This window comes from Phyllobates terribilis, unplaced genomic scaffold (assembly GCF_046119375.1).
Source record: "Phyllobates terribilis strain yellow unplaced genomic scaffold, ASM4611937v1 Scaffold_5__5_contigs__length_657084704, whole genome shotgun sequence".
NCBI classification, from domain to species: domain Eukaryota; kingdom Metazoa; phylum Chordata; class Amphibia; order Anura; family Dendrobatidae; genus Phyllobates; species Phyllobates terribilis.
This window is the reverse complement of record NW_027362765.1, coordinates 72,206,946-72,331,617: the sequence shown is the minus strand read 5'-3', so window position 1 is coordinate 72,331,617 and position 124,672 is coordinate 72,206,946. Positions and strand designations below refer to the sequence as shown.

At 43.7% G+C, this 124,672-nt stretch overlaps 1 protein-coding gene and 1 pseudogene across 1 annotated transcript; both read right to left on the bottom strand.

Annotated features, from left to right (window-relative positions):
- Positions 1-26,966: 26,966 nt before the first annotated feature.
- LOC141270773 (uncharacterized) lies at positions 26,967-116,031 on the bottom strand (annotated as a pseudogene).
- LOC141270761 (uncharacterized) lies at positions 34,621-46,059 on the bottom strand. The gene is made up of 6 exons (XM_073680873.1): positions 45,915-46,059; positions 45,606-45,785; positions 45,399-45,522; positions 45,218-45,315; positions 39,043-39,133; positions 34,621-37,293 (listed from the first exon to the last, which is right to left on the bottom strand). The coding sequence occupies exons 1-6, from the start codon at positions 45,990-45,992 to the stop codon at positions 37,178-37,180; spliced, it is 687 nt and encodes a 228-aa protein (XP_073536974.1). The 5' UTR covers positions 45,993-46,059; the 3' UTR covers positions 34,621-37,177.
- Positions 116,032-124,672: the final 8,641 nt, after the last annotated feature.

The following is a 124,672-nucleotide window of genomic DNA, read 5'->3' as shown; positions in this document are numbered from 1 at the left end:
CATAGCACACATGAGCCAATACATGCTCCTGTACCTGACAGCCAAGTTGCCCAGATTGTTACCACCGCTGATAACTGGGTGGCCACACTGCTGAATGCCCACTAAAAGGACAATGTACCATCCTTACTTCCATCACTGGAGTAGGATCGCAAAATGTGTGAATATAAGCACACGCTGGTAGAGGCACTACTGACGGTATTCCCACCTGACAGTGGGGGCTCAGTGAAAGAACAAGGCGGAGGAGGAAGAAGTGCCCAACGCAGATGCGGCACCGCTACATCCACTAGAGAATCACTGAATGTCGTGGGAACACCGGGGATTACTTTGGAGCTGCAGGGATTATTTTTTAATAATTTGGTAAACCAGGGAATACATGGGGGAGTCTTTATTCAAATAAACTTTATTTTCCTGTGTGTCTTTTTATTTTTAAACACAAATTTAGTAATGGGGGTGTCTGATAGACGCCTCTCCATTACTAACCCCTCGACTTGAAGCCAGCTTACATTACACAGCTGACATCAAACACAAAAACTATTACCCTGATTGCCACCACATCGGGGCAATCGGGAAGAGCTGATACTAAGTGCCAGGATTGGTGCATCTAATGGGGTGGCTGAAGGCTGGTCCTATTAGGCTTGGAAGGAGCCAATATCCATGGACCTTCCTAACCTGTTAACATCAGCTGTCTGCTTTGCCTTAGCTGGTTATTAAAAATAAGGAGGGCCCCATGTCTTTTTTTACGCTACCCCCATTTTTAATAACCAGCAAAGGCAAGGCAAACAGCTGAGGGATTATATTAATAGGCTGGGAGGGTCCATGGATATTGGCCCCTTCCCAGCATAATAAGATCAGCTCACAGCTGTCTGTTTTCCCTTCACTGGTCAATAAAAATAGGTGGGATCCCACATAGTTTTTCATTTAATTATTAACAAGTACAAACAACTATACATGCAAAGCACTGCTACACTTGCAACTCCTCCTCCTAGTTCAAGATTATTTTTATTTGTTTTTAGAATGTTATTGTAACCCTTTAATCATCGCCAATATGACATAAAACTGACCTGTGATATAATAGACTAGTTTCATTTGACGGGTGACAATCCAGCAGCTATCAGCTGTACAGTATAGCTGACAACTTGCTGCATCAGCCATGATCAGCGTTGCACCGACCATGGCCATTAAACTTCTTAACAGTGACTACAGCATCTAGATAGTTAACAGAGTGTGGCAGCTCCCTCTTTAACCCCATCGGTACCCTGAGATCTGGTTTGTGTGGTCCTGATGTTTGCCATGGCAATTCATAGCCAAATAACAGCCTTAAAGTCTTCTAGCTATAGTGGCCTGTTCAGAAGTTAGAAACATTTAGGTGATAAAAATAATTTTTTTCATTTCTGTCATGTCACTTTGCATTAATTCCTGAAAAGCACCTGAAGGGTTAATAAACTACCTGAAGGCCATTTTGAATATGTTGTGGGGTGCTGTTTTTAAACTGGTATCAATTTTGGGGATTTACAATATATAGGACCCCCAAACTCATTTTAAAACTGAATAGGTCCCTACAAAAATCAGTTTTGTAAATTTCCTTGAAAAAAATTAAAAATTACTGCTACATTTTTAAACCTTCTAAAATGTTAACAAAATAAAACATTTTACGAATAGTATTGATGATGGTTCAGGTGATGTATTCATGTACTGCTGGTTGTTCTAGTGATATATTTCTGTAATGATAGGGGTTGTGATGCCGTATTTCTGTGCTGATGATGGTTCTGTTGATGTGTTTTTGTACTGATAGGTGTTCTAGTGATGTATTTCTGTACTGATGAAGGTTGTAATGCTGTATTTCTCTAGTGTTGGTGGTTCTGGTGATGTATTCATGTGTTGTAATTAGTTCTGATCCTGTACATATGTAATAATTGTGGTACATCAGCTGCTCAAAGAGGTAGTCGCATGAACACTTTCCATTTCAGTTTTCAATTGGTTTATTAAAAAAGTCACGCAGAGCCTTGGAACTGTTATTTCTAACCAGGTCCCTAGAACTAGGAGCACCCGCGTCTATCCCTGTCCCCTGGATTACTCCTGAAGTTGGAGACACCAAGTTCACGGGCTTTGCTATGCTCCTAGATCAATCCTATTCTGTCACCTCCCCCATCCAAGAAGGTGGGAAGCCAAAGTGTATAGGATTACATTAACCAAACAAAGGAAGACCAACAGGGATAAATCAAAATAACAATCATACACCATACTCTCACTAAACAACAGAGTGGTACACTGGGGAGCTAAAGTAAGGAGAAACCAAATAGGAGACAATAAGAATGTGCGCACAAATAAAATTTCAAGCAACAGTCTCCTGAACAAATCTCCGAACGCCGACTCCAACCACAAACTACACCTCCAAATCAGGCAGTAAGAACTAAAACTGGAAATTCCTAAGTGCCAAAGGAAAGCATAAATATCAGAGGGGAGTGTCCAACACTGAACAGCTGATTCATTCCAGGCAGGAAAGTTCCAGGAGCTTCAACTGAATAGATTAACCCTTGCACTGCCAGCAAGGAAAAAATCTGCACTGCTTAATAACACGGTGAAGTACTTCTTACCAGAGCAGGAGTTTGTGAAACCAGACACCATGATTCTTTGGCCTCTCTCTGTCGCAGTATCCCCATGATAAACGTACTGCAAAACCAGTGCAACGATATGTAAAATAAACACGGCCCTTCTGCCATAATGGGGAAAAACAATATAGCATACAGTACAATCTGTGGGGATCCGCCTGCTCAGGGGAACGAAATTGGTTCACTTTAGCAGAAGCACAGCTCTAGAGCTCTCATCTCCAGACACACTGAACACTGAATGAGTAGAAAGGCTCCATATTTACTTTCTGGACCACACCTTGGGGATGGAGATATGGTGAACAGCCTCCCATCCACTCTTGAGCTGTTCACAAAAACCCAGCCCTTAATAAGGCTGATTAACCTCTCTCAGCACAGTGTGCTGGAGCTGTTTTCCAGGTTCATATCACTGAAGCTAATATCCTCAGTGACACATATCACCCCTCCAGTATTTTACCAGTGACATTCTCATACATCTGAAAAGTTAAGGGTTACTACATTTATATTGCGTGCACTGCACGCTGTCAGGATTCTTTACAACTATCTTTTCTTCCTGCTTCTCTCAATGAAGCAGAGGCTGTAGTATTTAACTGAACATTGAGAGAATTAGGAAAAGCATCTTGTAGGCACGTGAATGTAAGTGTGCTAATCAGCATTTACATGACGCCTGCTCAAGCCATTTGAGTGGGTGGGGGGGTGGGTTGGTGGTGCCAAACTGACTTCTTACCTCGATAGCCAGAAAACCTAGGTACACTACTGTTAAAGGGTTTATGACGGAATGTTTGAAAGAGGTGGGAAAGATACTGGAAGAAACAGAAAGGTTAAATATTTTAGTTAGGTGGGTGGTGACAGCCGGGGAGAGGGACTGAGGAAGATAAGTAGGAATAGCATCAGTGGTGCAGATAGTAGGGGGAGAAGATGCGAGAAGCATGGTGTACGGAGCGGAGCCTTATGTGTATGATGTGTATGTAGCAGAGCTGTGTGCCTCGATCACATATATTACGTGGTTATACAAGCTATAAGTGTAATATGCTAAGTTTTATCTTACCTGGTGGTGATTATTCTCCATATAATATATTTCACATTTCTACTCTAGTCCAGATCTTCCTTTTCTGGGTCTGGAGATCCCTCTTCATGGAGTCCTCTCATTGGGATTATTTTTTCTGCTCCCTAAAAGAACTGGTTTATTAAAGTACAATTGTGACTATAGCTGTGGACACATGGGCCCCAATTCATCGTTTGCATTTTGTTTGTATTCTTTTCTTTTATGGTATTTGTTGATGCTTTTTGCGCCATATTCTGCATGAACCACTTCATTTTGAATTTTGTGCAAAATAAAAAATGCTTTTTGTCTTTAAACCGCACCTGTCAGCAGGATTGTGCTCAGGAAACTACATACACTGTCAGGTGGGCGCCAATACACTGATTAAAATGATACCTTGGTTAATGAAATCCATTCTTTGGTTCTCGTTTAATCTTTACTTTCAAGTTTGGAGATGATGATATGCTTGTGCTTCAGGCGGCCTGTGGGGGCGCTCTAGCTGGTGCTCTGCTTACTTATTCAGCTACATGCTCCTATGACAGCTCACTGATCGTTCACTGACCTGCCTCCTATTTTACATAACCCCACACTACTAGATGCATTATGTAAAATATGAGGCAGGTCACAGTCTCATTTTCCATTAAAATGTCACAAAAATTCCAGACGTACATAAAATAACTGCAGGGGTCACTGGAGTACATTTGCGCACAAAGTTTGCTACTTTTCAAAAAGTAGCAATTGGTGAATCAGCCAAAAATATCTGGAAAACTCAAACCCTGTCCACAATGACAAACATTAACACAAACAAACTAGGTGAACACATAGAAAAGTAAGCATTAAACCTACCGGTAATAGGGTTTCCAGGAGTCCCTCATGACAGCACCCTCAGGAGGTCGTCCTTCACATCCTTGATAGGGACAGGAAACACACAAAAGGTTAAAAGACTCCTCCCTCCACCCCTACTCGAGTGATTTTTCAAATACCACACCAGGTTGGATGCAACTCTATTTTATTTGCTTTCCTACAATCTATGTTACCTTCACATAGTCGTTTGGAATATTTTACGGAGGGAATATCATGGGTGCTGTCAAGAGGGACTCCTGGAAACCCTATTACCGGTAGGTCTAATGCCTACTTTCCAGGACGTCCCTCCTGACAGCACCCTCAGGAGAATACTAGAGTATACATTTTAGTGTGGAACCACTGCCTGGAGGACCTTCCTTCCGAAGGCCATTTTTTGACTTCATAGAATGTCCAATTTATTATGTCTGCAGAAGGTGTTCAGATTTTTACACGTTGCCGCTTTGCAGATTTGGTTTAGCGAGGCCCCAGCTCTTTCCGCCCATGATGTGGATATAGCTCTGGTGGAATGGGCTCTGATGTTCTCTGGTGGGGATTTCCCTTCAGATGAATAGGCCAGACTTATTACAGATGTGACCCATCTTGCCAATGTTGATTTGGTAGCCTTTTTTCCCTTGTTCTTCCCCCCAAATTGTACGAACAGGTTGGAGTCTATACGCCAGTCTTTTGTGACTTCTAAGTACTGTAGAACCACCCTTCTAACATGTAGCGAGTTAATTCTTGATAATTTTTGTAGTCCTGGCAGAAAGAGGGCAAGACCACCTCCTGATTCATATGGAAAGGGGTTACTACTTTTGGCAAAAAAGCTGGGTCTAATCTGAGGATAATACAGTTGTCCAGGCATCTCAGGTATGGGTCTTTTATTGAGAAAGCCTGAATCCCCCCTATCCGTCTTGCTGTAGTAATTGCCACTAAGAACACAGTTTTAAGGGAGAGAAATTTTATGCTCAACTCCTGAAGGGGCTCATAAGGTTGTTAACATAAACTCCTCAGGACTCCTTTTAAGTCCCATGGTGAGACATAGGATTTAATACTTGGCTTTAATCTTGTTGTGGCCTTAATGAATCTTTCGACCCATGGATGTCAGGCTAGTGGGTAATCCATGAAAGCACCTAATGCTGCAACCTGCACTTTCAAGGTGCTGGGCCTTAGGCCTTTCTCAAACCCTATCTGTAGGAATTCTAATATTTTAGGAAAGTCTGGATCCGAACTTTCTGATGTTGACTGATATTTTGCATTGCTGAGATGACAGACTCTGACAGCCCTCTAGATCTTAGAATCTGCCTTTCAGGATCCAGGCCGAAAGTTGGAGAAATCTCACATCGGGATGGTATATCGAACCCTGAAATAACAAGTCCCGTCTCTCTGGAAGGATTATTGGATCTTCCAAGGACATCTTCTTCAGTAAGGAGAACCAGCTTCTCCTGGGCCAGAAGGGAAGGATTATTATCACCCTGGCCTGATCCTCCTGAATCTTCCTTAGTACTAATGGTATTAAGGGCAAAGGAGGGAAAGCGTAAGCTGGGTCTATGTTCCACTTCTGGGATAAGGCATTTATCCCTTAGGACCGTCTCTTGGGTTGAGGGAGAAGAATTAGGCCACCTTTGCGTTTCTCCATGTAGCGAACAGATACCATTGGGGAATTCCCCATTGATGTGTTATGTGATGAAATACCTCTTTAACTCCTATTCTGACTGCAGAACTGTTTCTCGACTGAGGAAATCTGCTATAGCATTCTGGGAACCCGTTAGGTGTATTGCTGTTAAGGAAAAGATTGATCTTTCTGCTCACAGGAAAATTTTTCCCGCTAAAGACTGTAGATGGTGATGTCGTGGACCCCCTTGATGACTGAGGAAGGCCAGTGTCGTCATGCTGTCCGTTAGCACCCTGACATGCTGACCTCTTACCTGTTTCTGACATAGTCTCATTGCCTCCCAGACTGCCTGAAGCTCTCGTAGATTTGACGATCTGGGAAGATCCTGCTCTTGCCAGGTTCCTTGTAGGTATTGATTGTTTACATGAGCTCCCCAGCCACTGCCACTTGCGTTGGTTGTGACCGTGACGAATGGAGATGATCTCCACATGACTCCTTTCTGTAAGTTGCTCTTGGAGGACCACCATGTCAGTGATCTCCTCATTATTTTTGACAAAGATATTCTCTTGTCCAGATCCACCATCTTTCTGCTCCAGGTTGACAAAATCTGTTGTTGCAGTTGTCTTGAATGGAATTTGCTCCATCTGCACCCCGGTATTGATGCTGTCATGAGGCCCAGGATTTTCATACATTCTCGGATGGAGACTTTTGATTTTCTCCCGAAATCTTTGATTCTGTCTCTGAGCTCCTTTTGTTTCTTGTATGGGTAGAAAGGACATCTGCTGTTCTGAGTCTAGGAAAATTCCTAAAAATATTTTCTTTCTTTCTGGAAAAAGGAGTGATTTTTCCCAGTTTATCATCCACCCCAGATTTTTTAGGGTCAGGATAGTCGAAGTTAGACTGGCTCTTAGTTGCTGTGGAGATTCTGCCAATACAAGGAAGTCGTCCAGGTATTGAATTATTAATATCCCTTGTTCTCTGAAAAATGCCATTACTTTGGCCATCAGTTTGGTAAAGATACGTGGGGCTGAGGAAAGACCAAATGGAAGACATGTGAATTGGTAATGTAATATGGTGTCTCCTTCTTTTAGTGCAAATCGTAGATATTTTTGGCTGTGATGGTGGATAGGTACATGATAATATGCCTCTTTGAGGTCTATTGTGACATCACCATGTTCTGTATGATTAGTAGAATTGTCGACCTGATCGATTCCATTTTGAATCTTTTGTAAACAACAGATCTGTTTAGAGATTTTAGATTTATAATCGTGCGATAATCGCCCCCGGGTTTTTTTTATTGAAGAAAGACTTGAGTAGTAACCCAGGAACCGTTCTGCCTCTGGCACAGGTATCACTGCTCCTGAGTCTATCAGTTTTCTCATGTCTGTACGTAGTCTTTTGGAGACCTGAGGAGACTAAGTCGTGGTTAAGTGGAATTTCTCTTGCGGATGTGTTTGAATTCTATTTTGTAGCCTACTGCAATGGATTGGAGAATCCATGGACTGTTGGATACTTCCATCCATGCCTTGCTGAAATGTTGGAGTTTTCCTCCCACTTTCTTGGCAAATTTCCTGTTTTACCTCCCTTCTGGTAGCTCCACCTACCCGACTTTCCTTTCCCGGAATATTCTGTCCTCTGTTGGTAACGTGGTCTCCAAAAGGATAATACTTTCTTAGGTTTTTCCTCTGGAAAACCCTTTTTTTCATCAGAGGCTTTCTCCAGTATCTCGCCTGATACTGGACCAAATACATAGAGGCCCAAAAAGGGAATGGCACATAATTTGCTTTTAGAGTGACTATCCCCTGACCAGGTTTTTAGCCATATTGACCTTCTAGATGCGGTAGAAAGCGCCTTGTTCCGGGCAGCGAATCTTACTGACTCCACCGAGGAGTCGGCCATAAATCCCGTTGCCATTTTAAGCAGTGGAATGGAGCCAAGGATCTCCTTCCTGGAAATTTTCATCTTTAGATGACTTTCCAGCTGCTCCAACCATATCATCATGGACCTCGTGACTGAAGTAGATGCAATATTAGCTTTAATTATTGCAGTGCAGGTTTCCCAGGTTTTTTTGAGAAGACTGTCTGCCTTCCGATCTATAGAATCCTTAAGACGTGACAAGTCCTCAAATGGAATGGATGTCTTTCTCGCTACTTTGGCTATTGGGATATCAATTTTGGGGATCTCTTTCCATAATTTTATGTCTTCTGGTTCGAATGGCAGGCGAGTTTTGAAGCTTCTGGAAATGACTAGCCTCTTTTCCACGTCTTCCCACTCCTTCAGAATCTTAGCTTTTATGTGATTATTTACAGGAAATACCCTGTTCATACGGGTTCTCAATCCTCCAAACATCTCATTTTGTGCTGATGAGGGTTAGTAAGTGTCTTCTACTTGCATAGTGTTCCTCACTGTAGATAAAAGAGTATCGATATCTTCCCAGAAGAAGAGGTATTTTTTCTTCTCCTCTGGGGGAACTGAGATGGATTCTTCCCTGTCCTGATCAGGATTGGAGAAATCTGCTAAGTCTTTCTCCTCTGAACTGGACTCTAACTCCCGCCGGTGCCTTTTCTGACGGGGCGCACTGTGAGGAGCTTCCTAAGAGACTAAGTCCGTGACTGTACTCTGGACTTCCTCTCTCACTATGGCTCTCAGGTCAGATATGAAGGAGGAATGTTCATCCTTCACTTTGGCGATACAGACGGAGCATAGCACTTTCCCGTATGTGTCTGGTAGTTTCTTATTACAGATGGCGCATCTCCTTTTCTTAAGAGCTGATGTCGTCATGTCTCTTTTAGGCGTCTCCATGTCCTAAAATGACAAGGCGCACCAGAATTTTACTACTTTAGACAGATGGGAACAGGAGACAAGAGGGGAACTATTCAGTAGACTTACTTGGACTGGAGGTTCAGCCGGAGTATCAGAGTGACCAGTGGTTTGACCTTCCATTACTGGTGATCTGGCTGTCTGATAACCTCAGTCCCCTTCCCCTCTTCAAATAGTGTGGGGGTCGTGATGACATTCCACTCGTCCTCCAGTCACTCCAAATTCAAACTATGAGCATGGGTCAACCATTCAAAGAATGAGTCAGACAACAAGCTGGTTCAAACTCAGAGCATGCTCAAAAGACTACTACAGATAACGTTCTCAGCAATGTTCTGTGTTTATTTTTTACATGCACAAACCTAAATACACTACATAATGGGGAGGGGATAGGGGTTGTCCGGGGCGGGGTAAGCCATGAAAGTCCAGTGTCTGGCCACTCCTGATTGGTCCACATCTCCTTATCTCAGTCTCTGGGCAGATATTGCAGCCGTCAGCTTATAATCTTGTTTCGTTTCTCTGAAATAAGTCTTGGCAACACTGGAACTGTCTTAGTTTAAGTTTCCATTTGAGTAATATGTAGCAAGGAAAGCTTATTGTTATAAGACATAAAATGGTGGTTAGTACATTAGCAAAAAAGCGTATAAAAGTTACAAAAGTATAAAAGTTACAAAAATATATATTCTCTTTTACCCCGACATTCCCCCCTAAACACTAAGCTTTCCCTTGCTTCGGGTCCTTTGAGACTGTCCATGTGTGGGGAGAGGGGAGGTGGATTTCTTCACCCAATCATCTTAGAAGCTGCCCCCTTATGGGACGCCCCCAGACAATCGAGCCCTATCCTGGGTGACACATGGAGTTCTCCCAACTGTCCCTAAACTAAATCTTTCAATTGGACTTTGTCATGGGGGGGCTGGTCAGGCTTGTTCAAAGGAGTGTATTTCTCCATATCTTCTCTTGATTCAGAAAGGTCCCGGAGGTTGGGACAGCATTGGTTATAGCTTTCCTGTATAAGGGGACTATGCAGCACAGGACCACCAGGCCCAATACTAGTAGACCTCCCATTACTAGACAAACTTGTTGGAGGAATCCCTTGAGCCCTCCCAACCAACCTGAGAAGAAGGAGATATCTATCCCTGTGTGGTAGCTGTCCACCCTGGGACAGACAGTAAGCATATGGAAAGGATATAGAAGAAGGTAGTCATCTTTTATAGACTCGTTCTGTCTCTCTTGCAGTGGGAGGCGTGAATCCAGGTGCTCTTGCCCTCAAGCTTCAGAGCCGTCGGGGTGGTGAGAAGCACAGTGTACGGTCCCTCGAACCGCGGCTGGAGGCAGTCTTTCCGGACAAACTTCTTCACATACACTAGATCGCCTGGGATGAAATCATGTACTGCATCACCTGTAGATTCTGGGAGAGAAGCAGATACTGGAGAGCGGGTGTTAGTCAATTCTCTAGACAAGGCAATCACAAATTTTACCACTCTATCATGTGTTTCAGACAACTCTTGGGGCCTAATCTCTCCTATCTTGGGTGGGGGTCCCAAACAAAATTTTTATAGGGAGTCAGCCCATGTTTGGCCTGAGGAGTGTGTGTGATATGATACAATACTAAGGGGAGTAGGTTGGGCCAGGGGAGGGGATGATCTTAGGTCATTTTCAAGAGCTGGGTCTTGAGTGTGGAATTCATTCTCTCCACTTTGCCTGAACTGGCAGGATGGTATGGAGTGTGGAGGCCCAAATCTGTTCCCAACATGTTCCAGAGTTCTTCGTAGATATTTGCTGTGAAAGCTGGTCCTTGGTCCGATTCTATGACTTGGGGAACTCCAAATCTGCAGGCAATTTCGGTGATCAGTTTCTTGGCTGTGACTTTAGCAGTCATGTTGACAACCGGGTAGGCCTCGGGCCAGGCTGAGAACATATCCACGGCTACCAAAACGTACTCGTATTTTCCTGCTTTAGGCATTTGGATATGGTCGACTTGTATTCTCTGCCAAGGGTAGTCTGGTTTAGCCAGGTGTTGAAGAGGGACCCGTGCCGTACACGTTGGGTTGCAGGTAGCGCAGACAGAGCAGGATTTTGAGTACGCAGTCACAGTGGAAGAGATTCCGGGTGCAAAGTACAGTTTCTTGATACATGCCAAGGCTTGATTCTTTCCTCTGTGTGTAGGCCCGTGAGCCCATGCTGCCACAGCTGAGTACATGCGTCTAGGCAAGCAAGGCTTCCCATCCACTTGGCAAAGAGTCGAATTGATCTTTGAATCTTTGCGACCTGCCAGCACGGCTCCTGCCGCTTTCCATTGCTTGACTTCTTCAGTGGGGGTCTTCCTTTGTTCCTCACACAATTTTTATTCAGGCATCCTGACCCCCCTGGATTCCACTCGTGTCTCCGCTGGACTTGTATGATCTTCCGCCGGCTGTTCTTTGGCTCTTGCTCTAGTGAGCGCCACAGCTATGGTTTGCAGGGTCTCCCCCATCTCTTCTTCCTTTTCCTGCCACTTTGATGACACATTCTCCACTGCTGCAGTCTTGGCTGCTTGGTCAGCTAGGTGGTTGCCCCTGGCTTCTCTGGATTCTAGTCTTCCATGAGCCTTGACCTTGATAACAGCAACCTGAATGGGTAGTTCCAGGGCCTTCATTAGGGCCTTAATCCATGAGACATGTTTCACTGGTGTACCTGCAGCTGTGATGAATCCTCTAGACTTCCACAAGAGTCCAGAATCATTGCAAATTCCATGTCCATACCTGGAATCGGTATATATATATTCGCCTTTGTTCCTGCTGCCAGGTGGCAGGCCTCTGTGAAAGCCACAAGTTCAGCTTCTTATGCAGACATGTATGGTGGTAGAGCTTCAGCCTTGAGGACTGTTAGGTCTGTTGTGACAGCATATCCCGTGTGGAACTTCCCTTGAAGGTCTGCGAAACGGGATCCATCAGTCCATAGGTGCAAGGCAGGGTCTGCGAGCGGATGTGCCACCATATTCTCTGGAGCAGAAGTCTCTTCCTGCAAAATTTTTATACAATCATGAGGTTCCACCAATGGACCTTCACCCTCTTCACCTTCCCCCCTAGAAGGTGGAAGCAAAGTGGCAGGGTTGATAGTCAGACATCTGATAAATGTTATATTGGAGGGCAACAATAGGGAACACTGCAGCCGCAGGTGTCTTTGGTTGGTTAGATGTTTCGGAGATGTTAGTTGCAGAACAGCCGAGAGATCATGGCCAGCCTGTATAACTAGATCATGTCCAAGGACGATATCAGCTGACTTGTCAAGGAGGATGTGAGCAGCGTGGACCGCCTTAAGGCACGTGGGGGCAGTTCGGGCGACAGGGTCCAGGCGGGCTGAGTAGTAGCCCAAAGGCCGATACTTATGATCATAGCGTTGTGCTAGAACTCCAGAGGCATGACCTTCCGATTCAGAGACAAAAAGATGAAATGGCTGAGTATAGTCTGGTAAGCCCAAGGCCGGGGCAGAGACAACAGCCTGTTTAAGGCGGTCAAAACATAGTCTGTGTTGATGAGAAACACGTGGATCTTCAGCATGAAGCCAAACTGAGCCTTCATTCTTGAGACAGTCGTACAGAGGTTGCATGAGCTTTGAGGCATCAGGGATCCATTGCCTGCAGTAAGTGATGAGGCCAAGGAAAGTCTGCATAGCGGAATAGGTGGTTGGGAAGGTGATATCCATGATGGCTTGCTTTCTTTCTTCAGTCAGATGTCTAGCACCTTGTGAAATACAATGTCCGAGGAAAATGACCTTGGGCAGACACCATTGGACTTCGCCTTTCGAGACTTTACAGTTAGCTGAGTGAAGAAACCAGAATAGGGATGCTGACATCTCCGGCAAATTTTCTTCAGTGCCACAGAGTAAAAGATTATCCACATACTGTAGAAGGGTGACCTGAGGGTTCTCTTGAACCCATGGCACCAGAATAGACTTCATAGAATGAGTGAATTGGTTAGGAGAGTTCTGGGCTCCTTGTGGAGTCTTGGTCCATGTAAACTGTGCTCCTTGAAAGGTGAAGGCAAAAAGAAACCACGAATCTTAGTGTAAGGGTATACTGAAGAAGGCGTTGGCCAGATCTAACACCGTAAACAAGGTGGCCGTTGGAGGCACCTGAGACAAAAGGGTGTTTGGGTTGGGTACCACTGGAGTTTCTAAAATGGTAGCTGCATTGACGGCTCTGAGATCCTGAACCAACTGGTATCTTGGAGGCTCTCCCGGAGCGGTTTTCTTTTTTTTACAGGAAAGAGGGGTGTATTGCATGGAGATACACATCTGACAAGGACTCCTGATTCCAGGAGGGAAACGACTTGGGTACTCAAGCTTTGTTCTTGTGCAGCCTTGAGGGGGTATTGTGGCAACCGTGGGTACCTATGTCCAGGCTTGAGGTGTACTCGGACCGGGGGAACCTGCAGGAGGCCGACGTCCTCTGGCCCACTGGACCACAGAGAGTGAGGGAACTGTGAGGTATCAAGAAGAGTGTGAGGTTGTATGGTCATCATCATGAGAGGGAAGGCTTTAAGAACACAGCGGTCTTCAGTCCCTTGTTCGGAATGAGGGTCCCGCAAAAGAAGCTCCATACCATGGTTTCCGAAGGTAATTGTTGCCTTCATCCGCTCTAAGAGATCGGCTCCCAACAGATTGACAGGGCAAGTTTCAGAGACCAAGAATCTTGTGAGTACTCCGGTGAACGGTCCTGCAGACACAGGGACTGTGAGTGGAGAAGAAATATGTTGGCCTTCTACCCCAACACAGGTGAGGGTATCCGATGATAGGGATACAGAAGGAGGGAGCTGTGCAGAGGAAATGACAGATGTGGCCGCCCCAGTGTCCACCAGGAACTCCAGTGGTTGATGGTCCACCTGTAAAGTGACAGTCCCACAGGCGGCCGTGAGATGCGTAGCCGGGAAAGTGGACACTGGTTGACCGAGCCGTCATTGGCGTAGATGAGATGGTTCACGGGAAGGTCCATGGTTGTGTGGACCGTCATGAAATGAGCGGTCATGGTACTGTCTGCGGGTTGGACAGTCTCTGAGAATGTGATTAGGGTTACCACACTCCCAACACAACATTCGTCCTTCAGAATCACGAGATTGTCTTCTGTTTCTAGATGGTCCCTTGTCATCTCTTCTGTCTTGTTTTCTATATGTGGGAGGAGTATCATCACTTGTGCCTTTAACCATTACCCACTTGATTCCATGTTGGTTGCCAAGGGGTGGGTAGCTTTCTTGAGCTTGATATACCATGGCAGGAGCGGTTTTCTTCTTTGGCTTAGTATCCTTTTCCATTTTTAGCATTGATTTTTGGAAAGCTTTAACGATGTTCACCGCGTCGTTGAAAGAAGAAGAACGAATCTCGGGCCGTACTCTCAGGACTTCATCTCTGAGAGCGTCTTGTAGGCCATCTACTAGGGCCTGAACCAACAGGACGGCCTGCGTCTTGACGTGAGGACTGTATCTGAGATCCTCAAAATGCATGCTGAGTCTTGCAGCATATCTTTCCACTGATTCATCAGGGTCTTGTTGAACATCTTGTACAGATCCAGCTTGATCTGACAAGCGATCCTGAGCCCAGGCTTTTAACTGTTTCATGTATTCTAGGCCGGATTCATACATACTAAGGGGTCCTGCTTTTGTGGAATCCATGGCCTTTTTGATAGTAGGCAAGAAATATTCCTTGGCCTTCACAGATGTGATACCTGCTAAATCAGCCCAGGTTGCTCCATAAATGGCTCTGGTTGTGTCCAAGCGTCTAGCATACTGCATGGGAGATTTATCGGGATCAGGAAGCTTTGAGACCAGAGTGTCTACTTGTACTGGGGTAAAGGGTTGATATTTGATCATCCCTAAAGGTCCAGGAACTTGTTGAGGACCGGGCAGCGTCGCTTGTTCCTTGGTGGTGTTTGGGGTGGCCGCTAGGGAGGATTCTTCAGGCAACAGAACCGCATTGGGAATCGGTGTCGGGGAGGAGGTTGCCACTAGTAGCTCAAGGGCCAAAGGCATAGCAACATGAACTGCAGGACTACGGACACAGACAATGCGTATCGAGTCCAATCCATGAGGGAGGGTCTCTATGCCTTCCTTGAGGGCCAGTACGTGTTCCTTTATGCACGGCCCGAGTGGGTAGCCGAAAATTCCAGAAGATATGAGTGGTATTGCTAAAGTGCGTCTGGGCATATCCTGATGGCTCAATTTTCCTGCATGAAGCAGTACGGAACGGATGGTAGATGCGAGAGTGGAACGTGACTCTTCAGGGTTCCGGGAGTCATAAATAGGACCCACTGCATGTATGACGACATCAGCGGGCAGTTTACCCGCACGGGTGACTAAGGTCTGGCCTTGTGAAAGCTCTCCGTTTTCGGCTAAGTGAGCCTGGCATTCTGCAGCCAGAGTAGAACCAGCAGTAAGGGAAATTTTGCGAGCCAATCCTCCAACATGGCTCATACAGGTGTTTGCAGGGTTGACTATGGCCCCCACCCGATGTGTAAGGATGTCACCATAGCCTATTGACAGAGTGACAGGGCGTCCTGATGGGTCTACTAGGTTCCGGGAGCGGCAGGGGTCCCAGACTTCTGAGGGGCTGGGGGGTGGTGCTCTTTCAGCAGTTGCTTGGAGCAAGGGCCGGAGTACGGGTAATGGATGTGGGGTGAAGGATGCCATAGGAGACGTATGGGGTAAAGGAGGGGGGGGGCTGGAGTATCTTGAGCCCATCCCTCATCTGGCTTCGTATCGTCTTGAGTAACAGTATGTTGGCGGAGGGAGAGCAGTCTGGCCTGAAATTCTGGGGAGTTGAGGAGGATATCCCCAGGGTTGTGGGTGACTCCCATAGGAAACAGGGGAAGCGTCTCAGCATCGTGGACTGGAGCAGAGGGTGTCACATTAGTTTCAGATGGGTGCTCTGGGACTGCGGGCTTTTCCACCTGTGCTGGTGGCTGGTAATATGCACCGGATGGATCTAGTAGTGGATATAGGCCGGATTGGGGCTTTCCGGGCCTCCCACAACAAGTAAGAGGTGTAGCAAGATGGCCGTTGGAGGGAGGAGTTAGAGTGGGAGTGGGAATGTTCTTGGAGGCAGGAAAAGGTGTAGTAAGATGGCCGTTGGAGGGAGGAGGTGGAGTGGGAGTGTTCTTGGAGGCAGGAAAAGGTGTAGTGACAGGCATCAAAGGTGCAACGGCCATTTTGGAGGCACATAACAAATCACAGTCTGCAGCTTTCATGTATCCGAACAAAGGCTCGGCATTCTCTGTCCCCCCCACACCATCCACTCTAAGATGTGTCTGAGCCTGGTGCAGGAGTCCTCACCTAGCTTTCCCAATTTCTGTGTAACACATTCTTTCTACACTGAAAACTAAAGACTGCCTGTACTGGATAAGCTTATCATGTTATACAAATTCCTAACATTCTTCTTGCCTTCCCGTAACTCCACTAATTGGCTTAACTCCTACAGCAGCATTCCGCAACTTACGAGATCTTTCAAATTTGAATATACGCAACATTTTCTTATAGAATGCAATGATCTGTCGCGACTCAGATCACTGGTGCAGTCTACAGGTCGCCACTCGTCAGTGTAGAGTACTCCTCAATACACTGATAAGACAGAGAGTACACCTCAATCTATCCCTTCCCTAACCTTGAATGGCGACTTTACAGTACGACTCACCACGGCACCCTGACTGACAGCAGAACCCCTCCTTATGAGGTTTCTCTGTATAAGACGAAGAGTACCCCTCAATCCGTCTTCTTTCCTACTACGGCACCACCCGTCAGTGTAGAGTACACCTCAATACACTGATGAGATAGAGAGTACACCTCAATCTATCTCCTTTCCTAACTTTGACTTTACAGCAGTCTCTGTGGTAGACGAAGAGCACTTCTCAATTCGTCACAGATCCTTTCTCCCTTACACTACAATTCAGGAATGCTTTGAAACCTCGATTATCAGTCACGGGAGGCAGCTATCTAAAAAAAGTACAGTGACCGGGGGAGGAGGAGGTGGTGTTCACACGAGCACGCGCAGGCATGCGACGTCACTCGTTTTAACACTTGCTGGTTCAGGACGTGGTGCGGGACGCCTAAGGTCTCACCACTCGACCGGTCACCCACCCAGATCCAACCTGACAGCCCCACAGAAACCGCTGCGGCTGACACACAGGCAAGTGAAACATATATATTATATATATGTTAACTTACCGTGTTCGATGGAGGTTGATCAGGCCTCAAATTCAGCCACCGCGGTCACCACCAGGGAAGTCAGCAATATGGGTCCGGGAGGGCGGCGTACCGCTAGCCACGCCGCACGTTGAGCGCCATTTGTGGGGGTCGTGATGACATTCCACTCGTCCTCCAGTCACTCCAAATTCAAACTATGAGCATGGGTCAACCATTCAAAGAATGAGTCAGACAACAAGCTGGTTTAAACTCAGAGCACGCTCAAAAGACTACTACAGACAACGTTCTCAGCAATGTTCTGTGTTTATTTTTTACATGCACAAACCTAAATACACTACATAATGGGGAGGGGATAGGGGTTGTCCGGGGCGGGGTAAGCCATGAAAGTCCAGTGTCTGGCCACTCCTGATTGGTCCACATCTCCTTATCTCAGTCTCTGGGCAGATATTGCAGCCGTCAGCTTATAATCTTGTTTCGTTTCTCTGAAAAAAGTCTTGGCAACACTGGAACTGTCTTAGTTTAAGTTTCCATTTGAGTAATATGTAGCAAGGAAAGCTTATTGTTATAAGACACAAAATGGTGGTTAGTACATTAGCAAAAAAGCGTATAAAAGTTACAAAAGTATAAAAGTTACAAAAATATATATTCTCTTTTACCCCGACAATAGCATTTCTCACCTGTCTTCCATCTGAATCGTCAAAAAATGGAAAGCACGCCGGTTACTATAGGTTCGCACATCACTCCCTCTGTAACCGGAAGTGCTGCTTCTTCTCCACTTGCGGCGCACGCCGGAGCTGTAGCAGCTGGAACCGAGAGCCTCCTTTGCGTGGGAGACGGTTCCTCACCGAGAGCCTCCGCTCTAACCAGGAAAGGCTGAGGGACCCCTTGTTCAGCGGTGTATTGGCCTCCGGACCTCGGCAGAAGGGAGGAGAGGAATGCAAGGATCCGGTCCCGATCCTCCTTCATCCGGCTTCAGGAACTCCAGTGTGAGGACCTGGCCACTTTCTAAATACTTTTCCAGCACTGAGCACCCTTTTTCGTCAATCTTAATTTTGTGTTTTGTTAGAAATTTGCTTGCTGTGTTTTGTTAGTGATTTGTTTGCTCATCAGTTCAACCTCAGCTATCTATTCCTTTCAGTGACCATATCTCCGAGACCTTGGGCCATTGTTCTCTCCGTCACCACAGGTAGCCTCACATGCAAACCCAGGGGATGGGTTCCACCTGAGAAAATATCTCCACTAAGGCACAATTAGCTGGGGGAGGCAGGGGTGAGCTCTTCTGCCGATTCAGGTGGCTGAACGCTGTGCAGGAGAAAGGGAAGATTCATTGCTAGTCAGACTGAGAGCTGGGTGGTATCACGGGCTGCGGTCGTGATATCCATCATCCGAAGGAGCATATGCTGTGACTGCCAATATACCGGTGGGAGATACAAAAAGCTGTGGGCCAACCAAAAGTTGGGGGACAGTGGGTATCACCTGGTACGGGGCAGTGGAACTACTGATCCCAGGTTGGAAACTCAAGGACTAAAAGAATTGCCTTTTGGACATTTACCTGGAATTGTTGTTCACCGTGGTCGGAAGGAATAAAACTAATTGCATGGATAACCTGCCTAGGTGATTATTAAAATCCACAACCGCACATCTTCACAGGAGGGGAGGAATGCGAGGATCCCGTCCCGATCCTCCTTCGTCCGGCTTCAGGAACTCCAGCTCCTTGTACACGTGAGTCCTCTTCTGTGTCCGTCCCTGATAGGGACAGGAAAACCTCTTGTGTGTTTCCTGTCCCTATCAAGGATATGAAGGACGACCTCCTGAGGATGCTGTCAGGAGGGACGTCCTGGAAATAGACTTTAAAGGGAACCTAACAACAGAAACATGCTGCCCGTTGCATGTATCAGACCGTGGCTGTTTGTTTTCAGTCATATATATTTTACTCTGAAATGCTGCGGCCTTACCACGGATGATAAAATAAGACTGAATTATGTCACAAATCAGGGGCTGTGGCCTGATTTGGTCTGCTAGATACAACCATCCCCCTGATAACATCACAATTCATGCAGTCCGAGATCAAGGGGTGAGGTTGGGGCAGGCAGAGCAACTTACCATATTTTTCAGACTATAAGACGCACTTTTTTGGTGGAAAGTGGGGGGTGCATCTTATAGTCCAAATATATATACCATATATACTGTGGTGGTGGAGTGTGGGGAGAGCAGCAGTGGCAGAGGAGCAGGGCACAGGAGGCAGTAGCTGGCTGCTGCATCCTACACTGTGTCCACTACTAAAGAAAATGAATATTCACTGCTCCCCATGCCCACGGGTGTGGGGAGCAGTAAATATTTATTCTCCTTAATAGCGCACACAGTGCACCCGCTCCTACTGAGGCTCTGCAGTCACGTGTGCCCGCTATTAAAGAGCATGAATATTCACTACAACCCATGCCATCTTTAATAGCGGGCACACGAGCAGGAGCCGTGATGTGGGTACAGTGTGCACGCTATTAAGGTGAGTGAATAATCACTGCTCCCCACATCCATAGTCCCGGTGTGGGGAACAGTGACTATTCCGGCACAGCATCTCACAGTGTGAGGGCGCATGATAGTGACGCCATGCGCGGCTCACACAGTGAGATCAGTGTCGGCAGCAGAGCAGGATGCAAAGAGGAGGTGACCATAATTGTTTATTTTTTGTGTGCAGCGTGATGGGGATCAGGGGGTACCAAGCATACAGGAATGGAGGGGTGCCACGCATACCAGGAAGAGGGATGAGGGGGGCCATGCATACCAGGAAGAGGGATGAGGGGGGTCATGCATACCAGGAAGAGGGATAAGGAGGGCCATACATAGAAGGAAGAGGGATGAGGACGGCCATACAAACCAGGAAGAGGGATGAGGGGTACTATACATACCAGGAAAAGGAATGAAGGATGCTATGCATACCAGGATGATGGATAAGAGTGCCATGCATACCAGGATGAGGGGTGCATACATACCAGGATGAGGGATGAAGGGTGCCTTGCATACCAGGAAGAGGGATGAAGGGTGCCATGCATACCAGGATGAGGGATAAGGGCTGCCATACATATCAGGAAGAGGGATGAAGGGTGACATTCATACCAAGAAGAGGGATGCCATGCATACCGGGATGAGGGGTGCCATGCATACCAGGATGAGAGGGACGATGCATACTTGGATGAGGGCTGCCATGCATACCAGGCTGAGGGGTGCCTTGCATACCAGGATGAGGGGTGCCTTGCATACCAGGATGGCGATCAGGGGGTGCCATGCATACCAGGATGGGGATCAGGGGGTGCCATGCATACCAGGATGGGGGATTGGGGTGCCATACATACCCGGATGGGGAATTGGGGTGCAACGCATACCAGGATGATTGCAGTGCCATGCATACCAGGATGGGAGATTGGGTGCCATGCATGCCAGGATGGGGATGATGAGTGCCATGCATACCAGGATGGGGATGAGGGGTGCCATGCATATCAGGATGGTGATGAGGGCCACGTATAACAGGAAGGAGGGTGCCATATATACCAGGGTGGAGATATTAACAGAATTGGGGGACATTACCCCTATAACAGTGTCAGCAGCAGACCACCTCCCCTTTAAGAGTGCATCATCACCACATTTCTTGCTAAAAAAAAATAATTCTATTTTCCTCCTCTAGGTGCATCTTATAGTCCGAAAAATATGGTAATCGGGAAAATAGGTAACACACTAAAAACTTCAACTGACTCTACCAGTTCATGTACAGACTAGAGATGCTGAGCCCCTATTGGTTCCTGAATGAGTAAACATAGCCCCAATCACAGACTAAACGATAACAACTCTGACCTATGCTGCCTGAAAGGCCATCGAGTGCTTCACATTTCTCCTAAAGAACCAAAGGTCAGAGAAGAGTTTAAATTACCTACAAAAGGAAAAGTGTACTTAAAGGAAATCTGTCACCCCTGGGAGATATCAGACCTCTACTATGGGCATACAGGTTATAGAAAAGTAAATCTATACATACCTATATGACCCATAGTAGAGGTTTGATTGAAGAAATATAGTTTTATCAACTCTGTTTTGTATAGGCTTGGCGTCCGGGGGAGAGTGGGGATATGGTAAATAAGCACATAAGCAGGGATTTCGGGGATTAATGAACAGATAGGCGGGGATTTCTTGGCATCCCCCGGACGCCAAGCCTATTCAAAACAGAGTTGATAAAACTACATTTCAAACCTCTACTATGGGCCATACAGTTATGTATAGATTTACTTTTCTATAACCTGTATGCCCACTGTAGAGGTCTTATATCTCCCAGGGGGTGACAAATTCCCTTTAATTGGAAAGAGATCCCATGGTGAGTAAAACAAACCATGAAGTACTAAATAAAGGATTAAGAACATACTGTTACAAAATATGCTGCCTACTTTGTAAAAAGAAACAAAGATAGGTGCAGGGTAAAGAACATAAGCAGCAAAGAGATAAATCCTAGCTGGTCTTTCACTGAATGGCGTAAACTACAGCAGTATGGGTGGACATCCAAATGAGACTATCACCAGCAGGAAATACCAGCAGAGTTAAAATATATAAAGCCGCACCTGAAAGGTGATAGGGCCGACTAATAAGTAAAGGAAAACACCTGTTTACCTAAAACAGACTGAAGCAAGGATAACAGAAACTAAACACTCGGAGAAAAGGTGTATCTGCTGTGGGTCAGCAGACAGAGAAGCTAACTAGAAAGCACAGGTTTATGGGTTCAAACACAGACGCATGACAATAAGTAATGCACTCAAGCTCCATAGCCTGTATGCATGCTCACCACGAAAAACTTCACTGGTGAACAAAAAGAATGTTCAAGTGTATTTAATGAACAACATTTAAACACACCTTTAAAATACTGGGAGTATATAGCCTGATCAGATGGGACAAAAATTAGAACTATTTGGATGCCATAATACACACAAAAAGGCACTGCATATCACCCCAAAAACACCATACCAACAGTGAAGTTAGGAGGTACATCATGGTGTATGACTGTTTTTTGGCATATGGCACTGACATACTGCATATAATTGAAGGAAGGATGAATGTGACAAATGTTACAAAACGTTCTTGATAAAAATCTGCTGCCATCTACTCGGATGATGAAGATGAAGCGAGGGTGGACATTTCAGAAAGACAATGATCCCAAACACACAGCCAAGGGAACTCTCAATTGGTTTTAGAGAAAGAAAATATAGTTGCTAGAATGGCCCAGCCAATCACCTGACCTGAATCCAACAGAAAATTTATGCAAGGAACTAAAGCTCAGAGTTCATAGAAAGAATCCACGCAAACTTCAGGATTTCAAGAGTGTTTGTGTGGAAGAATGGGCCAAAATCACACTTGAGCAATGCATGCGACTAGCTTCTCTATACAAGAGGCGTTTAGAAGCTGTCATCACCAACAAAGTACTAAATAAATTTCAGTAAGCGTGTTCAATACTTTTCCCTGTGTGATTTCTCATTATTACACATAACTTAATTTATGGACATCTATGGGTTGATTTCTTTGCCCATGTGGATTGGGTGGGTTGTTACTAACATCTGGTGAGAATTTCATGTCATTAGCACCTTTACAAATATATTTATTTAAAAAATTGGTGACACGTTCAATACTTATTTCACTCGCTGTATGCTAGCGGTACATTTAGGTCGATATGTTTTACATTTATTTATTAAAATATCAGAATTTTTGTGAATATTTTTAAAAATTAGCAATTTTCTAATTTTTAATTTTTATATCCTTAAACCAATTAGTCATACTGTATAAAATAATTAAATAACATTTCCCATATGTCTACTTTACATCTGCATAATTTTTCAAACGTCATTTTATTTGTTATGATGTTAGAAGGGTTAAAAATTTAGCAGCTATTTTTCATTTTTTTCAAGAAATTTACAAAACAGGTTTCTTTAAAAACCTATTCAGACTTAGATGGACTTTTAGGGACCTATATATTGGAAACTCCTTAAAAGTTATAGCATTTTAAAAATCACACCCTTCAAATACTTCAAAACTGCTATCAGGAAATTTGTTACACAGGAATTAGTGCAAAGTGGAATAAAAAAAAAAATTGTAATTTTTCTCTTTAATGTTGCTTTAGTTTAGAATTTTTCACTTACAAGGGATAGCACAAGAAAATTGACCCCACGAATTGTTACCCAGTTAATTCTGAACATGCTGGATACCCGACATGTAGTCAGAAACCTCATTTGGATTTTGGAACAGAAATTTGACTGATATAGACTGTGGGTGCCATGTCGCATTTGCTGGGCCCCTAAGGTGCCTAAACAGCAGAAACCCCCAACATTTTGAAAACTACACCCCTTAAGGGTTTTATCCAGTGGTATAGTAAGCAATTTGAACCCATAGGTACTACACCAAATTTGATAACAATAGGTCATCATATCGAAAAATGTTAATATTTTCACAAAAATGTTGCATTAGTCACAAATTTTTCACTTTTGCAAAAGGTAACAGAAAAAAAACTGGACTCCACAGTCTATTCCTAATTTTCTTCTGAGTACGGAAATATCCCACATGAAATCAAAAAGTTCTGTTTGCACACATGGCAGGGCTTGGAAGGAAAGAAGCGAAATTTGGTATTTGGAATGTAAATGTGGCTGAAATAGATAGCGGTAATCATGTCTCATTTGCAGAGCTGCTAAGGAACTAAATCAGCAGAAATACTCACAAGTGACCCCATTTTGGAAACTAGACCAATCAAGGAACTCAACTAGGAGTGTGTTGAACATGTTGAACTACGAAAATTATGTTTTTTTCCACTAAAATGTTGCTTTAGCTCCAAATTTGTAATTTTCACAATGGATAATAGGAGAAAACAGACCCCATAATTAGTTACACAATTTCTCACAAACACGATGACACCCTATATGTGGTCAAAACTAGTGTTGAGAGAACTTGTTCGGCATTTCAAATTCGGCTTCGTATTCGGGGTTCCGGCTTGCCCGTGCCAAAAAATCGGCTCCGCCCATGAACATCCCTGATTTGCCATGCTGTCACACAGATGTTATTGTGTATTAGATGCGGAGCTGATTTTTTGGCGCGAACAAGCCGGAACCCCGAACACAAACCCAAATTTGAAATGCCGAACAAATTCGCTCAACACTAGTCAAAACCTGGTGTTTGGGCACATGGCAGAGATCGGAAAGGAATTTGTCTGGAATAGACTGGGGACGCTACATATCAAAACAGCAGAAACCCACCACAAGCGACCCCTTTTGGAAACTTGACCCCCCCCCCCCAAGAAATTCATCTAGGGTGACTAAGCATTTTTAACCTACATGTGATTAATTTTTTTTTTTATAAAATTTAGATGTGAAAACAAAAAATTACATTCTTTCCCACTAAAATACTGTTTTAGTATCAAATTTGTAACTTACATGAGGGGTAATAGGAGAAAATGGACCCCATAATTTACAAAACTCGAAAAGCAAACAGCGCTATTTAATTTTTGTTATGCAAATTTGGACACCACATTGCATTTATAGAGCCCCTGAGGTGCTAAAAAAGCAGAAGCATCCACAAATGAACCCATTTGGCAAACTAAATCCTATAACGAATTCATGTATTGGTGGGCAATTTTAACTCTCAAACTAAATCACTGAATTTTATAAGATTGGGCCATGAAAATGAAAAACGTAAGTTTTTCTGCTAAAATTTAACTTTTACCTTAAGGTTTTAATTTCTACAAAGGGAAATAAGAGAAAATGGACAGGACAAATTGTTACGTAATTTTTACCGAACGCGGCAGTACCCCATATGTGGTTTTACACTACTGTTTGAGCACATGGCAGGGATCGGATGGGAAGGAGGGATACTTGGATTTTGAAATGCATATTCCGTTTGAATAGATTGTGGGCTCCAATAGCAGAGCCCCTAAAGTGCCAGTTCAGGAGAAATGCCCACATGTAACCCCATATTGCAAACTTCACTGCTTAATCCCTTCACTCCCAGGCCATTTTTTGTTTTTCGTTTATTCCTCCCCTTTTTCCAAGAGCCATATCGTTTTTGTTTTCCCGTCAAAATAGCCGTATGAGGGCATATTTTTTGCGGGATGACTTGTACTTTTAATGACCATTAACTTTATCACGTAGTGTACTAAAAAAGTTCTTTTTTAATTACCATGTTCACTCTATGATAAAACTGACCTGGCAATATGATAAAAGGCTTTTGCTTTTGTCGTCATTTTCCGAGACCCATAACATTTCCATTTTTCGGGATCTGGGGCTGTGTGAGGGCTTATTTTTTGTGCCCTGAGTTGATATTTTTATTGATACTATTTTGGGGTAGATACAATGTTTTGACCGCATTTTATTGCAATGTTGCTGCAACCACAAAACCGTAATTCTGGTGTTTTGATTTTCTTTCTCGTTACGCCGTTTACTTTATATTTTCATAGATCAGAGATTTCTGAATGCAGAGATAACAAATGTGTATTTTTTTTAATGATTTTTATTTTTAATGGGGCAAAAGGTGGGTGGCTTGAAGTTTTGTGTTTAATTTTTTTAAACTTTTTTTTATGTGTTTAATAGTCCTTTTAGGTGACTTGAAGCTGCGATCATCCGATCACCTGTGCTATATATAGCAGTGCTCCAGCACAGTTATGTATAGCAAAAATTATGATCTCCTATGAACGCCAGCCAAGTGCCGGCATTCACAGGAGAACCATAATGACAGGTACTCCGGCTATCATGACAACCCATCGGTGCGATGCGATCCATGCTTTATTCTGGAGAGTTGCAAATATGCCAGTTAGTGCCCATACATTGTGCCCCCATACATAGATTGTTCCCAGCTTGTGCTTCTGGAGACAAGCACTTCGAACATTGTTAATTTGTCTCTCCGCACTACAATAATGCCAAACATGGGGCCACTTACTGTGTTTCAGGAACAGAGGGTCTCCGGAGGAGGGGGCATTTGGATTATGGAGAGCAGAATTCAATGGATTTTAATTGAGGGGGTGGGAGTCATGTCGCTTTTCCAGAGTCTTTGTTCTGCCAGTAACGTGGGAGCCCCCTATATTTCTAATAACAGATGACGGAACTGAGTGGGGGCTGGTTTTGTGCGGAATAAGTCAGAGTTTTTATTGGTAACATTTTGGGGTACATAACATTTTTTAATCGCTTTCAGTATAAGGCTGGGATCACATACTTGTGTTCTACACTGAGCACCTTTAATGGGGTTTGTGTGTAAATCCCACAAAAATGCAATTCAGACCAAACCCATCCTGGAACCTCTAACTATGAGGGAGATAAAGACTTCATTTGACGTCTGTTCAAGTGGTATCCATCTTTTTAGGTGTGCATAGAACTGTGGTCCATCACATTTGTGCGCTAAGAAGACACCTAAAATAATGTGACACCTGTGGAACAGAGACCAGGCGGAGTCCAAAGATACTCCATCAGCCTCATTATAGTGAATGGTCCTGTCAGGGTTTTGTCCGAACCGCAGTTTTTGGGATTTACATGGAAACTCTGACGTCAGCAGAGGATTAATGTGAACTGAGCCTTATTCAGATTTTTGGGAAGTAGAATGAACGAATAAACAGCAGTACAAGAAGACTTTTTATAGCGACACCAGATTTATAGTATTTTTTAGAAGCAGCACACACTGAGTATAGCAACATATATAGATGATTTTAGAAAGACCTAATAGTCGATACAAACCCATAGAATGATATATGTTTGCTATATGGACAAGCAAATGGCAGACCACTCGGATAAAGACACAACTAGCAAAGAGAAATACTGAATATTGGGTCCAACAATCATAAAGAAAATTATTGTGAAAGATAAAAAACCTTTATTGGACAAATAGTATAGTGGAGCTACTCGCCCAAGAGTGCCCGCACTAAAATGTTATAAGTCAAAAAATAAAGGGTCAAAGAAATAGAGGAATGAAGAGGAGAAAATATACATATACAGTACTTAGAATATATTATACAATATCAGATAAATATTAGATAGATATTACATAAAACCACGGACAGACAGTATGTCTAAAAGATGATCAATATATACTGTAAAATGTTTGACCTTTTACTTGTAGATGTATGACTGTTTTATAATTTGCATTTTTTTCTTACACTTTCAATAAATTGATAAAGAAAATCGCTACCTCCTTGCATGCGTCTTTAGATGACCAACAAGATGTGATTTTACTGTAAAACATTTCCCACAATCTGAACATGAAAATGGATTCTCCCCTGTATGAATTCTCTGATGTACAATAAGATTTGATTTCTGTATAAAACATTTCCCACATTCTGAACATGAAAATGGATTCTCCCCTGTGTGAATTCTCTGATGTTCAATGAGATGTGATTTCTGCTGAAAACATTTCCCACATTCTGAACATGAATATGGCTTCTCCCCTGTATGAATTTTCTTATGTTTAATGAGATTTGATTTGGCACTAAAACATTTCCCACATTCTGAACATGAATATGGCTTCTCCTGAGTGTGACTTCTCTGATGTATAACAAGATTTGATTTCTGTATAAAATATTTCCCACATTCTGAACATGAAAACGGATTCTCCCTTGCGTGAATTTTCTGATGTTCAATATGAGAGGATTTCTGATGAAAACATTTCCCACATTCTGAACATGAATATGGCTTCTCCTGTTTGTGATTTCTTTGATGTGTAACAAGACGTGATTTATATTTAAAACGTTTCCCACACTCTGAACATGGAAATTCCTTCTCCCCTGTATGAATTCGCTTATGTCTAATGAGACTTGATTTGTTACTAAAACATTTTCCACATTCTGAACATGAATATGGCTTCTCACCAGTGTGAGTTCTCTGATGTATAACAAGATGTGATTTCTGTTTATAACACTTCCCACATTCTGAACATGAAAATGGCTTCTCCCCTGTGTGAATTCTCTGATGTATAACGAGAAATGATTTCTCATAAAAACATTTTCCACATTCTGAACATGAATATGGCTTCTCCCCAGTGTGAATTCTCTGATGTGTAACAAGCTGTGATTTATATGTAAAACATTTCCCACATTTTGAACATGAAAATGGCTTCTCCTCTTTAAGAGCTATTTTATGCTCATTAGTCCTGTTATGACTTTTTTTTTGCTTATCAGTCATTGATGAAGGAGAAGAAAGGACCTGTTGAAAATGGTCAGATGAAATTTTTTTTCTGTGAATGGCTTGAGGTATTTCTGGGATAATAGTATGTTCTTCATATGTATCTGGTGTAATACCATAATCTTCTTTTGCAAAATCTGAAAGTATCAGATCTACTTCTGAACTTCTGGTACACTCAACTGCCAAGAATAAAAGTCATTTTTTTAATAATACTGTATTGAAATTATATCAATATTATTTATTTCATCAATTTTTAATACAATTGTAATACAAATAAATGATCAAAAATTAGAGTAGATTGAAGGGATTATTAGATTATGATGTTAGGCCATCAGGTTGCATTGTTTAAATTTTTCACTTCTCTATTGGAGTCGTCTTCCATCATTACCAGTTAAATCAGGGGTAGGTAACCTTTTTTCTGCCAAGGCCATTTGGATATTTATACCATCATTCAGGGGTCATACAAAACTATCAACTTGAAATTTATCCTGCTATATTTGGTCAAACATTTACTTAATTAACCCCTAATATAATGTCAGGAGCTGCTGCCCTTTGGGGAGGCATGTGATGTTAGGTATATTACAGTGCATGTCTGATCACAGTGGGAAATCCATCGCTTCTCACGTTACATTTACAAAAGATATACCAAGATTGTTCTATATACATCAAATAAGAGACACCAAGACTGCTGTACATACATCACATAGGAGACACTGGGGCTGCAGCATATACATCATATACAGTCATGGCCGAAAGTGTTGGCACCCTTGAAGTTGTTCCAGAAAATGAAGTATTTCTCCCAGAAAATTATTGCAATTACACATGTTTTGTTATACACGTTTATTTTCTTTGTATTTGAACAACATAAAACCTCATGACTTTATCACGTTATGGTTGTTTATTTTTGCTTTCTTGCAGGAGACGAGGGCTTCAATGGAATGGGCATTAGGTAAGTATTTTTGTTTTGGTAAATTAAGAATTATTAATAAATGATTGTGTCGTTATTTCAAATAAGGGATTTTATTCTGGCTGTGTCTTTATTTAACAATATAACTATAGGATTAGTAATGGACAAGCGTCTTATAGATCCCGCTCTATTACTAATCCGTGGGCTTGATGTCACCGGAAAATACAAAGGTGACATCAACCACACAAATATTACCCCACTTGCCACTGCCACAGGGCAGTGAGAAGAGTCGGGCAAAGTGCCAGAATTGGCACATCTAATATATGCGCCTTTTCTGGGGCCGCTGCAGACTGCTATTTTTAGGTTGGGGTGGGGGGGGACAATATCCATGGCCCCTTACAAGTCTGAGAATACCAGCCTCCAGCTGTCTGCTTTAGATTGGCTGGTTGTCAAAAATGAGGGGGGACCCAACGCCGTTTTTTAAATTATTTATTTAAATAATTTAAAAAACGGGGTGGGGACCCCTCTATTCTTGATAAGCAGCCTTGCTAAAGCTACCAGCTGAGGGTTGCAGCCCACAGCTGTCATTTTAAGAAGAAAAGGGGGGAAAGAAAAACTTCGAAAAGCGTCCAATAGATGAAAAAAATTGTATATACTTTATTAGAAAAGAACATGAAACAAATGGATCACAAATACAAATATAAAAACAGAGATGGAGGGAAATACATGTAAGTATAAGGAAAAACGGCTACTAGGAATAAAAGACAATCTCTACCATATTACTATTGTATGATATATTTTTTCAGTGTTTACACTACTAAGTCTGTTATAGATCTCTAATTATACTTATCTTTATTTTTGTTTCCTCTGGTTGGGGTAGTCCCTTTGGCTATGTACTTGTCCAGAATACATGTGATCTCTATCCAAAGCTTTGGGACCTGTTGTTATTGACCCCACTATGTGCATTTATCCATATAATTTTTTGTATAAGTATATCTATGAGATTGTCTTTTATTCCTAGTAGCCGTTTTTCCTTATACTTACATGTATTTCCCTCCATCTCTGTTTTTTTATATTTGTATTTGTGATCCATTTGTTTCATGTTCTTTTCTAATAAAGTATATACAATTTTTTTCATCTATTGGACGCTTTTCGAAGTTTTTCTTTCCCCCCTTTTCTTCTTTATATGATACACTTCGGTAGTCCTCATGATTTTTAAGTCCTACTATGGGGTTTACTTTTGTTGCTTACTCTTACCCCTATATTTCAACTCTTTTGATTATCTCACAGCTGTCATTTTGCCTGGCTGGTTATCAAAATATACAGGGGAACCCACACCATTTTTTTTCATTTATAGCGCAGTCGTTGGCAGATGAATACTCCCATCAGCCGTGCTTGCTCTCACTGTTATCTGCGACAGCAGGCGTAGGCTGAGGGGTGTAATAGTCCCATCTGCCGAAGCCTGTGACCGGAGGTAAACTTTTTATCTACGATCACAGCTGCGGGCTCACGCTGTCATCTGTGTGGGAACTGCAGCTCTCTGATGATCTTACCGCTGATCAGAGGCAGTGTATGCCGCGGTGTCAAGCACATGACAGTGCGAAAAGCACCTGTTTGGACCCCCATTTCCATGCTGTCATCTGACAGCATGGGACCTGCAGTGCTCTAAGCGGTGGTATTAATCTTACCACCGATCAGAGCCGCCGGGGCTTTGACTCAACCCAAACAGTAACATGGACTTCCAAGTGAAGTCCGTGTTGGGGTTCCATGCCCGAACAGTAGGTGTTCGGTACAGACCCCGAACTTTACTGTTTGAGTTTGCCCATCTCTATATTGGAGTTACTGGGGCTGCAGTACAGGAACCGACATTCCAGACATATGGGGGGGTCCAGAGGTGGAGAGGCGCCCACTGACACCGGCGGCTATTTCAGCTGGATGTGCATTCAAGGACGCACATTCAGCTGAAATGTATTGCAGCGCATAGACTCTCCAGCTCACTGCTCTGCCATACGCACCAATCTATCAGAAACAGTCAGTTGACATTTGCATGCCTGTCACAGTGAGCGCACGGAAGTGAAGTCATGCTCTATAGCGGGAACGCTAACACCTGCTGCTGGTTCCTGCGTTGGCTATACAAGAGGAGGCAATGTGTCGTGACAGTGGGGAAAGTAAGAATAATAAAAAAAAAAATGACATAATAATATAATATAATATATACATTATATATATATATATATATATATATATATACTGCTCAAAAAAATAAAGGGAACACTCAAATAACACATCCTAGATCTGATTGAATGAAATATTCTCATTGAATACTTTGTTCTGTACAAAGTTGAATGTGCTGATAACAAAATCACACAAAAATCATCAATGGAAATCAAATTTATTAACCAATTGAGGCTTGGATTTGGAGTCACCCCCAAAATTAAAGTGGAAAAACACACTACAGGCTGATCCAACTTTGATGTAATGTCTTTAAAACAAGTCAAAATGAGGCTCAGTATTGTGTGTGGCCTCCACGTGCCTGTATGACCTCCCTACAACGCCTGGGCATGCTCCTGATGAGGTTGCGGATTGTCTCCTGTGGGATGTCCTCCCAGACCTGGACTAAAGCATCTGCCAACTCCTGGACAGTCGGTGGTGCAACGTAACGTTGGTGGATGGAGCGAGACATGATGTCCCAGATGTGCTCAATCAGATTCAGGTCTGGGGAACGGGCGGGCCAGTCTATAGCTTCAATGCCTTCATCTTGCAGGAACTGCTGACACACTCCAGCCACATGAGGTCTGGCATTGTCCTGCATTAGGAGGAACCCAGGGCCAACCGCACCAGCATATGGTCTCACAACGGGTCTGAGGATCTCATATCGGTACCTAATGGCAGTCAGGCTACCTCCGGAAGGCACATGGAGGGCTGCGCGGCCCTCCAAAGAAATGCCACTCCACACCATTACTGACCGACTGCCAAACCGGTCATGCTGAAGGATGTTGCAGGAAGCAGATCGCTCTACACGGCATCTCCAGACTCTGTCACGTCTGTCACATGTGCTCAGTGTGAACCTGCTTTCATCTGTGAAGAGCACAGGGCGCAAGTGGCGACTTTGCCAATCCTGGTGTTCTGTGGCAAATGCCAAGCATCCTGCATGGTGTTGGGCTGTGAGCACAACCCCCATCTGTGGACGTCGGCCCCTCATAACACCCTCATGGAGTCGGTTTCTAACTGTTTGTGCAGACACATGCACATTTGTGGCCTGCTGGAGGTCATTTTGCAGGGCTCTGGCAATGCTCCTCCTGTTCCTCCTTGCACAAAGGCAGAGGTAGCGGTCCTGCTGGGGTTATTGCCCTCCTACGGCCCCCTGCAGGTCTCCTGGTGTACTGGCCTGTCTCCTGGTAGCGCCTCCAGCCTCTGGACACTACGCTGACAGACACAGCAAACCTTCTTGCCACAGCTCGCACTGATGTACCATCCTGGATGAGCTGCACTACCTGAGCAACTTCTGTGGGTTGTAGAGTCCGTCTCATGCTACCACGAGTGTGAAATCACAACCAACATTCAAAAGTGACCAAAACATCAGCCAGAAAGCATTGATACTGAGATGTGGTCTGTGGTCCCCACCTGCAGAACCACTCCTTTATTGAGTGTGTCTTGATAATTGCCAATAATTTCCATCTATTGTCTATTCCATTTGCACAACAGCATGTGAAATTGATTGTCAATCAGTGTTGCTTCCTAAGTGGACAGTTTGATTTCACAGAAGTTTGATTTACTTGGAGTTATATTCTGTTGTTTAAGTGTTCCCTTTATTTTTTGAGCAGTATATACAGTACAGACCAAAAGTTTGGACACACCTTTTCATTTAAAGATTTTTCTGTATTTTCATGACTATGGAAATTGTACATTCACACTGAAGGCATCAAAGCTATGAATTAACACATGTGGAATTATATACTTAACAAAAAAGTGTGAAACAACTGAAAATATGTCTTATATTCTAGGTTCTTCAAAGTAGCCACCTTTTGCTTTGATGACTGCTTTGCACACTCTTGGCATTCTCTTGATGAGCTTCAAGAGGTAGTCACCGGAAATGGTCTTCCAACAATCTTGAAGGAGTTCCCAGAGATGCTTAGCACTTGTTGGCCCTTTTGCCTTCACTCTGCGGTCCAGCTCACCCCAAACCATCTCGATTGGGTTCAGGTCTGGTGACTGTGGAGGCCAGGTCACCTGGGGTAGCACCCCATCACTCTACCTCTTGGTCAAATAGCCCTTACACAGCTTGGAGGTGTGTTTGGGATCATTGTCCTGTTGAAAAATAAATGATGGTCCAACTAAACGCAAAAAGGATGGAATAGCATGCCACTGCTAGATGCTGTGGTAGCCATGCTGATTCAGTATGCCTTCAATTTTGAATAATTCCTGACAGTGTCACCAGCAAAGCACCCCCACACCATCACACCTCCTCCTCCATGCTTCACGGTGGGAACCAGGCATGTAGAGTCCATCCGTTCACCTTTTCTGCGTCGCACAAAGACACGGTGGTTGGAACCAAAGATCTCAAATTTGGACTCATCAGACAAAAGAACAGATTTCCACTGGTCTAATGTTCATTCCTTGTGTTCTTTAGCCCAAACAAGTCTCTTCTGCTTGTTGCCTGTCCTTAGCAGTGGTTTCCTAGCAGCTATTTTACCATGAACGCCTGCTGCACAAAGTCTCCTCTTAACAGTTGTTGTAGAGACGTGTCTGCTGCTAGAACTCTGTGTGGCATTGACCTGGTCTCTAATCTGAGCTGCTGTTAACCTGCGATTTCTGAGGCTGGTGACTCGGATAAACTTATCCTCAGAAGCAGAGGTGACTCTTGATCTTCCTTTCCTGGGGCGGTCCTCATGTGAGCCAGTTTCTTTGTAGGGCTTGATGGTTTTTGCAACTGCACTTGGGGACACTTTCAAAGTTTGCCCAATTTTTCGGACTGACTGACCTTCATTTCTTAAAGTAATGATGGCCACTCGTTTTTCTTTACTTAGCTGCTTTTTTCTTGCCATAATACAAATTCTAACAGTCTATTCAGTAGGACTATCAGCTGTGTATCCACCTGACTTCTGCACAACACAACTGATGGTCCCAACCCCATTTATAAGGCAAGAAATCCCACTTATTAAACCTGACAGGGCACACCTGTGAAGTGAAAACCATTTCCGGTGACTACCTCTTGAAGCTCATCAAGAGAATGCCAAGAGTGTGCAAATCAGTCATCAAATCAAAAGGTGGCTACTTTGAAGAACCTAGAATTTAAGACATATTTTCAGTTGTTTCACACTATTTTGTTAAGTATATAATTCCACATGCGCTAAATCATAGTTTTGATGTCTTCAGTGTGAATGTACAGTCCTGAAAATACAGAAAAATCTTTAAATGAGAAGGTGTGTCCAAACTTTTGGTCTGTACTGTATATACATATATAGCAAAATGATAGGAAGAGAAAGCGCAGGCTATAGAAACTATGCACACCCACAATATTCTATAAAAAAATCACAAATCTTTATTGAAATCTTTATACAAGACCATCTACCACACTACATGAAATAAAAACATTTAAAAATAGGCAAAACATTGCACTATGCAATATCAAAAGGTAGGGGGAAGAAATATCAATATATTCATTCAAAGCAATAACCCCCTTGAACCCGCAGGTAAATAAAGTGCTACTGATCAAATCCCATAATATGAGGCATGGTCATTGAAGTATATCATAATAGCATACCACATAATTTAATTTATCAATGGCAGAAAGTGCATGCATGTATGATATAAAACATGATCATTAAGTATATCACAATAGCATACCACATAGTTTAATTAATCAATGACAGAAAGTACATGCATGCATATTAATAGACCAGGTAAACCTGAAAGACCATGTCAAAAAGTTGAAATGTATGTAGGGAATGAATTGGGATAGTTACCTGCCGGCACTAGAGACCCTACGCGTTGCGTTGTGATTTTTTTTATAGAATATTGTGGGTGTGCATAGTTTCTATAGCCTGCGCTTTCTTTTCCTATCGTCTTATCAGGCTACTGTAGCACCCCATCACACATATTTGTAGCAGTGCCCACCCTTCTTCCTTTTTCTTGATATAAAGTATATACATATATACACACACAGTATTTGAGTATTTAAGTATTTGATCCCTCGCTGTTTTTGTAAGTTTGCCCACTGACAAAGACATGAACAGTCTATAATTTTAAGGGTAGGTTAATTGCAACATTGAGAGATAAACTATCCAAAAAAATATCAAGAAAATCACATTGTATAAATTAGATTTTTTTTTTGCATTTTGCAGTGAGAAATAAGTATTGGATCCCTCTGGCAAACAACACTTAATACTTGGTGGCAAAACCCTTGTTGGCAAGCACAGCAGTTAGACGCTTTTTGTAGTTGATGATGAGGGTTGCGCACATGCTGGGAGTAATTTTGGTCCACTCCTCTTTGCAGATCATCTCTAAATCATTAAGATTTTGAGGCTGTCGCTTGGCAACTTGGAGCTTCAACTCCCTCCATAAGTTTTCTATGGGATTAAGGTCTGGAGACTGGCTAGGCCACTCCATGACCTTACTGTGCTTCTTTTTGAGCCACTCCTTTGTTGCCTTGGCCGTATGTTTTGGGTCATTGTCTTGCTGCAAGACCCAGCCACGACCCATCTTCAATGCTCTTACTGAGGGAAGGAGGTTGTTGGCCAAAATCTTGCGATACATGACCCCATCCATCTCCCCTTCAGTACGGTGCAGTCGTCATGTCCCCTTTTCAAAAAAGCACCCCCAAAGTATGATGTTTCCTCCACCATGCTTCACGGTTGGGACGATGTTCTTAGGGTTGTACGCATCCTTCTTCCTCCTCCAAACATGGCAAGTTAAGTTAATGCCAAAGAGCTCAATTTTTGTCTCATCTGACCACAGCATCTTCTCCCAATAATTCACAGAATCATCCAGGTGTTCATTGGCAAACTTCAGACAGGCCTGCACATGTGCATTCTTGAGCAGGGGGACCTTGCGGGCACTGCAGGATTTTAAACTTTTAAGGCGTAATGTGTTACCAATGGTTTTCTTGTTGACTGTGGTTCCAGCTGCCTTGAGATCATTAACACGTTTCCCCCGTGTAGTTTTAGTCTGATCTCTCACCTTCCTCATAATCAAGGATACCCCACGAGGTGATATTTTGCATGGTGCCCCAGATCGATGTTGATTGACAGTCATTTTGTATTTCTTCCATTTTCTTACTATTGCACCAACAGTTGTCTCCTTCTCATCCAGCATCTTACTTATGGCTTCCTCCCCTGCCCAGGTCCTGGGCAAGGGAGGAAGCAAAAGAGTATACAGGAATTACAGCATGGGGTCACAGCTGATTCTTTCTTTGAAGTAAACCATTGTTTAAAAACAAAAAGGAAATGTTTTACCTCACAAAAAGAATCAGCTGTGATCCCATGCTGTAATGTCTGTATAGTCCTTTGCTTCCTTTTCTGCCCAGGAGCTGTGGTATGATCAGACCATGTTACTGAATGGTCAGACACAGCCATTACACAGTACACAGCAGGGGCACATTTATAAGATTATCTCAGCACAGGAACATTTTATTTAAACACATCCATTTGTGGAAGTTATTATTATTCCAAGATCTATTGATTAAAATGAACTTTCATTTGTGGGAAAACCTCTTTAATGGTGTTGCAGCCTCTGTGGCCTTTCAGAAAAGATGTGTATATACTGATAGACGAATTGAAACTTAGATTGTACACAGGTGGACTTCCTTTCAATAAGTATGTGACTTATGAAGGTAGTTGCTTGCACTAGAAATTTTTAGGGGCTTCAAAGCAAAAGGGGTGAATATATATGCACATACCAATTTTTATTTATTTTCTCCCATGAATTACATTTTTGCCAATATTTTTCACACTTCACCAACTTAGAATATTTAGAACTGATGCATCACACACAAATCAGATTACAAAAATATTTAAACACAGGTCGTCATGTAAATCAATTTTGTTAAAAGCCTGGGGGGAGGGGGTGAAGACTTTTGCAAGCCAATGTATATACCAGGATGAGGCCCAGGATGGTAGACATTCATATCTAGAAGGGGAACAGGATGGGGAAAATTAAAAGATAATAGGGAAGGGGGCAACACATATGTCCTTATAGGATTTAGAACGCTACAAGTGCCCATACATCTGACCAAAATGCTGGGGGAATAGGTGCAAATTTTATACCGGGTCCCATCAGACTCTAGTTACACCACTGTGTACAAGAGTAGCAAAACACAAATACAACTATATAAATTTGGTATTGCCATAATGGTGCAGACCCACAGAGCAAAGGGAAAGGGAATGCCTTATATGTGCAGCATGTGAATAACAGAAAATGTAAAACATCAAAAACTAACAGAATTTATGTTTTTTTTTTCAATTTCGCTCTACAAAGAGTTAATAAAAGTTAGTTAAATTATATATAAAATCCATCAAAATAAAAATACAGTGGTTCTTGAAAAGAAACAAGTAAAAAAAAATCCTCTGTCCTAGAGACCCAAAATGAGCACGTCCTTAAGGCTTTGGTGGACATGGTATGGACACGTTTGCAGACCACTTTTATTTATAAAGATGTAATCCTCAGTGGGCATTTCAAAATAAGAATATAGATTCAGGCCTCAATCAGATGACATTCGTCTTTTTTTTGTTTGTTTACACGTTAAAATAAAATTTTTATTATAATATGTTGGATGCATTTTTGGTTCGTGTGTCTGTTTTTACAATCTGTGTCATCCAGTTTTTCACTTTGTCAAAGCCTCTAATATCAACTACTTCCAGGCAGAGACGCCATTCCCCTCACCGCCGCGGTCCAGGTCCGGCGTCTTCCTGCTCCCCTGCTGCTGTGGCGCACACCGCGCCCAGCTTCCCGGGCACTGTGCTTAGGGCGTGCGTGCGCTCCCTCCCTCTTAAAGGGGCCACGCGCGCCGTCCTATAGAGTCCCCGGCCAATGGCAGGAGGACTTTTTCTATATAAGGCACCTCCTCCAAAATGGAGGTGCCTGTGCAAGGTTGTTGTTCTGTGTGCTAACACTTGCTCCAGCCCCCAGGTCCCGCTGCCTGTCAGTCCTGCCTGCCAGTCAATCTGTCAGTCCAGCCTGTCTAACAGTTCTGTCCACCAGTCTGTCTACAGTCGTGACAGCCAGCCTGCTTACCTGGAGCTCCTGTCTGTTACCTATTGTGCCCGCCAGCCAGCCTACCTGGAGCACCTACCTGTAACCTGCCGTGCAAGCCAGTCTGTCTTCCCGGAGCACCTGCCAGTTATCTGCCAAGCCCGCCTGCTTGTCTACCCGGAGCACCTGTCTCTGCCAGTTACCCGCCGTGCCAGCCTGCTTGCCTACCCGGAGCAACTGTTTGGCTATCTGCCGTACCAGCCTGCTTATCCACTCGGACCACTCGTCAGCCTTCCTGCCGTGCTCATCCGCTGTACCGGTCAGCTCCTGTCATATGACCTGTGGGAGTCACCTGCTCTCACACAAGGTCGGTCCCAGAGTGGCACCTGATCCACCTGCCCGGTCGCTCCCTGGTTCACGGAGTCGACTGAGCCACCGTGTGACCTGGGTCGGTCCGAGTAGGCACTTAGTTACGCCCCTCTGGTCCCTCCTTGCACCGCAGCACAGATGTTCCACCACCCGGACCCATAACAGGTTTTATTTGTTTTGTTTTAGTGATAAATCCTTAGGTGTAAAATCCACATAAAAACTCAGTGTAACAGACCCTAAAAAATTTCACACATAATTATATTATCTAGTGACTAAGAAGAAACTGTGACTTCTCTGCATTTAGTGGTCAATACTCACCTGTGCGGTTATCTGTAGGAATCTCCTCTTTACACCGCTCATCATCCCTCACATATGTCTCTGTAGTATTAATATGGGGCAGATCTTCACCCTGAAACAAAGATTGTAAAAGTCACAGACAGATGGAGAAGTTGGGTGAAATGATTAAAAAAACCAGAAACACTAATAAATAAATATGGCGATCAAACATTACCCTGTATTTGGCATTCATAGGGCCCTAACAAATTCAAGTATTCATGCCCCCTACTCAGGGCCGTATTTGGAGTTTCTGCTGCCCTAGGCACTGTCAGTGGTCGCCCCCCCCACCCAGGTCACGCCCACCCTCACCCCCCGTCACGTCCCCCCCCACAGTAAAGAGTAGCACACACTAAGGCTAAGTTCACACATTGCACATTTTTGTGCTTTTTTGCGCACGCTTTTCAAAATGGGAGAAAGCATGGACATAAAAAGAATGACCATGTCAATTCTTTAAGCAGCTGCGCCGCGCTTTCTCACATAGGAGCCCATTATTCCCGCTGGAATTACGCATCACCATTCACACAATGCGCAATTCCAGCGGTAATATGCCAGCGCTGCAGCCGGATGTGATGTCACACAGGGGAGGAAGAATCCTGTTCCTCCTCCCCTGTGTGACATCTATGACAGCCCTTTTGAGTCTCACAATGTATTAATATACACTGCGAAACGCAAATTAAACTAATCCAAATGTGTTAAAAATAATACTAATTGATTACTTATCCTCCGCCGGGTGTTCCAGTTACCGGGAGCCGAGAGATCCTCCACATCTAGTGTCCGTCCAGGGCTTGTGATCTGTGATTGGCCGCTTGCGGGCATGTGATATGTGACGTGCTATGACGTGCATATCACATGACCGCGAGCGACCAATCACCGATCTTGACAGGTCCTTGCAGGTCGGTACCTGCGGTTGTGTTGGCTCCTGGCTCCCCGAACACCCTTATGGAGGGTAAGTATTCATTTTTTATTATTTTTAATACATTTGGCTTACTTTTATTTAGATTTCGCAGTGTATATTAATCAAAAAGGGATGTCACAGAGGGGAGGAGGAGCAAGATTCTTCCTCCCCTCTGTGGCATCACTTCTCCCCTGTGCTTTTGGGGAAGAAGTGCGCCCGTAATAAAACACGGCGCCCTAGGCACGTGCCTACAAGTGCCTAAGGGCAAATACGGCCCTGCCCCTACTGGTAAGTCAAACAAAGTTATCTGCACACCTCTCATTACCCCTAACATACAGTGGGAACAGAAAGTATTCAGACCCCTTTAAATTTTTCACTGTTTATTTCATTGCAGCCATTTGGTAAATTCTAAAAAGTTCATTTTTTTCTCATTAAAGTACACTCTGCACCCCATCTTGACTGAAAAAAACTGAAATGTAGAAATGTTTGCAAATTTATTAAAAAAGAAAAACTGAAATATCACACGGTCATAAGTATTCAGACCCTTTGCTCACACACTCATATTTAAGTCACATGCTGTCCATTTCCTCGTGATCCTCTTTGAGATGGTTCTACTCCTTCATTGGAGTCCAGCTGTGTTTAAATACACTGATAGGACTTGATTTGGAAAGGCACACACCTGTCTATATAAGACCTCACAGTTCACAGTGCATGTCAGACCAAATGAGAATCATGAGCTCAAAGGAACTGCTCAAGGTGCTCAGAGACAGAATTGTGGCAAGGCACAGATCTGGCCAAGGTTACAAAAGAATTTCTGCATTACTCAAGGTTCCTAAGAGCACAGTGGCCTTCATAATCCTTAAATGGAAGAAGTTTGGGACCACCAGAAGTCTTCCTAGACCTGGCTGTCCAGCCAAACTGAGCAATCGTGGGAGAAGAGCCTTGGTGAGAGAGGTAAAGAAGAACCCCAAGATCACTGTGGCTGAGCTCCAGAGATGCAGTAGGGAGATGGGAGAAAGTTCCACAAAGTCAACTATCACTGCAGCCCTCCAACAAGTTGTGCCTTTATGGCAGAGTGGTCGGATAGAAGCCTCTCCTCAGTGCAAGACATATAAAAGCCCGCATAGAGTTTGCTCAAAAACACATGAAGGAATCCCAGACTATGAGAAATAAGATTCTCTGGTCTGATGAGACGAAGATAGAACTTTCTGGTGATTATTCTAAGCGGTATATGTAGAAAAAAACAGGCACTGCTCATCACCTATCCAATGCAATCCCAACAGTGAAACATGGTGGTGGCAGCATCATGCTATGGGGGTGTTTTTCAGCTGCAGGGACAAGACGATTGGTTGCAAGTGAAGGAAACATGAATGTGGCCTAGTACAGAGATAGCCTGGATGAAAACTTCTTCCAGTGTTCTGGACCTCAGACTTGGCCAAAGGTTCACCTTCCAACAAGACAATGACCCTAAGCACACAGCTAAAATAACAAAGGCGTGGCTTCAGAACAGCTCTGTGACCATTCTTGACTCGCCAAGCCAGAGTCCTGACCTAAACCCAATTGAGCATCTCTGGAGAGACCTGAAAATGGCTGTCCACCATCCAACCTGACGGAACTGGAGAGGATCTGCAAGGAAGAATGGCAGAGGATCCCCAAATCCAGGTGTGAAAAACTTGTTGCATTATTCCCAAGAAAACTCATGGCTGTACTAGCTCAAAAGAGTCCTTCTACTCAATACTGAGCAAAGGGTCTGAATACTTATGACCATGTGATATTTCTGTGTTTCTTTTTTACAAAATTTGCAAAAATGTCTACATTTCTGTGTTTTTTCAGTCAAGATGGGGTGCAGAGTGTACTTTAATGAGAAAAAAAATAACTTTTTAGAATTTACCAAATGGCTGCAATGAAACAAAGAGTGAAAAATTTAAAGGGATCTGAATACTTTCTGTACCCACTGTATGTCTCTGAAGTATTAATATGGGTCAGATCTTTACCCTGAAACAAAAATTGTAAAAGTCACAGACAGATGGAGAAGTTGGGTGAAATGATTAAAAAAAAACAGAAACACTAGTAAATGAACATGGTGACCAAACATTACACTATATTTGGCGTTCATGATGCCCTAGACAATTGAAGTATTCACGCCCCCTACTGATAAGTCAAACAAAGTATCTGCACACGACATATTTTTCAGATGGATTCAGCCTGGAACCCATCAGAAAAACAATGAACATTTCCACTGCAATGTCAAGAGGTCTTGCCTTAGACATGTTTAGTCTTTTGAATGTCAGGGTTTCAAAGATATAAAGTGGTTAAAAGTCGTTAAAAGAAGTTACCAGACCATTCCATTGGTGGTTTCTGTTTGGAAGTCGCTCTCTAGTTTATTCAATACAATTTTTGAATAAAAAGCCGAAGGCCAAAATTTATCAGTTAAAATGACTGAAAAGATGCAAAAAAAAAAAAGATACTTCAAGACAAAAGATACAGGAATTTCCTGAAGCACTTTCCGCTTGAAAAATTAGCTGGGTTTGCAAAAAGCAAAATACACATTAAGTGCATTAACCCTAAGAGTACACACACCCTTTATTAGGTAGTAAAGGCCCTCATACACAAAGTAATGTCAGCCTAACCTGCCGATACCACAGGACTTGGCCAACAGTTCAATGTGTATCGGCACCTCTGAGTGATGACCTCAGTGGAGATAATGATGTCCGACTGCAGATCCTTTTGTTCTCTAAAACAGTGTTCCCCAACTCCAGTCCTCAAGGCCCACCAACAGGTCATGTTTTCAGGATTTCCTTAGTATTGCACAGGTGATAATTCAGGAAATCATGAAAACATAATCTGTTGGTGGGCCTTGAGGACTGGACTTGGGGATTACTGCTCTAAAAGATGAGCAGCTGGCAGGCAAGTCTAGCAGCAGTTCTCTCACGGAAAACAAAGGAGTGCTCGGCTGAGTCAGGGACATAAGGCGAGAGTCAGGCGAGATTGCTGCCAGCTGCCTAAAGTGTGTTGGGTCTTTAGTCAAACACTTGTTCAGCTGATAAATCTGGCCTCATTGATATTAATATTGTATCAATAAATTAGAGATTACTACAATCAACATTAGTACAGCATGAGAACCAATATCAGGACATGCTTTCATTAACAGAAACACCATAAGTACATGAACACAGCACTGGAACCACCATTAGCACATGGATAGATAACCAGAACAATCAATATATGAATGCATCTCCAAATCCTTTATCAGTACATAAATACAGCACCAAAATCATCATCAGTACATGAATATAACACGAAGCTTAATACATGAATCAATTGCAATGTCAGGATCAGCCTCCGGCATATACAATTGCATGGCAAGACCTTGCAACTCCCAGTATGTCCTTAACAATGATAAGAAGATGATGGGAGTTGTAGTTACCATCCAACATCAGGCTGTGGAACATACAGAAACCGTAGCACTTATTAGACACAGGCAGTAGCACTATTAAAGATTAAAAGAGTAACATAAAGAGGCACTCCTACCAAGTTTTTTAGTCATGAAATATGTATATGTGCATGTAACGTAGTGTGTGTGTTAATATACTCACTTACTGCTACTTTCTCTGGTGCCCAGCATTGTTCTTCTTTGCTTCTCAGTCATACCACCACAATTGCGAAAAGCCGGCTCACGCTATACTCTGTGTGTGAGCCTGAAGTTTCTTTTACAACAAAAGTCTATGGAGCCTCGTTCTGACCCTCCATTGGTTTACATTGTAAAAGTCATTTCTGGGTCATGCAGAGCACAGTGTGACCCGGACAGTCTGCAGAGCAGTGATGTCACTGAGAAGCGAAGAAGAACGGCGCTGGAAACCGTAGAGAGCAGCAGAAGATGCATATACTAATACACACACTACATTACATGCACATACACACACATTTAATAAATAAAATACATAGTGGGAGTGCTTCTTTAACTTTTGGGGGATATTTAATATGTTTTTCAGCATTTTAATCCTGAGAAGAGTGGTTTAGGTCGTTTAAGAAGTGCACTGGTCAGGAGACAGGAGCCTTCGACTCCCTAATGCATCCGCTCTGCGCTCCAGAGAGGAGCACCTCTAAGGTGTTTTGAGCAATTGGTGGAGCTATCACAATTGAGTCGCCCACTGATCTGCTCAGAATTAAAAGGTCTAAAATATTTAAAAAGCTCATAAAAGTGTAGTTACTCTCTAATGTGTATTTACACTGGCCTTTATAAAACAGGCTGCACTGACCAGAAGCACAAGCAAAATGTTCGTTCATTTGGTAAAATGGTTAAGCTTGTTTATATATCACTGATCTGAAGAGATATGATATTCTATACGCACATTTCGATTATGTTAACAATTGTTCTGTGCACATATAAGTGCTGTCGGCCTGTCTAAAGGTTATTATATGACAGCTGATCAGCTTCTCCATTGTAAATACACCCTAAGACCAATGAACTTTGTAGGTGACATCTACTCTGAATGGAGCTGATCTCATTCCTTTCTAAGTCATATGGTCCTGAAACCATGATGACTTTTCACATCTACACTCATCTCTGCAGGCAACCGCCACACTGTCCTCCCTTACGGATTACCCCTTCTACACATTCCTCACTTGTGAACTATGATCTCCACACTATCCATGCGCTATACTGCCTCATCTTCTAAGTGTCACCCTCACGCTGCCCCCTGACTATTCAACCCTTGTGGGTTCTTGTACCATAAGTTAAACAGCTGCCACGAAGAGAAGAATTTGGTTGGCCACAATACTTATGTAATCCCAAGTTTTGTAACCTCCATCTACTGATGCTAGAGGTACCAGGATGGGGCAAGAAAATATTCCCATATTATTAATTCACCTCCACCAGTCTAAAGTGTTGATGATGGTTGTTTTTCCTCGGTCATAATATTCTCAGTATAGCCTTGATACCATTACAAAGAGAATACCTACACGGTTGGTAGTTTTTGAAATACTGGTCCTGGCTAATGTACCATTGATGACCATGTTTGAACTCGCTCAGATCATTCACTCTTCCAATTTTAATGTGGATTCCGGCTAATAACTCCTCACTTTTATACTACACTCCAGGGTCACAGGTCTCACTCCACACAATGAAGCTCAAATCAGGAAAGTGTCGCTAATTCATTGTCCATTCAGTGTATAATACTGGTGGCTAAAACAAGACTGAGTACAAGACCTTCACAGCCTTCTACACATCATAGGGAACATCTCATGACGACATCTATCTACCTGATGATCCTGAGGAACATAGGGATTTTCCTGTTTATAGTCTTGTGCAAGATGAGGATGGGGACATCTCTCTGGTGTTGTCCTTTTACTGGATGGAACTGGAGGAAACACATACAGGGACTGAATTCATTCTTTACATAAAGATAATTATAGGCCGTGTGTATTTAGTCCGGTCTATTACCTGGTGATGTGAGGGGCTGGGGAACCTCCATCATGATGTCCTTGTACAGATCTTTGTGTATATCTAAATACTCCCACTCCTCCATGGAGAAATAGACGGTGACATCCTGACACCTTATAGGAACCTGACACATACAATGATACAGTCATCCCCCCGATCCCTTCCTAGTGTTACTGTATAATGTCCCAGCATTCCCAGCAGTGTCACCTCTCCAGTCAGCAGCTCAATCATCTTGTAGGTGAGTTCTAGGATCTTCTGGTCATTGATGTCCTCATGTATCAGGGGGTGAGATGGAGGCCCTGTGATTGGGCTCAGGGGTCTTCCCCCTCCCTCAGACACAGGGTCCTGACAGCGCTCACTAGAGGTCTTCTTCACTACTGTGTAATCCTGGTTATGGAGAGACACATTAATAAATCTCACTACAGACATTTCCAGAGTCCTCACCTCTCCAGTTCTGTCCATCTGTTATTCCCATAGATAAGAATGATGTAATGTGACGTCATCAGAATCTCTCACCTCTCCAGTAAGCCGGAAGAGGATCTCTAGGGTGAGGTGTAATATCCTCTCCGCCATCTTGTCCCTGTCTCTATCCATCCTTGATGATCAATCAGGAATATTCTCTTATATAGAAGATCTCCACTGAGAGGATCCGATATTGTAGGGACCTGAATGGGGAGAAGATGACGATGTAACATCATAAATATCCCATGTAAGAAATCTCCGGAGCAGTTACCGGCTTCACATGATCACTACATCCAGTCATGGCCCCGTCCTGCCCCCGGTATAACGCACAATCACATTATAGTCACATACAGGGATTTATCACAGGCTCAGCACTGAGGGGGTTAATAGTAATGGGGAATCTCCACATACCTCCACCTGCAGAGCCGCACACTGGATATATGGCTGTTCTGTGCGCACAGGACCTGTGATGAGGTCACAGGAGGGGAGGAGTCAGGGGTCACATGATCAGGGGCCTCAGCGGATGCAGGACTCTGCTGTGCTGGGTGTCATGGTGCTGGATGAGGGGAAGGTTATGTGTGGGGTCAGGAGGGATTTACAGTGTGGATGTAGCAGAGCCGCGTGTGTACGAGGTGTATGGAGCAGAGCCGTATGTGTACGATGTATACGGAGCAGAGCCGTGTGTGTATGAGGTGAACAGAGAGGAGCCCTGTACGGAGCAGAGCCGTGTGTGTGTATGATGTGTACAGAGCGGAGCCCTTTTTGTACAATGTGTATACAGAGCAAAACCGTTTGTGTTCGACAAACGAAAGTTACCTGATAGCTGATTAAACAGGAGTGGACCAAGAGTTCCTGGAGGAGACAGGATGAGGAGTGGGAAATGTGTGAGGAGTGAGAAGACTGGGAGCGGAAAGTGGGGGAGGGGGGTGTGTGGAGACAGTACGGAGAGCAAGTGGGTAAATGTGTGGAGACAATTTGGTGAGTTGGAGGAGTAATGTGTGAGGAGACTATTGAGACTCTTTTATCCAAGCGTAAGGATGAGTGAACCCGAAGATCGGGGTTGGTACTGTGCCAAATTTTAGCGACGACTTCTATACGGAAGTCCATGTTACTGCTCGGGTTCTCCAGCCAAATAAAGCTTGTTGAAAGGCTATAGCGCAGCCAGTCAACAAACTTTAAGGCTGTGGGCACTTCCGGCCCCATCACTGACATGCCAAGTATTGGCATCGCTTTGAATAGCCGGCACACCTCGTGACCTGACCTGTATAAATGCTGGATCACATGTTGCACCGCCATTCTTACTTCAGAGCCTGGTGCCCTAACAGCCTGTTGTAGAGTGCCATAACAGCCTGCTGCAGCATGCCCATAATACAGCCTGGTGCACACTGCCCATAATGCAGTGTGCCGTAATACAGCATGGTGCTGTAACATGGTAACATGGTGCTGTAACAAAGCCTGGTACAGCGTGCCTGTAATACAGCCTGGTGCACACTGCCCGTAAAACAGCCTGGTACAGAATACCCTAATCTAGCCTCTTATCTACTGGGAATTTTTTTTTAGGGGGGAGAACATGAGCACATCAAATAGTGGATGTGTTCGTGGTGGTGATAGCGTACCTGCTGCAGGGAGAGGACGTGGTTGATCCGTGAGTGTTACGTGTCGAGTGCAACACCTTCCTTGGGTGCTTGTAGTTGACAAGACCTTCTGCATCACTTTGTAGGTCCGGGTACCGCTAGCCAAATGGTGAGGCCAGAAGATGTTGAGGTGGTATTAGATTGGATGGCTGAGAGTGCCTCTAGTTCCTTCACGCTGTCTTCCACCTGGTCCCCTGCACAAAACGCAGAGTTGGCACCTGAGTCTCTTCTGCTTTTTGATGACTCCGCTGGCTGGAGTTCCGTTGCCCATCCACCTGGTACTGCGCTAGATGTGGAAGAGACTGAGTGCACTGATGCCCAACGATTTGTTATATTGCAGGAGGAGTATGTGGGAGGGCTAGTGCACATGGTCAGCGGACCACCACAGCACATCTCAGAGGATGTCGAAACACAAGTGCCAACTGCTGCGTCTTCTACAATGTGCACACCGGCAAGGAGGGCAGGGGTGGGGGAGTGTGTGGAAGATAATGCGAGAGATAATGAGGTCCTAGACTCTACAAGGAGCAAAGGACATCCAAGTGACGTGTGCAGTTCGAAGGAAGAGGAGGTGATCATGCTGCCCCATGCTGCAAAAGCACAGTGGAGGGCCCCAACCTAGTGCGTCATCTGCTACTGCCCACTACACCAAAGAAATGAGCAAACCAAAGCCAGCTCAAAGGAGCTCCCTGGCGTGGCATTTCTTTAGGGAATGTGGGGACGACAAGACACGGGTGGTTGGCATACTATGCCGTTAGAGCATGAAGAGAGGCATAAATGTTATGAGACTGAGCACCACTTGCATTACGAGGAATCTGTATTCCAAGCAGGAGATGCTGTGGAGTAGACACCTTAAAGAGTGTCATCTTGCTCCCTCTCTTCTGCTGCGGTCTCTGCCTTTTCCTCCCGCTCACGATCAACATGCCATCTGCCTCCCCGCAATGAGAGGATGTGACAGCACCAGCAGTGTCACCGAGCATCTCCACACCGTCCCCAGGAAGTGTCCAGCTTTCTATCACCCAAACCCTTGAGAGAAAGAGAAAATACCCCTCTACCCAACCGCAAGCCATGGTCCGGATACAGGATTTCAAAATTCCTGGCCTTTGAAATGCTGTATACCGTCTGGTGGAAACAGACAGCTTTTAAGAACTGATGGCGGTGGCTGTCCCGCAGTACGTTGTTCCAGCCGCCACTACTTTTCCAGGTGGGCCTGCCCTGCACACACGTTATGGACAAAATCAGGTATCCACTGCGCAATGCCATCAGTGGCAAAGTCCACATAACCACTGATACATGGAACAGTAAGCACAGGCAGGGAAGTTACACTTCCCAATCGGTAAATGTAGTGGCAAGTGGGACAGAGGCGGAAGGAGTTCTAGTGCATGCCCTACCACCACTGATGATTGCTGGACGTTTCTCTGTCCATGTTGCCTCCTAGTCCACTACCTCATCTAGTTACAGTAAGACCTACACCACCATTAGCACAACCAAGGTGAAACAACAGCAGGTTGTTCTGAAATTAATCTGTTTGGACGACAAACCCCCACCGTGAAGGAGCTGTGTGAGGATATCAAACAGCAGACGAGTGGTTGGTGCCGGTGAACCTCAATCCCAACCTGGTGGTGTGCGATAACAGGTGAAATCTCGTAGCAGCTCTAGGGGTAGCCAGTTTGACATACATCCGTTGCCTAGCGCATGTGCTGAATTTGGTGGAGCTTCCTCAAAGACGTTGTCCACTACTTTGACATTGATGCCCTATCCGTAGGATAAGGCATCAATGTATGATCGGCCGGGGTCCCACACGCGGCACCCCCACCGATCAGCTGTTATCGGTGGCACCGGCCGGAAGTGCTCACCTGCGGGGCTCCGCCGTCAAGTGGTAGTGGCCGCCGCGGTGTACTGCACATCTGCCTCCCATTCAATTGATAATGATAAATGATAACGCGATAACAGCTGATCGGCAGGGGTGCCGCGTGTGGGACCCCAGCCGTTCATAGATTGATGCCCTATCCTACGAATAGGGCATCAATGTAAAAGTAGTGGACAACCCCTTTAAAACTGACCACATATGTCTGAGCTGTTACTGAAAGTGTGGGCAGTGTGCGCGCGCTTTCAGAGTTCTCACCCTGCTTCTGCTTGTCTGTCTGCACTGCAGCATCACTTATGCCTTCCCACTCACTGCCTCATATGCAGCGTACCAACAAGGTGGAACTCCACCTTGCATATGCTGGAGAGACTGTGTGAGCAGCAGCAGGCAATAGTGGTGTTTCAGCTGCAGCACACAGGGGTGAGTCACTTTTCAGAACACCACCACTTCATCACCAATGAGTGGGCCTCAATGTGGGACGTGTGTGCCGTGTTGTGCAGCTTTGATTACTCCACCAACATGACCAGTGCTGATGACGCCATAATGAGCGTTACGATTCCACTTCTATGACTGCTGTAAAAAAAACACTTCAGGAGATGATGAATTAGTTGGTGGCACAGGAGGAACAAGGACCATTTACACAGCTTTCAGGGCTGTCATCCTCACATGACTTGGAGGGTGGGTTCCTGTACCACCCGAGGCCGTGTACACAACTGTCCAGCCAGGGACAATTTTGGAGAATGAGGAGGATGAACCGTTTTCACAGCAGGGTGGCACTCAAATCTGCTCACAGACATCACTGGAGCTTTGCTGGGGGCATACAGAGGACCCAGACCATACAACTCCCACCTCTGGGCAGCCTGGCACACATGAGCCAATACATGCTGTTGTATCTGTGCAATGACCGCCAAGTTGCTCAGATTGTGACCACTGCTGATTACTGGGTGGCCATCCTGCCACTAAAAGGACAAAGTACCATCCTTACTTCCATCACTGGAGCAGGATCGCAAAATGCGTGAATACAAGCACATGCTGGTAGAGGCACAACTGACGGCATTCCCACCTGACACTGGGGGCTCAATGAAAGAACAAGGCAGAGGAGGAGGAAGTGTCCAGCAAAGATGCAGCACCGCTATATCCACTAGAGAATCATTGGATGTCGTGGGAACACCGGGGATTACTTCGGAGCTGTGGCGATTATTTTTTAATAAAAAATAAGTAAACTAGGGAATGTATGGGGGAGTCTTTATTCAAATAAACTTTATTTTCCTGTGTGTCTTTATTTTTAAACACGGGTTTAGTAATGAATGTCTGATAGACGCCTCTCCATTACTAACCCCTCAACTTGAAGCCAGCTTACATTACACAACTGACATCAACTCCAAAAACTATTACCTTGATTGCCACTGCACCAGGGCAATCAGGAAAAGCTGAGACTAAGCGCCAGGATTGGTGCATCTAATGGATGCGCCATTTCTGAGGCGACCGAGGGCTGGTCTTATTAGGCTTGGAAGGGGCCAATATCCATGGACCTTCCCATCCTATTAATACCAGCTGTCTGCTTTGCCTTAGCTGGTTTTTAAAATTAAGGAGGACACCATGACTTTTTTTACGGTACCCCCATTTTTAATAACCAGAGAAGGCAAAGCAGACAGCTGCGGGCTTATATTAACAGGCTAGAAAGGTCCACTGATATTGGCCCCTTCACAGCATAGTAAAATCAGCTCACAGCTGTCTGCTTTCCCTTCATTGGTTATTAAAAATAGGTGGGACCCCACGTCATTTTTGTTATGATCTGCTACAAGCACTAAGGAAAGAAAGGAGATCTGTCCCTACAATAGAACTAAGCTAGATCCCTACGATGTAACGGGGAACCTGATCCTGCGATCAGACCCGCTAAAGTCCTCGGCTAGTCTGTACGAAGACCTATAGATGCAAGGGAGGGATCCCTACAAGAACTAGGGACTGGGATAAAGTTGGACACCTCCTAGCAGAGATTGTAGCAGTAAAAGACAAACACACAACATAGAACATAAAGGTCCGAAGACCTAGCTAAACTGACTGAGAAAGGTAACTAAGCACCAGGCTAGCTTAAGAGTAGAAATTACAATGAAGTCCAGCAAGGCCAGGAGGGCGGAGCAGGATTAAATAGGCAAAAAAGGTCATGTGACCAGCAAGATAGAAAAAACCTAACAGGAGAGTTCTAACAGTACCCCCTCTTCTATGAGGATCCTCCGGATCCCCTAGGCCCGGGCTTATCAGGAAACCTCTTGTGAAACGCTCTGACAAGTCTGGAAGCAGAAACATCATCTGCCCTCACCCATGAGTTATCCTCGGGTCCGAAACCCTTCCAAGCGACGAGATACTGCAAACTCCCTCTATACCATCTAGAATTTAGGATGCGGGAAATTTCGTATTCCCCGTCCTCCACCACCGGAGGAACAGTGGCAGAGGCGTCTCCATCCGACACATAAGCTCTTTTCAACAGAGAAACATGAAACACCGGATTAATCTTCCAGGAGGTAGGAACCTCCAACCTATCAGCAGATTGGTTAACTACCTGAAGCACCTTAAAGGGCCCTACAAACTTGGGACCCAATTTTTTAGAAGGAATCCTCAACCGCAGATTCTTAGAGGACAACCAAACCATGTCACCAATAGCAAACAAAACCTCTTGCCGTTTCCTATCAAAGAACCTCTTAGATTTTTTGTTAGCCTCCTGAAGATTACCACGCACATCCGTCCAAACTCTCTCCAAATCAGCGGAAAAACTCTCCTCCTCAGGCACAGCTGATACCAATTTGGAGAATGACCCAAAAGACGGATGTCTCCCAGAACAACAAAAAAAAGGCGAACAACCAGCAGAAGAGGATGTATGGTTGTTAAGAGCAAACTCAGCAAGTGGCAGAAACTCAGACCACCCCTCCTGATTGTCTGCCACAAAACAACGCAAGAACTGCTCAACATCCTGATTCTTCCTTTCTGTCTGGCCATTAGACTCAGGATGATATCCGGATGAAAATGACAAATGAACTCCCAACCTGTCACAAAAAGCACGCCAAAAACGAGCCACGAACTGAGGTCCCCTATCCGAAACAATGTCAGTAGGAATGCCATGTAGTCTGACAATTTCCTTGACAAAGGCCTTAGCGAGTGTCTTAGCGCAGGGCAGTTTGATGAAAGGAACCAAGTGACATATCTTGCTAAAACGGTCCACGACCAACCAGATGACTGTGAAACCCTCAGAGGGGGGAAGGTCAGTAATAAAGTCCATAGCCAGATGTGTCCAAGGTGCACTAGGAACCTCCAGAGGGCAAAGCAACCCCGCTGCAGGAGTATGAGAAGACTTAGATCTAGCACACACCGTACATTGAAGCACCCACTTAATGACTTCCTTCTGCCATCCAGGCCACCAAAAACTGCGACCCACAAGTCTCTTGGTCTCAGAAATTCCTGGATGACCTGCCAAAAGAGACTCATGACACTCAACAAACAAATCTCTCCCAAAGGTCCTAGGCACAAACAACCTCCCATGGGGAGTGTTAGATGGGGCATTCTCCTGTGCTTTAAGAATCTCATCTTCCAAAACGGAGTCCAATGCAGCAATCACAACACCTTCTTGCAAAATGCTCCCCTCCTCCTCAGCACCGACCATGGGAGAAAAGCTGCGAGACAAAGCATCAGCTTTAACATTCTTGGTACCCGGGATGTAAGTAACGGAAAAATTAAACCGCGAGAAAAAAAAGTGCCCACCTAGCCTGACGGGCATTCAAGCGCTTGGCAGCATCAAGATAGATCAGATTTTTATGATCAGTGAAAACCTGAATGGGAAATTCAGCACCTTCCAAGAGATGACGCCAGTGTTCAAATGCGAGTTTAATAGCCAGCAATTCCCGATTACCAATATCGTAATTAAGTTCAGTCTCAGAAAATTTTTTTGAAAAAAAAGCACAGGGATGTACTCCATCCTTGTTTTTCTGAGACAACACCGCACCGACCCCCACCGAAGAAGCATCAACCTCAACCAAAAAAGGCTTAGTCACATCAGGCTGCATAAGGATGGGAGCAGAGGTGAACCTCTCCTTTAGAAACACAAAAGCTTCAATGGCCTCAGTAGTCCACTGAACCGCATTAGCACCTTCCCTGGTGAGATCGGTCAGTGGTTTGACAATAATAGAAAAATTTTTAATGAATTTTCTGTAATAATTGGCGAAACCCAAAAACCTCTGTATCGATTTCAAACCAATAGGCCTAGGCCAATCCTGAACTGCCTGAACCTTCACAGGGTCCATCTCAAAGCCCTCGCTGGAGATAATGTAGGCCAAAAAACTAATTCTCTGTACAGCGAACTCACATTTCTCCAGCTTAGCAAAAAGCGAATTGTCAATTAATAACTGTAATACCTCACGTACGCTCCGCCAATGAGACTCCAGATCCGGTGAATAAATCAAAATGTCATCCAAATACACAACCACATTTTTGCCAATCAAAGGTCTAAGGATGTCATTAATAAGATTCTGAAAAAATGCTGGAGCATTGGTAAAACCAAAAGGCATAACCAGATTCTCAAAATGACCCACAGGAGTGTTAAAAGCAGTCTTCCATTCATCACCCTCCTTCATGCGCAACAAATTGTATGCCCCCCGGAGATCAATTTTAGAGAACCACTTGGCCCCCACTAACTGGTTAAACAAATCAGGAATCAATGGCAGTGGGTAAGGATTGCGTACAGTAATTTTATTAATCTCACAAAAATCCAGACAAGGACGTAAACCGCCGTCCTTTTTTTTAACAAAAAAAAATCCAACAGCCACAGGAGACTTGGAAGGCCTAATGTGACCGGCGGCCAAGCTTGTCTGTATGTATTCCTCCAAAGCCTTTCTCTCAGGAATAGTAAGATTAAATAAACGACTTTTAGGAAGAGTCGCTCCAGGGACAAATTCAATGGTACAATCGTAGTCTCTAAGGGGAGGCAAAATTTGTGACTCCTCCTCAGAAAAAACTCTCCAAAAATCCTGAATAGGTACAGGTAATTCCCCTTTTTCCACCGCAGCAATGCGCCCGTTACAACACTTGTCATAACACTTAGGGCTCCAGGACTTAATTTCATTGGTAGACCAATCCAGCACAGGATTGTGCAATTTTAACCAGGGTAACCCCAAAATTACTGGAGAAGGCAAATTATTTAATACTACCAAATCCAAATTTTCTTGGTGAATACCATTAATAGTGAGGGGAAATTCACAGACCTTGTGAGTAACACTCTTCAAGGGGGAGCCATCGACAGAAACCACAGCAATAGGGGATGACAAAGGTTTGGGTTTTAATTTAAGCTTTTCCAAGAATCCCCCAGCAATCACATTCAGAGTAGAACCACAATCCACAAATATCCGAAATTCAATTAATTCTTCCTGAGCAGCAGTAGTAGCAGAAAGAAATACCCCCTTAGTATTTAAACAGGCAATACGGGCGTAACTGACCTTTTTTTTTTCTTTGTTCATACGAAGCACACAGTTCTTAATAAAATGGTCAGATTTCCCGCAATAAAAGCACAAACCTTCAGAAGATCTGCGGTCTTTTTCCTGAGAGCGGGGTGCCATCGCCCCAATCTCCATCGGCTCTCCAATGTCATTACAGACCCTCTCAAGACTAGGAGCTGACATAGCAGAGGATTTACTCTCATTAACCCTTGCACGCAGTCTCCTGTCCACCCGTATAGCTAATTGCATTGCCTCCTGCAAGTTTCCAGGTGTGGGATAAGCAATCAGCAAATTCTTAACCCTTTCACCTTGCCCCGCAAGAAACAAACTTTTCAAAGCTAAATCGTTCCACCCCACCTGGGCAGACCACCGACGGAAGTGAGAACAATATTTTTCCACATTACCTGATCCCTGCCTCAAACGTCTCAATTCAGTCTCAGCTGATGAGACACGATCAGGATCATCATACAACAAACCCAAAGCAGAAAAAAAACTATCCACTGATCTAAAGGTTCTTTGCGCAAAAGTGACATTATGAACCCTATGCGCTGTGATTCATCACCAGAGGATCTGGGTCTCAAACGAAAATACAACAAACAAGCATTTTTAAAGGAAAAAAACTCTTGCTGATCACCAAAAAATAAATCAGGCAAACGTACCTTTGGCTCCACAAAATGTGCTCCAGAACAGCTACTCATGTGTTGTTGGAGCTCGGCCACCTCCAGAGAGAGTCCCTGCAGGCGTTGAGCCAAATCCTGAACCGACACCATGATGGAAACTGGAGGTCTTTCCTTAGAGATATTTTTGGACTGGACTTACTGTTATGATCTGCTACAAGCACTAAGGAAAGAAAGGAGATCTGTCCCTACAATAGAACTAAGCTAGATCCCTACGATGTAACGGGGAACCTGATCCTGCGATCAGACCCGCTAAAGTCCTCGGCTAGTCTGTACGAAAGACCTATAGATGCAAGGGAAGGATCCCTACAAGAACTAGGGGCTGGGATAAAGTTGGACACCTCCTAGCAGAGATTGTAGCAGTAAAAGACAAACACACAACATAGAACATAAAGGTCCGAAGACCTAGCTAAACTGACTGAGAAAGGTAACTAAGCACCAGGCTAGCTTAAGAGTAGAAATTACAATGAAGTCCAGCAAGGCCAGGAGGGCGGAGCAGGATTAAATAGGCAAAAAAGGTCATGTGACCAGCAAGATAGAAAAAACCTAACAGGAGAGTTCTAACAATTTTTCATTTAATTATTAACAAGTACAGAAATATACACATGCAAAGTACTGCTAAACTTGAAGCTCCACCTCCTGGTTCAAGATTATTATTATTTGTTTTTATAATATGTTATTTTAACCCCTGAATCACTGCCAATACGACTTAAAACTGACCTGCATAATAAGAGACTAGTATCATTAGACGGGTGACAATCCAGCGGCTATCAGCTGTAGAGTATAGCTGACAACTTGCTGCATCAGCCACAATCAGTGTTGGCACCAATAATGGCCGTTAAACCCCTTAAATACTATTAGCAATAGTGACTACAGCATCTAGATGGTTAACAGTGTGGCAGCTCCCTCTTTAACCCCATCGGTACCCTGAGATCTTGATCATGTGGTCCTGATGTTTGCCATGGCAATTCATAGCCAAATAACGACCTTTAAGTCTTCAGCTATAGTGGCCTTTTCAGAAGTTTTAAACATTTAGGTAGTAAAAATATTTTTTTTCATTCCTGTCATGTCACTTTGCATTAATTCCTGAAAAGCACCTAAAGGGTTAGTAAACTACCTGAAAGCCATTTTGAATATGTTGTAGGGTGCGGTGTTTAAAATGGAATACATTTGGGGGATTTTCAATATATAGGACCCCCAAAGTTATTTCAACACTGAATAGGTTCCTAAAAAAAAGAAGTTTTGTAAATTTGTAAAAAAATGAAAAGTTACTTCTACATTTTTAAACCTTCTAGAATGTTAACAAAATAAAACAACATTTTACAAATAGTGGTGATGTAAAACAGACATCAGGGAAATGTTATTTATTAATGTTTTTGTGTGGTATGACTAGATGGATAAAAGGCATAATCATTCAAAGTTTGAAAATTGCAATTTTTTTGATTTTTTTGTCAAATTTCTGATATTTTTATAAACAAACACAAAACATCAACCTAAATTTACCACTATCATAAAGTATAATGCTGCATAAAGTGACATGTCAGATTTAAAAAATTTGGCCTAGTCATTAAGTGGTTAAGTCATTTTTTCAGTCACCTACCCCTTTACTACAACCATTTTACAGCACAAAAGTTTGGGTCCCCATTGGCTTCTATGGAGTTCGGGTCAAGTTCCGGTACCTGAACCAAACATTCGGCAAAACCCGATAAACCCAAACTTCCATGATTCCGTTCATCCCTATTCAAGAGCAATATAATCACACTACTATTTTTAAGGATAATGTGTTGGAATGTATTGTAGAAGGCCGGAGAAGATGGAAGTCTGCAGATTCAAGCTGTGGGTGTCATCATGGCGTTTGGACAAGATGAAGGAAGAAAAGAAAGAGAACTCTAATCAGAGAAGAAGTCACCTATAAAGTATCTGAATGTAAATGTTCATTTGTGATACTGACTACATCTCATCAGCACTGTGGTTCCTGTATAGTCTGCAATATGATGATGCCGATAACAATTCCCTGTATCTCCTTACCATTAAGTACATACTGGGAGCTGTAGGTCCATGCGATACAAATGTATATGCGGCTGACCTGACTTTGCAATTGATGTACCAAGTAATGATAGTGGCCCTGATGATGTGTATATGTACTGATGATGGTTCAGGTGATGTATTCATGTACTGCTGGTTATTTTAGTGATATATTTCTGTACTGGCGGAGGTTCTGGTGATGTATTTCTGTACTGATGGGGGTTGGGATGCTGTATTTCTGTGCTGATGATGGTTCTGTTGATGTGTTTTTGTACTGAAAGGTGTTAAAGTGATGTATTTCTGTACTGATGAAGGTTGTAATACTGTATTTTTCTACTGTTGGTGGTTCTGGTGATGTATTCATGTGCTGTAGTTGGTTTTGATTCTGTATATATGTAACAATTGTGGTAGATAGGCTAATTCAGCTGCTCAAAGAGGTAGTCGCAGGAACACTTTCCATTTAAAGGGGTTTTCCCAAGAACGAAAGATCATTTTAAAAATTGTGTCTGACCGTATATGGAACATACCACAGCTCCTGGGCAAGGGAGGAAGCAAAAGACAATACAGACATTCAAGCAGGTGATCGCAGAGGGTTAATTTTTTGAGGTTAAATATTACACTGCTTGTTTTTAAACAATATTTTACCTCATAAAATGAATCCTCTGCGATCCCCTGCTGTAATGTCTGTATTGTCTTTTGCTTCCTCCCCTGCCCAGGAGATGTGGTATGTTCCGTATAAGGTCAGACACAGCCAATTTTTAAAGTGAACTTTTGTTTGTGGGAAAACCCCTTTGTTTTCAATTGGTTTATTAAAAACGTTGTCACGCAGAGCCTTGGGACTGTGGTTGCTAACCAGGTCCCTAGAACTAGGGGCGCCCTCATCTATCCCTGTCCTCCAGATTACTCCTGAAGTTGGAGACACTAAGTTCACGGGCCTTGCTATCCTCCTAGATCAATCCTATTCTGTCCCCTCCCCCACCAAGGGAGGTGGGAAACCAAAGTGTATAAGATTACACTAACCAAACAAAGGAAAGAGGACAGGGATAAATCAAAATACCAATCATACACCATATGGAGTGGAACACAGGGGAGCTAAACTAAGGAAAAACCAAATAGATGATAAGGATGTGCGCACAATTGAAACTTGAAGCAACAGTTTCCTGAAGAGATCTCCAAACACCAACTCTAATCACGAACTACACCTCCAACTCCAAACCAGGCAGTAAGAACTAACACTGGCAATTGTTAAGTGCCAAAGGCAAGCATAAATAGCAAGTACATACAATTGAATTGAGCAAGACCAGACATGTCTGGTCGGAATGTGGCCAGAAGAATTCAAATTGCATACTTGCATTCAGTTAACAGTCTACTCTTGCTGCCGGCACTGGAGAATCATGAAAGTGTGCAGTATGTGCACTGTGAGAATTTATAATTCTGCAGTCATATGGAGTGACTGACTGAAGACTTTCATTCCAAACCTGGACAACCCCTTTAAATATAACATTAAGCACTGTAGCATGCCGAATCCTAACAGAGTGTAATATACTCACTGCGAGTTTTTGGCACTACTTGCTGGTTCCAGAAATCATCACATGACCACTTGACAACTAGCTTTTCTTCCTGCTTCTCTCAATGAAGCAGAGGCTGTAGTATTTAACTGAACATTGAGAGAATTAGAAAAAGCATCCTGCGGGCAAATGAATGTAAGTGTGCTAATAAGCAATTACATGATGACTGCTCAAACCATTTGAGCGGGGGGGGGGGGGGGGGCATTGGTGGTGCCAAATTGATTTCTTACCTTGGTAGCCAGAAAACCTAGATCCACCACTGGTAAGGGGTTTATGACGGAATGTTTGAAGGAGGTGGGAAAGATACTGGAAGAAACAGAAAGGTTAAATATTTTTAGTTAGGTGGGTGGTGACAGCCGGGGAGAGGGACTGAGGACGACAAGAAGGAATATCATCAGTGGTGCAGATAGTAGGGTGAGAAGATGAGAGAAGCATGGTGTACAGAGCGGAGCCTTGTGTATATGATGTGTATGTAGCAGAGCTGTGTGTCTCTATCACTTATATTACGTGGTTATACAAGCCATAAAGCTATGTTCACACATCATGGATTTTTTGGCGTCAGTTTTCTGCAGCAAAACCTGATCTCTCAAGGGAGGTTTGTTCACGATTTTTCTTGCAGTTTGGGTGATTTTTTTGGGCGCGTTTTTTTTTCAGCGTTTTTTCACTGTCCTTCTGTCTCTTTTTTTTAACTGTAATTTTTATTGAATTATAAAATAGAATAATACAATACAATAATACAAATAACTTGTTACATTGTAGTCTGATAATTGAATGGAAAACCAACATTCCTATAGCTAGGATGACCTTCTTTATCCTATGACTGGTTGAGAATGAAGTAATAAGCTCAAGAAGATGAGGGCACAAATGGGCCCCAAGACCAGTCTGTTCTCCCACCTTTGTGTCAAGGAAACCTTTCCAAGTCATTAAAGAAAACAATGCTTATTAACAAAAATAAAACAGACTAATCGACAATGGACAAAGACACAGACATAAGGATGGGGGTTGGGAGGGTTAAAGTGAAGTAAGCTAATTAACAATTATACTGAGCCCAGTAGTAGTCCTGGGGGCCCAAATTGTATCGAATACGCACACTTTGTCATTCAATATAGACGTCATATATTCCATTCTCCTGATGTCCGATATTCTACTCATCAGATCACTCAAGGAGGGAGGAGCCCTTCTCTTCCAGTGTAGCGCTATCAAGCATCTGTCCGCCGTCAATAAGTAAGGCTATGTGCCCACGATGCAGAAATGCTCAGGATTTTTTCCTGAGCGTTTCTGCATCTCCCTGGCCGAAAAAACGCATGCGGATTGTACATGCGGATTGTACATGCGGTTTGTACATGCGGATTGTACATGCGGATTGTACATGCATTTTTCCTGCCAGGGACATGCGGATGTGAAGCGTTCCTCACATACATTTCTGCATGCGGGTTGACAAGCGCTTTCCAAGCGATTTTAGTATCTCTTGGAAAGTGCTTGACAACTTGGTCACACTATATAAATCCATGCAACCGGCATGGATTTACATAGTGTGACCGTAAAGAATAGCAAAAAAAAAAAAAAAGAAATATATACTTACCTTCTGATGGCCCCCGGAGTCTTTATTCAATCCGTCCTGGCTTGCCGGTAGCTTGCGGTACACTGAAGGACCTGCCATCACATGACTATGACGTTAGCGCAGGTCCTTCAGTCCACCGCGATCCGCTGGCAAGAAAAGACAAGCACACCAGGGACCATCAGAAGGTAAGTATAATATTTATGTTTTATTTTATTCTTTTTTTTACAGGTTCTATGGTACCCGGGTCCGGAGGAGAGTACCCTGTCCTCCACACCCGGGTACCATCCGCACATTGAAATGCGTGGAATCTGCATGTACAGATCCTGTGATGCGTAATCCATGCGTACCAATGCAAGTCAATGGCGGAGAAAACGCAGCACTTCTGCAAAATAACTGGAAGTGCTGCGTTTTTTCCGCAATGATATTCCGCAGCGGAAATTTCCGCAGTATGTGCACAGCACATGCGGATTATCATTGGGGAACATGGAAGGCCTTCTACCAAGTGTTTTTTAAGCGTTTCTGCAGCGGAATTGCCGCTGCAGAAACGCTTAAAAAACGCATCGTGGGCACACAGCCTAAAGGAGCAACTTAGCAGAATTTTTCCACAATCCCTTCGGAGTAATATGAAGCAAATATATAAGTGGGTCTAGGGGGATATCTCCAAATAATACCTTTTGGAGAAGGGATTTCACTGATTCACAAAACTGAGTTATCAGTGGGGAGGACCAAAAAATATGGAACTGAGAGGCTCCCGAGGAACCAAAGCGCCAGCAGAGATCTGGTATTCGGTGATAAATTTTATGCAAAAATTCCAGAGTATGGTACCAGAACATTAATATTTTGTACTGATTCTCCTTGTACAATGTACAAATGGATGTTTTGGACGCTTTGTTCCAGATGGTCGGCCAGTCCTGGGGTGAAATAGCCCTTTGGAGGAGTCTCTCCCACTTATCCATATAAGAATGCTTAATAAAGGAATCCTTTTTGGGGGCGTTAAGAATGCTATATATGTTAGAGATCAAGCCCTTGGTTGAAGGACTTCTCTTACACAGCATCTCGAACTCCGTTGGTCTAGAAACTTTTGCCGATCCATAAAGGGTTGAGGTCAGATGCTTGATTTACAAATATTGAAAAAATCCTTATTTGTTATTCGGAACTTGGATTTAATGCTGTCAAATGGAAGGATCTCAAGTGTATCTTTATCCACTATGTCTGCGTATCTAAAGAGACCTGCCGAGATCCAAGGGTGAACCATTGAAGGGTCCGAGCTATTAGGTAGTAGAGGTTGAAATATAAAAGAAACCATTGGAGAGTTTTGTGACAATAGACCAAAGCTTTTCTTACACGTTGTCCAAATATCTCGTGAACTGAATAGGTCCCAAAAGTGGGGTTGCCGTTTTAGCAGACTTGGAGGACCATAATAATAATGAATTTGGATGTATTGGAGCTAACCACAGTTTTTCTATCTCTGTCCATTTTTTATGTGCCCACAGTGAGGACTAAGAGGGGATTCTTCTCAGGTGGACCACCCAGTAGTATTTGGTAATATCAGGAACCGGTAGGCCCCCATCACATTTGTGAGAAATTAATATTTGTTTTGATATTCTGTGACGCTTTTCTCCCCCCATATAAATTTCATGAGACTAGCCTGAAGGTCACTCATTGGGACTTTAACAGGGAGGGTTTCAAAAAAGTACATTAATTTAGGCAGTAAGGTAATTTTAATTGCTGATATTCTACCCATTAGAGAAATTGTTAGTCTCTTTCATTTGGTTAATAGTCCTTTTAGCTCCCTAAAAAGATTCGGGAAATTGGATGGGTACAGTGTTTTATAGGAGGCTGAAATGTTAATCCCCAGATATTTAATCGCCTGTTCGTTCCACTGAAATTTATAATTTAGTAGCACATCTACTGGCAGATTCAGAGGAAGAGCTTCCGTCTTAGTGGTGTTTACCTTGTACCTTGATAAATGTCCGTATTCCTTTAGAGTCGAAAGCAAATTAGGTAGTGTAGTATGTGGTTTGGTGAGCGTTAATAAGACGTCATCTGCAAATAACAAGATTTTGAAGATCTTTTCTCTCATTGTTACTCCCTCTATGTTGGGATCAATACTCACTACAGCTGCCAGCGGCTCTATACACAGCGCAAATAGTGGAGAAAGGGGGCACCCCTGTCTCGTACCGTTAGAGATTTTGAAAGTAGGGGAGGAGCAAAGTGGTAATTTAATCGATGCTGAGAGGGATTTTTAAAGTACTTTTAACACTGTTAGGAACGATCCCGAGATCCCGAATGTTTTCACAGTCTCAAACATGAAGGACCAGATAAGTCGGTCAGAGGCCTTCTCCTCATCTAAACTTAGAAGTAAAGCCCTGATATTGTTTCTATTAGCTATGTCTATCAGATCCACTGCTCTCCTCGTGCTGTCCCCCCCCTTGGCGGAAGGGGACAAACCCTACCTGGTCCTTGTGTATGAGCTGTGGAAGCCAGCGATTCAATCTGTCAGCTAGAAGTTGAGTAAATATCTTCAGGTCCGAGTTGAGAAGCGCAATGGGTCTATAATTTGAACAATCTATTGGGATCTACCGATCTAATGAATAAGAGTGAGATAGGAGTGGGATAGGGTGTCAGGGATGGGTGCTCTTCCATAAAGGAATTAAACAGTCTGACCATATGGGGAGTCAATTCCTCTCTAAAAGTCTTATAATACAAATAAGTCAGGCCATCAGGACCTGGGGATTTGACCAGAGGAAGGTCCTTAAGAATCTCCTCAGCCATCACAGTTTTATTCATATAATCCACCGCCTCTGGAGGAAGGGTCAGCAGGTTGAGCTTGGATAGGTAGCTTTTCAGCATTTCCGATTGTCTATTCTGACTCACTGGAAGAGGATCTTTGAGATTGTAAAGATTTTGGTAAAATTTTTGAAATATTTTTGAAATAACAGTGGGGTCATACTGAATTGTACCCTTTTCATCTCTAAGAGCCTGAGGAGTCAAGGCTACAGAGCGGTCTTTTAATTGATTAGCTAAAAGAGTATGAGCTTTATTGCCCTTCTCGTAATATCTCTGTTTAGAGTATAGAAGCATCTTCTCGACCTTACGCATGGCGAGGTCTTTTAATTCCTCTCTTGCAGCGACCAGCTTCCTCAGAACTCTTCTAGACGGTGACGTTGTTAGCCTCCTCTCTAGGCTTTTAATTTGAGAAGTGAGTCCGGCCTGGGTATGGTTAGCATTTTTTTTTAACCTAGTCCCTTCCCTGATACAGTAGCCCCTTGTCACCACCTTGTGTGCTTCCCAGAGTACCGAGAAAGAGGACTCCGAGCCTGAATTAAGTAAAAAAAAAAACTCTTTTAAATGTTCTGATAGCACTTGCCTAATGTTTGGATCTTTTAACAAGAACTCGTTCAGTCTCCAATGGCATGTCTACACCCTCGGAAACTTTGTTTTTCAGTTCAGAAGTATTGGAGCGTGATCTGACCATGTAATGGGATCCATCTCTGCTTCAGACGGCATCCTAAGAATTGTAATATTATCAAAAAAAATCAATTCTAGTATGGGTGTTATGGGGGGCGAAAATAAAGATTAAGCCATCTCCCCAGGATGGTCAATTCTCCACAAATAAAACAGTGAGTGCGATCTAATCAGTTTCCTAAAGTTTTGGGCCAAGGTAGCTAAATTTACAGAGGGAGGAGAGTCCCTTATGTCTGTCGATAGAATGTCTGTCGATAGATTTTGAAAATGGGACATTAAAGTCTCCACCAACTATCAGTGGCGCTGCACTCAAACCCTTAAGGGAAAACATTATTTTTTAGGAAACGGATTTGCCCCACATTCTGGACGTAAACATTGCACAGAATGATAGATTTACCTCCTAGTAAGGCCTCCATTATAATATACCTGCCGTCAGGGTCCATACAGGAGCCCGTCACCTGGAGTGGGCAACCCGAGGAGATCAGGACTGCTACCCACCTTCTTATTCTCATTAAACACAGAATATGCCGTTGGGAACTGTCTAGCCGCAAAATGGAAGGTTCCTGACTTATCATAATGGGTCTCTTGAAGGATGACTGTATCTTTGAGCCTTCAATTCTCTCAAGGTTATTCTTCTTTTTTTAAAGGCAGTTAAGCCTTTTAACATTTAAAAATAGTAGACATACCATTTTTGTATTTTATTAAGTGTAAGAAGAACAATATTACTACTCACTCTTGTGGAGTATACTCCTTCAAGAGGGTACGGCTTTCCCTGAGGGGGCAATTTGTCAACATCACTCAGCAATACGGGTACCTGGGCTTGTGAAGTGGGGTAGGTAAAGCACAAAGGGAGGGTATTATGACAAAGACAACAATAAACACATATAATTAACTTCGTAAACTGTACAATAATTTAAAATTTCCCAGAAAATTTTCTGGTAGGAGACATTTCCTGCGGCAACTACTGAGCCCACAGGATAACGACTATTGATGTTACAGGCTGTCCCAGCTGTCTCCGTAATGACAGCCCTAATAGAAACAGATATAAAAAGAAAAACTGTCCCCTATAAATGTAGATTAGGGGAGAACATACCCGGTACCACCAAGGAAAAAAGTGTCTATAACTCTCTCCGGGGCTCTCCATAAACCACCAGATGCTGGTAGGCCTGCGGCTATACCGCAGTGCGGGATTATGGCAAGAAGTCTGAACATTGTAGCGAAAAAATGTATCGGCCCAGGACTAAGAAAAAAGAAAAGTTTGTAAACGCCCTGTCCACAGAGCTGAAGGGACCCCTGTGTCCCTAGGAGAGAGTCAGCGTGGTCGAGTGGATCATCTCTTCTTCCCCTTCGGCTCCTCCCCCCTTTCTTACTCCAGGCTGGTGGAGGTGCCTCAGGAGGGGTGCGGAGCGAGCCAGTCCACAATCTCAGGGAAAGGGAAGGCCAAGGGTGTCACAGAACGCAGGAAGGTCTGCAACAATTCTCAGGACGGACGAGACTCCGTCATGCTTTGCAATCAGAGCAAATGGGAAGCCCCACCTATAAGGAATTTTTTGGTCCAGCAAGAGAGGCAGCAGTGGCTTTAAATTTCTTCTTTTCTGGAGGGTTAAGCAGGAGATATCCGGAAACAATTGTATTTCAGAGTCCTAGTATTTTATAGTTTTCTGGAGCCTGGCCCTTTTCATTATTTTTTCTTTTGTTTCTAAATCGTGCAGACAGCATATAATGTCTCTTGGGTGTGTCATAGAACCCTTTGGCTGCAGAGCTCTGTGAGATTTGTCCAACTTGAGGAGGGTGGTGGGGAGATGCCCTAATATTGAATTGAAAATAGTCTGAACTATTAATTTAGGGTCCACTTGTTCATCAGATTCAGGGATGCCATGCAGTCTAATGTTACACCTTCTCCCCCTGTTATCCAGGTCCTCCATTTTTGTTCTGAGGTCTGTCACTGTTTTCTGTTGTGCTAGTAGTAGCTTCTGCAGCTCTGCTACATGGGAGCGTGTAGTGTCATGATCCCCTTTCAGGACATCTATGAGACCTGGCAGGTGCTGCAAGTCCTGCCTCACACACGTGATTTCATTTCTGCATGTTTACTTCACCTCAGTAATAGGGGTATTAAAGTCCTTCTTAGGCTAAGTGCCCACGATGCAGATTTAATGCGCTTCCACGGCAGCATTTCCTTCGTATTAAAATCGCTTGTTAAGAGGTCTTGGATGTATCCCAATGATAATCCGCATGTGCTGTGCACATGCTGCGGAAATTTCCGCTGCGGATTATCATTGCGGAAAAATCCACAGCACAACCAATTTGAGCGCAATTTCGCGGCGAAATCACGCCCATTGACTTGCATTGAACCGCATAACATCCGCATGTATACATGCGGATGTTATGCGGTTAAGTGCAGGGATGGTACCCGGGTCTGGAGAAGAGGAGACTCTCATCCGACCCGGGTACCATCGTACCTGCAAGTAGAAAGAGAATTATAAAGTAAAAAATAAAAAAAATATTCATATTCAATATTCATATCACTAACCTCTGGTACCTTCAAGGGAAGGTACCAGAGGTTAGTGATATGTTGAAGAGGTGGGTTAGGGCCAGGATAAGTGTGGTAGCGAGGTTGGGGAGGAGGTGGAATGGGGTCAAGTGCACAAGTGGTGAGGTGTGATTTGGAGAGGAGGTCTCCTTCCATGATGTTGGAAAGGGAGGTTATAGGGGAAGGGCACTGATCTGGTATACAAAAGGGGTTGTGGTGGTTGAACAATAAAGACTTGCCTTGTTTGGTCGAAATTATTTTTGAAGTGTGTGGCAAAGTCCTCAGCGGAGATGAGGAGGGTCGGAGGGGGCAGTGGAGGGCGGAGGAGGGAGTTAAAAGTGTTGAATAACTGTTTGGGATTGTAGGATAAGGAAGATACAAGAGTTGTGAAGTAGGCTTGTTTAGCAGAGGTCAGGGCTGATTTGAAAGTGAGTATTGCTTGTTTGAATGCAGTGAAGTCATTATGTGAATGTGTTTTCTTCCAATGCCGCTCCGCAACCCTGGATACTTAACGAAGCTTTTTAGTGAGGTTATGGTGCCAGGGTTGTTTATTGATTTGTCACACTCTGCTATGCATGAGAGGGGCGACTGCATCAATAGCTGATGCGAGAGTGGCATTGTAGAAGGCAGTGGCGCTGTTTGAGTCATGGAGTGAAGATATGGATGTCAGTGGTAGAATAGAGTCAGAGAGTGTGTGAGTGTCCAGATATGCAAGGTTTCTGCGGGGCTGTGCTAGTTGCTGGACATGGGTGACAGGAGAGGAGGACAGGGATAAAGGCCCCGTCACACTAAGCGATGCAGCAGCGATCCCGACAACGATACGACCTGTCAGGGATCGTTGCTGCGTCGCTAATACATCGCTGGTGAGCTGTCAAACAGGCAGGCTCACCAGCGATCAGGGTAGCAGCGACATCGTGGAAAGGATCTTTCCACGATGTCCTGCTCCCGGTTACCAGCCTGCTGCTGAAGCAGGAGCAGGCTCGTAACCATGATAAACAGCGGGTTACTAAGTGCGTGTGTGCCCCTAGTAACCCGCTGTTTACCATGGATACCACTCTGCTACGGTGCGCGGGAGGTTACCGTTCACCTTAGCAGAGTCGTATCCATGATAAACATTGGGTTACTAGGGGCACACGTGCACTTAGTAACCCGATGTTTATCATGGATACGACTCTGCTAAGGTGAACGGTAACCTCCCGCGCACCGTAGCAGAGTGGTATCCATGGTAAACAGCGGGTTACTAAGTGCGCGCGTGCCCCTAGTAACCCGATGTTTACCATGGATATCAGCCTGATCGTTGGTCCCGCTGGTCACACACAGCGATGTGTGCTGGCCAGCGGGAGGCCAACGACCAAAAAATGGTCCAGGACACTTTGCAGCGATCAGCGACCTCACAGCAGGGGCCTGATCGCTGCAAAATGTCACACATAGCGACATCGCTGGTGAGGTCGCTGTTGCGTCACCAAAACCGTGACACAGCAGCGATCTCGCTATGTGAGGCGGGGGCTTAAGAAAGTGAGTAGATGGTGGTCAGATAGTGGGAGAGGGGAGGTTGTGAAGTAAGATAGTGAGCACAGACGGGTGAAGATAAGGTCTAATGTATGTCCGTCTGTGTGGGTGGCTGACGAGGACCACTGAGTAAGTCCAAAAGATGAAGTAAGTGACAGGAGTTTGGAGACTGCTGATTGGTGACTGGTGGGTGTCAATGGGGATGTTGAAGTCGCCCATGATGATGGTGGTAATGTCAACTGATAGAAAGTGAAGAAGCCAGGTGGAGAAATGGTCAATAAATGCAGTGACCGAGCCCGGTGGTCGGTATATGACAGCCACTTGGAGGGAGAGTAGATGCGGACAGAGTGGACTTCAAAGGAAGGGAGAATAAGGGAGGGTAGAGATGGGATTGGGTTAAAGGTGCAGTTGTTAGAAAGGAGAATACCGACTCCTCCACCATGTCTGTTGCCAGGTCGAGGAGTGTAGATGAAGTGGAGGCCGTCGTAACACAGCGCAGCAGGGAAGGCAGACAATAAAAAATATTATAGAAAAAAGATTTTTTTTTTGTATCGCTTTATTCTGAGAGCTATAGCTTTTATATTTTGGCTGATGGAGCTCAATGGCAGCTTGTTTTTTGCAGGACAAAATGAAATTTTCAGCAGTACCATTTTTATTTCCATTCGTCTTTTTGATAGCGTTTTATTCCATTTTTTATTTGGCAGTATGATGATAAAGCATGCTTTTTTTTACTGTATTCACTAAAGGGGTTAACTACTGGGACAGTTTTATAGGTCAGGTCGTCATTCCGGTCGCAGCAATACCAAATGTGTGTACTTTTATTGTTTTTTAGTTTTTCATAATATTATTTATTTATGGGTACAGTATATTTTTATTTTTTTTTTTATTTTTTCAATTTTTTACAATTTTTTTTTGTTCACTTTCTGACACTTTCTCTTACTTTTACACTTTGTCCCACTATGGGACTTATTTTTTTTGCAGGCTGATCGCTTGCATAGCATAGGGATGCAGCAGCAGCATTTCTATGCTATGCAGCCTGTCAATCCTGCAGACACAAGTTAGATAGATCGCGCACTGAGCACGAGCTATCTAACTTCCTCATGCCTGGTGAAGTGGGTGTCACCATGACGACATTAAGTCACCATGGCAACGATCAGGACCCCAAGCACACAGCGCGGGGTCTCCAATTCAAGGTAAGAGGGGCACTTTTACCTCTGCCTGCCCCGGAAATGCTGCGATCGACTTAGATTGCAGCATTTCAGGAATTAATTTGCCGGGAGCGGTGCAGGACCGCTCCTGGCACATAATACCGAGTGTCAGCTGTGAGAATCAGCTGACACCCGACGGCGATCGCTCCACATAGCTTTTCTGCGGGCGCGATCACATTGTGTGTAACAGTACGTACCTGGTCCATAAGGCCCAGGGCACAGGAACATACTATTAAGGACAATGTCAGAAAGGGGTTAAACGACGGGCTAGATGTTGAATGGCAACTATTCTGATCATGTCTGATCAATGCAAATGTCACATTGAACAGAAGAGAGCAGCATCAGACAACTTGTTTATGTAAATGTTAAATATTTTATATATACGATTCAAACATAGGTGGTATATTTCAATTACAATCATTGGTAATTGTATACATTTTCTAATAATCATCTAATGCTCTAAATTGTTTTCCCTTTTACTTGTAGATGTATGACTGTATTATAACTTGCAGTTCTTCTTACGTTTTCAATAAATTTATAAGAAAAGAAAATCGCTACCTCATGTGTGTCCTTAGATGACCAATAAGATGTGATTTTACTGTAAAACATTTTTCACATTCTGAACATGAAAATGGCTTCTCCCCTGTATGAATTCTCTGATGTACAATAAGATTTGATTTCTGTATAAAACATTTCCCACATTTTGAACAGGAAAATGGATTCTCCCTTGTGTGAATTCTCTTATGTTCAATAAGACGTGATTTCTGTAGAAAACCTTTCCCACATTCTGAACATGAATATGGTTTCTCCTGTGTGTGAGTTCGCTGATGTCTAACTAGCTCTGATTTCGTACTATAACGTTTCCCACACTCTGAACATTGAAATTCCTTCTCCCCTGCATGAATTCTCTTATGTCTAATGAAACTTGATTTGTCACTAAAACATTTCCCACATTCTGAACATGAATATGGCTTCTCCTGTGTGTGAGTTCTCTGATGTGTAACAAGACTTGATTTATATGTAAAACATTTCCCACATTCTGAACATGAAAATGGCTTCTCCCCTGTGTGAATTCTCTGATGTACAGTAAGACTTGATTTCTGTATAAAACATTTCCCACATTTTGAACATGAAAATGGCTTCTCCCCTGTGTGAATTCTTTGATGTTCAATTAGGCGTGATTTCTCATGAAAACATTTCCCACATTCTGAACATGAATATGGCTTCTCCTGTGTGTGATTTCTCTGATGTGTAACAAGACTTGATTTATATGTAAAACATTTCCCACATTCTGAACATGAAAATGGATTCTCCGCTTTGTGAATTCTCTGATGTTCAATGAGATGTGTTTTCTCGTGAAAACATTTCCCACATTCTGAACATGAATGTGGCTTCTCCTGTGTGTGAGTTCTCTGATGGCTAACAAATTCTGATTTCATACTAAAACATTTCCCACATTCTGAACATGGAAATTCCTTCTCCCCTGTATGAATTCTCTTATGTCTAATAAGAATTGATTTGTCACTAAAACATTTCCCACATTCTGAACATGAATATGGCTTCTCCTGTGTGTGAATTCTCTGATGTGTAACAAGATTTGATTTCTGTATAAAACATTTCCCACATTCTGAACATGAAAATGGCTTCTCCTGTGTGTGAATTCTCTGATGTGTAACAAGATTTGATTTATATGCAAAACATTTCCCACATTCTGAACATGAATATGGCTTTTCCCCATTGTGATTTCTCTGATGTGTAACAAGATTTGATTTCTGTTTAAAACATTTCCCACATTCTGAACATGAAAATGGCTTCTCCACTTTAAGAGCTATTTCATGTTCATTAGTCCTTCTATGACTTTTGTTTTGCATATCGGTCATTGATGAAGGAGAAGAAAGGACCTGTTGAAAATGGTCAGATGAAAGATTTTTTCTGAGAAGGGCTTGAGGTATATCTGGGATAATGGTATGTTCTTCATATATATCTGGTGTAATACCATCATCATCTGTTGCAAAATCTGAACGTATCAGATGTCCTTCTGAGCTCCTGGTACATTCATCTGCCAAGAATAAAAGTAATTTTATAATACTGCATTGAAATTATATCAATATTATACATTTTTTACATTTTAATACAAATTGTAATACAAATAAATAAAAAGTAGAGTACATTGAAGGGATTATTAGAGTATGATGTTAAGCCACCAGGTTGCATTGTTTCAATATTTCACTTCTCTGCTGGGAGTTGTCTTCAATCATTACCAGTTAGATCAGGTGGTGGGGAAACCTTTTTTCTGCCAAGGCCATTTGGATAATTATACTATCATTCAGAAGTCATACAAAATTATCAACTTGAAATTTATCCTGCTATATTTGGTCAACCATTTAATTAACTCACGCCTAATATAATGTCTGGAGCTGCTTCCCTTTGGGGAGGCATGTGATATTAGGTATATTACACTGCATGTCTGATCGCAGTGGGAAATTCATCACTTTTCAGGTTATATTTACTGAAATCAAGCAGTGTGAGACCTACTGTGTGCATCACATAGGAGAAGCTGCGGTGTACATCACATAGGATTATGCTCAAACTACACTGAAACTGCTGTATAAACAGTTGAAACCAGACATTTACATACACTATATAAAAAGACACATATACATCTTTTTCTTAATATCTGACATGAAATCAGAATAAACCTTTCCAGCTGTAGGTCAATTAGGATTACCATAATTTTTAATATTTGCCAAATGCCAGAATAATGAGAGAATGTATTAAGGCATTTTTATTACTTACTGCAAAGTCTGAAGCTTACATACACTAAGATTACTATGCCTTTAAACAATTCTGGACTGCCCATATGATGATGTCATGTGTTTGGAAACTTCTGATTTTTTGGCAACGTCTGAGTTAATTAGAGACACACCTGTGGATGTATTTTAATGCACACCTGAAACACACTGCTTCTTTGTGTAGCATCATGGGAAAGTCTAAATAAATCAGCCATGATATCAGGAAGATAATTGTGGACTTGCACAAGTCTGGCTCATCCTTGGGTACAATTTCAAGATACCTAAAGGTGTCTCATTCATCTGTACAAACAATTATATGCAAGTACAAACAAGATGGGAATGTCCAGCCATCATACCGCTAAGGAAGGAGACGGGTTTTGTGTTCCAGAGATTAATATGCTTTGGTCCGACGTGCATATCAACCCAAGGACAAAAGTAAAAGACCTTGTGAAGATGATGGCGGAAGCTGGTAAGATTGTGTCAACATCCCAAACGTTTGACCGAAGTCATTCAGTTTAAAGGGAACCTGTCATGTCCTATCTACTATCTACACTGCCCCATTGCTTTGATAGTGATGCAATTTGCATCACTAACCAGCTTTTTTTTTAAAAAAAAATTAAAATTGGTGGTATAATGATTCTATAACATTTTATGTACTTAAATCCTTTCCTGCTCGTTTTCAGTCACAGGGGTGTGATCCTCAGATTGAGTCAGGGGCGGGCCCCGCATTCAGTCACTGCTGGCGCCGCCCATGAATTTGAAATTTGCTCCTGGCCAGCGCTGATATTTGTAGGGCACATGCGCAGTTTTACATGTCCGGCCGCAAGTTCCCACGCATGCGCAGTGAGGCTGTGTAGTTCACAGCTTCACTGCGCATGTGCCATGACAAGCTGCTCCCTGTGCGTGCGCAGTGAAGCTGTGAATGAACTACACAGCCTCACTGTGCACGCATGGGGACCTGCGGTCAGACATGTAAAACTGCGCGTGCGCCCCACAAACGTAAGCACTGGCCAGGAGCAAATTTCAAATACATGGATAGCGCCAGCAGTGACTGAATGTGGCGCCCGCCCCTGACTAAATATGAGGATCACACCCCTATGACTGAAAACGAGCAGGTAGGATATAAGTATTTAAAATGTTATAGAATTATTATATTGACACCAGTTTTAATGAATAAAGCTGGTTAGTGATACACATTGCATCACTAACAAAGCAATGGGGACAGTGTAGATAGTAGAGAGGGCATGACAGGTTCCCTTTAAGGGCAATGGTATCAAATACTAATGAAATGTATGTAAACTTTTAACTTTGCAGAAAGTAATAAAAATGCCTTAAAACATTTTCTGTCTCTCATTATTCTGGCATTTGGCAAATATTAAAACTAATTCACCTAAAATGGGAAAGGTTTATTCTGATTTCATGTCAGATATTGAGAAAAACATGCATGTGTCTCTTTATATAGTGTTTGTAAACTTCTGACTTCAACTGTACATCACATAGGATACACCAAGACTGTCGTATATACATGACATAAGAGACACCAAGACTGCTGTACATACATCACAAAGGAGACACTGAGGCTGCAGCATATACATCATGTACAGTCAAGTCCGGAAGTGTTGGCACCTTTGAAATTGTTCCAGAAAATGAAGTATTTATCCCAGAAAATGATTGCAATTACACATGTTTTGTTATACACGTTTATTTTCTTCGTGTGTATTTTAACAACACAAAGCCTCAATGACTGCGGTGAACTCTATGAGTCAGTGAGGCTGAGCTAGCAGCAGCTCATTCCTCAGTGGTGTTCAGCTGGGCCAGTCACATCTTGGCACCGTCCTGATTGAAAACTATTTAGCCCAGGGACAGAACTTCGGACAAATGAGGGATATGGTTATTTTTTATTTTTGTTTTCTTACAGGAGACAAGGGCTTCAATGGAATGGGCGTTTGGTAAGTATTTTTGTTTTGGTAAATTAAGAATTATTAATAAAGGATTGTGTCATTATTTCAAATAAAGGATTTTATTTTGGCTGTATCTTTAGTTAACAATATAACTATAGGATTAGTAATGGATAGGATTATTATTGACACCACTCCTTTACTAAGCCGTGGGATAGAGGTCACCAGACAATACAAAGGTGACATCAACCACACAAATATTACCTCACTTGCCACCAGTGGGATAGTGGGAAGAGCCAGGCAAAGCGCCAGAATTGGCGCATCTAAAGGTATGCACCTTTTCTGGGGTAGCTGCAGGCTTTTATTTTTAGGCTGGGGGGGGGCCCAATATCCATGGCCTCTTACCAGTCTGAGAATACCAGCCCGGTAAAGCTGTCTGCTTTAGCTTGGCTGGTTGTCAAAAATGGGGGGAACCAACGCAGTTTTTTTTAATTATTATTTATTTAAATAATTAAAAAACCTGCATGGGGACCCCTGCATTTTTGATAACCAGCCTTGGTAAAGCTCACAGCTGAGGGTTGCAGCCCGCAGCTGTCAGTTTTGACTGGCTGGTTATCAAAAATACACTGAAACCCACGCCAATTATTTTATTTATTTATTGCGCAGTCGCCGACAGATGAGTACTCCCATCACCTGAGCCTGCTGTTGCTGTTATCTGTGACAGCAAGCGTAGGCTGATGGGAGTAATAGTCCAATCAGCCAACGCCTGTGACCAGAGGTAAACTTTTTACCTCCGATCACAGCTGCGGACTCACACTGTTACCTGCGTGGGAACTGCAGCTCTCTGATCAGCGGTAATGATCTTACCGCTGATCAGAGGCAGTGTTTGCTGTGCTGTCATGCACATGACAGCGCGACAAACATCCGATATTCGGACCCCCATTCCCACGCTGTCATCTTACAGCATGGGAACCACAGTGCCAAGTGAAGTCCGTATTTGGGGTCCACGCCCGAACAGTTGTTGTTCGGTACGGACACCTAACTTTACTGTTCGGGTTCGCCTATCTCTACATAGGAGTTACTGGGGCTGCAGTACAGGCTCCAGACATACTGGGGTCCAGAGGTGGAGAGGGGTCCACTGACATCGACAGCTATTTCAGCTGGATGTGCATACAAGGACGCATATTTAGCTGAAATGTATTGCAGCGCATAGACTCTCCAGCTCGCTGCTCTGCAATACACGCCACCAGCCAATCAGAAACAGTCAGTTGACATTGGTATGCCTGTCACAGTCAGCGCATGGCAGTGATGCCATGCTCTATGGTGGGAACGCCAACATCTGCTGCCGGCTCCAGCGAAGGCCATGCGTCTTGAGAGTGGGGAAGGTAAGAATCAAAATTATTGCTATAAAGGCCTAGGGTGGGGGACATTTTACCAAGAAAGAACTCAGGATGGGGGACATTATATCATAAAGTTGTACCAGGATGGAAGACTTTACATGGAGGGTGAATACATAAGTCTTTATAGGATCTAGAACCCTACACACATACATCTGATCAACATGCAGGTGGGGGGCCGGCTCCCAATTTTACTTAGTACCTGATAGCATCCTCTTTCATCCCTCAATTCATTACAAGACCCTGACAATGTCTTCTCCCACCCCCTAATTCATTATAATCAAAAACTTATAATGAATGGAGGGATAGACACAAGATAGGGATTAAAGCTATGCGTATGCGTTCAAGATTTGCAGCAAAAAATTCTGGTGCAAATTCGGATAGGTTAGCAGAAAAAACACTGCATAAAATACACTTTTGTGCTGTGTGTTTATTTTACATGCGCTTTGTTGCGAATTTTTCTCAACTCATTAGAATAGGTGAAATACACCGCAAAACGCTGCGGGGATTGACAACCTGCAGATTTTAATCTTAGGCAAATCTGCAAGGAAAAAAATGAGCAACGTGTGCATGAGGTTTCAAGAATCTCATCGACTTTGCTTGTAGTGTAAAACTGAGTTTTTCGTAAAACAAATCCATGCAGAAAAAAAAGCAATGTGTGCATGTAGCCTAAAAATGAATTGGTGATGGGGAAGAGGGTTAGGCACAGAGACTGATTAATTTATATTAATTGGGCGGCGGAAGTGATTGTTAAAGGGAACCTGTCACGTCCTAGCTACTATCTGCACTGCCCCTATAGCGTAACCTTATGCATACTTTGTCCTACCTGCTCGTATTCAGCTATAGGGATGTGATTCTCACATTCACACATGGGCAGCACCACATTCAGTCAATGCTGGTGCCGCCCACATATTTGAATATTGCTCCTGGCAAGCGCTATTATTGTGAGGCGCATGCGCATTTGTACATGTCCGGCCGCCTGCTCAGTGAGGCTGTTTACCAGCCTCACTGAGCACGTGCTATGTTCCCCGCGCGTGCGCAGTGAAGATGTATAGTTCACAGCTTCACTGTGCATGCGCTATGAAGCTCTATTCCCCGCGGGTGTGCAGTGAAGCTGCGAACTAACCAGCTTTACTGCGCACGCTCTATGTTCCCGTGGGAAACATAGCGCATCCGCAGTGAAGCTGGTAATCACGGAGCCTCACTGTGAACACACAATTTTTTTTAATGAAAAAAGCTCGTTGGTGATGCACATTGCATCACTAACAACGCTATGGGGGCAGTGTAGATAGTAGCTAGAACGTGACAGGTTCCCTTTAATGGGGGCACAGTTCAAGCTTACCAATGTACATTTCTTTTTTACATTTATTAACAAACAGACATGTCATACTGAGAATGGTGCATAATCAACTGGCAAATATTGTAAATTTTAACATTAATAAAGCAGAATATTCACAAAAATGAGTTGTTCACATGCATTCCAATTACATAACCATATACTGTACTTAAGGTTCATAAAGCAAATAAAATTATTATTTCAAGTTTACAAATGTTTGATTAGTTATTACCCAGAATGACACGCCTAACAAAACAAATGTACTCTAAAACGAAAAAACTACTTTGTTGCCAAGAGTTATCCTGTCAAAGAAATTCAGAGATAATTGAAGTTTCTTTATTTATGGTATTACAAATAATAGGTGTGGATCATTATACCTTTTATTTTAATCATCATAGTATCTCAAATCATTATCTGTGTGTCGAGACAGTAAGGTGGGACGAATTCCAGAGGTCCCAGATCTTATGAAATTTCTCCAAACATCCTGTTTTGATAAACCGTTGGGTCATATGGTATAACTGAATTAACTAGTTCAATCCAGGATCTAAGAGATGGGTGAGAATTACCCATCCAGTGTAGATTTAGTAGTTTCCTGGCCAAGAAAAGGGTTTCCCTTAAGAAAATTTTAGTGTGATGTCCCAACCACTCCTCACCCAGAACACCAAATAATTATTATTCTTTATTATAAGAGCGCCATTTATTCCATGGCGCTTTACATGTGAAAAAGGGGTGAATATTCAAATTAACGGGTCAAGGGGGACTGAAATAGATATTAAGGAAGATAGTAATAAAGTTACCTCTCTCCAAAAGGAAAGAATAGTTTAGGCATTTCCACACCATATGTATGAAGTCCGCATCAGGTGCATGACATCTGAAACACTCCAAAGTCTGGGATCGGCCCATCCTAAATAACCTCAATGGGGTCAAATATGATTGATGTATGATGTGCAATTGAATCATTTTGTTATTAGCGCACGAAGAAACCTTGGTTGAAGACTCCAAAACCTCTTCCCAGTCTTCATCGTGAATATTAGGAATAAGGAGCTTCCACTTTTACTATTAGTGGAGCAGAGTCAACAGCTATGGATAACATATACAGCTCTGGCAAAAATTAAGAGACCACTGAACAGTTTTCTATTGGAAAGCATGGAAAGACTGGGGGAAAGCATGCCAAGACAAATGAAAGCGGTGATTAAAAATCATGGTTAGTCCACTAAATATTGCCAAATATTGATTTCACACTTAAAACATGAGTAATTTGAGGTCTGAAAGCACTGTTTCTTTTTTATTATTTTGACGATTTCTCATTTGCTGCAAATAAATACAAAATTTTTAGCTTTGAATTTCAAAGACATGTTGTCAGTAGTTTATAGAATAAAACAACAATGTACATTTTACTCAAAAATATACCTATGAAGAGAAAAATCAGAGAAACTGAAAATTTTGCAGTGTTCTCTTATTTTTTGCCGGAGCTGTATGTATATAAAGTGGAAATGAGGCACTGTGGGTCTTATGATTTAAGTATCCCTATTAAAGGGAAAGACAATATTACCATAGTGGTGCCCATATTTTGTAAGTGAGATTGAATTGCTGTTCTAAGTTGAAGGTGTCGAAAAAATTGGGACTTAGGAATTCTATATTTGTTTTGTATTTGTTCAAAGGACATTTTGTTCATATGCATCTTTTAATAAAAAGACATTATGTGATATATAAAATTGAGTGGATGGGTGATTTAACAAGACGGCAAAATAAGTAAATAAGTATTATACCATAATGGCATCTCAGCTATACTGCAACATCCTCCTCTGTGGCCTACCTGCTAGCACTCTCGCACCCCTCCAGTCCATCCTTAACTCTGCTGCGCGACTGGTACATCTCTCGCCTCGCTACCCCTCTGCTGCCCCCCTTTGCAAATCCCTTCACTGGCTCCCATTTCCCCAGCATATCCAGTTCAAACTACTAACACTGACCTACAAAGCCATCCATAACCTCTCTCCTCCATACATCTCTGAACTAATCTCCCGATATATTCCCTCACGTAATCTCCGGTCCTTCCAAGACCTCCTTCTCTCCTCCACACTTATCCGTTCCTCACCCAATCGCCTCTAAGATTTGTCCCGAATATCACCCAACACGTCTGATTATCCACCACACTTGGATCCTTCAGACGGAACCTGAAAACCCATCTCTTCAAACAGCCTGCCATGACCTTACTTGCTGCCACCTCAACACCGGAGCTACTGCAACCCCTCAACCTACTGTCTCCTTCCCCATTCCTGTAGAATGTAAACCCGCAAGGGCAGGGTCCTCTTCCCTCTGTACCAGTCTATCATTGTTAGTTTGTTTACTGTAAGTGATATCTGTATTTGGTATGTGACCCCTTCTTATGTAAGCGCCATGGAATCAATGGCGCTATATAAATTATTAATAATAATAATGCTGTCAAAACGAACCGCCTTTTTAATCTTTCTCCAGACTGACCGCGCCAATCTAAGAAGTGGTAATAATCTAGGGACATCAGGCTTATACATTTCTAGAAAACCCAATAGACAGTCAACTCTAGAAGCATGGGCCAAATGACTTTGAGTTAGGCAAGTAAGTATTAGGCATCCATTTACTCATTGCTTTAAGTTGTCCTGCCAGATAACATAGAAACAACTCTGGCAGTGCTGCTCCTCCCATTTGTTTAGATCTATGCAAAGTGGACAATTTTAACTTGGGTCTAGCACTCCCCCATATAAAAGAATAGACCAGGGAGTCAAGGTTTGAAAAAAACAAAAGATTTAGGAATTACCACCGCACTGTGCTGAAGAAAATAACTGAACTTCGGTAGTAGAATCATCTTGATTAGGTTTATACGGCCAGAAACGAATAGTGGTAGTTTACTCCAAAGGGCAAATTTAAGTTTAATATATTCTAGTAATGGAAAAATATTTAATTGTAAGTCATATCTGCTGTGTTTTGATATATTTATTCCCAAATATTTAAAGCTAAGTACAATAGATAGTGGGGATAATATTTCCAAGTGATCTGTCAAACCATGAGAGAGAGGCATCAGTTACTTATTCCAGTTTATATATAGACAAGAGTATTTACTGAAAATATCTATAGTCGCAATCATCTTGGCTAAGGTTTCTCCTACTTCATCCATAAAGATCACCATATCATCGGCATATAAGCCAATAGTGTCTAAACAATCTGCTATAGCAATGCCTTTAATAGTTGGAGTGGAACGAATCCTTATCGCCAGTGCTTCAATAGCAAGGGCAAAAAGGGCTGGGGATAGAGGACTCTGTTGACGCGTTCCCCTTGCCAAGGAGAACAACTCAGATGTAGAATTATTAATTATTCGGCCTTTAGGGTTTCTATAGATTATGTGTATCCACTTACGAAATGTAGGACCAAATTCATATTTTTGAAGACAGACAGACAAAAAGGGCCACTCCAGCGAGTCAAAAGCCCATTCATTATTACGTACCTCAGAACTGTATTGTACAACAGATTGAACTCTTCTAATATTAATGGATGTACTTTTCCCTGGCATGAAACCAGTTTGATGTGAGTGTATCATTTCTAAAATTGAGTTTTAGTCTAGTGGCTAGAATCTTAGTGAAAAATGTATAATCTACATTCGCTAGTGATATGGGACGATAAGACCCACATTGTAGCGGATCTTTTCCTTCTTTTTTAAGTACTATTAGGTTTGCCTCATAGAAGGAGTCCGGAAGACAATCTCCCTTATAAGTTTGTTGAAACAACTCTAAAAGAAGAAGACGCGATAGAACATCTCAATATTTTCCATACAATTCTGGGAAAACTATCTGGTCCTAGCATCTTGCCCAAAGCCATGTCTGCAATGGCCCCATCTACCTCCTCCAGAGTAAAATCCACATCCAGAAAGGATTGTTGAGAGGGACTTAATGTAGGAAATTTTATATCCGATAAATATTTAAGGTATTCTGATACATCAAATTCACCTCCAGAGCTATATAATATTTTATAATAATCATAAAAACATTAAAGTATATCATCAGTTGTAGAGGCTAAAGAGCCATTTGGTTTTTGAATTCGGAGTATAGTATTTGATGCATTATGCTGACGGACCATAAATGCCAGTAATTTACTGGATTAGTTCCCTGATTCAAAGTATGACTGACGGGTAAAAAATATTTTATGCTTAGATTTTGTATCTATATATTGTGTGTACAACCTGTGGGAGCTTAACCACTCAATTCTATTTTCATTTGTGTGATTAGATATATAAGCTTTTTCCGAATATCTCAAATCTTTTTTCTATTTCCTCATCCTCCCTTGAGGATACTCGTTTAATATACAATATTGTAGAGGATAAACAACCCCTCAGGTATGCTTTTAGAGTATCCCAAAATAGATTGATATTTCGGGGTTGATGATGGGTTAAGATAGAACGCTAGACCAGCTAGATTGTTTTATCATTGAAGTCTATCAATTTCAGCCAGAATTAGTTTAATTTCCAAAAAGAATCATGATTATTCCAATCAAATCTAAAGTTAAGTGCTACTGGGTTATGGTCTGAAATACCCCTACTCCCATGTTCTACCTCTCCCACCCAAACTGCCAAGTTACTGGATCCAAATATATAATCTAGGCGAGAGTGCGTCTAGTAGATGAGTGGCAAGTATATTCTCTCTCATTAGGATGGTGCAACCTCCACAAATCCAACCTGCCATTTCCCTCCATAAACATTGATAATTGAGACAGAAAGGAGACCACCTGTGAGACTCCATCGCCCACTCTAAATCTATCAAGACAGTTGTCATGACTAAATTGAAATCCCCCATATACAGAACATGTGCATCTGGATAGCTCAAAGCAAAGCTCACCGCCTTTCTAACAACTGTCATATTAGCTGGGGGAGGGTTATATATACATATTATAACATAGTCCCTAGAATTTATTAGTGCATGTACAAAAACAAATCGTCCTTTTGGGTCTCTACAAGCCACTTATATCTTCCATCTAATAGATTTGTGTATTAATAGATACACCTCTGGAGTAACTAGTGTGAAAGGAGTGTATAGACCATTGTACCCAAGGTTTCTGAGCACACTTAACCGAATCTCTTGTCAAATGTGTTTCCACCAAAGCCACAATATGAGGATGGTAACATTTGATCTAAGAGAAAACTTTGATTCTCTTACGAGGAGTTCTGAGACCCCTTACATTCCAGGTCATACACACGACTTCAGATCCCATGTTTTCTGTAGGCAAATGTAAGTGCTGGTCATATACAATTCATCTATCGGGTCAGTCTGATGTATAATGCTCCATAAGATAAATTTAACAGGAAATTTAACAAGCAACTGATCTAATATTCTGGCATCAATTTACATTACATTTTATATATATATATATATATATATATATATATATAAACACATATATATATATATATATATATATATACACACACACATATATACACAATACAGACTAAAAGTTTGGACACACCTTCTCATTTAAAGATTTTTCTGTATTTTCAAGACTATGAAAATTGTACATTCACACTGAAGGCATCAAAACTATGAATTAACACATGTGGAATTATATACTTAACAAAAAAGTGTGAAACAACTGAAAATATGTCTTATATTCTAGGTTCTTCAAAGTAGACACCTTTTGCTTTGATGACGGCTTTGCACACTCTTGGCATTCTCTTGATGAGCTTCAAGAGGTAGTCACCGGAAATGGTCTTCCAGCAATCTTGAAGGAGTTCCCAGAGATGCTTTGCACTTGTTGGCCCTTTTGCCTTCACTCAGCGGTCCAGCTCACCCCAAACCATCTCGATTGGGTTCAGATCTGGTGTCTGTGGAGGCCAGGTCATCTGGCGTAGCACCCCATCACTCTCCTTCTTGGTCAAATAGCCCTTACACAGCCTGGAGGTGTGTTTGGGGTCATTGTCCTGTTGAAAAATAAATGATGGTCCAACTAAACGCAAACCGCATGGAATAGCATGCCGCCGCAAGATGCTGCGGTAGCCATGCTGGTTCAGTATGCCTTCAATTTTGAATAAATCCCCAACAGTGTCACCAGCAAAGTACCCCCACACCTCCTCCTCCATGCTTCACGGTGGGAACCAGGCATGTAGAGTCCACCCGTTCACCTTTTCTGCGTCGCACAAAGACACGGTGGTTGGAACCAAAGATCTCAAATTTGGACTCATCAGACCAAAGCACAGATTTCCACTGGTCTAATGTCCATTCCTTGTGTTCTTTAGCCCAAACAAGTCTCTTCTGCTTGTTGCCTTTCCTTAGCAGTGGTTTCCTAGCAGTTATTTTACCATGAAGGCCTGCTGCACAAAGTCTCCTCTTAACAGTTGTTGTACAGATGTGTCTGCTGCTAGAACTCTGTGTGGCATTGACCTGGTCTCTAATCTGAGCTGCTGTTAACCTAAGATTTCTGAGACTGGTGACTCGGATAAACTTATCCTCAGAAGCAGAGGTGACTCTTGGTCTTCCTTTCCTGGGGCGATCCTCATGTGAGCCAGTTTCTTTGTAGCGCTTGATGGTTTTTGCAACTGCACTTGGGGACACTTTCAAAGTTTGCCCAATTTTTAGGACTGACTGTCCTTCACATCTTAACCCCTTTACAACCCATGACGTCTTAGTACGCACATTTGCGTACCCCCCCGTTCAGTGAGGGCTGCTGCGCTGAGCCCTCACTGAACCGAGCACATGTCAGCTGATTCTTACAGCTAACATGAGCCCGCAACAGCCGCGGGTGGAATCGCGATCCACCCGCGGCTGTTAACATGTTAAATGCCGCTGTCAATCTCCGACAGCGGCATTTAACGCGCGCTTCCGGGTTGCGCGTCATAAGCCCCGCCCATCGGTGACCCCATCACGTGATCGCAGGTCACCGATGGGTGGGCATGACAACCCAGGGTCTGCAGCAGACGCCTGTGGTAGTCATGATCTGGTCGCTATGAGCGCCACCTAGTGGTCGGCACTCATAGCACAGGACCATTTCTGCTGTATGCAGGGGATCTGCTGGTCCCCTGTATGTAGCAGAGCCGATCAGACAACTGCTGCTTCTAGTCTCCTATGGAGACTATTGAAGCATGCAGTAAGTGAAAAAAAAAAGTTTTTAAAAATATAAAAAAAATTAAAAAAATATAAAAGTTTAAATCACCCCCCTTCACCCCATTCAAAATAAAATATAAAAAAAAAACCCTACATAGACATATTTGGTATCGCCGCGTTCAGAATCGCCCCATCTATCAATATAAAAAAAGAATTAATCCGATCGGTAAACGGTGTAACGAGAAAAAAATTCTAAACGCCAGAATTACGTTTTTTTGTCGCCGCAAAATTGCAATAAAATGCAATAACGGGCGATCAAAACATCGGATCTACCCCAAAATGTTATCAATAAAAACGTCAGCCCGGCGCACAAAAAATAAGCCCTCACCCAGCCCCAGATCATGAAAAATGGAGACGCTACAGGTCTCGGAAAATGGCGCTATTTTTAAATTTTTTTTTTTTACCAAATTTTGGAATTTTTTTTCACCACTTAAATATAAAAGAACCTATACATGTTTGGTGTCTACAAATGACCTGGAGAATAAGAATGGCAGGTCAGTTTTAGCATTCAGTGAACGTGGTAAAATAAATAAACAACTGTGGTATTCCACTTTTTTTGCAATTTTACCGCACTTGGAATTTTTTTCCCGTTTTCCCGTACACGATATGGTAAAACTAGTAATGGCGTTGAAAAGTACAACTCGTCCCGCAAAAAATAAGCCCTCACACGGCCATATTGACCAAAAAATAAAAACGCTATGGCTCTGGGAACAAGGGGAGCAAAAAACGAAAAAGCAAAAAAGACAAAACTCAAGGTTGCGAAAGGGTTAAAGTAATGATGGCCACTCGTTTTTCTTTACTTAGAATTTGTATTATGGCAAGAAAAAAAGCAGCTAACAGTCTATTCAGTAGGACTATCAGCTGTGTATCCACCTGACTTCTGCACAATACAACTGATGGTCCCAACCCCATTTATAAGGCAAGAAATCCCATTTATTAAACCTGACAGGGCACACCTGTGAAGTGAAAACCATTTCCAGTGACTACCTCTTGAAGCTCATCAAGAGAATGCCAAGAGTGTGCAAAGCAGTCATCAAAGCAAAAGGTGGCTACTTTGAAGAACCAAGAATATAAGACATATTTTCAGTTGTTTCACACTTTTTTGTTAAGTATATAATTCCACATGTGTTAATTCATAGTTTTGAGGCCTTCAGTGTGAATGTACAATTTTCAAAGTCATGAAAATGCAGAAAAACTTTAAATGAGGTGTGTCCAAACTTTTGGTCTGTATTATATATATATATATATATATATATATATATATATATATATATATATATATATATATATATATATATATATATATATATATATATATATATACATACATACATACACACATTTACCAACAAAGTTAGAAAAACGAACAAAAGGTAAAACTTAATAAGGGAGCATGATCCCATACTCTTGACCTGATCTTTCCCGGCTCTGTTCAATACATGACTAACTCTCCTCTTCCACTCTCTGACCACAACCTTCTTTCATTCTCTGTCTCGAACTGTCTCCCTGCTCAAGACACCCCCACTTTCCACACCTATAGAAATATAGGTGCTATTAACATGCAGAAATTTATGAAAACGTTGCAATCATTATTGGCCTCGATCTCCTCCCTCTCATGTCCTGACTCTGCACTGAAGCATTATAATGAAACATTGCAGAGAACCCTGGATGAAGCTGCACCTCCTACACCGAGAACTCGGCACAGATGGCGACAACCCTGGCACACACTTCAAACACGTTTTCTCCAGCGGTGCTCTAGGTGTGCCGAAAGGCTGTCGAGAAAATCTAATCTGGCCGAAGAGTTCCTCCATTATAAATTTACGCTTAAAACCTATAAATCCGCCTTTCACCTCTCCAAACAAACCTACTTTAACAGCCTCATAATCTCACTGTCCAATAATCCTAAACGCTTCTTCGACACTTTTCCCTCTCTCCTTAATCAAACAGCAGAGGCCCCGACCACAGACCTCAGCGCTGACGATCTAGCCAATTATTTCAAAGAAAAAGTTGACCATGTCCGACAGGAAATTTTCTCCTAATCTCCAAATGTTGTGCATGCTCCTTCCTCCCACAGTGCATCTTGCTAACTTTCTGACTTTGAAACAGTCACAGAATAAGAAGTGACCAGGCTCCTTGCTTCCTCTCGCCCTACCACCTGCACCAGTGACCGTATTCCCTCACATCTCCTTAAGTCCCTTTCTCCAGCTGTCACCACTCACCTAACTAAAATATTCAACCTCTCCCTCTCATCTGGTACCTTTCCCTCCTCTTTTAAACACGCCAGCATACATCCATTACTTAAAAAACCATCCCTCAACCAGAACTGTGCTGCGAACTACAGACCCGTTTCCAATCTTCCCTTTATCTCTAAACTTCTGGAACGCCTGGTCCACTCCTGTCTAATCCGCTATCACTCAGAAAATTCTCTTCTTGACCCTTTACAGTCTAGTTTCTGCTCTTCACCTTCTACTGAAACTGCACTCACTAAAGTCTCTTCTGATCTAGCAGCTAAATGTAACAGTCACTACTCCCTGCTGATTCTACTAGATCTCTCTGCAGCATTTGACACTGGATCTCCAGCTTCTCCTCACTATGCTCCGCTCTATTGCCCTCAAGGACACTGTTCTATCCTGGTTCTCCTCTTACCTCTCTGACTGCTCCTTCACTGTGTCTTTTGCTGGCTCCTCTTCCTCTCCCCTTCCCCTTATTGTCGGGGTCCCTCAAGGATCAGTCCTAGGCCCCCTTCTCTTCTCCTTATACACCGCTCCTATTGGACAAACAATCAGCAGATTCGGTTTTCAGTACCATCTCTATGCCGATGACACCCAATTATACACCTCTTCTCCAGACATCACTCCTGCATTAGTCATATTGCACGACTCGTTAAAGGGTTGATTGTGACTTATAGAATTGCTACTTCCAATAGGTGGCATTATAGAGTACAAGCCCTCCTTTTCTATGAAGAGGCAACTTGCATATTAAATTTCCCAGAGGAGCATAGCATGGCGAATAAGCCTCCTTACTTTGACGTGCCAGAGCTGGTGTGCCACTCTCCATAAGGAGAAACGCTACCCCTTAGACCTCAGTCCAGAGCCTCTCACCTAGCCAGATCAGTTATCATACTTTGCACTGACGAGGGCCAACAGCCCGAAACACCGTGTCTGCAAACTGAGATTCTGATTTGGCTTTTATCCTAAGTCATATTGCACGACTCGTTAAAGGGTTGATTGTGACTTGTAGGATTGCTACTTCCAATAGGTGGCACTATAGAGTACAAGTCCTCCTTTTCTATGAAGAGGCAACTTGCATACTGCATTATTACAAAATACTACTGATTGTCTTTCCACTGTCTCTAACACTATGTCCTCCCTCTATCTAAAATTGAATCTGTTAAAAACTGAACTACTCGTATTTCCTCCCTTCACTAACCTACCTGTGCTCGATATTGCCATTCTCGTTTGTGGCTCCATCATTACTCCCCAGCAACAAGCCCGCTGTCTTGGGATCATACGTGATTACGTGATTCAGATCTTTCCTTCACTCCTCACATCAAATCACTCACTCGTGTCACCTAGACTTCAAACATCTCTAGAAAAAGAACTTTTCTAACCTTTGACCCGGCAAAAACTCTTATGGTAGCTCTTATTCATTCTCGTCTGGACTATTTCAACTCTTTACTAATCGGTCTCCCTTTTTCTAAACTTTCCCCTCTCCAATCCATCCTGAATGCAGCAGCCAGGATTATATTCCTCTCCAACCGATACACCGATGCCTCTTCCCTGTGCCAGTCATTGCACTGGTTGCCCATCCAATATAGAGTTCAATATAAACTTATCACTCTTACCCAAAAAGCTCTCCACGCTTCAGCACCACTCTACATCTCCTCCCTCATCTCAGTCTACCATCCTTATCGTGCACTCCGTTCTACTAATGACTTAAAACTAAAATCCACCTTAATCCGAACCTCCCACTCCCATCTCCAAGATTTCTCTCGTGCTGCGCCAATTCTTTGGAATGCACTACCCAGGACAATTTGATTAATTCCCAATAACCACAGCTTTAAGCGTGCCCTAAAAACTAATTTCTTCAGACTGGCCTATCGCCTTAACACACTTATATAACTGTCCCAGTTTGGACCACATCAAAATTTTCTTCAAAATCATGTTCATACCATCCATGCACTGATTAGCCTCTGCCTGTACTGTACACATACTGGCTGGCAACCAGTTCATGTAGTACTATATACTTACCCTAGTTAGTATACTACGGCTGTATTATACAATATTTGTACAATTTACCTTTTGTGTCCCCCCCCCCCCTATTTCCTCATAGACTGTAAGCTTGCGAGCAGGGCCCTCACTCCTTTTAATATATGAGTTATGCTTATTTTGTAATGTATTTTTGTCTGTTCAAGCCCCCCCCCCCCTAAAATTATAAAGTGCTGCAGAATATGCTGGCGCTATAAAAATAAAAATTATTATTATGCTCTATACAATATTATGCTTTATACACCATAAAGAGGATACCCTCACTGAATACAGCGCCCGGTATTGATGTTGCAACGAACGCTAATGGAAAGAGCTCCCATTGTTACAAATATTAGAAAAAAAAATCCACTTCCTTCTTCACATGTTCGAACAGGGGAAAGAAAGAAAAATCCCAAAGACGGCTAACAAGGAGTCAAGGATTTTTTCCATTTGCTCCTGAGTGGAGCTGTAGCCATTCCATGGCCTCAGTTGGTGTCGTGAAGAACATTGAGGATCCCTCATAGACAACACGGAGTCGAGCAGGATAGATAATTGAATACAGAATATTTTTTCTCTGCGCTTCCTTCTTGACCTCCATAAACTGGGCCCGTTGTTTCTGCAGGTCTATTAAAAAGTCTGGAAAGATCGATATTGTGGTATTATTAAATTTTAATGGGACTCTGTCTTTGCAATTTAGAAGGCATGCCAGAAAGGGACATGATGGAGCACCCGGAGGAAGAGATCTTGTGGGGAGTCTATGAGCTCTTTCTACAGCAAATGTCAAGGAGAACTCATCTCCTAAAACATCTTTGAGCCTTGTTTCCAAAAATTCAGGTCGCTGACCCTCCGAGCGCTCTGGAAGACCAATGATTCTGATATTATTCAGGCACATCCTATTTTCCAAATCATCCACCTTCTGTTTCCAGGCATTCATGGACCCAGCTACTTTTGTCAATTTGGTTGCCATGGGTGATAGTTTATCTTCCAAATGAGACACTCTTGATTCAGTTTCCGTAATGCACCCTCTCATGGCTTGCATATCCTGCCGGAGAAGTCCCACTTCAGAGTGCACCTCCTCTATTTTCCCAGTCAGAGAAGTCCTAGTTAGAGATATACCGTATATACTCGCGTATAAGCCGAGTTTTTCAGCACACTTTTTGTGCTGAAAAGCCCCCCTTGGCTTATACTCGGGTATATACCCGAGAATATGGCAATTCCGTTGGTGGATAGTGGTAGGGAGAGTTGCGGTGGTGGAGGAGCGGGCACACACAGTAGCCGCTGCTGCAGTAACCACGTGTGCACGCTGCTAAAGAGGGAATATTAATTTCTCTTTAGTACCGGGCACGGAGGAGTGCTGACAGTGCCCGCTACTAAAGAGAATGCATATTCACTTCTCTCCACGTCCATAGTCCCGGCGTGGAGAGGAGTGAATGTGCTGGCAGCAGTAGCTCACAATCAGTGACTGAGCAGCGCATGGCTGTGATGCCATGCGCTGTTCAGATGCTGACACCAGCTGCTGGCAGACAGGACACACCAGCACTGGAGCAGAGGGGAGGAAGGAAGGTGAGTATAAGTGTTTTTTTTCTTGTGTGTACAGTGATGGGGGGCATGCATACCAGGATTGGGGGATGAGGAGGCCATGCATACCAGAAATGGGAGATGAGGAGGCCATGCATACCAGGATTGGGGGATGAGGAGGCCATGCATACCAGGATTGAGGGGTGAGGGGGCCACACAAATCAGGATTGGGGGATGAGGGGTGCCAAACATACCAGGATTGGAGGGTGAGGGGTGCCATGCATACCAGGATTGGGGAGTGAGGGGTGCCATGCATAACAGGAATGGGAGGTGAGGGGGCCATACATACCAGGATCGGGGGATGAGGGGACAATGCATACCAGGATTGGGGATGAGGGGACCATGCATACCAGGATTGGGGATGAGGGGTGCCATGCATACCAGGATTGGGTATGAGGGGACCATGCACACCAGGATTGGGGATGAGGGGGCCATGCATACCAAGATTGGGGATGAGGGGGCAATGCGTACCAGGATGGGGAAATTTACCAGTAGGTGCTGCATTTTCGACCCTAGGCTTATACTTGAGTCAATACGCTTTCATAGTTTTTTGTGGTAAAATTAGGTACCTCGGCTTATACTCGGGTCGGCTTATACTCGAGTAAATACGGAAGCTTGCATTAGTTGTTCAGAGACTTGTCTTAAGGTTAAATCTTCTTGATCTCCACCCTCCTCATTATCAAAAGCTTGACCCTTTCCTTTGTTTGTGGCTTTAACATTTCATGGATTGTTTCTAAGTGACCGTGGATTGTCTGAGGGGTCACTTCTGCAAATTCTTTTAGTTTGTCAGCTAGTCCTGAGCTTTTTGAGCACTCATGGTTAGTACTGATAAGAGAAAGTGAGCTAGGATGTTCTCTCTCCACCTTCTCTCCTTCCTTTCAACAAATAAATACTTTACTAAAGAGATATATGTCTCCTCTACTAAATTAAGAGTCTAAATTGTGACACAAATAGTAGTAGATAGGACTGAATAGAGTGTCCTAAATGTTCTTTGAGCAACAGTTCAAATTCAACCAGTCCCTTTCTTTATAGGGTGATGTAAAAGAGTCCTTTTGACTTAATTCACAGTTTATATAAATGAGGGAGCCTGGTCTTTTTGGTGGGCTTTATAGCTAGCCCAAGTTATTGCCCAAGCCTGGAAGATATATATGTATTAGATGCTGCATCTTCAGCAGTTTGTTATTTCACTTGTTGCCACATCTCCTGGTAGAGAATGTAAGGCAAACGGCGCCAGCGTACTTAATATTTAATGGAGGTCTGTGGGGATCATTTTCCAGAGCGCACACCACAGCTCACTCCCAGCGTTACTTTTTCGGGGTCTAGGTGCTGTCTGACTGACCGTTTGGAAGATGAATTCCTTGTGTCGCACTTCTGAGTTCCGGAGCACGCTGATGAAAATGGCCGTCGTCTCCTGCAGAGTTTACCTCCAGCTGAGCACTTGTGGATCCAGCCCGACCGGAGCCGCTCTGCTGCACCTCCTCTGAAGCCGGGTGTCTCCCGCAGCTCAGGGAGGTATAATATGGGTGAGGTAGTTCACTGCACTCGATATATTTGCAGGATGATGGTCAGGATACCAGGAGCTCAGTCCATGCGCGTCTTCTCGGCTCCATTACATCGCCACGCCCCACCACCAATCAACATTTTGAATGGCGCGCGGCTATTATATTATTATCATTTATTATTATAATTCCATGGCGCTTTACATGTGAAAAAGGGGTATAATACAAGAACAATTACAATAATCTTGAACACAATGTGACAACGACTGGTACAGGAGGAGCGAGGACCCTGCCCGCGAGGGCTCACAATCTACGAGTATTAATGGTGCGGTACATATTTGTATTGAGGGGCGCAGTGTGGGGGATTTTTTTTGTTTAGGAGACAACTGTATGAATACAATATATATGACCTTGCTATTTTCAGGACTGCGGTGATCAGTGTGACAATATGAAGGCTGGGAGATGGCGACATGAACTTCTCAGCAGATAGAGAAGAAACAATAGAAAACCACTCCAATCAGACGAGACATCAGCGGTAAGCCGCTGGATGTAAATATTATTCTGTATCTGTATTATATAACTTGGAATAATTCTGTTATGTGTAAAACAACCTCCCTTAGGGTATGTGTCCACGGAGCATACAGGCCTGCAGCCCAGACGCTGCAGAAGAGCAGCCAGCAGATATGCAAAAGAGTGGCGTTTTTTTTTGTTTTTTTTTTACACCTGAGGACTTTTCCGATAGAGGTTAGGTCTATGGGGAAAGCCTGCATGCGGACGCGCAGGAGAAATTGACATGTTGCGGTCTGGAAAGACGTGCCACATGTCAGTTTCCGCGGGTGAGCCGCAGACGCATAGTGGACATGGGATTTCTACAAATCCCATCCACTATGCTGTAACATCTGGCCGCTGCGGGTTTGACTCTGCATAAGTCTGCAGCGTTAAACCCACAGTGGCTCTGGATCGTGGCCTTAGGCCACATTCTCACATTTGTGTGAAATGTCCGTATGCTTCCAGATTTCTTTCATCAGACGGCACATAGTTTCATAGATCCATTCAGATATCCATGAAAATCAAGGATCCGAGAATGAGATCTGTGAGACTCCGAGCGTGTCCTTTTCTGATCCAACTATGATGATCAGAACAGGACATACTTAAGGAGACACTTCACATGGGTTTAAGAATGTAGGGTTATTACATATCACATAGTCTCTTAGTATATGGTGCACTTTCTGGTTATCTGTAGCACCAGTCTTAAAGAGGTTGTCCACTACTTTTTCATTGATGACCTTTCATTAGGATAGGTCATTAATGTCTGATCGGTCGGTGTCCGGCGCTCCCGCCTCAGCTGTTCTTGGAGTTGGCGGCTGCAAATGCTCAATTGCGCATCTGCTCCATCTTCTAATAGAGGCTGCAACTTGGTACTGCACATCCATCTGCTATTAATATGAATAGGAGGCGGATCAGCCCTACCCAGCCGCACCCAATATCAGAAGATGGAGCAGCCCAGCAATTGGGAACTTCCGGCCGACCCAGAAAGCAGCTGATAAGCAGGGGTGCCATGATAGGATAGGTCATCAATGACAAAGTAGTGGACAACCTTTTTAACTACATAGCATCCTTGACCTGTGTGGGAGTGGACCTGCCGATGCCAGCACATATTTCAGCTAGATGTGTGTCTGAGGATGCGCATTCAGCTAAAAATGCATTGCGGTGCAGAGACCAGCCTAGTTCCTGCACTGCAATACACAATGCCAGCCAATCAAAGGCCAGTAGCTAACGTCGGTCTGCATGTCTCTGGTGCTGTCTGTCACTTGTACACCGGCTCTAGAAGAGGATGCCCTGTGGCGTGAGAGCAGAGAAAGGCGAGTACAATCATTTTATCAGATGCAGAAAGAGAGACATATATACTAGGATGAGTCATATTCCACGATGGGAGACATGTATACTAGGATGGGCTGAGGATGGAGGACATATGTACAAAAAGGGCCCCAGGATAGCAGCCATATATACTAGAATTGGCTCAAAATAGCAGACATATATACCAGGACTAGTGAGATAGATGTCATTTTACTATGGAGGGGCTCAGGATGCAGAACATATATACCGGTGTGGGGGAGAAATATACCAAGAAAGGGCCCAGAAAGGGAGACATACAGTGACTTGCGAAAGTATTATCGCTTATTTTGTTACCCAATGGTGTGGTGAATCATTTTTTTTCATGTTAATAAATCAATTGCTATTTGCAATCACCTGAGAGTGCAGCTGTTTATTGTGTATTTGGATCCTTGGAGTTCTCCAGTACAGCTGGCACCCCCTAATTTGCTAAGTGTGCACCTTTTCTACGGCTTAGTCGCTTTGGATAAGTCTCTATGAGCTTTTCACATCTTGCAACTAGGATTTTTACCCATTCCTCCAAAAGCAAAACTGCACCGGCTGCTTCACGTTAGATGGGTTACTCTAGTGAACAGCAATCTTCAAGTCTGACCACAGATTCTCAATTGGATTAAGGTCTGGGCTTTGACTAGGTCACTCCAAAACATTTGCACGTTTCCTCAAACTACTCGAGTGTTGCTTTAACATTATGCTTTGGGTCATTGTCTTGTTGGAAGGTGAACCTCCATCCCAGCCTCAAATCACTGACAAACAGGTTTTGCCAAGACTATCCCAGTATTTGGCCCCATCCATCTTCCACTTTACTGGGACCATTTTCCTTGTCCCTGCTGCTGAAAACCATCCCGACAGCAAAATGCTGCCGCCACCATCTTTCACTGTGTGGATGATGTTCTTGGAGTGATGAACGTGGTTTAGCGCCAGACATAGCATTTACATTGGTGGCCAAAAAGTTCAATTTTGGCCTCATCTGATCACAGCACCTTACTCCATACATTTGGGAAGTCTCCTACATGTCTTTTAGTAAACTCAAAACGAGCCTTACTGTAAGTAAAGGCTTTTTTTCTGACCACTTTTCCATAAGGGCCACCTCTGCGGAGTGTACGGCTTACTGTGGTCGTTCCCAGTATCTACTTGGGAACTCTGCACCTCCTTCAGGGTTACCTTTGGTCTCTGTGCTGCCTCTCTGATTAATGCCCTCATTGCCCGGTCTGAGAGTTTTGGTGGGCGGCCCTCTCTTGGCAGGTTTATTGTGGTACCATGTTCTTTCCCTTTGCTAATAATGGATTTGATGGTGCTCTGGGGAGGATCATCAGAGTTTGGGTTATTTTTTTATTTATTCCGAGCCTGACTTCTCAACGACTTTGTCTCGACTTGTTTGGAGATCTCCTTGGTCTTCTTGGTGTTGTTTCGTTAATGGTACCTCTTGCTTAAGGCTGTGTGCCCACGTAGCGTTTTTCAAGCGTATATGCTGCGGAATTTCCGCAGCGTAAACGCTTGAAAAACGCATGTAGATCCGCACCCCATGGTCCCCAATGGCATTCCGCAATGTCAATGCCCATGCTGCGGATTTTTCCGCAGCGTATATGCTGCAGTCAAAAATCCGCAGCATGTTCATTAATTTTGCGGAAGCGCCGCGGAATCAATGTGCGGATGGTACCCAAGTCTGGAGGAGAGGAGACTCTCATCCAGACCTGGGTACCAAAGAACCTGTAAAAAAAAGAATAAAATAAAGTTTATACTTATCTTCTGATGTTTTCCCTCCGTCGCGCTGTTGTCTGAAGGACCTGCCACGTCATTGAGTCATGTGACCCACCACATGACTCAATGACGTCACCGCAGGTCCTGCACACAGCAGCGTGAGCCGCTCAAGCCTCCGGACGGGGCAGAGAATGCATCAGAAGGTGAGTATAAAGTTTATTTTTTTATTTTTTACCATTCTGAACAAGTTGTCAAGCACTTTTCCAAGTGATGCTTGGAGAAGTGCTTGATAACCCGCATGCGGAAATGCATGCAAAGACGCCTCACAAACGCTTCTACCTGGCGGGAAAACCGCATGTAATATCCGCATGCGATTTTCCCGCCAGGGAGAAGCGTAAAAAATATGCTTCAGGTCCGCAACGTGGGCACATAGCCTAATAGTGTAGCAGCATCTTTGGCCTTTCAGAAGAGGTATGCATATACTGACAGACCAAGTGATACTTCGTGAAAGGAAGTCCACTTGTGTGCAATCTAAGTATGTGACTTATGAAGATAATTGCTTGCACCAGAAATTTTTAGGGGCTTCATAGCAAAAGGGGTGAATATATATGCACATGCATGCAATATTTAGTGCTGATGCAGCAGACACAAATCAGATTAAATATTTTCATAAACACAGGTTGTAATGTAAAAAAAATAGGTTAAAAGCAAAGGGGGTGAAGACTTTCGCAAGCCACTGTATATACCAGGAAGGGGCACTGGATGGGTAACATTTATACCTGGAAGGGGATCAAAATGGGGAAAATTACAAGATAATGATGAAGGGGGCAACACATACAGTGGGGGAAATAAGTATTTGATTCCTTTCTGTTTTTGTAAGTTTGCCCACTGACAAAGACATGAACAGTCTATAATTTTAAGGGTAGGTTAGCTTTAACATTGAGAGACTGATTAATTTTTGGATATTCTCAGTTTAAATTAGATTTTTTTTTTTGCACTTTGCAGTGAGAAATAAGTATTTGATCCCCTACAAACCATTATGAGTTCTGGCTCCTACAGACCAGTTAGACCCTCCTAATCAACTCGGTACCTGAAATGAAAGACTGCTGTCTTACATAGTCACCTGTATAAAAGACTCCTATCCACAGACTCAATTAATCAGTCAGACTCTAACTTCTACAACAAGGGCAAGACCAAAGAGCTTTCTAAGGATATCAGGGACAAGATCATAGACCTGCAGAAAGCTGGAATGGGCTACAAAACCATAAGCAAGAAGCTGGGTGAGAAGGAGAGAACTGTTGGTGCAATAGTAAGAAAATGGAAGAAATACAAAATGACTGTCAATCAACATTGATCTGGGGCACCATGCAAAATCTCACCTCGTGGGGTATCCTTGATCATGAGGAAGGTGAGAGATCAGCCTAAAACTACACAGGGGGGAACTTGTTAATGATCTCAAGGCAGCTGGAACCACAGTCACCAAGAAAACCATTGGTAACACATTACGCCTTAAAGGTTGAAAATCCTGCAGTGCCCGCAAGTTCCCCCTGCTCAAGAAGGCACATGTGCAGGCCCATCTGAAGCTTGCCAATGAACACCTGGATGATTCTGTGAGTTATTGGGAGAAGGTGCTGTGGTCAGAGGCGACAAACATTAAGCTCTTTGGCATTCACTCAACTCGCTGTGTTTGGAGGAAGAAGGATGAGTAAAACCCTAAGAACATCGTCCCAACCGTGAAGCATGGTGGGGGAACATTATACTTTTGGGGTGCTTTTCTGCAAAGGGGACATGACGACTGCACCGTACTGAAGGGAAGATGGATGGGGTCATGTATCGCGAGATTTTGATCAACAACCTCCTTCCCTTAGTTAGAGCTTTAAAGATGGGTTGTGCTGGGTCTTCCAGCAAGACAATGACCCAAAACATACAGCCAAGGCAACAAAGGAGTGGCTCAAAAAGAAGCACAGTAAGGTCATGGAGTGGTCTAGCCAGTCTCCAGACCTTAATCCCATAGAAAACTTATGGAGGGAGTTGAAGTTCAGAGTTGCCAAGCGACAGCCTCAAAATCTTAATGATTTAGAGATGATCTGCAAAGAGGATTGGCCCAAAATTCCTCCTGACATGTACGCAACCCTCATCATCAACCAAAAAAAACATCTGACTGCTGTGCTTGCCAACAAGGTTTTGCCACCAAGTATTAAGTGTTGTTTGCCAGAGGAATCAAATACTTATTTCTCACTGCAAAATGCAAAAAAAATTATCTAATTTATACAATGTGATTTTCTTTATTTTTGGGGGATAGTATCTCTCAATGTTAAAATTAACCTACCCCTAAAATTATAGACTGTACATGTCTTTGTCAGTGGGCAAACTTACAAAAACAGCAAGGGATCAAATACTTATTTCCCCCACTGTATATCCTTATAGGATTTAGAAAGCTACAAGTGCCCATACATCTGACCAAAATGCTGGGGGAAAAGGTTCAAATTTTACACCGGGGCCCACCAGACTCTAGTTACACCACTGTGAACAAGAGTAGTAAAACACAAATAATACTATATAAAATGGGTATTGCCATAATTGTGCAGACCCACCAAATAAAGGCAAAGCCTAGTATGGCTAGCACGTGAATAACGGAAAATGTAAAACCTTAAAAACCAACAGAATTGCTGTGGTTTTTTTTTTTGTTTTTTTTTTTTAAACTTCTCTCTAAAAAGAGTTAATTTATATATAAAATCCATCAAAATAAAAATACAGTGGTTCTTGAGAAGAAACAAGTAAAAAAAATATCCTCTGTCCTAGAGACCCAAAATGAGCACGTCCTTAAGGCTTTGGTGGACATGGTATGGACACGTTTGCAGACCACTTTTATTTATAAAGATGTAATCCTCAGTGGGCATTTCAAAATAACAATATAGATTCAGGCCTTTACAGCGGGGGATCGCAGAGGATTCATTTTGTTAGGTAAACTATTGTCTAAAAACAGGCAGTGGAATATTTTACCTCAGAAAATGAATCCTCTGTGATCCCCTGCTGTAATATCTGTATACTCTTTTCCTTCCTCCCCTGCCCAGGAGATGTGGTATGTTCTGTACATGGTCAGACACAGACAATTTTTAAAATTAAATTTTGTTCGTGGGAAAACCCCTATAATCAGGCGACATTCGTCTATTTTTTGATTACACGTTAAAATACAATTTTTATTATATGTTGGATGCATTTTTGGTCCGTGTGTCCGTTTTTACAATCTGTGACATCCAGTATTTTTTCTTTGTCAAAGCCTCTAATATTAAATACTCCGTGAAGAATGGACAGCACTGAGATGACAACACAGATGACATCTGAGTGTTACCAGGGTTTTTCACAGACACAGTCACTTGAACGGAAACGTTTGCTCTACAAATGAAATGAAAAACAGACGTCTCCATTCTTTAGTGGACAGACTTACCAGGCTGAGGGTGTTCGGGATTTGGATGCCTTCGGTCTCTTATATTGCGGCCAGGAGGTCAGCGGTGAAGTAAGCGTACAGGAGGGGTCCTTTCAAGCATGTCCTCAGCCGACACGCATCCCTGGTCTTCCTGCAACGAGCCTAGCGCACCGGACTCTGTGCTGGGTGGGAGGCCTCTGATGGGAGTGCGCAGGTACCCGCTTCCGGGACTGCGCACGCACGGTATGCTGTCAGGATGATCCCGTGGCTGTACGCACCGGTGAGTGGGGCTTTCAGGCTGCACACGTGCAGGGCGCTCGGGACTGCGCACCTGCATGTCAGGAAGTGATGTGCCCTGTGGCCTGAGCACTCTGGAGGTTGGGAAAGTAAAAAAATAAATAAAGCAATAATAAAAGCCGTGTATACCCAGAATTCCAGGGGAGGGGCCGGACTGGTGGTGGATGGCGTCTCTCACCTAATTACAAGAGGGAGAGCTGCTGAATGGAGGTGTCTGCACATCTTCTCCACCATGGACCAAAAACCACAGTCACCTGGGCAGCATCCGCCGCCAAAATAGCCTCAGCAACAACATCACCATCATCAGGACTGCAGCATTGGCAATCGAACAAGCGGCAGCAAGACCAGCCAGAAGAGCAGGGCAGGTCGTGAGTCCACCACCTCCAGACGGGTGAGATCATGTGATCTGACCCAGCTTCCATTTCCGGTACCATAGACTGAACGGCAGAGTTGTGAGTGAGCTCCGTGAAAGTTCACCATACTGAATGGGTCCCTTTTTCGATGTACTTTTCTGCTAGGAAAAACCCAAAAAGTGTAGTGCCAAAAGAAATAAAGAGTGTACACTGTCCGGAGTTAATTTTCCCAGCACTTACATTAAAAAGCCTTGCCCGAGTTGTATCCAAAGGACTATAATTGGAGGATTTAAAAAATCATTAATCCAGACGGACGTTAGGGACTCCCTGAAGATGCTTACTAAATGCAAGAAAAGTAAGAAGCTGAAGCATCATACATCAGATTCAGAGGAATCTAATATTTCAGGATAAGGAGGAGTCTATTTCCTCTCCTACCTCTTCATTCTCATCATCATCTGCCTCAGATAGCGCTGCAGGGGGTAGGCCACACCGAAAAATTAATTAAAGCCATAAGAACAACTATAGGCATTATCGATACCAAGACCCCTAGAAACCTTCAGGACATCATGTTCGGGGGGTCTGGATCAAAAAAAAAAAAAGGGCACATTCTCGGTCAATGAGAGAATCAGAACACTCATCGCAAGGAATGGAAGAGGTCTGATAGGAAAGAGCAGCTACCATCACCTTCAATAAGAAGGTACCCGTTTGAGGAAGAGGATGCAGCAAGGTGGGATAAGACCCCAAAGATTGACGTGGCACCTTTCTGTTTAAGGAATTGGGAGCTCTCAAACATCCTCTTGACAAGAAAGCAGAGACTTTCTTAAGACAAACTTGGGAGTCCTCAGCAGGAGCATTGAAATAGGCAGTTGCAGCGATTTGCACAGCTAGTTCAATGATGGTCTGGCTGCCTCAGCTAGAAGACCAAATTAGTGGAGACATTCCCAGGGAAAAAATCCTGGCCAGTCTTCCGCTAATGCAAGGGGCGGCTGCCTTCCTCAAGGACGCATCGGCATATTCAGTCAGGCTGGCTGCCAGATCTGCAAATCTGTCTAATGTGGCTTGCAGAGCGCTGTGGCTCAAAAGCTGGACTGGAGAGGTACAGTCTAAAACAAAACTGTGTTCCCATGTGAGGGAGAGTTCCTTTTTGGCAAACCTCTGGATGGCATTCTAGATAAAGCCGCAGATAAGAAGCATGGGTTTCCCAGTGTGTCAATGCCTCAGTACAGGACTTTCTTTCGTAAAAGGAAGTACAGCAGAGGAAAATTCTCCAGAGACCAGGGGAGATGGAAGGACAAGAAGCCAAAGAGTGGAGGCTTTATGTTCGGATGTCCTTCCTTTGAAAACACCAATGTTACTTACCGGTAGCTGGTTTTTCCAGAACCTATGACAGCACACCTGAGAGAGGGATCCACCCCACAAAGGATAGGAAACCGTCTGAAATAAAAGGGAGCTACCTCTCCCCTGCTTCAGTTGGTTACAGAGCATTGAGAGGACCTCCAAAAAAAACTTAGAGGGGGGGGGGGGGATACGGGTGCTGTCATGGGTTCGGGAAAAAACGGCTACCGCTAAGTAACCTTGGTGTTTTCCCTTCACCCATGACAGCACACCTGAGAGACTTTCAGAGAATGTGAAGCACCATAGGTAGGGACCACTGCCTGAAGCACCCTTCTCCCAAAGGCAAGGTCAACAGAGGAGGACAGAACCAACCTATAGTGCTTAAAAAAGGTGGATGGTGTGGACCAAGTAGCAGCCTTACATATCTGGTCAATCGATACCTCTGCTTTTTCCGCCACAGCTCTGGCGGAGTGAGCCTTGATACCATCCGGGACCGGAGTACCAGTAGAGGTGTAGGCTATACTAATGGCCTCCCTAAGCCACCTGGCGACAGTACATTTTGAGCCTCCGCAACCCTTCCTATTCCTCCGATAGGCTAGAAACAGTGAATGATCTTTCCTCCACTGACTGGTCATGGATATGTATTGTAATAGTGACCTCCTAACATCTAGATTATGAAATCTAGCCTCTCCTAGGTTTCTTGGATTGCAGCAAAAAGAAGGCAAAACAATCTCCTGAGTACGTGGAATTTTCATACTAATTTAGGGAGAAATGCTGGATCTGGCCTTAGAACAATCCTGTCTTCGAATACCTGGGTGTATGGAGGATTCACTGAAAGGGCCTGCAAGTTACTTACTCTATGAGCTGATGTTAAAGCTACTAATAGAATAGTTTTAAGGGTGAGGATTTTTAGTGAAAGATCCTGTAGGGGCTCAAATGGGTCTCCCGTTAAGGCATTCAGAATCGGATTCAGGTCCCAGGGAGGAATTCTGGGAATCCGGACCGGTCACATGCCTTAATGAATCTAGAAACCCATCTGTCACCTGCCAGGTTACAATTATATAATGCCCCTAGTGCTGACACTTGCACCTTAAGTGTTCTGGTGGCTAAACCCGATCATATCCTGTTTGTAGGAACTCTAGGATGGCCTTTATCGGAGGTTTATCAGTTAATAGGGTTTTTAGAATATCCAGGAGTTTTCCCCAAGTCCTGCCATAAATTGTAGTTGTTATAGGCTTCCTGCTATGCAGTAGGGCGGAAACTACGCCCGAGGAAAATCCTTTGTTACTTAATACTGCCCTCTCAAATTCCACACTTCAAGATGGAAACCTTTGACTTGAGCATGGAACACAGGCCCTTGTAATAGAAGGTCTGGCGTCTCCGGCAGGATCCAATATTGACATCAGTCGGAGCAGAGAAAACCAAGGTCTTTTTTGCCAGAAGGGGGAGATCAGGATTAATCTTGCCTGATCCTCTCTTATTTTCCTCACTACCGCCGGAATCACCACTACTGGGGGAAAAGCATAGGCTTTTTTGAAATGCCAAGGTATCTGGAGGGAGTCTACTGCATAAGGTCTCTTTGTTGGGTCTAATAAACAGAACTTTTCTACTTTCCTGTTGGATCTGCAGATGAAAGATCTATCTCCGGCAATCCCAAAGCTGGACTATCTATTGGAATATTACCGGGTTTAGTACCCACTCATCCTGTCTTAATGTTTGGCGACTCAAGGTCTACTTTCGTGTTTTCTACCCCTTTTATGTGTAGTGCCGTGAGGGATAGAAGATGTTGTTCTGCTAGTTGAAAGAGTCTGTTTAATACTATCATGATGGAGTGAGATCTTGTTCCCCCCTGGTGATGTATGCTACTGCTGACCCATTGTCTGACATAATTCAGACATGGTGACCCTGAATGTGAGGTTGAAAGCCTACTAAGGCTTTTTCTACTGCCCATAGTTCTTTTAGGTTCGATGACCCTTTCTTTTTGAGGTCTTTCCATCACACCTGAATTGTGTTGTCCGTCAGATGAGCTCCCCAGCCAGAGCTTGTTGCATCGGTTGTTATTATGCAGCTGACAAGTCTGGCCCACTGTATGCATGAAGTCATATTTTCCCTGGCTGTCCATCATGAGAGGGAGGGTATAGTTTCTAAGGAAAGATCTACTCTCCCTTCTATATGTCCGTACAATGACCTTTCTGCTGACAGGACCTCCCACTAGAGTTGCCTCATATGAAATTGGGCCCATCTGATCGCTGGGAGACATGACGTCATGGTCCCTACGAGAGAGACATCCCTTTCCTCAATATCATCATTGGTGATTTGATTGCTTCCGCGGCCAAACTGATTATTTTGCTTATCTTGTCCTCTGGAAGAAAACAGGCCTGAAGCTCGGAGTCCAGGACTAGCCCTAGAAACATGTGTGTCTTTGAGGGTGGCTAGATTTCTGAGCATTTATCAACCAGCCTAGCTGCTGTAAGACCGCTGTGACCTCCGTTAGATGAACAGAACTGTGGTCCTTTGATTTCCCTAATACCAGAAAATCATCTGGGATGATAACTATATTTTTGATTCCCAGGAAGGCTGTCATCTCGGCCACAAGCTTGGTGAACACTCTCGGTGGTATTGAGAGACCGAATGGTAGGGCTGTGAACTGAAAATACCTGATTTTCCCATCTATGTACAAGGCTACTCTCAGGTATTTTTGATAGTCCGATTGGATCGGGATGTAGTAGTAGGCATTCTTAAGATCGATTACTGCCATAAAGCAGTTGTGATGAAGCAACTTTATCGCTGTGTTCACCGATTCCATCTTGAATGTATGATTTTCCACCACTCGGTTCAGGCTCTTGAGGTTGATGATGGTCCTGTCCTGAAGGATCAGTCTTTTTTTTGTTTGTTTTTTCAATCAAAAGAGAGGGGAATAAAATCCCCTTCCTTTTTGTATGTCCGGGATTTTGAACAGGCACTGTTTCTCTACCAAGCTTAGAATTTCTGTCTCCATATTTTTAGGCCCTCCCTTACTATTACCCAGGGGCTCGAGAAGATGACTTCCCAAGCCAGAACAAATCGGGATAGTCTTCCGCCTACATTCGGCCTGACGTCAATGGGAGGGGGTTTTTTGACGTGGAGAAGGAGGGCCCTCCAAACATGTAACCTGACTCCTCCTTATTTTTGAAGTCCCACCTCCTTTTTTTCTCCTGGAGGACGTCCACGGTTAAATTATCTCCTCTGAAAATAAGATCTAATTGTGTCACCAGGGAATCCTGGAAAACACTTGTTTCTGTCGCTTATCTTCTCTAAGTCATCAAGGTTTTTACCAAACAAGAACTTGCCGCACATGGTAAAGAGCACAATTTATGCTTTGACTTCAAGTCCCCCGGACACCCTTTGAGCCAAAGGACCCACCTGGCTGCATTTGATAGATTAGCCAATCTAGCTGACAGTTTTACTGAGTCAACTGAAGTATCGGCAAGGATGGCTGACGCCACATGCATCTCTTGGGAGTTTTTTTTTATCTTTCAGTTGATCTTCCAATTGTTGTAGCCAAACCTTAAAAGATGTGGCTACACAGGTCCCTCAACTGCTGGCTTTAGGCCACAGGCTGCTGCCTCCCATGTATGACGTAGAAAGGAGTCTGCTTTTTTATCTAGAGAATTCCTAAGGACCCGAGTCTTGTAAGCGCAGCGACGATTTTTTTGAAAATTGGGCTACAGCACCATCAATTTTGGGGTTCTTGTCCCACAACTCGGAATCTTTGTCCTCAAAGGGATATTTTCTCTTTGAGGACGAGGGTAGTGCCCCCGTGTATTCCGGCCTCCTCTACTCCTCGTCAATGAGGGCCTGAATTTTACAATTTACAGGAAAGGTACACTTCTTTTTCTCCTCCAGTCCTACGAACATAATATAATCTACAGATTTATCTTTTTCCTCTCTTAACCCCATAGTAGACCTAATGGCCTTGACCAATTTATTTGTATCCTCTATGGGGAAGCACAGCCTACCTCTGTCACTATCCGAAGAGGAATCACTAATATACCGATCTTCTGACCGGGGAGAGGAAGTAGAGTCAGAAGAGATTTCTCTATGAGGCCTCTTCTTCCTTTTAAGCCAGTTTTTCAGGGACCCTTCTACCTCTGATCAGACTACGGACCTAAGACTTGCAGAGAAGTCTGGGGTACTCTCAGCAATGGTCCTATTAATGAAGTCCAAGCAGAGTTCTTTCCGCCAGTCTTCTGCTAGTGGTATTTGGCATAGGCACACATCCTGTTTTTCTTTTTGGTGCTAGTTTTCCTAGGCTCCTAGGGTTAAAACACAAAGCCTATATTAATAAACGGTGACATTCACGAATATCACTCACCCCCGTAGTTACTAAAAGGTACCGGATCTGGAGGCTGTGGAGGGATGCAAGACGAATTGCTTCTGGACGCCACGGAGTCTTCTGATACCTTACTCCTATGGCTAGTACGGCTGCTGCTCCGGTTGCTCGAGCGGCTGCCTGTCTGATGGCTGTCTGCCTGTTTCTTTCGCTATCGTTGTTGCTGCTGCTGAGGTGGTGGTGTCAGCTTCTGCTCCTGGCTATCCTGGTCCCCCATGGAGACCAAGGTCGTGGGCTGGAGCATGGGCATCACTGCTTGTCCCCCTTTCATAGGGTAGCCAGTGCCATCCAGTTAACCTCCTTTCAGTGCACAATGTGCCCTCCCCCCTCCTTGCGTTCGCCGACCAAGGATACAGCTTTCCCGGCCGGCAACGCTAAAGAGCGCCGCTATCTTGGATTCGGGGCCCCGCCTCCGACGTCATCCGGCATGCCCTCCCAGCGTGCCCCGCACTGTGACGTCAGGGATGCGCGACCCCGACGCGTCGTCCGGAAGCAGCCGCACCGTGGTACCAGGGAAGCTTGGCAGGGGGAGGGAGGTGCGGTGGAGAGCCGGAGCCATCCTTTCTGCCCACGCCCGCAGCATCACAAGGGAGGCTGCAGACGGCGCCTCCAGACCCTGAAGGCAGATGCCCAGGCCGCAGCCTGTTCTTCTCCGCCCTATTCCAAACTAGATCTCCATCAAGGACAGGAAACCAACTGAAGCGGGGGGAGAGATACCGTCCTTTTATTTCAGACGGTTTCCTGTCCTTGGTGGGGCGGATCCCTCTCTCAGATGTGCTGTCATGGGTGAAGGGAAAATAAGAAAACCCATAACCCAGGTAGGAGGAAGACTGTCCCACTTCCTAACTGCCTGGGAAAAGATTACATCCAGTGCCTGGATATTACAGATAATAGGAGCAGGTCTAAAGCTAGAGTACACGTCTATTCCTCAACAGACCTTCAAGATTTAGTCTCCCAGGAGCCCCAGAGAGCAGGCAGCCATGGAACAATAAGTATTAAACTTAGTGGAAAAGAGGGTTCTGAGAGAGACTCTAGTAACCGAACAGGGGAAAAGATTTTATTCTCCCTTGTTTCTGATACGGAAGCCGGACGGCACCTTCAGAACCATAATCAACCTGAAGTGCCTAAATAACTGTCTAATCTACAGACCCTTCAAGATGGAATGTATAAGATCAGCCACAAAGGTGTTATTTCCGGGTTGTTTTAAGAGTGTCCTCGACCTGAAGGACGCCTATTACCACGTTCCAATACATGCAGAATATCAGCAGTATCTGAGAGTAGCCATATATATCAACAAGCGTGAGACATTTTCAATTCCCAGCTCAGCCCTTCGGTCTCTCCATGGCTGCAAGAATCTTTACAAAGATCATTTTTGAGGTCACGGCACATTTACAAGAACAAGATACTCTGGTAGTCCCTTACCTGGACAACTTCCTAGTAGTGGGCAAATCTATAGAACATTGCAATCTCACATTGACAAAGGTGAGAGCCAGTCTGGTCAATCTGGGATGGATACTAAACCTAGAGAAGTCAAGGCTGGAGCCTCAGAAGGTTCAGTCTTTCTTACGGCTTATCTTGGACTCAGAACAACAGACTTGTCTACTACCGGAAGACAAGAAAAACAGGATAATGACAATAGTCTTAGGACCTGTCAAGAATCCTTCCATGTCTCTAAGGAAGGCAATGTCTCTTTTAGGTACAATGCCATCATGTATCCCAGCTGGTCAATAGGCTCAGATACACTCCCGACATCTGCAGCAGGACATCCTAGCGGCAGAGAAACCGTTCATGAGACACTTTGACAAGAAAATGACACTGTCCAGTACAACTGTCAGTTCAGTTACATGGTGGCTGGAACAGGAGAACCTGTCACAGGGAGTTCCTTGGTAGTATCAGGTCAGGGACATAATTACAACGGACGCAAGCGCAGACGGATGGGGAGTACATCTGAGAGATTGTGTAATACAAGGAGTCTGGTCGGACAAAGAGAAGAGCTTCTCTTCAAACATGAAGGAACTGTTGGCTGTAAAAAAATGCAGTAAGAAAGTTCAGATCCCAATTACAGTCACAACATGTCCGCATCATGTCAGACAACAAGTCGCCTAGGTCAACCCTCAGGGAGTTACAAGACCCCGTCCTCATATAGGTGACAGAGCAGATTCTACAGTTTGCGGAGCAACATCAATTTACGCTCTTGGCTCTGCATAAGTAGCGAGGAAAACGAAAGAGCAGATTTCCTGAGTCGGAATATACTAACACATGAGGAATGGGTGCTAAATCCAACCATATTCCAGCAGATTGTGGACCGCTGGGGTCAACCAGAAATACATCTTTTTGGAAAAAGCAAAACCGAAAGACATGCATCTTCTGCTCCTTAAATCCAAAAGAAAGACCCTATGCAGTGGATGGACTGCAAATTCCATGGAACTTCAACCTAGCTTACGCCTTCCCCCCAATAATGTTGATCCCAACGATGTTGAGGAAGATCCGAGAGGAACAGGCGAAGGTCATTCTAATCGCCCCATTCTGGCCCAAGAGACCATCTATGATATCAGAGTCAGTTCCATGCGTCCTTACAGACACTCCAGATCTCCTCAAGCAGGGCACAGTCTTCCATCCTCCGAGGACGGGCCCGCATTTGACGGCCTGGAGTTCGAAACGTCATTACTAATCCAGGAAGGATTTTCCCCAGGTCTCGTCACTACTCTGCTTAAAAGCAGAAAGCTGGTAACGACTAAGATTTATGGTAGGGCATGGTCAAAATTCCTATCTACTTCGGGGCAGCGAGCTAAGAGTAAAATTCCTATTAAGGCCATTCTGGAATTTCTCCAAAGGGGCTTAGATATGTGGGTGGCTACCAGCTACCCTTATTAGCTTTATATAACTATAATTTGGCAGCAGATAGATGGGTCATTAGGTTTATAAAAGCATGAGATAGATCCAGGCATATTGCTACCCCGAGAATGCCTCCCTAGGATCTAAACTTGGTCCTAGAAGCCCTAACTAAGTCTCCCTTCGAGCCCTTAGAAACCATAACAGAAAGAACTCTCACTCTGAAGACAGTCATACTAATAGAACTAACATCAACCTGTAGAGTTAGTGACTTACAAGCCCTGTCAGTAAATCATTCTTTTACTCAGGTCACTATAGACAGGGTTACGTTAAGGCCAGACCCGGCCTACCTCCCGAAGGTGGCCTCCAAATTTCACAGAACACAGAAGACCATTCTCCCCTCATTCTATCCTAACCCAAAAGATTCAGAAGAACAGAAAATCCATACTCTGGATGTGAGACAGGTTTTGGTCCAATATTTATCAGTTACAAAACCTTGGAGGAGTGAAGCCTTATTTGTCTCTTTCCAGGGGGCTAGGAAGGGCCTTAACCCCTTTACAACCCAAGGTGGTTTGCACGTTAATGACCAGGCCAATTTTTACAATTCTGACCACTGTCACTTTATGAGGCAATTACTCTGGAACGCTTCAACAGATCCCCCTGATTCTTACAATGTTTTTTCGTGACATATTGTACTTCATGATTGTGGTAAAATTTCTTCGATATCACTTGCGTTTATTTGTGAAAAAAACGGAAATTTGGCGAAAATTTTGAAAATTTTGCAATTTTCAAAATTTGAGTTTTTATGCCCTTAAATCAGAGATATGTCACACAAAATAGTTAAAAAATAACATTTCCCACATGTCTACTTTACATTAGCACAATTTTGGAACCAAAATTTTTTTTCATTAGGAAGCTATAAGGGTTACAAGTTGACCAGCGATTTCTCATTTTTCCAACAAAATTTACAAAACCATTTTTTTAGGGACCACATCATATTTGAAGTCACTTTGAGGGGTCTTTATGACAGAAAATACACAAGTGACACCATTCTAAAAACTGCACCACTCAAGGTGCTCAAAACCACATTCAAGAACTTTATTAACCCTTCAGGTGCTTCACAGGAATTTTTGGAATGTGGAAGAAAAAAATTAACATTTAACTTTTTTCACAAAAATGTTACTTTAGACCAAATTTTTTTTTTATTTTCGCAGGGGTAATAGGAAAAATGGACCCCAAAATTTGCTGTGCAATTTCCCCTGGGCACGCAGATAACCCATATGTGGGGAAAAAACACTGTTTGGGCGCACGGCAGGGTTCGGAAGGGAAGGAGCGCCATTTGACTTTTAGAATGTAAAATTTGCTTGATTAATTAGCGGACGCCATGTAGCATTTGGGGAGCCCCTGATGAGCCTAAACAGTGGATACCCCCCACAATTGACACCATTTTGGAAACTAGACCTCACTCAGTGCATTCCCGAGCACCCGATGCAAACTCAAGTAGCGAGCACTTGCTCTCAACACTAGTTGCCATATCGTCATCTTTTTTTTTTTACTTTTGAAAAAAAAAAAACAACCCCAACCCTAACCCCCTAGCCCTAGCCTAACCCTAACACCATCCCCAACCCCAGCCCTAGCGTTTATTTTTTACGCCGTTCCTAGTGCGGTATAAGTGATTAGACTACTTTATTCTTCGGGTCGGTGCGATTACAGCAATACCAGAATCATATCGGGTTTTTATGATTGTCTGCTGTCACACACTAAAAGACACATATTTTGTAAAATCTAGTTTTTAGCATCGCCATATTTTGAGAGCTATAATTTTTCCATATTTTGGCCGATAGAGTCATGTGAGGCTTGTTTTTTGCGGGACAAGTTGACGTTTTTATTGGTACCATTTTCGGGCACGTGACATTTTTTGATCGCTTTCTATTCCGATTTTTGGGAGGCAGAATAAACAAAAACCAACAATTCAGGAATTGTTTTTTTTTATTCTGCGCCGCGTGTGGTAAAATTGATAAGGCAGCTTTATTCTTCAGGTCAGTACGTTTACAGCGGTACCACATTTATATCGTTTTTCTATGTTTGGCGCTTTTACACAATAAAAGCTATTTTATAGAAAAAAATATTTTTTTTGCATCGCTTTATTCTGAGAGCTATAACTTTATTTTTCGGCTCATGGAGCTGTATGGCTTCTTGTTTTTTGCGGGACAAGATGACGTTTTCAGCGGTAATATTTTTATTTACATCCGTCTTTTTGATTGCGTGTTATTCCATTTTTTGTTTGGCGGTATGATGATAAAGCATTGTTTTTTGCTTCATTTTTTTTTTTACCTTGTTCACTGAAGGGGTTAACTAGTTGGATAGTTTTACAGGTCAGGTCATTCCGGACGCGGCGATACCAAATATGTGTACTTTTATTGTTTGTTGTTTTTTTCATAATAATATTTATTGATGGGTACATTATATTTTTATTTTTGGTGGATTATTTTTTTTTATTTAATTTTTTATATTTTTACAATTTTTTTTCTCTTTCTGTCTGTTTTTTTATTTATTTACTTTGTCCCACTATGGGTGGGACTTTCACTTTTTTTATTCTGATCGCCTGCATAGCATAGGGATGGAGCACCATCCCTGTGCCATGCAGGCTGTCAGCGCTGCACAGTGAGAAGATCATTTGGTCATGTACTGCGCATGACCAAACGATCTTACTGCTGTCTGGTGACCCGGATGTTGTCATGACGACATCGAGTCGTCATGGCAACATCCGGGAAGCCGCGGCAGACAGCGCTGGAGGCCGGAAGAGGAGGCGAGTATCCCGATCACCTCCCCTTAGCCACCGCAATGCTGCGATCGACTTCGATCACAGCATTGTGGGGGTTAATGTGCCGGGAGCGGTGCAGGGTCGCTTCCTGCACATAGTACCGGGTGTCAGCTGTGACAATCAGCTGACACCCGGCGGCGATCGCGACCGCACAGCCTGTGTGCGCGCGATTGCTATGACATACTAATACGGGTCAGGCTCTTAAGTCCCAGGGCACAGACGCGTATTGGTACGTCATGGGCTTTAAAGGGGTTAAAGTTACAAGGGGAACAATAGCTAGATGGATCAGGGATGTCATTAGCTTAGCACATTCTTCTAGCAACGTGCTAGTTCCAGAGAACCTGAAGTCTCACTCCACCAGGGCTGTGGCAGCCTTCTGGGCCGAGAATAAGGAAGAGTCTTGACAAAATATGTAAGGCAGCGACATGGTCATCTCCTTCTACCTTCTATAACCATTACCGGCTTGATCTATCCTCATCTGCTGATCTATCCTTTGGGAGAAAAGAGTTACAATCGGTGATCCCTCCCTAAGGTGTCCTTTCTATATAAATCTCTCAGGTGGTGCTGACATGGGAGAAGGGGAAAAATTCTTATTAGCTTACCGGTAACAGGATTTTACAGAGCCCATGACAGCACCCTCATATTCCCTCCCTTTTATCACTTATGGTGTGAACCATCTATGAGTGTATAGCGAGAAATGTTTTATTGGTGGTAGTTGAGTACTAACATACTGTCTGGAGGTCCTCTCAAGCTCTGAAACACAACTGATGCGGAGGAAAGGTACCGCCTTTTTATTCAGTAGGTTTCCTGTCCTTGGTGGGTGGATACCCTCTCTCAGGTGGTGCTGTCATGGGCTCTGTAAAATCCCATTACTGGTAAGTAACTAAGATTTTTTTTGTTTTGTTTTAGTGATAAATCCTTAGGTCTAATATCTACATAAAAAACTCAGTGTAACAAACCCTAAACATTTCCACACATAATTATATTATCTAGTGACTGAGAAGAATCTGTGACTTTTCTGTATTTAGTGGTCACTACTCACCTGCACGGTTATCTGTAGGAATCTCCTCTTTACACTGCTCATCACCCCTCACATATGTCTCTGTAGTATTAATACGAGTCAGATCTTTACCCTGAAATAAAGATTATAAAAGTCACAGGCAGATAGAGAAGTTGGGTGGAATGATTAAAAAAACAAACACACTAGTAAATGAACATGGTGAGCAAAAATTATACTGTATTTGGCGTTCATGGTGCCCTAGGCAATTGAAGTATCAACGCTCTCTACTGGCAAGTCAAACAAAGAGTATGTGCACATGACTTTTTTTTCAGATGGATTCACCCTGGAATCCATCTGAAAATCAATAAACATTTCCACTGCAATGTCAAGACGACTTGCCTTACATATATTTAGTCTTCTGAATGTCAGGCTTTCAAAGATCTAAAGTAGTTAGAAGAAGTTACCAGACCATTCCATTGGTGGTTTCTACTTGGAAGTTGCTCCTTAGTTTATTCACACGTTGTGTTTTGCTGCGCCTTTTGCAGCAGATTTTTATGCAAATTTTCAGCTGCGTCTAGCAGTACCAGCAAAGTCTATGATAAAACAGAATTCTTTGCTCACTGCGTATTTTCTGCCTTGCTTGCGTATTTGGAAAATAGAGCAGGTCACTTCTTTCAGCGTTTCTTCAGCAGAAAACGCACCTGCATCCAACTCCTAAGAAAAACTACTGATCAAATACTGATAGTGTGGCTGTAGCCTTACAATGAAAGTCTATGGAGCCTCGTTCTGACCCACCATTGGTTTACATTGTAAAAGTCACTTCCGGGTCATGCAGAGCACAGTGTGAGCTGGACAGTCTGCAGAACAGTGATGTCACTGAGAAGCAAAGAAGAACAGCACTGGAAACCGTAGAGAGCAGCAGAAGGTGCATATACTATTACACACACTACATTACATGCACATACACACACATTTAATAAATAAAATACATAGTGGGAGTGCTTCAACTTTTGGGGGTATCTAATATGTTTTTAAGCATTTTAATCCTGAGAAGAGAGGTGCAAATCTGGGTCCTGAGCCCCCACTGATATCTCAAAGACATTTAAGAAGTGCACTAATCAGGAGACAGGAGCCTATGACTCTCTATTGTATCCAGTGAGGCGCACCTCTAAGAGGTGTTTTGAGCAATTGGTGGAGCCATCACAACTGAGTCCCCCACTGATCTGCTCAGAATTAAAAGGTCTAAAATATTTAAAAAGCTCATAAAAGTGTAGCTACTCTCTAATGTGTATTTACACTGGCTGATAATTGAACTGGCCTTTATAAAACAGGCTGTCACTCACCAGAAGCACAAGCAAAATGTTCGCTCATTTGGTAAAATGGTTAAGCTTGTTTATATATCACTGATCTGAAGAGATATGATATTCTATACGCACATTTCGATTATGTTAACAATTGTTCTGTGCACATATAAGTGCTGTCAATCTGTGTAAAGGTTATTATACGACTGATCAGCTTCATATAGCGGGTCGGCGGTGGTTTAATGGCCTTGATTCTCCATTGTAAATACACCCTTAGACCAAGGAACTTTGTAGGTGACATCTACTCTGAATGGAGCTGATCTCATTCCTTTCTAAGTCATATGGTCCTGAAACCATGATGACTTTTCACATCCACAGCTCGTCTCACTGCCCTTCCTTATGGATTACCCCTACCACTCATTCCTCACTTGTGAACTATGATCTCCACACTATCCATGCTCGATACTGCCTCATCTTCAAAGTGTCCCCCTCACGCTGCCCCCTGACTTCTACCAAATGGTAAACAGCTGCCACGGAGAGATGAATTTGGTTGGCCACAATACTTATGTAATCCCAAGTGTTCAAACCTCCATCTACTGATTTTAGAGGTGCCAGGATGGGGCAAGAAAATATTCCCATATTATTAATTGACCTCCACCAGTCTGAAGTGTTGATGTTAGCTGTTTTTCCTTGGTCACAATATTCTCAGTATAGCCTTGATACCATTGCAAAGAGTATATTTAACGGTTGGTAATTTTTGAAATACTGGTCCTGGCTAATGTAGCATCGCTGCAAGTGTTTGAAGTTGCTCAGATCACTCACTCTTCCAATTTTAATGTGGATTCCGGCTGATAACTCCTCACTTCATTTTGTACTGCACTCCAGGGTCACAGGTCTCACTCCACACAATGAAGCTCTAATCAGGAAAATGGCGCTAATACATTCTTCATTCAGTGTATAATACTGGTGGATAAAACAAGACTGAGCACAAGATCTTCACAGCCTTCTACACATCATAGGGAACATCTCATAACATCTTCTCTCTATCTACCTGATGATCCTGAGGAACATAGGGATTTTCTTGTTTACAGTCCTGTGGAAGAAGAGGACGGGGACATCTCTCTGGTGTTGTCCTCTTACTGGATAGATCTATAGGAAAAACATACAGGGACTGAATTCATTCTTTACATACAGATAATTATGAGCTGTGTGTAATTAGTTCTGTCTACTACCTGGTGATGTGAGGGGCTGAGGAACCTCCATCATGACGTCCTTGTACAGATCTTTATGTCCTTCTAAATACTCCCACTCCTCCATGGAGAAATAGATGGCGACATCCTGACACCTTATAGGAACCTGACACATACAATGATACCGTCATCCCCCGATCCCTTCATAGTATTACTGTATAATGTCCCAGCAGTGTCACCTCTCCAGTCAGCAGCTCAATCATCTTGTAGGTGAGTTCTAGGATCTTCTGGTCATTGATGTCCACATGTACTAGCGGGTGAGGTGGAGGCCCCATGATTGGGCTCAGGGGTCTTCCCCATCCCTCAGACACATGGTCCTGACAGGGCTCACTAGAGGTCTTCTTCACTACTGTGTAATCCTGGTTATGGAGAGACACATTAATAAATCTCACTACAGACATTTCCAGAGTCCTCACCTCTCCAGTTCTGTCCATCTGTTATTCCCATAGATAAGAATGATGTAATGTGACGTCATCAGAATCTCTCACCTCTCCAGTAAGCCGGAAGACGATCTCTAGGGTGAGGTGTAATATCCTCTCCACCATCTTGTCCCTGTCCCTATCCATCCTTGAAAAATTCTCTTATATAGAAGATCTCCACTGAGAGGATCCGATATTGTAGGGACCTGAATGGGGAGAAGATGACGATGTAACATCATAAAGATCCCATGTAAGAAATCTCCGGAGCGGTTACCGGCTTCACATGATCACTACATCCAGTCATGGCCCCGTCCTGCCCCCGGTATAACACACAATCACATAATAGTCACATACAGAGATTTATCATAGACTCAGGCATGAAGGGGTTAATGTCCACATACCTCCACCTGCAGAGCTGCACAGTTGTGACTAAATCCAAGTGGGCTAAAGGACCTGGTTCCTCCCACTAGGCTTTAGCTTTCTCACACAGAGCCGCCTCTTTCCTAGTGGGCAGAGGGGAGACGTCCTTTCTCTATATAAGAATGCTAACTCCTAGTGGCTGGAGGAAACATTGTATATGAATATATATAAATCCTGTAATGTTATTTTTCGCAGTAATATTGAGCTGCGGACCAGATATGAACTCTGATTGCCAATACTTATTTACAGACGACGCTTATACGCCGGAATTTTACCCGAATTCCGTCTGTACAATATCCTGCACCGATCACATCCACGTCCCATTTAATTTACTGGTAATCATTTTTGTAGATCATAGGATAGTAGATTCTTTATATGCAGGTCCCTATGACTGTTTTAATCCCTTAACCCTCGGCAGTCTCAGGTTTTTCGGCCCTTTGTTTCCAGAGCAATTTTTTTTTATTTTTCCGTCCACATTGCCGTATAAGGGCTTTTTTTTTTGCGGGGCAAATTGTTCTTTTGAATGACACCATTCGTACTACCCCATGGTGTACTGGATCACAGAAAAAAAAATAGCTCGTACGTTGAAATAGGCAAAAAAAAGAAGTGCAATTCCATAATTTTTTTTCCCCACATTCACTATATGGCAAAACTGATCTGGCAATATGGTTCCCCAGGTCAGTACAAGTACGCAGACACCAAAGATCTTTTTTTTTTTTTTTTTTTTTTTACTTCAGTGGAGAAAAAATATTTGTAAAAAAAAACAATTATACTTATGTCGTCATTTTCTGAGACCCGTAACATTGTACCTTTTCTCTATGTGGGGCTGTGTGAGGGAGTATTTTATCCCCCGAGCTGATGTTTGTATTGATAACATTATGGGATAGATACGATGTTTTGATCGCCTCTTATTACATTCTATTGCAACGTTTCAGCGTCTAAGAAACATAGTTCTGGGTTTTCTAATTTTTTTCTTGTTACGCCGTTTACCGATCGGATTCATTTCATTTTCTAGTTTGATAGAGCGGACATTTCTGAACACGGAGAGTCCACATAGGTGTAAATATTAATGTTTTCTTAATGGTGCAAAAGGGGATTTTGTTTTATTTATTTTTTCAGATTTTTATGACCTGACGTATCCACATCGTATGTCGTGAAGGGGTTAATACTAGAACTAGGGGCTAAAGGAGCAGGTCTGCCCACTACCCTGCTCCTGTGCAGCCTCCAGCATGCAGCCCCCACACAGGAACACCCACTTATCTGCGCCCCCAAATCACCGCAGCTCCTCTCTCCACAGCGTCCTCGTACCAGGTTTGTAATGGAGGGAGAAGCCCCACCCCTTCCGGTGACATCATCTCACCACATGGGCATGACGTCAACGAAGGTCCTTCAGTCCAATTGGATTTAGCCACAACAATCCATATATGTCTGTTCTGTGTGCACAGGACCTGTGATGATATCACAGGAGGGGAGGAGTCAGGGGTCACATGATCAGGGGCCTCAGTGGATGCAGGACTCTGCTGTGCTGGTTGTCATGGTGCTGGATGAGGGGAAGTTTATGTGTGGGGTCAGGAGGGGTTTACAGTGTGGATGTAGCAGAGCCGTGTGTGTACGATGTGTATGTAGCAGAGCCGTGTGTGTACGATGTGTATGTAGCAGAGCCGTGTGTGTCCGATGTGTATGTAGCAGAGCCGTGTGTGTCCGATGTATACGGAGCAGAGCCGCGTGTGTAGGACGTGTGTGTGCGGAGCGGAGCCGCGTGTGTAGGACGTGTGTGTGCGGAGCGGAGCCGCGTGTGTAGGACGTGTGTGTGCGGAGCCGCGTGTGTAGGACGTGTGTGTGCGGAGCCGCGTGTGTAGGACGTGTGTGTGCGGAGCGGAGCCGCGTGTGTAGGACGTGTGTGTGCGGATGGGAGCCATGTGTGCGGAGCAGAGACGTGTGCGGAGGGGAGCCGTGTGTGTAGGATGTGTGCGGATGGGAGCCGTGGGCGCACAGAGCGGAGCCGTGTGTGTATGATGTGTGTGGAGGGGAGCCGTGTGTGCACTGTTAAAATAATGGTTCAGTTGTGACATCACCTTTAAGAAATCTTGTTTTTCTGTTATTTACCCTTGATACAGCACATCTTGTTTTTCTTTCTCTAATTACAAGATTAACCTTTAGGGTATGTGCACACGATGCAGAAATGAAGCAGAAAATTTCTGCATCATTTCTGCATCTCCCTGGCAGAAAAAACGCATGCAGATTGTGCATGCGTTTTTCCTGCGGAATACATGCGGATTCACATGCGTTTCCGCATGTGGATTGACAAGCGCATTCCAGGCGATTTTAGCATCACCTGGAAAGTGCTTGACAACTAGGTCACACTATATAAATCCATGCAGCCGACATGGATTTATATAGTGTGACCCTAGAGAGTGTATATACTTACCTCCGATGGCCCCCTGTGTCCAGCACACTCAGTTCTCCCTCGCCAGCAACTTTGAATTGAAAGACCTGCCGATGTCAGCGTCACGTGACCCGTCACATGACTCTGACGTCAGCGCAGGTCCTACAACTCACAGCAAGTGCCGGGAACCAAGCAGGAGCGGTGCGCGGGCCGACAGAAGGTAAGAATACATTTATTTTTTATTTTATTCTTTTTTTTACAGCTTTTTTAATGGTACCTGGGTGTGGAGGAGACGCTCCTCTCATCTACACCCGGGTACCATCCGCACATTAGAACACGCCAATTACGCAAGTACAGATGCAGTCTTGCGGAATTGGCGCGTTCTAATGCAAGTCAATGGCGGCGAAAGCGCCGCGTTTCCGCAAAATTAATTGACATGCTGCGGATTTTTGAGCGCAGCGTTTACACTGCAGAAAAATCCGCATCATGGGCACAGCACATGCGGATTTCAATTGGGGAACATTGCTGCCCTTCTACCATGCGTTTTTAATGTGTTTCCGCGGCGTTTACGCAACTGCAAAAACGCCGCGGAAACGCATTAAATACGCATCGTGTGAACTCAGCCTTAGGCTGTGTGCCCACAATGCGTTTTTTAAGCGTTTCCGCAGCGGCAAAAACGCTGCAGAAACTTAAAAACGCTTGGTAGAAGGCCTGCCATGTTCCCCAATGATAAGCCGCATGTGCTGTGCACATGCTGCGGAAATTTCCCCTGTGGATTATCATTGCGGAAAAAAACGCAGCACTACCAATTATTTTGCGGAAGTGCTGCGTTTTCGCCGCCATTGACTTGCATTAGATCGCATGGATTACTCATCACTGTATATATAGATGCACATTCCATGCGTTCTAATGTGCGGATGGTACCCAGGTCTAGAGTAGAGGAGACTCTCCTCCGGACCCGGGTACCATAGAAAACTGTAAAAAAAAAAATAAATAAAATAAATATATACTTACCTTCTGGCGGCCCCTGCTGCGCTCCTCCTCGCATGCCGGCAGTTCGCGATGGACAGAAGGACCTGTGCTGACGTCATAGTCATGTGACGCTGACGTCGGCAGGTCCTTCAGTGTACCGCTGCCGGCAAGGGAGAACGGAGGGAAGCAGGACACCGGGGGCCATCAGAGGGTAAGTATATATTTATTTTTTAACATTCTTTCGGTCACAGTATATAAATCCATGCCGTTTGCATGGATTTATGTAGTGTGTCCACTGACCAAGTTGACAAGCACTTTCCAAGTGATGCTAAAATCGCTTGGAAAGCGCTTGTCAACCCGCATGCGGAAATGCAAGTGAAGAACGCGCTTCACTTCCGCTTGTCCCTGGCAGGAAAAACGCATGTACAATCCGCATGTGTTTTTTTTCTGCCAGGGAGATGCAGAAACGCTCAGGAAAAAATCCTGAGCATTTTTGCATCGTGGGCACATAGCCTTAGGCTGGGTGCCCACGTAGCGTTTTTCAAGCGTTTATGCTGCGGAATTTCCGCAGCGGAAACGCTTGTGAAACGCTAGGTAATCCGCACCCCATGGTCCCCAAGGAGATTCCGCATGTTCTATGCACATGCTGCGGATTTTTCCGCAGCGTTTATGCTGCGTACAAAAATCCGCAGCATGTCATTTAATTTTGCGGAAGCGCAGCGGAACTCCCGCCATTGACTTGCATTGAAACGCATAGAAACCGCGACTGTACATTTGTACAAGCGGCTTCTATGCGTTTCTATGTGCGGATGGTACCCAGTTCTGGAGGAGAGGAGACTCTCATCCAGACCTGGGTACCATTGTACCTGTAAAAAAAGAATAAAATAACAAATAAAGTTTATACTCACCTTTCCGAAGGCTTCTCTCTGAATGCCGGCATCGCTTGAGGACCTGCGGTGACGTCACAGTCATGTGACCGCAGGCCCTTCACCGCTCTGTCTCGCGATATGCCGGCAGCCAGGAACGAGCGCTGCTGCACACACCGGGGCCTCGGGGGTGAGTATAGCTTTATTTGTTTTAATTTTTACGGTTCACACTGTATAAATCCATGCCGTTTGCATGGATTTATATAGTGTGACCTAGTTGTCAAGCACTTTCCAAGTGATGCTATCGCCTGGAAAGCGCTTGTCAATCTGCATGCGGAAACGCATGTGAATCCACATGTGGATCCGCATGTATTCTGCAGGAAAAACGCATGCACAATCTACATGCGTTTTTTCTGCCAGGGAGATGCAGAAGTGCTGCAGAAATTTTCTGCTTCATTTCTGCATCGTGGGCACATAGCCTTATACACAGTTAGGAGTTGGCTGACAGGGTCTATAATTATCATACTTGTCCTGTATCTGTCCACATGGACAATGTCCCAATATATCAACTCCAGGAAACTCCCTAAGTCTCCCTTAACCTGGACTGTACCCGAAGTTGATGATAAGCAGAACACTATATGTTTGAAAGGATGTTACCTGTATCATACATCATGAATATCCTGCAGATGTATTGACAAGCAATTGTTCTTTAATTTATGTGTGCCAAAGATAGCATGTTACTTACATAATCATTCGTATTTTACAAAGTCCAACCCTCCTTGATTAAGGGTATATAATCGGATAGCATCCAATAATAAACAGGATTATTCTCTTGAGACAGTCTGTAGTGAGTGTCTTATTTGAAAGCGTCATTTTATTTAAGAGATCTCTATAACTAATCTATTTATCTACCTGAGAAGAAGTAAGATCCCCTCTCGTCTTCAACAGCTGGAGGCCCTTCAGCGAGATCTATTTTCTCTTTAACTTCATCTGAGACTGAACAACAGGTTTACCTCTATCCCGAACAGAAACAAACCCCGGCTGGGTAAGTGAGTGGCTTTCACACTCTAATTAAATTTCTCTCCGGGAGAGGTGGGCTCGACCTAGGTCAGTCTCCGGGGATCTTGAACGGAAAATCCTCAGGTAGAAAAAAAATGTAATTAATTTTTTTATATATAATTTCTAACAATTTCTAATTATCTCATAATTTCCAATATAAATATAATGTTACTAATTTAGATATGATATTGTATTTTTGCATTCATTAACCATTCCACCCATTTCATATATACTACCTCTACCTCATTTACTTTAATACCCAATTATTGCTGCTTTCAACTTAACTAACGGTCATACTAAGTATAACTGTTAAGTACATGCTATATAGCGAGAAGGTATGAGATATGAATGATTAGATGACGTGTGCCGAATGCATATGTGGCACACTGATTAGCAAATACTACAACGGAGCTATCACACGCATCTTAGGTAGCTGCGAGATCAGCGTGGAATCTGAGGGGTGGGGATTACGTGAGGAAGATAATACATTCTTTACATTGGAATATCTGAGTATTAAGTCATTGTTTTGTAGAACCAGATACCATTTATGAGTATTGTGATATTGATCTAGCCGGAGTAATAGAATCCATGATTCACAGGATATAAAATTATTTTGGCCAGTGGCGCTAGAAAATTTCAATAGGAATTGGAGTACGAGAAGTGCTGTGGTGGAGAATGAGGATGTGTTAATGATTGAAGTGGTGATTAAGTGAAATGAATAATTGATAGGCTGGAAAGGCATACATGACTTGTGAAAAGTGTTTGTGCTCGGTTACAGTAGTGAGAAAGCGAAAGCCTCGTCGTAGGGATACTGCTTGGTTTCTGGAGAGGATACATTTGTACCCTGTGAATGCACACTGGTATAGAAGAAATAACGTTACATGTCGTGTTTTTCCGTGCCATATTGTACCGCACCCCCACACTATAGGCAAGGAGTGGCAGTACATTGTAGAGAACAGATGGTATATGCCCGTGTGGCAGCATATTATTACTCATGATAATTATCTTGCTAATATTGGCACAGACTCAAGGATAGATGTAGGATACTTCTCTAGCGGGGACTCTGAACCAGATGTATGAAGAATATATAGCGATTGTCTTTGGAACAGTTTTGTTTATAATACTCTACATTTATTTGTTTAGACTAATTTATCTCAGCATCAGAGCAGAGCAAAGAGTTGCAATTCAGCTAATTGCCTTTCAATCAGGGATAACCGATTCACGTAACAGACCAGTTGATCCAGCTGATTGTGTAGCAGAATACTGAAGATAGGGGTCGCGACCTTTGACAGGTTCTGTTATGGGTGCTCGAATCTCCAGATCAAGGAATAAGGATCCGAGGTGCACCATGTGTGATCTGGTGAGAATGGAGCATGGCAGGGCAGCTGTAAAGGATGCAACAAGGATATTGAAAAGGGCTGGTATGCCAGCCAAGGGATGTCTTGATGCTGAGAGATGGAAACGGTTCAGTCAGGAACATTCAGAATGGATTGATAAGCATGGGTACGGAGCGCAGGTTGCAGCCTGGCTGAGGACTAGTGAGAGACATCATCCCCTTTTAATTCCTGATCATGATGATGAACCAGATCAGGTAGTGATCAGAAGCAGATCTCATACGAGACAACCCCCGACACCCAGTTAGGAACAAGGTCCAATTCAGGCTGCGCCCTCTGCTCCGTCGGAGGATAGATCAGAGTCAAGTGTAAGTGTTGAGAAGGAAAAATCACTGTCCGAGTTTTCTACATCCCCAACAACCACACATAGTGCCAGCACTATACCATACATGAATGAGTCAACCAATCAGATTCTCCAATCTCCTTCCCCATCACCCATGATGTATCCGACCATACCATCACAGCTCCCACAACACTCACCTCATTACCCTTACGCACAACAACCTACCATGATGCCACAGTACCAGGGTTATCAGTATCCCTGTTTGTATCCAGCACTCCCAATCAGTCCTGGTACACCTGAGAATCCCCCAGCCTATGCTATAGGAAATCATTACCCAGAGATCCCATCCGGATCTACTGACAGTTTCTCAACCCCAATCAAGAATAAAACATAGTTCCCCTAAGAACAATACCTATCAACTCTCTCCCACGCATACTTTTACACCCAGGGCAGATGCTGACCAATCACTCCACCTGCACATAACACCATCCCCATCCATCCCTTTACGCAAGGTGGAAATTTTGAAATTAAGGGCCGGTAAAGACGGGATTTGGGAGGTCAAGAGCGAAGAGGATGGCAGGGAAAATCAGGCTATTAGCTCAGTGACAAGCGAGGAGGGAAGTGAAGAGGAGAATGCAGACACACACAAGCAGCCCACAGCCCTCCCCCGCACACAGCCGCTAAAGGGAAACATAGCACTATGCTCTAGAACAGGGGTCTCAAACACGCGGCCCGCGGGCCGCATGCGGCCCCTGAGGCTGCTTTATGCGGCCCGCAGGCACAGACCCCTTGACGATCCCGACCTGGTCCAGGAGGAGCCGCCGACAGCAGCGCTGAATTGCCACACAGAGACTGTCTCCCAGCACTGCATTTCCAATGCCAGCCGCTGGCCAATCAGAGGCCAGCAGCTGATATCTGCGTGTCGGCGCAGCGAGTATGACGTCATTGCCATATGCAGATGTCAGCTGCTGGCCTCTGATTGGCCGGCGGCTGACGTTGAAAATGCTGTGCTGGGAGACAGTCTCTGTGCGGCAATGCAGTGCTGCTGTCGGCGGCTCCTCCTGGACCAGGTTTGGATCGTCAAGGGGTCGGACTCTGTGGTGCCTGCGGGCCACATCTGCAGGAAGGCCGCCGAGGGAACGGAGGACAGGTGAGAATCATCTTTTTTTTTTTCTATTTTATGTGTGTGAAGAACAGCACAGGGGGCACATAGCCACAACATGGGGACCGGGATGGGGCACAGAGCCACAAGAGGGGACCTGGATGGGGCACATAGCCACAGGATGGGGACCTGGATGGGGCACAGAGCCTCAAGATGTGGACCTGGATGGGGCACATAGCCACAAGATGGGGACCTGGATGGGGCACATAGCCTCAAGATGTGGACCTGGATGGAGCACATAGCCACAAGATGGGGACCTGGATGGGGCACAGAGCCACAAGATGGGGACCAGAGCCACAACATGGGGACCTGGATGGGGCACATAGCCACAAGATGGGGACCTGGATGCTCAAAGAACACTGGATTTTGGCTGTTGGAGCTGAAAAGAGGACATCGGTAAACCAGGGGAGGAGTCCTGAGGAGATAATTTGCATATTCCCACTGCATTTTGGGGTAAGTGAAGAGTCTCCGCAAGCTCAAAGAACACTGGATTTTGGCTGTTGGAGCTGAAAAGAGGACATCGGTAAACCAGGGGAGGAGTCCTGAGGAGATAATTTGCATATTCCCACTGCATTTTGGGGTAAGTGAAGAGTCTCCGCAAGCTCAAAGAACACTGGATTTTGGCTGTTGGAGCTGAAAAGAGGACATCGGTAAACCAGGGGAGGAGTCCTGAGGAGATAATTTGCATATTCCCACTGCATTTTGGGGTAAGTGAAGAGTCTCCGCAAGCTCAAAGAACACTGGATTTTGGCTGTTGGAGCTGAAAAGAGGACATCGGTAAACCAGGGGAGGAGTCCTGAGGAGATAATTTGCATATTCCCACTGCATTTTGGGGTAAGTGAAGAGTCTCCGCAAGCTCAAAGAACACTGGATTTTGGCTGTTGGAGCTGAAAAGCTTTTTTCACTGTTTTCAGAACATTAACAATAAGAACATGGAAGAGTCCAGGAGCCATTTGGTGAGCTGCATATCCTGCTACATGTTCACAGACTTGCCAGTGGAAAAGCCAGACTTCACATGCCAGAAATGCAAGCTTGTGTCCCTGTTGGAGGAAAAGTTGCGAAATCTAGAAGAGAGGTTAACTACCTTGAAAATCATTAAGGAAGGTGAAGAGTTCTTAGAGCAGAATTATCTCTTCATGATTCAGAAAGAGAAGAAATTCGAACTGCACCTGACGAAACAGAGGAATGGAAGCATGTGACCCACAGAAGCAGGAGGATCGAGAGGCAGTCAGCACCCATACTGCTCAGGAACCAGTACCAGGCTCTCACACAGGAGAACCATGAAGAAATACAGCAAGATAAGACTTTGCCAGCAATGAATAACCTTGTAAGCCCTCAGAATCCTCCTGGATGGAGAAAGAAGAATGTTGTGAAGAAAAAACGGAGAGTGGTGGTCATGGGGGATTCCCTGTTAAGAGGAACAGAGGCCGCTATCTGCAGACCAGACATAACCTCAAGAGAAATGTGCTGTCTTCCAGGAGCAAAAATTAAAGATGTGTCTGACAGGATATCAAGACTCTTCAGACCTACAGATCACTACCCATTCCTGCTAATACATGTGGGGACAAATGACACCGCAAGAAAGGACCTGGAAACCATCTGCAGTGACTTTGAAGACTTAGGCAAGAAAGTGAAAGAATTGGGAGCGCAGGTGGTCTTCTCATCCATCCTCCCAGTGGATGGCCATGGAACAATGAGGTGGAATAAGATTCTACAGGTGAACAACTGGCTACGTCGATGATGCCGTCAACAAGGATTTGGATTTCTGGATCACGGAATGAATTACCTATACGATGGACTACTTGCTAGAGATGGGGTGCACCTTACGAAGACTGGAAAACATGTATTTGGAAGTCGCCTTGCTACACTCATCAGAA

Coding starts and splice junctions, on each gene's coding strand:
- LOC141270761 (XM_073680873.1), bottom strand. CDS start 45,992: ATGGATAGAGACAGGGACAAGATGGCGGAGAGGATATTACACCTCACC. Junction 45,786..45,914: donor TCTTCCGGCTTACTGGAGAG/GTGAGAGATTCT, acceptor CTCCATAACCAG/GATTACACAGTAGTGAAGAA. Junction 39,134..45,217: donor ATGTTCCTCAGGATCATCAG/GTAGATAGATGT, acceptor TCTTTGTTTCAG/GGTGAAGATCTGCCCCATAT.